The sequence below is a fragment of the Castanea sativa genome, chromosome 4, assembly GCF_040712315.1.
Source record: "Castanea sativa cultivar Marrone di Chiusa Pesio chromosome 4, ASM4071231v1".
Taxonomy (NCBI): Eukaryota; Viridiplantae; Streptophyta; class Magnoliopsida; order Fagales; family Fagaceae; genus Castanea; species Castanea sativa.
In genome coordinates this window covers 14,764,491-14,908,669 of record NC_134016.1, presented here as the reverse complement: position 1 = coordinate 14,908,669, position 144,179 = coordinate 14,764,491, and the positions used below count along the sequence as shown (strand labels likewise).

The following is a 144,179-nucleotide window of genomic DNA, read 5'->3' as shown; positions in this document are numbered from 1 at the left end:
TTCATGTTATGAGTATGACCTTTAAATTAATTTGGAAGTTATCATTTTCATCAAAATTTATATCTAGTTGGTCATTACATCCATTGCAGTTTATCTAGTAAAGCCGCATTGTATCAAATATGTCAATAGTGACAATTCTATAGCCGACAATGGTGGAGTGATGACCATGACAAACATATTAAAGTTTAAGAATTAAAATAAAATATTTTTGAAAATTAAACTAAATTTTAGGGATAAAAATGATAATTCATCCAAACTTAAAGATTGTAATATGGATGAATTATCAAACTCAATTTAACTATATATAAAATATACTCCACTTATATAGGCTTCAAATTGGATTGTTAAGTTTGTAAATAGGTTTATAAGATATCAAATTATTATTTGCAGTTTATTAATAATGTAAATAGTCCCTTTGTATTAACAATTTATAGATTTTTTGAGGGAAAAAATATTTAGATATGGTTTTGCTGTATATAGGAACTTAATGAATTAATCAAATAGCCTGTGAAAAAGCTCAAGCTTGTTCGATAAAAATATGAACCAAATTTGAATATGTAATCTTTTTTGGTGTTAGAAACCTAATGGTTTTTAATGGGGATAGATAGGAATTATAGGGAAATTGATGAAAATTATAGAGAAATATTTGACTTAATTCGAGGTAGCCACCCTCCATAGAGAGAGAGAGAGAGAGAGAGAGATGCACTAATGCATTAAGAAGTTGGTTTATTCTCCAATTCATATCTAATGTTGAATTACAATCATATATTTATAGGAAACTAGCTCTAATGTCATTGGCCCACTTGGCTCAAAATAATTGGCTAGTTAATTCAACGTGTGCCCTATGAATTGAGTCGTGCGTTAAATGAGTTATATGTGCTCAAATTCTAATTAACTCATCATAATCATAATCTCAACCAACTAGCTAACTACCTAACTAAAGGGATTACAACAATTATTTCTTATTCCTAACATTTTCCTCCCCTTGAAAACACCTTGAAAACACCTTGCTCACAAGGTGTTGTTGTGAAATGACACCTTCATTAAAGGAGATCTTCCAATGGACCAATACCTTAGTGACATTTTGATTACCATATTCATGCATTTCTCTTTGATAAGCAATCTCATGCACATGCAGGTTTCTTCTTTGTAGATCTTCAAACTTTGCTCGAATTCTTAAGCCTTCAATGATTCTTCAATCTTCAAGTTCTCATTGGTTCTTTGAACCTTGGAATGTTCTTGTATCCTCAAGACCTCATTTGATTCTAGAACCATTGAAATTATTGACACTTGCATCTTGGATTCTTGTATCATCGACACTTGGATTGCCAATTCTTGAATCATGGACTCTTAAATGGAAGCCTCCATTGGTGCATCAAGAATTGGTTCTTGGAAGATCATCATCATCTTCTTTATTGGTTCTTTGGATTGAACTTCAAGGGCAGCATCTTCGTGTATATCATCATCCACTTTAACACAAAAATTAACATCCTCACTTGCAACAACAGCAGTAGATTCTTGAAACTTGATTTGTTCTTCAAGTTCCATTGAATCAAAAGATTGTAACTCTTCTTCCGTCATGTTCTCAAGATCCTCTTGCAATCTTAAGAGCTATTCTTTCATGACCTTTTTAGATTCAGCCAAGGCCTTGATCATCTTTGAAATATCCTTAACATTCTCTGGGGCTTTGTTCAACATTTGCTATATTTCTTTCAAAAGTTTTCTTTGGTCACAATTGCTCGTCTCAAGATCGATGACTCTGATAACAATTGTTAGGAACCTAGTGGTTCCTAATGGGGATAGATAGGAATTATAAGAGAATTGATGGGAATTGTAGGTAAATTGACTTAATTCAAGGTAGTTACCCTCCATAGAGAGAGAGAGAGAGAGAGAGAAATGCACTAAGAAGTTGGTTTATCCTTCAATTCATATCTAATATTGAATTACAATCATGTATTTATAGGAGATTAGTTCTAATGTCATTGACCCACATGACTTAAGATAATTGACTACTTAATTCAACATGTGCTCTATGAATTAAGTCATGTGTTAAATGAGCTACATGTGCTCAAATTCTAATTAACTCATCTTAATCTCAACCAACTAACTAGCTACCTAACTAAAGGGAGTACAACAATTATTTCATATTTCTAACATTTGGTCATGAACTCGAACTCAACTCGTGTTCAAAATAAAATTAAATTAATAAGTTTAAATTTGAAATACTTAGCTCAGCTCGGTTTATTTAGAGCCCTAGAGCCTCATGGTTCATGCTCATGCACTCACCAATCTATTAGAATTTTTTTTCCCCTCCTATTATGTCATTTTCATTTATTAGGACAAAAACCTAGAAAAAGGGAAAAACACATTATGATGTGTTAATTTTAAGTTAAAGAGATATCACATTAAAATCCAAATAACAGTTAAGAACCCCTTTTATAGGTTATAATTCTAAAATCAATAATTCCCATATAATTAATAGCAATTTGAACCTTACCAAATTTTGGAACTCGACCCAAGTCATCACATAGAGAAAGATTTTAAACCTTCCAAATCCTACCATATGTATACTGGATTGCACAAAAAATCAACCTTAAATCATGTGCAGAACTATTCAAAAAGAGAAATGTGAGTGACAAATTGGCGCTAAAGTTGAGTACTATCGACTGTATTGTGTTATAATTGTTGGTCCCGCCACCATATATCTCGGTTGCTTTATTTTCTCTTTTTTTCTCTTGGTAGCTTTCAAGAATGAAGATAACTTATCAAAAAACAAAGAATGAAGATAAGACCCCATTCAGCAAAAAAAAATGCAAGACCTAAACGATGTCCGATGCAAGTGCAACTATGTGTATACACTCTTGCTTTTCCAAGCATCATGATTTTTTGTCTCTGTCCAACCAAAATTTTGGAACTCGACCCAAGTCATCACATAGAGAGAGATTTTAAACCTTCCAAATCCTACCATATGTATACTGGATTGCACAAAAAATCAACCTTAAATCATGTGCAGAACTGTTCAAAAAGAGAAATGTGAGTGACAAATTAGCGCTAAAGTTGAGTACTATCGACTGTATTGTGTTATAATTGTTGGTCCCGCCACCATATATCTCGGTTGCTTTATTTCCTCTTTTTTTCTCTTGGTAGCTTTCAAGAATGAAGATAACTTATCAAAAAACAAAGAATGAAGATAAGACCCCATTCAGCAAAAAAAAATGCAAGACCTAAACAATGTCCGATGCAAGTGCAACTATGTGTATACACTCTTGCTTTTTCAAGCATCATGATTTTTTGTCTCTGTCCAACCAAAATTCCAATTTGCAGATATATCATAAATGTATAATGTATATAATGCTGCTTTTCCAAAGCATGATGATTCTTCTCTGTCGTTTTGTATCAATCATATATCATTTTCACATTTGCGAAGCTAAAAGCACAAGGGGGACCTGATTCAACAAATAAAAACAGTAATCCAATATAATAAAATGTTATCATTAATAAGGAACTTGATTTGTAGGTTGAAATTTGCACTTGGAACTTGGAAGCCCAATTAGGCCGGCACCTTCCATGGTAGATTCCCACTTTATGACTTTTATGCTGTTAATTACAATTCTCTTCCACGCTCTTAAATAAGAGCAGTCCCATCAGTTGAGTGATTGGAAAGATGGTTTTTAGGCAGCAGCGGCCCTAGGATTATTTTATAGGGGTTCAATATATGAAACACAAATTATATAAAATTTTAAACAAAAGATAAATTAAATATATTGGCATTACCCAAAAAAAAACTTTAATACATTAAATTTTACAATTGCCTTCATAATGTTTCATATTTTAAAATTATTGCATGATATCTTCATTATTAATCCTACTAATTACATTTCTTTTAATGTATATGGTCAAGCAATCATTCATCCACTTATTTTCCATTTGATTGATTTATTTAATATTTCTTAAGATCTAAATGAGTTTTTTCTAAGGTTTAAGATTTAGCAAATCTACTTAATTTTGTTGTTGGGCTAATGAAAATTTTTTTTTTTCCAAGATTTTAGATCAAATTGATTTGTTATTGAGATTTTTCTTAATGTTTAAAAAGGTCAAGATATTGTTAAAATGATTATATTTAAGTTTATTTCAGTTGAGCTTAAGGTTAGGGTGTTCAAATTTTTATTTTAAGTGTCAAAACAGAAAAAATAAAATAAAAAATTTTACAATAATAATTTTTTGGTTCAATTCAGGGGGTTCATTTGAACCAAATGAACCCCCTGGGCTCCATGTGGAGCCGCCCCTGTGTTTAGGAGGTGGAAAATGATTGCTAATGGAATCCAGGTGGTGCACTTTGCCGAGAGTAGTGTTGCATGAAAACAACATTTTATCTTTCTACAATAACACAAAACTAAATTTGATAATTTAATGAGCCAAAAAATTCATTTCTTTAATGATTTCTTCTTGTATTTATAGAGGGAAAAGGATTTGGAAATTTAAGTTTCCATCTCATCCATCTATCTAGGAGTTTTTAAACTCATGCTTACTCTCTTGTACGTTTAAATTAAAGTTACAGTCGAAAAATGGTGTCAAAATTTTAACTTTGGAGTGCCGAGTGACATTAATTTCCTAGACAGAATTTTCGATCAGCACTTCTATCTTTGTGTCAAAGTGTCGATTATAGCTGAGTCTTCTTACTAGCTTATGTCTCAGTGTTATAACTATAACTCTTGACTCACAAATTGATTAAGGTGAAACTAATGATATCAAAAAAGAGAACTCAAAATGCAACAATCTTTTGTTGAAATGGAATTTTTCGTAATTTACACGTTTACTATGCCAAAATGACTACACAATATGATTTTGAAAACTATTGAATTTTGGACTGATAATAATTACGAGTTTTAAACCATTTTTAAAGATTAGATTGTTCCCCAAAAAAGTTCTGATTTTTGAATATAAACTTTCCCTCTTTTGTTACAACATTACTCATTAAAATTCAAAAATCATAATTATTTTCAAGGATTATCCAATACTTTATAATATATATTCTTGTCTTAAAATTTAAATCAATGAGATTCTAACATGTAATTCAATTTAATTAATCCAATTAAGAACCAATCAAATTTAATTAATCATAATCATATGGTCTAAGCATTAATTTGTAAGAATATATATTAACCCTTAAAACTTGATATGACTTGATCAATTAATCCAGTAGTCCAATTTTCGCATTCAGCTCGTTGTTTTGATCATTGAAAGCTTTAATGTATTTTATAATTGATTTCATATTCATTGAACAGTCCAAAAGGCATTTTTACCAATCCATGGTAAAAATTACGGCCGGGTTTGCCACTCAGGCTTCGCCACCACAACCACCATAACGTCACGTCACGCCCTTGTTGTCTTCCAACCAAACCCACCTTCCTTCTTTGCAAAACGTTGTCATTTTTGCCTTATCCTACGTTAACCGTACATGTCTTGTCTTATTTATGTCCAATTTGTTTAAAATGCATGATGGATGTGATGTGGGACGTTGGATAAATATGATTTCAGATAAATTCCATTTCAATCTTTAATTTTTTTAAATAGATAAAAGAAAAAATAAGTGACATTTGAATGAAGAGATTTGATGTCAGTGGCCTTTGTATCATTGCATGTTAGCATAATTTGCTGTATAAAGGGTTCCTAGCCCTGGCCTTGGGGTACTACTATTGGGGTGTGTCACATCTCAATTCTCACATGTCTAGGAAGAGTTTTAGTAGATTTTTGTTCTTGGCTATGTGTGCCTTAGCTGCATAGAGTTCTTTACTTCTTTGGTATACTGTTGTAATTTTTATTGCTTTGTTGTTTGCGGCAACTTTAGGGCTGCGTGATGTCTGTTGGATTATATGTATTTCTTTGTAACAGTTGTTGGTTTAATACAAATTGTTACTGATTCATGAAATAAATCAAAACCCTACATCTGAGCATCACAAAATGACCAAAATCTCTCTCTGTTGAATTTCTTGTTAGTCATTTTCAGAGGACATATATATGCCTACTCTCCACTCTCCACTCTCCACTCTCCACTCTCCACTCACCAGGTTTGAGTGAGAAGTCACAACACCACATAGGCACATACCATTACCAGCTTTCCATTTCATTTTCATTCTTTTGTTTTGACAACACCACACCACATAAGCTGATTTTAAACTTTAATCCCAAAAACAACCTTAAGTCCGTTTGGATATAGCTGAAATTAAAAACTGAAAACTGAAAACTGAAAAATATTGTAACAAAATAATTTTTTAATGTGTGAATAGTACTAAGAACTATTTTTAATAAAAAAGTTATTAAAAAGTAAAATTTGTAAATTCCTAAACCGTGCGCATCAAACTTTTCGACCCAAAAAAAATACTGAAACGCAAAACATGCGTTTGGGAAGCGCAAAACGCGCTTCCCAAACGCACACTTATTAGTCTTTTACTCCTTTTGTTTGTTGGGGTTGTTGTCAAGCTGGTTATGTTTTAGAAAGGGCTTTTATAGTGACTAATGAGTGAAAGAGTGAAAGAAAGAGGCAAAGAGGAATAGTGGAAATGAATAGTGGTGGAAATAAAGGAGGAAAAGTCTCTGATCAAAACCCACCCGCAGGGAATGGCCGGCCGGGAACTGGGCCTGATTTTACCAAACAACCTCCGCAGCGAGGTAAGGTCATAACAAAAGTCATTACAGGAATTGTTGCTGATGTGTCCAATGTCATTACAGCGAGGAAATAATCAATTATATATTATTAGCATGAGTATATTTATGGGTGTTCTCCTAAGACCTCTCATGTGATCGATGTAAATGTAATATATGTAAGTGGTTTTCTTTTTCTTTTCTTTTTTTACTGGCTAGTACTACTAATTGCTAGTGTACTCTGTGTTATGGGTTTGGGATTTGGGGTTAAGCTTATGCAACACTACAATACTAGTGTTTCTTCTTTGTATATATTATCCTAAGAGCACCACCAAAAGCAGCATGCTTTACAATTGTATTTGTACCGCCTATACATATATATGATGATAATGTTAAGCTAATGTTGCGTTTATCCAAGGGGGTATTTTATTTTTGGTTTGTCTTATTAATTGCATATTTTGCTTATTTTCTTGGCAACCAAACAGAGAAATTTGGAAGAAATGGTAATAGTTTAGAAAAGTGAGAGAGATCACAGAATCAAATGTTTTGAGAGAAGCCATGCTGATGCTGGCTGTGCCCTCCACCCAACTCTCTCGTCAGCAAAGGCCACCACAACCACCGTCGTATCACCGTCACCATTGCTGTCTTGTCCTAACCAAACCCATCTTCCTACCGTACGTGTTTTATGTCTGAGTGTATCCAGTTTGTTTAAACTTTAATGTGCGTGATGGATGTGATGTAGGCCGTTGGATAGATATGATTTTAACCCTTTTAGGTAGATACCTTTTTTCCATCTTTAATTTTTTTTTTAAATATAAAAAAAAGTTTAAAAGTAAAAGTGTCTTTCCCATCTTTAAAAGTGTCTTTCTTTTGCTAAACAAAAGTAAAAAGTATCAGGTCTTTCTCACCAGTAGCCTTTGTTTGCTAGCTTAATTTGCGGTAAATTCCTTGGAGTTGGCTTTGCCTTTGAGGATCTACTTGTTTTTGTCACATCTCACATGTCTAGTTAGAGTTTTAGTAGCTTTTTGTTCTTTGCATTTTGTCTGATAGTGTTTATTATACACACTTTTATAAATTAAAAAATTAAAAAATTTAATGAAATTGCTACTTCAAGTCATGATTTAAAACTTTGAAATCATTGCTTTTTCAATTTTGTATAAAATTGTACGTATTAAGGTGCGTACAACAATATAAGTATACTACTGTTGATTGAATACAATTGTTACTGATTAAAAATAATAATAAAAAATAAATAAATAGAGAAAAACCCTATGTGTGTGTGTGTGTGTGTGGAGGGGGGGGGGGGGGGGGGGGTATCACAAAATGACCAAATCTCTCTCTCTTCCTGTTAGTCATTTTCAGAGGAATCTAAGCCTAGTCACCACTCGCAAGGCTTGAGCGAGAAGGCACTAATTACCAGCTTTAACGATGTCATTTTCATTCTTTTGTTTTTGGTTTTGGTTTTTGGGTTTAGAGATGCCCATTTTTATACAATGTTGCACAATAATAATATGATCTGCTAAGCTAAAGTGGTGGAACATTAAAATTTAAATAACTTCAAGGATCCACCTATATGACTATATCTTATGTAGGCCCTGTGCTATCTATAAGATATAGATAGATTTTCTTCCTACATCTTACATAGGCCGTGTGATATCTATGAAAGATAAAATTCCAGAATCAATAATTCATACCAAACTCTTGAACTGGGCGCAAGGCATCACATACTACTTAAAGAAAGTTTTAGTCTTTTACAGTTTTATTCCATAATTATACTTTTAAGTTTTAACATGTGTCTTATTTAAACAATACATGTAGATAGTTTCATAAAATGTATGTAGTGAATTTGAGGAAATTCATCCAAACTCATTTGTAAAAAAACCTTTGTCCGTATAGTAATTTATGAGTGTTTGATTTCCATCCAAAATAGAAAACTTGAGTGTTTGATTCAATTGGTGAAGAAATTTTTTTTTGAACAAATTTTTTTTCCCTTGCAACAAATAGAGTGGAGAAATTTTGAACCCTGAGTTCTATCATTTTGTTAAATACAATATTTATATCCATTGTTGTACTACTTAATTTGAAAAAGGTCCTTAAAACACTTTCATGAAATAGCAAATTGGAAAATCAAAAATAATTTGAACCCTGAGTTCTATCAAATTATGGAATTCATCTTGAAGACGAGGACATAGGAATCTAAATTGTTTGAAGAATCATTAGGCTATGATCAGAATTCAGAGCGTGATTTAGGTTCGTACTTCGTAGTATCTAAAGTATAATTCATTGAAAATTGTAAAGGATGGTTCTCAGCTAGTTTAGGCTTCCTAACTTTTGATTATACAAATGGTAGCTAGGAATTAGAAAAGTCCAAAAAGATCTATATGGACATATTATTAAAACTTGTAATCCATATTTTAATTAATGGTTGTGCTGGGGCAACAAAGCTAGCTTGTAGCTAAGATTTAGAGTTCTTTTACTCAAAAAAAAAAAAAAAATTTAGAGTTCTTTATTATTATCTTGAAACCCTCTTCTCAAAATAATAATAATAATAATAATAATAATAACAAAATCTATAGAAACTCAGGCACACGAAAAGCATGTCTAGTTCATTGTACCATATTATCTCAATAATATACTTGCTGTTATTTGATGAGACTCTACAATTTGAGAGAAAAAGTTTGTATTTTTATAATAGACAATAGTTGTTATTACCTTATAAGTTTTAACTTTTATTTAGTTTAAAAAAAAAAAAAAAAGTTAGTGGAGAAAAATTAAAGGATCACCCTGTCATGACTCATGAGTTCCATTTCAATTTTTTTATATATATATAGGAAAAGTCCCATTTCAAATTTAAATTCAATTAATAACCAAAACAATTTTTTATTATTATGCCCTTATCGGCCAATTACAATATTAAATGGATAAGTTTCATGCTGATTTTTCATAAATAAATAAAAATTTTAATTCATTCTGATTATATATGGAATACAAGAGAAGTTGGCTTATTCTAAAGCATTCATCTCAGTTCATGCAAATTTTTTTGTCTATTTTAGCATAAGTTTTTTTTTTTCTTTTCTATTTTATATATTTGTTTTTCAAAACACCCTACAACAAATTATCTATTTTACACTAGATTTCATTAAAATATTAATATTTCTTTTTTTTTAAAATTATTTTTCTTTCTTCACACACAACAACCATAATCCACTATCTTCTTTCATTCTTGAGACAGGTAAAGAAATAATAAATAATTGAATACAAAATAAATTTACACAATTATTATAACAAACTTATAAATTTATACAATTATACAAAAATTGTAAATTATTTTTATGCAATACTAGGTAAATTTTACACATTTTTCTTGCATACGCAGAAAGATGTGAATCATCCTCCATAATAGGATGAAGTATAAACCGACATCATCATCATTATGCTATCAGTCCCATCTGGCGCAGAACTTCACTTCCACCCCATGTGCGAAAAGACCAAGCACCATGGGAAAATAAAAGTTGATAAAGACAAGCAAGTACATATAAATATATAGAAGAAAAACAAGAAACGCTAGCTATTTGGATAATTTATTAATCACTCAATCTAATGGTGGCCCTTCACTAGCTTGGTCAGAAGTTTTGAACGCCACAGGACACCATTCAAACTCTTCCAGAGAAAAGTGTATCACTGATCTAGATCACTCAGTTCAGTCAGTCCAAGTTAGCTGCAACCCTTAGCGCACGTAATAGAACTTTTCAACCCTCGTATATGGGATTATGGGAATGGAATCTCATCCTCACTTCTCACTCAAGTGACTTTATTTTCATTGTTGGATTTACTTATGAAAGTCCACTTAATTAATGCTGATAATTCAACACCATAGTACAAGGTTGTTCTCCTGTATATATCAGTTCTTTATTTTTGTCATGTTATATTATACATAAAATTTTTTCTTTAATATGCTTATACTTTATCCATTCGTAAAATAGGACCAACTTAGTTGGTAAATTAGAAATATATATATGCTTTATTAATGACCATTAACAGACAATTTCAAAACTACATATATGGGTAAAATGTCACCTTTCTTAATGTTTCAGTGAACAAAATGCCATTTTTAATTTGTAAGGTAATTATAGGTTTTATATTGTACTGGAAAAGATAAATTTTGTGAGTTATTTATTACTTGTATTAAAGCAGTGCAATCTGGACCCTAAATTGTTATTGATTTTTTTTCTTTTATAATAATTAGGGACCAAATTAGTTTATTTTGAAAAGTTTTGGACTCGACAAACATTAACTCAAACCTGAGGAATCAATGTTAACAATATTTTACCATATTGTATTTAACAAAATGATAAAACCCAGGTTCAAAATTCCTTCACCCTATTTGAAAAAAGTTTGCACTTTCCACTTTATGGTTTTAATTTTACATATATGTGAAATATCTCAGTTTTCTATTTAATAAAAAATGACGGGGCCTTACATGAATAGGTATATTACAGATGTAGTTTATTTTTTTTATAACTTGTTCCTTTATGTCATTCATTGCAATTCATTTTACCACATCACTCATCTCAGTAAAATACTTGCTGTTATTTGATGAAAATCTACGTACCATTTGAGAGAAAAAGTTTGTATTTTATAACAGACAGTAGTAGTTATTAGTTTAACTGTAATTTGTTTCTCAAAAAAAAAAGTACTGTTATTTGATTTTTTTCAGCAAAAAAAAAAAAAAAAAAACTGCTATGTGATTAAAAAATAGGATGAAAAGATTTAGTGGAGAAAATTTAGTGGAACATTCTGTCATGATTGATGAGTCCCGTTTCTAATTTTAAACTCTATTAACAACCAAAACATTTTTTTTTTCCAATTACGCCCTTATCAGCGCGTTGATTACAATATTATATGGATAAGTTTCACACCCATTTTTATTATATATTATGAACACAAGGGAAACATGCTTTTTCTAGGAGCAGTATAAATTATCGCATCACTATATATGAGTGGTCAAGAACCTTGGTTACTTTCACGGCCATGTGAGAAGTACCAACATGGCAAAAGAAAAGTTAAAAATAAAGACAAGCAAAAGAAATAAATGGAAGAAAAACAAGAAACGCTATCTGCTTAATAATCATTCATTCTCTCAGTCTTAACTTTGTGCTTAAGTTTCAAATACCAGTAAAGAATTCAAAGGCTTCTAGACAAATTAAAGTATATCAATCTCACGAACAGTCTCACTCACTAGTCCAAGTTGGACGAAAACCCTTCTTTTATTCGGAACTATATATATATATATATATATATATATATATATATATATATATAGGATAAAATAGGAGAGGGATCGCTACTTGAAACATGACGGTACGATATTGACATATGGATGGTCGACGGGTCGATGTTAAAAGGACACATAGTGGACGGTTGTAACATCTGGCCTTCATTTATATTAATTAGGCTTTAAGGATTCCTAACTGGAATCAACTTACATCTCGCGATAAGTCTGATATGACTTTTCTTGATCTCCATGCAAACGTGAATAAGCAGAGTTCTTGCGTCACAAGTTTAACCATAATCAGAAGACTCCTATAAGGAAAAGAACTCCATAAGGTATGCAGAATCGAAGAGGTGCTATCCTAAAAGGAAATGGTTTTCTGGCCAAGGCATGAATGATAACCCTACACTAATATAAATACCCCAAAACCTTCATAAATCAAGGTATGCATTATTGACACAACTCTGGCACTTTAGGGTTGTGAAAAGTTCTAACTTAACCTTCGGAGGGTTTTGGTCGGCACCACACCGATGCTCTCTGATAGGTCTCTGTTTTTCGTTTTGTAAATGTTGTTTCAACTTGAAAGTGCATGTAACTTATTGGTGATTTTTTGGCATCATCAATATATGAGTCCGGTTAATATATACACATGCATTATCGTCATGTATGGCCCCCACGGTGGTGTCACCACCCACGTGAACTTTAGCGACTATACTCTATTACTCTCCCATGATTCCAATCCTTCGTTGAACACTATGGCTATAAAAAGATAGACATTACTGAAATGGCTGCACATGAGTCTCCAATATTCCACGCTCTATTCTATAGTAAGGAAAAGAGAGACTCTGCTAGTAGTAGATATGAGTGAAAACCCCAACGGCGCCCAGCAAAATCCCTGCCAAGGGAAGCTCCATCCTGCCCCTTCTTTCGGGAAAGTACCTCAAAAGCGAGGCAAGGTCTTGGTGAACATTGTTGCTGATTTGTTGAAGGGAAATCCATCGCCCGGTTCCTCAAAGCAGTAGTTGTTAAGAGTGGGTGTTCACTTCCTCATGTATATATGCATATATGCTTTCCTATCATGTATGTGTTTATTGGGAGGGGGTTGTTGTATTTGAGTGTTGGAACTTGGAAGGTGTTTGGGTTAAGCCTTTGGTAATAATGTTTATGTAATATATATGCTACCAAAGCAAGCATGTTTTTACTTTCCTATATATGCCAGGTATTTTGCTTTGTCTTGTGCTTTTGAGTCATGAAAATGTTGTGCTACTTCTCTATCTAATGAATGAAAATGGTTATATTTAGCTACTTATTATGAGACCAGGCATCATTTAATTTTTCTTTAACCAAAGGTTAGTAGAACAAGGTGCACAATCAGGGTTCAGAGAGAATCCATTTTTTGGTTAAATTGTGTTGGAAAATAAAGGAATAGCTAGACAAATTAGTATATTCAGACCACCTCTTTCTATCACTCTTTTTATCCAAACATGGTTGGCTAAAAAAATGGTGCCACCTGATTTAAAACAGGTAAACAGTTAATCAAAAGGACAAATTCAAGGCTAAGCGCTTAAACCCATTTTCTTCTTGACGATTCCTAGCAAATAAAACCAACCCCATTAGAGCTTGCAATGTTGCCTTAATTTACTTCCTGATATGGTATAGTTACCCATCTATCTTTGCCTGAAAATTAAGATCCGAATCCAATGCAATACATGTTTATGTTAGAGATATATTAGCCCATGATGGATTTTCATTACGTGGACTCTGCAAGTTACTATCTCTCATTTCTCGTTTTTTCTTTGTATGTATCTTCTTGTTTGATTGTTGGATAAAAGTTTTCTTCCCAGCAAAAATAAAAAATTCTACCAAATGTTTCTAATACAGTAATTTGGACTTTGGAGGCCAGGCAGTAAATCACCTTTTTCACCATTGAAACTGGATTTATTTTTATTTGGAATTTGATTAATGAGGAAACCGTGAATCTTATCCTCATCAAGGACATTAGGACAGGTTCTTAATTCTTTCATTTTCGGCAAAAAGGACAGGTTCTTGACTTCTTTCATTCGTAACAAAAACTAAATATAAATAAAAATAAAAGAAAGAAGTTGTCAGATTCTTTCCAGCGTTTTGACAACTGACACACTAGTGGGCCCCGGAAATTTAAGGGGTTTTTTTAATACAGGAAATAAAAAAAACTTATCCATTTTATTTTTACATTTGTGAGTTTATAGGTTTTTTTTAAAAATGGAGATAGGTTTATTTGTCATAAGAATAGAACTCACAGTCACAGAAAATTTAGGTTTACATATTGCTTATATGATAAAATATTGTAAAAAATAAGGGAAAATTTGAGAATGTCAAATTAAGCTCAGTTAAAAATAATTATAATAATAGTAAAAATTTGACTTCTATTGCATTTGCAAAATACACTCATTAAAATGACATAACATATACAATTTATCTTTAGGCTAAAATGCATATCACACTTTTTAATTTTGATAATTGATCATTTTTAACAAATTTTAAAAAAAGTTGGTCATTATATATATATATATATGCAATTGCAGTTTATCCGGTAAATTGAATTATACCATATGTCAAATACTTGCAGTTTTATTGACGACAATGATGAAATGACCAACTTGATGAAAATATTGAAGGTTAAGGACTAATATAAAATATATTAAAAATTCTAAACTAAACTCTATAGATGAAAATGATAATTCACTTGAATTTAAAGAACGTAATGTGGATTATTTAATCTTATTTTTATCATTAGTTTATATATATATATATATATATATAAATTTAAACTGCTCTTTTTTTAAAAAGTTTAACGTTCTTTTAAAAAAACTAATAAAAATAACTCATTCAAACATGCTTTTACAATATAAATATCACAAACTAATAAAAAACTAATGAAACTAACATTTCACTTTAGTTTTGAATGATTATTTTTAATGTAGTTATTCGGTAGTTTTAAATTTTATATTTTTTTAAAAAAATCTATTTGTATGGTTTTTTTTTATATTTCAAATTAATTGATTTAATACTTTTTTTTTTACTTTAGTAAAATTAGATAAACATATCAACACAATTAACCTGTTTAATAAACAAATCTTATTAAGATTGAAAAAATTCTAACTTGTTTGATAAATTTGTCGAGTTAATATTAATGTATATAATTAAATACTTATAAGTTAATATGACACGAATATATCCCGTGAACACAAATTATCATTTCTAATTGATCTTAATTAATTCTAAAACCAATAATTACAATTTGAACCCTACCAAATTTTGGAAGTCGGCCCAAGTTATCACGTAGATCTAGACAGTTTTTAACACTTCCAAATCCTACCACATGTATGGTTTGCACGAAAACCATGTACAAAACTGCTGTCAACCTTATGAGAAGATTTTTTTTATTCAAATTTCGTCAAACACTTTAAACATGTGCAGATTCTCCGAAAAAACACTTTAAACATGTGCAGAACTGTTCAAAAGAATGAATGTGCCAAGCTAGCGTGAAAGTTGGTGAAATTATTATTTATATCAGGAGAACTTTTGTCTTTCTTGGCTAATGAGATTGTAATACCTGAAAAAATAAAAAAAAAAATAAAAAGAGTGAGAGATTTAAAAAAGGGGTATTTAAGTAATTTTCTTGTGCGGCCAATTTTATAATTTCTAATTATAAGGGAGTTTTTAGAAAATAAGGTTGAAACTCTAACTATATATAAGCTTATTAAAGGTCAACGTATAGGGAGAGATATTCTGAGAGAGGAGACTACCCAAAAGACTGAAGTGGAGAAGTATTGACTACATCCTTGAGATAAGAGCTTAAGAAATATTGTTCTTTTGTCAAATTTAGATTTTATGTGATATTATAATATTTTCTTATATGGGTATTTTGGCCAGTAGTGAAACTATTTAATTACTTGAGAGTTTTAATGATGCAAACAAAGAAAAGTATGGATTTATTTTTCGGTAAACTAGATGTTGTTACTACAAATTTTTCTATGTTCAATAACTTAATCTCTTTCTATACTTTCATGCGTTGAGTGTAGAGAGAAGCCGCATATTTTCTTAAAATGTTAGGTGTTTTGCGCAGGGTTTCTTTCAATAACAGTGACGAAGTAGTGGATTTATAAAAAAAAAAATTGTTTTTCCGGTAAGGCCATGTGCCTGACTGTACTTGGAGTTGGCAGGTGGCATGAGATTTTGAGATAATAATGGTGGCAGGTGGCAAAGGAAAAAAAAAAAAAAAAAAGGAAAGGTGTAAACGTAATTGTATTTAGGTGGTGTTTTTTTATTATAAATTGGCTTTTGACTTTATAGGTATTCTATAGCTTATATCCCTAGGGAACTATTTGTAGCAGAAAGTAAAGAAAATATATGATATGAATAGGTGGATTTTTTTGGTGTGAGATAACAGTGGATAATTATGAAATATTTTTAGTAGTCTCTCTATCTGGCCGAGTACCATTATAAGTTCTTCTAAAATTATTTAATTATTGAGTAAAAATATTTGAAAATTGTTTTAGGTGATATCTAAGGATTTTAAAGGATTTTTTAAGGAAAATTTTCTTTTATAATAGTTTTTGGAGATAAGTAACCTTGTCCTAATTGGGTTTTATTTTGCTTATATTAATGTATTTTTAACTACTTAAAATTTGTTTATAATTGTTACAATTTTATTTCTATTGTATCACTAATTTCAAAGTAAAGAATTATCACAAATATATCTGGTTACTAAATATATGATGTGTTTTGTTTAATTGTTTTTAGCTATACTGATTCAAAGTAAATAATAAAGAATTTTTACAAATATATATAAGTATTGAATATAAGATTTATTTTATTTAATTGTTTTTTTTAGCTATATTGATTTAAAGTAAGGAATATAGAAATATCACAAATGTATTGAAATATTGAATATATGATTATATGTATATGCATTTAAATAAGATATATTTTTGTTAGAGATTATGATTTCATATATATGATTATGGACAGTCTGACTATGAATTGATTCTGATACCCAAACTAATGGAGGTTATTCATTAGTACTTTGATACCCAGCCAATGGAAGTTATTCATTGATATTCTGATACCCAGCTAAAGGGGATTATTCATTGGTACTCTGATGCCCAGTCACGGAGATATAGCATGACCATAGTCATAAGATTGTTAACAATATGAATTACGTTTGAATATTTGAACCATTTGAGTCCTTAAAACTACATATATGAATTTGAAAATGTTTGAGTATTTGAACTATTTTGAGTCATTAAAACTGTTTATGTATTTTTTGAACCTATTGTAAGTTATAGTTTTTGATATATGAAAAACTGATTACCTTCTAACCATCTATAATATATTTGTAATTAAAGTATGTGATCTATTTGTAACTTATTATTTTAAGACTATGAAGTTTCTTAGTTATTTTTGAAAAACTCATAATATATTATAACTTTTGAAAACTCATATTACATCTTATTATTTTATAGATTTATTGTTTGATAGAACTAATTAGGACATTGGTTACTTATTGAGTTGTCAGCTCACCCTTTTTTCCCCTCCAGTTTCAGATTGTGAAGAATGGCAAGTTTTGAGAGTTTTGATATTGTGTTGTGAGCAGGAAAAGAAGCTTAGTGATTTTGGGATTGGATGGTCTTCTAATAATTTTATATTTATTGGCCAATTGGCATTATGTACATGAGGTTTGAATTTAGTTCCTATTAAAGTATTGGAGATCTATTCATAAAGAAATTGTTGAGATATTTTGAATTTATTTGAATTAATTTTTGAGGATAAATTTTAGTTGCTACGAAAGTCTTGCACACTTGTAAGGTGCTTACTTTATAAGCGTGCAACAATTGTCACGTGTCTATCTTTATAGTTGGGTTCGGAGCGTGACAAAAATAATGTTATTTATAAAAATGTATATGTGAGTTTTTTAATCAGTACAAGGAATAAAAAATAAAAAATACTAGATGATGTCACATTTGCATAAATAACAACATTTAATTTATTAGTTGGGAGATTAGAAAGGATCACATCAACAATCCTCCAACTGAATTTAATAATTTCTCCATAAGTTGAGGACTATGATAATTGTTGGTTAGGAAAACCTGAAAAAGTAAAAGAATGATAGTATAGAAATTAATTTTAGAAATCTTGTATGAGAAAAGAAAAAGATTAACTTTTTTTTTTTTGGCCAACCTTTTATAATTTTCATGTATTATAACTTTAATTTATTTATTAATCAAATGTTTCAAAAACATCAATTAACTGGATTTTATTAAAAAAAATTATAATTTTTGATATAATTATATTGTATGATACATTATAATTGACTATTTGACACTTATACATAAATTTATAACTTTTTTTTTTCACCGCTTATAATACGGTATATTGCAATTTTAATAAAAATTATGATTTTTTTTTTTTTTTTAATGTAGTTGTGAAAAAAATTTCAGTTGGTCCACCACCATATTCCGTATCTCGATGCTTTCTTTCTATTCTTTTTTTGTTCCCAACTTTAGCTGGTAGTTGGTAGCTTTCAAGAATGAGGATAAGACCAAAAGGTCCATAACCATGCCTGACACAACTATATATTAATATATTTCTTGATTGACTGATTCTTCCTTTATACCGTCAAACTAGGGATGTTCACAGGTCGGTTCTGGTTGAGTTTGTACACAATCCGTGATCGACCCAATCAAGTCGGGTTCTAAATTTTTAGACCCACCGCTGACCAGTCAAAAAATCGGATCGGATCGGACGGTTCTTGCTGGAAAGTGGTCGGGTCTCGATCGGGGTTGATTATTTGCAAACAGCGAGAATCCGGCTAGAAAATTTTGAAAAACACAGAATTCGGTGAATTTTTTTTTGAAAAACATTAGAAATCTAGCCAAATCTCGCCAGATCCAACGAGATCTTGGCCATTTTCGGCAAGATCTTGGCTAGATCTAGCGAAATCTCGCTGGATCTAGCTTAAATCTTCCCAAAAAATCTCAAAACTCGCCGAATCTACCCAAAAAAATCTCAAAAACTCGCCGGTAAAATGATGGGTCGGTCGGATCGGGTTTCACGGATTTGAGAGGAGGAGATCCGATCTCCGACCCGTTGATCTCGGATTTTGGAGAATCAAAACCGTCGCTGACCACTGGAGCAATTGGTTAGGTCAGCAGCGGGTCGGGTTCGGTCAGCGGCAGCGGGTGGGTCGGTTCCTGCGGGTCTTTGGACAGCCCTAAGTCCAACAAAGAATTCCAATTTACAAATGCCATGACTGTAATTTGGAAACCCCATTTGCGCTATATGTATTAATGTATTTGCCTTTGCTTTGTTGTTTTTCTACAAAGCAAAATGATTCTCCTGGTCGTTTTGTATCAATCATATCGTTTTCACATCTGGGAAGCTACTAAAATATTTAGGGGGCATTACCCACCAAAAAATGGTAAAAAAATCGTCCAATAAAATGTAACCATTACGGGACTTGATTTATTGGTGAAATTTTGCAGTTGGGAAAGCCAGACTAGATCACATTTCCAATCCATGGTACAGTTCCACTTCTGAATTGTTTGTTGTCACATTGTTGCTCCACGCCCTTTTAGATAAGAGCATTTTATATCAAGTTCAACCAATCAAACTTTTACTTGATATGCAGGAAAAATTAAATAATATCATTTATGCAAATGTGCGATGTCATATAAAAATAAAGTGAGAGAATTAAAAATAAAAATTACTAAGTAATGTTACATTTGCATATAGTAGAGTTTTATTGGTTAGAAAAATCAGGAGGACCACGTCAGCAATTATTCCAATAAACCTAATAATTTCTCTATATATAGCTAGTTAATTAAAACCAATTTACATTAGCTAGGCTAAATATACAGTGGACCAAAATAATTTGTGAACCTTCAATATACACTTATTGAGATGTTGTTCATCAACACAATAAATAAAACTATTAATTCTCTCTCTCTCTCTCTCTCTCTCTCTCTCTCTCTCTCTCTCTCTCTCTCTCTCTCTCTCTCTCTCTCTCTCTCTGAGGTCTTCCGACAGCAAGAAGTAACCTTGTTGTGACATCGATGAGGTTCCTTCATCTAATTGACAAGTTTGCTCTTACAAGGAGTAGTGGCTTTTCAAGAGGTTCTCCATGCTCATCCATGCAATAAGAGTCTTGAAGGATTAGTGGCGTCTCTACAAATTTTTTTATAATAGGATTGTCAATAAGAAATTTAAACTATACAAAATTTCATAGAAATATGAGTTAATTATATCGACATTACACAAATAAATAAAAATAAAAAAAATAAATGAAGTTTTATACTTTACTTCTATCAACAAAATGAAAAGGCAAAAAGATATAGATGAAAGATAAAGTGAGATCTAAAATTGTTGAGATGAAAGAAATGAAGTGAGAAAGTCTAAAAAGCTTTAACCCTTCTACGGACATCTATACCAATTATACTCATTTCATTTGCATCAAAAGTCAACATTTTGGGAAGATTTATTTAGGAAAATGTTGAAACCACAAACTATTTTTCAAATGGCTAATGTCGTGGTAGTTATTAGTAAATAAAAATGTGATATTAGTGGTGGGTTCAAATGAGAACCAATAGGATTTGCTATTTATTTATTCAAATTTCATTAAACACTTTAAAATGGTTTGAATGATTTGCTATTTATTGAATATTTTTTTAATAAAACCCAACTGACCCAAGTATCCAACTTAAACCTAGGTGGTGTGGGGTTTAGTTGGGTCAAGTTGGAAGGACGTATGTCACCATTTTAAAATGGTTTGAATGGTTTCTAGACCAAATTTAAATTAGCGTAAACTACAAATAACAGAAAATTAATAACATTTTCTATCAATGTCTGTTTTCTTATATAGTATTATTATTATTATTATAAAAATAGTGGCTGGACAAACTAAAATTGAAAATTTAATAGATAACAAGTTAAATAATCTTTTTTTTTTTTTTTACTTTTGATTCAAATAAACTTATATTTATTTTATAAGTATCTATTTTATATTTTCAAATAACAAACATTATAAATAAATTTGGTAAAATTTTAATATGCCTTTAGTTATACTTATTTGTATATATATCTCATGCATATGTATGAGGTTACAAACTAATTACAATTTTATACTGTTTTTTTTTAGTACTATATATTATGAACACAATGTAAATTAACTTTTCATAATAGCATAATCATCATAATTGTCATCATTATGATCTTGATGCTCCCAGCCCCTACTAGTTAAGAACCTCACTTCCACCCCATGTGGGAAAGGCCTAAGGGGAGAGAAAGTTAACAATAAAGACAAGTAAAATAAAGGAAATTTTAATGAATGTCGTAAGCGCATTTATAAGTGAATTATTTTTAAAAATTTAATGGAAAAAAAAAACAATTGATTTTTTTGACATTTTTTATATTTTTCATAAAAGTGATATCGAAACTCTTATAAAATAATTCATTAACAAATGTTCTAAAAATATTCGTTAACAGTGGGTTCAGTTAGCTCAACTGGTAAAATTTTTTATGGTTGAATAAGAGATCTGAGGTTCAATCCTCGCTTACACCAAAAACTGATTGATGTCTTGGTCTAATAACAAAAAACTATCATCAAGAGCGAAAGCCATAGGTTGAAACTTACTCAAAAAAAAAAAGTATTTGTTAACAGGCCCCATTAATTAAATAGAAGAAAAACAAAGAACATCATCCGCTAATTAATCATTCATTTTTCATGGTGCTCCTTCACTAGATTAGTCTTTATTACTTTGGCCATAAGTTTTAAACGCCAGAAGATAATTCAACCCTTCTAGAAAAGTAGCATCACACTCACTCATTCCAAGTTGGCTTCAAGTTTTCAATTCGAAGCGTGATAGCAGCCTTTTCAACTCTCATAGATAGGGTCTCATCCTCAATTTACTAAAGTAGTGGCTAATTTTCTTTGTTGAAATTTCAAGAAAAAAGTCCACTTAATGCTCATAATTCAAAACGACGGTACAACTACAAGGTTGTTCTTCTCTGTATCAGTTCATAATTTTTTTTTCCAAAGTTTGATCTATATTTCTCTGAATTCTACTCTTTAATTATACTTTATCCATTTGTAATGTACAGGACGAATTTTGTTAATTTGTAAGCTAGAACCATGCTTTATTAGTGACCATTGAAAGTGATTGCCAAATTTGTATTCAAAGCCTTTCTACCTCTTTATGCTACTATTATTTGGCATATTACTAATATTTTGTTAGAAACTAAGGCCTTAGTGCATTTTGTGCCTTCATTTTCTAGTAGTTGGGTTCCTAGGAGGGCCAACAATGCTGCTCATGAACTTGAATAATGGTTTCTTTGTAATAGGGTATTTGGATTTTTTTGGTTATAACTTCTGTGGAGAGTAAAAGTTCCCGAACAAACATTTGGGCCTTGGGCTTTATTGATGGGTGCCAGTTCGCTTTTGACTAAAGGCCGCTAGGCCCAAGAGTCAGCCCACATTACAAAGGTCCAGAGAGTTATCCGAGGATGAATGTATCCTCGGACAGGCCCGGCGATGACCCTGGAACTTGCCAAGAAGATTAAAGGCAAATTCCTGGAAAAACTATTAGGTAAGAAGGGGATCCAAGTACACTCTGGACGTAACGGTGTGAGAAAAATATCTCAAAAAAATGCTGCTATCTCCACATTAAAGTCCCTGCACCTATTTCCCTAACCACATTAATGGGGAAGTAACTCCTGAACAGTAGAATTCAACTTTCCTGCTATTATTTAAAGACTTCAAGAAGGTGGTGGAAGAATGAGGTATCTAAGGATAAGATTTGTGTGACACGTGGATAAAATAGGGAAGAAGAAGAATATTTAAAAAGAGAAGGGAGGAAAGAAAAAAAGGATCTATCAATGAGCTGAAAAAGAACTAAGAACTGTAATTTTTGGCATAAAAAGAGAAGCAATATACAAATCGTCCTCAGCTTACGTCTGAGGAGGTTCCCTTGTCGTATTTATTTATCATTTGCAAATATTGTAGCATTCTAGCCTGCTTATCAAGCTTCCAACATCCCTAACCTAGATTTCAAATCCACACTGTACAAATCTTGTTGTTTAAGGCTCATTGGGCCTGAGCCCACGTTTGTCTTTGGGTCCGGGTACAATTGTACACTTACAATTGGCGCCGTCTGTGGAAAATCTAGTGTTGAAGGAACTGGAACATCATGGTAAGCTTAGGCTCACACCATGCAGAATTTCAGGGATCGCAACCTGAAGATCTTTTCGAACGTCTTGAGCGCCGGAGGGATCGAGAGGGAAGTGTTCACACTGTATATCCTAGCGCGAGTCATACCCACGGTGGAGGAAGTGCCATCCATGAAGATGATGCTAAGGCCATGCAGAGGGAGATTAACCACCTCAAGAAGAAGCTGCGCCGCGTCAGACGAAGGCATGCTTCACCCCCATCTAATCCTTCTTCTGGGAATCCTGGGGAAGTAGTTACAATTCAAGGTCATGGTCGCCCCCCAGCAAAACTTCCTCTTGCGAAAAGGGTGACCTACTAGGTCGCAGGCACAGGAAGCTCCCCTCTAGGGGCTTGGGGAACGACGCTATGAGCCGAGCGCTACACCAACTCTCCAAATCACCATTCTCACGTAGGATTGAGAATGGGAGGCTCCGCAAGCGGTTCACCCAGCCCACCTTCACCATTTATAACGGCCGGACAGACCCGGTGGAACATGTGAGCCACTTTAACCAGAGAATGGCGGTGCATTCTCACAATGAGACCTTGATGTGCAAAGTCTTCCCTTCTAGCTTAGGACCTGTTGCTATGAGATGGTTCAATGGCCTAAAATCGGGGTCTGTCAGTTCGTTTGGGGAACTTACTAGAGCATTCGCGTCACGGTGTATTACATGCAGCAGAGTTCCTCGGTCGTTGGATTCACTGTTATCTATGGCCATGAGGGAGGGTGAGACGTTGAAAACATACTCCGACAGGTATTGGGAGATATTTAACGAGATAGATGGAGATTTTGACGAGGTGGCGATTAATACTTTTAAAGTGAATCTTCCCACTGATCATGATTTAAGGAAATCCTTGACCAAAAAGCCCATACGGAGTGTACGTCGCCTCATGGACCGCATTGACGAGTACAAGAGGGTGGAAGAAGACCAACAGCACGGTAAGGGTAAGGCGAAGGTTATCCCGCAAGAGAGAAGGGATTTTAGGTCGGACAGATGTCACAACAATAAGCCGAGAAGAGATTACTCCAGGCAACCTGTCTCGGCAATTCCTCAAGCTGTTAATACTGTATTCCGAGAACTAGTGCACCAGCTACTGGAGAAAGTACGTAAGGAACCCTACTTCAGATGGCCTAGTAAGATGGCGGGGGAACCTGCGAAGCGGAATCAGAATCTCTTTTGCAAGTACCACCAGGACGTGGGTCATACCACCGAGAATTGTCGGACCCTTTGGAACCACTTAGAGCAACTCGTTGGCGAGGGGAAGTTGAAGTAGCACCTATGCCAACCTAACGGGCAAGGCAATCAGTCTGGCTCGAATAATCAGAAGAATAATTCATCTCGGCCGCCCTTAGGAACGATAAACGTTATCTTTACTGCACCTGGTAGGACCGGTTCATGTCCCACCAGGGTGATGGCAGTTTCACATTCCCAGGCTGAGCAATTAGGTGCGAAGCCGAAGAGGCTGGAAGTGAATGTGCCCGTCTTGGGATTTTCAGAGGAGGATAAGGCTGGGACCATCCAACCCTATGATGAAGCCCTGGTAGTCACTTTGAGGATAGGGAATTACGACGTCAGGAGGGTGATGATCGACCAGGGCAGCGGGGTAAATATTATGTACCCTAACTTATTTAAGGGGCTGAAGTTGAAATTGGAGGATCTCACTCCTTACGACTTGCCGTTAATAAGTTTTGAAGGGAAGGTCATTATACCAAAGGGACAGATTCGGTTGCCCGTACAATCTGGCTCAGAAACGGTTGAGGTGGATTTTATCGTGGTCGATGCATATTCCCCATACACGGCCATCCTTGTCAGGCCCTGGTTGCACGCTTTGGGTGTTGTCTCCTCCACCTTGCATGTTAAGGTAAAGTTCCCTTCGGGGGAATACATTGAAGAAATTTTGGGCAGCCAATCAGTGGCCAGGCAATGCATATCGGCTGCAGTACCACATCAGGCCGAAACGGAGTCCTCGGCCTCGGTGGTGAAGGACTTATAGCAATTAACAACTCTGGATGCGCTCGATGCGGTGACAGTAGAGGAAGCCACATACGAAGACTTGGAGAAGTTTCTAATAGCCGATGATCCTGAAAGGTTCTTTCAAGTTGGCGTACGTTTACCATACCAAGAGAAGATGGAGTTGTTGGAGTTTTTGAAGGACAACGTCGATGTCTTTGCCTGGAATCCCTATGAGGCTCCAGGGGTAGACCCAAGCTTCATTTTTCATCATTTAAACGTCAACCCTGCTATTGTTCCTAGAAGGCAGCCACCTCGGCGTTCTTCCAAAGAGCACTTTGAGGCTGTTAAAGAGGAAGTGCTCAAGCTCAAGAGGGCCGGGGCTATTAAAGAAGTTTTCTACCCGGAGTGGTTGGCGCATATGGTCGTGGTGAAAAAGAAGAGCGGAAAGTGGAGAGAATGTGTGGACTTCACAGATTTAAATAGAGCCTGCCCAAAAGACTCGTTCCCGATGCCATGCATCGAACAGCTTGTGGATGCCACGGTCGGACATCCTCGGATGAGCTTTTTGGATGCCTTCTAGGGTTATCACCAAATTCCACTAGCGGTGGAGGATTAGGAGAAAACTGCTTTTATTACTCCAACAGGGAACTATCACTACAAAGTGATGCCTTTTGGATTGAAGAATACTGGGGCTACTTATCAAAGAATGATGACCAGAATGTTTGAATTGCAACTTGGAAAGACCATTGAGGTATACATGGATGATATGGTAGTGAAGGGTAAGACAATACCTACGCACGTGAAAGATTTGGATGACACCTTTCAAGTACTTAGAAAGTACAAGTTGCGCCTTAACGCCTCAAAGTGTTCTTTTGGGGTAGGTTCCGGTAAGTTCCTATGTTACATGGTTACTCATAGAGGGATAGAAGTGAATCCAGCACAGGTCAGAGCCATTCAAGGCTTACAGCCACCTCGGAACCCAAAGGAAGTTCAGAAATTGACCGGAATGATCGCTGCTCTTAGCAGGTTCATCTCTCGGTCAGCTGACAGGTGCAGGCCTTTCTTCCAACTATTGAACAAATAGAAAGGGTTCCAATGGTCCGAGGATTGCGTTGTAGCCTTCTGGCAACTTAAGGAATATCTTTCTCGGCCACCAATTATGTCTCGGCTTGAGGTAGACGAGATCCTGTTTGCGTATCTGGCAGTGGTCGTCCATGCGGTCAGCCTGGTCCTTATAAGGGACGACGGTGGGGTGCAAAGACCGGTCTACTACGTCAGTAAATCCTTGAATGAAGCTGAGGTGCGTTACCTACTTTTGGAGAAGGCACTTCTAGCCGTAGTTCATGCCACACGGAAGCTTCCTCACTATTTCCAATCCCACACCGTTGTGATTTTGACCCAACTGTCTCTCAAGTCAGTATTACGCTGTGCTGACTACTCCGGAAGGGTGGCTAAATGGGGAAATATTTTGGGAGCTTTTGATATCAAATACATGCCACACACCTCGGTGAAAGGCCAGGTTCTTGCAGATTTGGTGGTGGAGTTTGCTGAACCATTGTTGGAAGAAACTGTGAAGGAATCACACATAAATGAAAAATCAGTTGGCATGATTATGAACAAAGGACCTCTGATTTGGAAAGTGTCCGTTGATGGCGCAGCTAACCAAAGAGGGTTTGGTGTCGGACTTGTTTTGATATCCCCTGAGGGAATTGCCTTCGAAAAATCTTTGAGATTAGCATTCTCGGCGACTAATAATGAGGCCGAGTACGAAGCAGTCTTGGTCGGCATGAACATGGTGCGTAGGATGGGCAGGAAGGAAGTTCATATGCTTTCGGATTCTCAGTTAGTAGTCGACCAAGTGACAGAGACCATGGAGGCTAGGGATCCAAGAATGCAAGAATACTTGACCCAAGTCAAACGTTTACAATCTAAATTTGATTACTTTATCCTTTCTCACGTTTCCAGAAGTGGAAATACACATGCAGACTCGTTGGCTAACTTAGCGACATCCTCGGCTCAGTGTTTGCCTAGGATTATCCTCGTCGAAGATTTGCTAGAACCAACTCTCACCACCATTAGTGCAACCCGTATCCATATGATAAGGCTTGGACCTAGTTGGATTGACCCTGTGGTATCTTTTCTGAAAAGCGACATACTTCCCGAGGACAAGTCTGAAGCAGATAAGATCCGTTGAAAAGACCCTCGTTTCTGGCTATCCGAGGATCAGAAACTGTATAAATGCTCATTCTCCGAACCATACTTGTTATGCGTGCACCCCGAGTTAACGGAGGCACTTTTGGAAGAATTGCATGAGGAAATTTGTGGGAGCCATACTAGGGGAAGGTCCTTAATCCGTAGGGCTCTGACTTAGGGATATTGGTGGCCCAATATGCAGAGGGAAGCTCAGGATTATGCAAGAAAGTGTGACTAGTGCCAAAGGTTCGCTCCCAACATTCATCAGCCTAAGGGAGTCCTTAATCCTCTGTCCAGTCCTTGGCCTTTCGCTCAATGGCAATTGGACATAGTGGGGCCTTTTCCGAGGGCTATATAGGAAACAAAATGTGGCTACTCATGGGAACCGACTACTTCACCAAATGGGTCGAGGCTGAACCCTTAGCAAATATTAGGGACGTCGATTCCAAGAAGTTTATTTAGAAGAATATCATCACTAGATTTGGAGTACCACACACAATCATTTCGGACAATGGCATTCAATTTGATAGTAGAGCATTTAGAAAGTATTGTAGTGACATGGGCATCATAAACAGATACTCCACATCGGCTTATCCTCAGGGAAATGGGCAGGCTGAGGCCGTCAACAAGATCATAGGCAGTGGACTCAAGAAAAGGCTAGACGACGCGAAGGGTAGATGGGTAGAGGAGTTACCACATGTCTTATGGATGTATCGAACTACACCGCGTAGGTCCACTGGAGAAACACCATTCTCTATGACTTATGAAGCCGAGGCGGTGATACCCTTAGAATCTAGTTTCCCCACCCTAAGCACGAGTTCTTTTAATCCAGAAAGTAATGATGGCCTCCTAGAGAAAGACCTGGATTTAGTTGAGGAACGGCGAGATGCCACTATGGTCCAAATGGCTTATTATCAGCAGAAACTTGAACGAAGGTATGATGCCCACGTAAAGTTAAGGCCGCTAGCGCCTGGGGATCTGGTGTTGAGAAAATTTATGCGTACTGCCGAAAACCCAGCATGGGGAAAGCTCGGACCGAATTGGGAAGGACCCTATCGGATCATCTCTGTAGCGGGCATAGGATCATATCGACTAGCTGATCTAGATGAAAAAATTGTACAACGCCCCTAGGATGTAAACAACCTTCGAAGGTATTATTATTAATAAAAGGCACTTTTATCATTCGTGGTTCAAATTATGAATATGTATTTGGGTTTATCTCTTAATATTATTAAGTATCAAACAGAAACTTGGTGATGCATGGTCCTCGGACCACATACCTTGTGGTAATTGATATATGCTTGAGTATCAAACAGAAACTTGGTCATGGATGGTCCGAGGACCACATACCTTGTGAAAATTGATATCTTATCATTTGTTAAACATAACCTTAGTTATACCGGGTCCACAGACCTTCTACTTTGGAGAAATTAACATCTTAAGTTACTATTATTAAGTATCAAATAGAAACTTGGTGATGCATGGTCCTCGGATCACATACCTTATGGAAATTGATATATTCTTAAGTATCAAACAGAAACTTGGTCATGGATGGTCCTCGGACCACATACCTTGTGGAAATTGATATCTTATCATTTGTTAAACAGAACCTTAGTTATGCCGGGTCCACAAACCTTCTACTTTGGGAAAATTAACATCTTAAGTTACTATTATTAAGTATCAAACAGAAACTTGGTCATGGATGGTCCTTGGACCACATACCTTGTAGAAATTGATATCTTATCATTTGTTAAATAGAACCTTAGTTATGCCGGGTCCACAGACCTTCTACGTTGGGGAAATTAACATCTTAAGTTACTATTATTAAGTATCAAACAGAAACTTGGTGATGCATGGTCCTCGGACCACATACCTTGTGAAAATTGATATATTCTTAAGTATCAAACAGAAACTTGATCATGGATGGTTCTCGGACCACATACCTTATGGAAATTAATATCTTATCATTTGTTAAACAGAACCTTAGTTATGCTGGATCCACGGACCTTCTACTTTGGGGAAATTAACATCTTGAGTTACAAATTCTTAAGCATTAAGCAGAAAGTTGGTAATGTAGGGTCCTTGGACCCCATACTTTGGCAAAATCAACGTTTCAAGTTACAGATTCTAAGTATCACATTGATATGCGTGGTTCTCGGCCCATATGCCTTGTGCAAATTGATGTCGTACTTACCATCAAAACAAAGTTTGTTTATGTCAGGTTCTTGAACACTTTACTTTAGAAATGTTGGCAAAAATCCATGTCATGTTAATGTTGAGATTTTGATGAAGTATTTTTGGTCACCTTATGCCTTAAATTGAATTCTAAGTTAGCTTGTTAGGCGTTCATTATTGTGTCATACATGTTATGCTCCTAAGATGTCATTTGTAGAATACAAGTTAAGCAATTGTACGGTTGTTTAGAGTTATGATAGTTCAACTATTGAGAGTGGAGTTAGTTGTTCCATCCATTCCTTCTTAGTGTGCTAATGGGAGCTCTAATAGTAAAAGCAAAAATAAAATAAATACAATTCGAATGAAGATCAAACAAGGCAGACTTTCATTAATTGCTCTTGATATAAATTACACAGAAAGTCTTAATTACAAAAAAAAAGTCATAAGTTCGGCCTTAAGCTTTTGGAGGGGTGTCTTGCTTGGAAGTACTGGTCGCCTCAGTGCCTTTTAGCTCCATTTCAAAGGAAGATACGACTTGTTTACCTTTGTTTACTGCAGTTGAAGGAGGGACCATGGGCTCAGCACTTTGACTTGGGGCCTTCTCAGTACCTTCATCCTATTCCTTCTCTTTATTGAAACTTGTAGGTTCTGTAGAAGCAGGAATGGGCTCTGGGATCACAGGATAGGGCGCAGAAAGAGCTGTCTCAGGGGCAGGGACAACAGGAGGTAGTTCCTCTATCTCCTGGATGTCCAGGGGAAGCCAAATGTTCTTGGGCTTCCTCAGCTCGGAAGTTGAGGGGATCCTTGCTGTGGTCAAGGCTTCCCCCCAAACTTGCTGACAGTATTCTCGGCACAGAGCCGCGAACTCCTCTGTCAGCTGGTTTTCTGTGGCTGCCACCCCTTCGTTGTAAGCAGCCTTCTTCGCAGCCCCTAGTGAACCCTTGAAGGCACGAGCTTCGTCCTTCAGCTTCACAAGCTCCTTCTCAAAGTCAGAGCGTTCCTGCTGAGTTTTGGATAACTCTTCATCCTTTTGATGAAGAAGTTTGCACTGCCCCTCCACTTGGGACCTCATGGTCCTCAGGCTGGCCTTAGCGCCGTCTCTTTCTCTTTTTAGACCCGCCAGCTGAGAAGTGAGCTTCTCGTTTTCCGCAAGGGCCTAGCCTATGGACTTCTCGGTCTCCAACTGAAGCTTAAGTTCCAGTCCAGCTTTCTTCCGAGAATCCTCTACGAACTTCTCGACAGCAAAGACTTCCTAGACAGCCTATGACAGAGTATCAAAGGGTCAGACGCATAAAAATGTCTACTAACAGTTAGATACAATGAAAAAGAAAGTGAAGATAAGGTTTGAAACTTACCAGGGCCAAGTCCCTTTTTAGCGAAAGGAACAGATGGGGCTAGGTCATCTTCTCTAGGGCCTCCATGTCCTTAGGCAGAAGAAGGGGACGTTACAATGCATCGGCCAGGTGGAGGGCATGGCCTTATTGAAACGCCCTAATATTGGACTGGCAAGAGATTGGTGCCCCGTCCAGCCTAAGCTCAAGAGACCAGGTAGCCGGTGCTCGACGCACTTTGTCAAGTTTCTGCTGCTGAAGTTGCTGTTGTTGTTGTTTCAGCTTCTTCTGTCTTTCCCCACCAGCCTCCTCGGCCTCTCCCTTCCTCTTCTTCTTGGGCTCCTCAACGGGAGGCTTAGGATCGGATGGAGGAGGGGGTGGTGGCAAGGACAGAGGGACTTGAGATCCCCCTGCTCCTTTTTTGGCGATTCTCTCGCCCCTCTTATGCATTAGTCCTTTTAGCACATCTATCTCTTCCTCTTCAGAGCTGGAGTCAGGGCAAGCAACTACCAAATCTACGATCCCGAAAGTCTCAGCGGGCTTGTCCTCCTTGTCTGAGAGTACGACAAACGGGTTCCCTCGGGGCCTTTCAACGGCCTCAAGTTGGAACTGGTCTATCTCCTCGTCCAACGAGTGCAGCGAGGAGGCTTGTTCTTCTGGGACGGCGGTCGTCTGGGAGTGCGCCGAGAGTGGAACTGCCGCAATAGGGCGTGTGTACAGGACGGTATTGGGCTCGTCGGGAATATCGTGGTCGGAGAGAAAGTGCGGCCTTGCTACGTTTATCCTTCTGCGTCACCTGTCCCTCGTGATAATCGCGTTTTCTATCTCCTGAAAGTCCACTGATATAGGATCGTATCCTAATATCAAGTGTGTCGCTCTCACTTGTAAGTTTTCATTCACAAAAACTTCCAATCGGAGGACACGATTCAAGTTGATGACGTTACAGAAGCTGAGACGGGGGCGCACGTGTTGTTTATCTGCAAGGAAAAACATCTGAGAAGAAGGACATGGTCAGACTGGTGATAGATTTCAAAGTAAAAAGAAACAATGTGCAATAAAAGTTGAAAAAATTGGTAAAGGTAGTAGGATGGAATTATGGGTTAGTAAATCTAATTCCTAAGAAGTCACACCTAGTTCTCCCCACTCAACTGGGCAATGGGGACCGTCATGCCAGTTCCCCGAGGCGATGAGGTAGTCGTCCTTCATGCCTTTATTGAATTTGGGCAGACATGAGATCAGCCTAACGTTACTAGACCACGACTTAATGTAATACCCTACATTTTTAAGTTTGTGGCATTTGTACATGAAGGCAACATCGTGCCATGTCAGGTTTAGGCTCATCTGCTCATTTAGAGCATCGACGCTACCTAAGACCCTAAACACATTTGGTGCACATTGGTCTGAGCATAACCTATGATTACGGAGATATTCCCTAGTCACATTCCTCATAGGGAGAGTCATCCCACCTTCTATGAATGCAATCATAGGGATGATTACTTCTCCCGTCTTCCTAGCACTACCTACGGCTTCTACTGAGCAGTATTTTAGACCTATGTCACTAGGAATCTGGTATTTGGTCCTAAAACCTTCCATTCCCGCGTCGGTATCTACTAGGCACTTGAACCTACCTATTTAGGAGAAGTGAGAATAAGAGTTTTGAAAAGAAAAGAAGTTAAGAATGGAGCCGAGGATAGAATCCGAGAAGGGAGGAGCAAAGAAAGTAAGAACTTACGGGGATTTGGTAATGTAAGTCTTCACGAGTTTCTGGAGAGAAAAGTCTATGATTGATGCTTTGATATGATTGAATTCTGAAGAAATGAATGAAGGCGTGGGTTTCTAAGCATTTTGATGTGCGAGAGGCGGTCTTGAAATTAAATTTATCCCGCTCAAATTTTCAGGGGGTGACCTGGACCGTTAGATGTTTATCTCACCTTTGAACTTGGGGAACAGGATTTAACTTGTGGTCATAAATGTGCGTGTTTTAGGTTTCGAAGCTTCAGAAGAGTTTTTCAGGGGACGATAGGGCCCGTACACGCGTGGCGATATACCAAGCGTGTGGGAGGTATTCTGGTTGGATCAAAACTCTATTTCTCTCCTCGGATGAGGAAAAATAAAGTTTTAAGGGGCTATTGTGGAGGGTAAAAGTTCCTGAACAAACATTTGGGTCTTGGGCTTTATTGACGGGTGCCAGTTCGTTTTTGACTAAAGGCCGCTAGGCCCACAAGTCAGCCCACACTGCGAAGATCCAGGGAGTTATCCGAGGATAAGTGTATCATCGGACAGGCCCGGCGATGACCCTGGAACTTGCCAAGAAGATTAAAGGCAGATTCCTGAAAAAACTATTGGGTAAAAGGGAGATCCAAGTACCCTCTGGACGCAGCGGTGTAAGAGAAATATCTCAGAAAAAGGCTGCTACCTCCACATTAAAGACCCTGCACCTACCTCCCTAGTCACATTAATGGGGAAATGACCCCTGAACAGTAGAATTCAACATTTCTGCTATTATTTAAAGACTTTAAGAAGGAGGTATCTAAGGATGAGATTTGTGGGACACGTGGATAAAATAGGGAAGAAGAAGAATATTTAAGAAGAGAATGGAGGAAAGAAAAAGAGGATCTATCAGTCAGCTGAAAAAGAACTAAGAACTGTAATTTTTGGCATAAAAAGAGAAGCAATATACAAATCGTCCTCGGACATAAGCCGAGGAGATTCCCTTGTCATATTTATTTATCATTTACAAAGATTGTAGTATTCTAGCCTGCTTATCAAGCTTCCAACATCCCTAACCTAGATTTCAAATTCACACTGTACAAATCTTGTTGTTTAAGGCTCATTGGGCCTGAGGCCACGTTTGTCTTTGGGTCCGGGTACAATTGTGCACTTACAACTTCTAACTCCACTTTTTTTTTTATTGTGCAGTTGTAAATGTTTTGTTGGAGGATGTTCTCTTTTGTATCTTAGTTTGTTAAGCAAAAAAAAATTAATGACCATTGAAAGTCAATTATAAAAAATAATAATAAAATAAAGTGTCATTTCTTAAAGTCACCTTTCTAGCTGCCTATAGATCTTAATGTTTCATTGAACAAAGTGTTATTTTTCTAAATATATAGTTGATCGTTGCCACATATGAATAGATAGGGGTGTCCACGGGTCAGTCCGGGTCGGGTTTGTGCCCAACCCGCGACCAACCCGATCAAGTCGGGTTCCAGATTTTCAGACCCGTCGCCGACCAGTCAGAAAATCGGATCGGATCGGACGGTTCTTGCCGGAAAGTGGTCGGGTCTCGGTCGGGGTTGATTATTTGCAAATGGCGAGAATCTGGCCAAGAAAATATGAAAAACGTAGAATCCGGCTAGAAAATTTTGAAAAACGTGGAATCCGGCGAATTTTTTTTTGAAAAACATTAGAAATCCGGCTAGATCTCGTTAGATCCAGCAAGATCTTGGCCATTTTCGGCAAGATCTTGGCTAGATCTAGCGAAATCTCGCCGGATCTAGCTTAAATCTTCCCTAAAAATCTCAAAACTCGCCGGATCTACCCAAAAAAATCTCAAAAACTCGCCGGTAAAATGATGGGTCGGTCGGATCAGGTTTCATGGATTTGAGAGGAGGAGATCCGATCTCCGACCTGTTGATCTCGGATTTTGGAGAATCAAAACCATCGCCGACTGCCAGAGCAATCGGTTCGGTTGGCGACGGGTCGGGTTCGGTCGGCGGCAGCGGGTGGGTTGATTCCTGCGGGTCTTTGGACAACCCTATGAATAGAGATGAAGCGTCATCTTTCTTTGAAAATAGGAAGTACAAAGTATTCAATTAATTAGAACTTCAAAAAATTAAATATTTAATCCATCATGAACTTAGATTTTTGTGTCATATTATATTTGTAGTAGAAAAAAATTATAGATCTACTGGATATTACGATTATGTGGAAATGAGTTTTTTTTTCCCTTGAAAAAATTAACTGAGCTTTTTTTCTATTTTTGGATTGAGTAGCGGTATACTTGTATTTTATTTCCTTACGTTAACATAACTTAAAAAACATATTAAGTATTGTAATTAAGGATACAATTTGTTCCTAAAGTCCAAATGAAGGTTCAATGGCTCAAAGAGCCAAAAACAATGAATTTGTTAAAGAATGGGTCTAAAGATGAACTTTTAATGAGTTCAGTGGATAGTAGTTACAGCAAGTTAGTTAATGTTAGAAAGAATAAAACAAATAGTTTTGAGCAAGAAAAGCTCTTCTCAGCCAAGCCTGAAGATTGTTTGTTATTATATATTTCTCTTAAACTTATACAAAATTACAGTTCTTGAGTTTACAATGATTTTTCTTTATATTTTCTAATCCCCTCTGTAATGGGGTTTTTCTCCTTTATATTCCATTTCCTTCCTTCATCTAAGCCTTCCACGTGTAGATCAGATTGTTGGCTTTGATACTTGTCCCATCAGCACCTTCCTGAAATTTTTGTGGGTAGCTGTAAGGCTGAATGTTATCGTTCAGGTATCACCTCCACATTAATGCGGCCAAGAAGTTAGTTGCAGAGCATTCAATACCATGGTAGCAGCTTTCTTCTCAGATATTTCCCAACTCTCTTTTGTCTTATCCCTATCTGTTGTTTATCCTTGCCAGTATGATTGTTTGTTGCCTTATTCTTGATGAAGGGTCGAACCTTTGACCTCTACTCTATTTAGCTGAGGAGGTCTTCTCCTCAGACAACATTTTCAGCTCCTTACAACCATACTTCTTCCATGGCCCATTAACCTGTATGTCTTCATTAGTATTTACCTGTCCTCAGGCTATCTAATGTCCTCGAGCACAGCTCACGACCCAATACCTATATTTAGGCCCTTCATCCCTACAAGTATAAAAACACAATATTTTTCACAACTATTAAATCATTTATTATGACTTATGATAAAGTGAAGCGTAAGAATTATGTGATTTCAATCATACCATATTTGTGAAAAATATTCTCTTGTTAACATAATTATTTAAAGTACATAAATATATTTAAAATAAAAAATATTTATTACAAGAGCACTAGGTCATCTGCTATCATCATATAGTTGCCCCACGGTGGCCTGATCCACATGGATCAGGCTTAGGTCTAATGTTCAGTAGTACTGGACTCGTTGAGATGATGACATGTATCTATTTTTGGACACATGTCACCATCTGTCCAGGTCTAGTACACTAGACTTAAACCAAGTCCCATCTACATGAATTATCCTTCAATGATTCCATCGTGGTTTGGCATTATATTAGAAAATTATGTAAAATTTACATGGGATAAAATTGTAGTAGATTATTACTCCCTCTATCCCACTTAGTTTATCCTCTATTCCATTTTGGGATGTCCCAAAATATTGTCTTATTTCTAATAATAAAAGTCATTAATTTACTAATGTTTTTATTATACCTCTATTTAATTTTCAAAACTACTCCATTTGAAAAGAAAATCAACAAATTTATTTAAGGGTAGTTTTGAAAATTAATATATTTTTAAAAGTTAGACAAGACAATAAATGATATTCCCTTAAAAAGTTTGACTTTTCAAACAGGACAAACTAAATGGGATGGATGGAGTATTATTTTTTTATTTGAGGTATTAAACATATATTTAGTTTGCATGTAATATTTACATTGATAGTACAATGCAGCTTACTAATTATATATATATATATATATATTACACTTGGTGTAATTCTAAATAATATTAGACCAATCAATAGCTTTTTATTATATTAATATTTCAAAAATCACAGCATTGGATTATATGTTTTTAATACACAAACCAAGTTTCGTGCTAATTGAATGTCATTTATTATTCAATCTAAAAGCCCATATTGCATACATAATTTTAAATACAAAAGCTTAAGATTTAAATACATGATTATTGACATAGTTATCAATCTTAGATCATTGTGAAATTTTGCAAGTATGTTAACGGAGAATTCATCAAAATTTGCATCTAATAAAGAAATACGGACAAAGTTTAGTTACAAAATTGCTTGTAACTTTAAGCCACAACCTTACTCAATATCTTTTTATTGGATGTGAATTTTGACAAATCCATCATTAGATTACATCTTTTTCTTAAATTGTAAATTTTTGTAATTTAAAATTATGCATAAAATATAAAATAATAAATCAAATAGTAAATAATATTTGATTGACACAAAATTTGATATGTATATTGAGAGCTTAAAAAACATGTAATTCAATGGCTAGATTTCCAAAATATGTAGTAATGTTTATTTTATTAAGTAAAGTTGCAACCTTAGGCTATAACCAATTTTGTAACTAAATTTTGCTCAAGAAATACCAAGTGATGTATCATTATTTAAAATTACAATATCTATAACTTGAACTCAACCCATTACGTCATATTCATCGTGCATAGGGTCTTACTATAAGACTCCTACTTACATTATATTCAGGATTTATTTAAACACTATAACAAAATAATTTTTTAATATATAAAGTCATATAAGACTCAATTTTAACGAAGCTTTTTTACAAAACTATATTTATGGGTCCATAAATAGGACCCAAACAAAAACATAGACGCCTGCCACGGGTCACGGGTCACGGGTCGCTATTCAAACCAGCATTCATTCGCAGCCAGTACAGTGTCCTCCCATATGAGTTTTTTTCTTTTTTTTTTCTTTTTTTTTTCTTTTTAATTTTAAATTTTCAATCCTTTGGAGAAGAGGGAGTACCCTTTTTTAACTTTCTATATAATGATACATCCATACATTATTGATGTACGTCACCCACACTCCATTGTAAGAAAGAAACTGAAAAGAAAGAGTGACTAATACTAGTAGTAGAAATGAGCGAAAATAAAAAAGGCAAGCCAAATCTCGGCCAAGGGAAGCTCAATCCGGTCTCTTCATTCACCAAGGCACAACCACGCCGAGGCCAGGTCAAGGTGAAAATTATTAATGATCTTTTGAAGACCAATTCTTCTGCCGGTTCCTCAGAAGGAAGAAATAATTAAATTGTGGGTGTTAATTTCTCATGTATGCTTTCTTATTCCTCTTACTATATATATCTGGTGTTTGGTTTGGGGTCTCTTGAAACCATGTGAGATCATGCGTGTGAGATCTACACATGCTTTGAGAGATAGATCTCATGAGACTGTCTCGTATATATGTTACCTTTTTTATTCGGTTGATTGTGGAAACTCGTGGGGGTGTTTGAGTAAAGCCTTAATTTGGTAATGTTTATATAGGATGCTAGAATTAGCAAAGCAGGTTTTGCATTTTCTATGGCCCTCTATTTTGCTTTATGTAATGAAAATGTTCTGCTGTTGCATCTAATGAAAGTAGTTTAACTTATGAGGCCATAAATCATTGTGTGTGGGTTTTTGTTTTCCTCAATCAGTAGGTAGAACAAGCCAACATGGTACACATTGGCTCCATTTTCAGTTGGAAAAGAATTAAAAAAAAAAAATTTCTAAAACAGAACGAGAAGAGAGAATAAAGGAATAGGCAAATTAGTGTATTCAGGCCAAGTATCTCAAAAAAAAAAAAAAAGTGCATATTCAGGCCACCTCCTTCCCTCCCACGTTTTATCCAAATTGTTGGCTAAAAAAGGTGCCATGTGATCAAAAATAGGTAATTGGTTAATCAAAAGGATTATCCAAGGCTAATTAAGAGCCTAATCCATTTTCTTTTTGAAGATTCCTAGCAAATAAAACCAACCCATGAGAGCTTTTAACAGAACTGTTAGAATTGCAATCTTGCCTCATTTTACTTTCTTTCTTCTTCTTTGTTTTTTGTTTTTTTTTTTTTTAATTTTGTTTTTAGTGAACCACAGTGCAATTTGTGTTTGGATAAATTTTTTTTTTTTAAATTTCCCTGTGGCATTTTGGATAGATTCAACCTTCTTTAGATGATAGATTCTTCAAGACTCTTCTTCTTCGTTTGTGGAGGTAGTTTGGTTTGTGTTATGAAGAAGAAAAAACGAGATAGTTTGATTCCTGCGTGAGACTCACAATGTAAAATTTACATTTCCAGTACAAGGCAAACATATAATCATCGTATAATTTATTTTAATTGGAATTATTTTAGCTCAGGTATGTACAATTTAGCTCCTCTTTTCAGTTTTCACCAATTACGATAACAATTATCAGCAATAAAGTTATCTTCTTGACTTCTTCTTTTTTATCGTTAAAAGATACAATTTTTATTAAGTAGAGCATTTACATCAACTCGTTTAAATTTTTTGTTTATTTTACACGAAAAAATTTAATTTTTTTATTTTACACTTTCATTTTTTACAAAATTTTCACATTAGTTTATCTATTCTACATATTTATTCAATAAAATATTTCATTTTTTTATATTTTTTATTATTTCTTTCCTCCCTCCATCTTCTCTAGCTAGCGAGCCACTCCCTCACTGCGTCTTCTCTGGCGAGCCACTTTCTCTCCCTCACGGTGTATTCTCCAGCGAGCCACTTTCCCTCCCTCATTGCGTCTTCTCTGGCGAGCCAGTCTTCAACAAACCCATTCATCGAACAAAATCGGCGGCAAGATCCTTCAACAAAATCCTTCAACAAACCCACCGATCTATCGAGTCTCACCCACACCCAAATCCATTCACCGCCCACCGATCAGCCACCCTTCAACAAACCCACCGATCCGTCGGGCCTCACCCACACTAGAAAAAAAAAAAAAAAAAAAAACAATAACCAACGAATCGGAGCAAGATCGATGCCTCGCAGCATCACCACTTCCTCGCGATGGCCGTCCGGCGACTCAGCTTGCTCGACCTTGTTCTTATTGGTGGCGATGGCGATCGGCGGCTAGAGGAAAAAAATGGATGAGATGAGAGAAAGAGAGAGTTTTGTTGTGTCTGAGAGAGAGAGAGAGAGAGAGAGAGAGAGAGAGAGAGAGAGAGAGGGAGGTGAGAGTCAGTTGGGAGGAGAGAAAAAACAATAAAAAAAATTAAATACACCTGCTACAGTATCCGTGTAAATTTACACGGTACTGTAGTAAAGTCTATCATATAAATGAGTTTAGAGGCATTAATGTAGAGATTTTTTTGCTCAAAATATATAAAATTAATAATTTTTTTTCATTTTACACATTTATACACAATTATCCACTCATTTACGTGGATGCTCTAAGAAGTAAAAACAGACTACAACTCTAGCCACGTGATATCAAACAGAGACCTGATCCAATGTAATTGCGCATGAGCTGGCTCAGCTTGCAAACTTCCTGTTTGTGGAAAGGGGTTATCGCTCCAGCTGTTGCTACGCTAGTCCAAAAGGACTTGCTATATTTAAAGCGGCAGATCAGTAGAATTAAAAGAGAAAACAATAAAGTTATCTTTGAAACTGTATTCATTTTTATTTTGGATTTGATTGATAAGAAAAGGATCCACGAGGCATGCAGGCACAAAATCTTATCCTCATTAAGGGCAGATTCTTTCAAGCTTTTTGGGAATTGACAATTTGACATAGTGGGCTCTAGCAGCTTATGTGGTTTTTTTCATTCATTTATAAATTTAATGGAAGTAGGTTTGTTTTACGTTAAAATGACATAAAACAAAATGCTACTTTTAGAATTTAGTGCAAAAAAAAAAAAAATCACTTTCTTAGATGTGTCAAATGCGAAATTTACTTTTCTTTTTTTATTTTTATTTTTTACTTAGCAATAGAACTATACCGGTAAATGTGCTATTTATATATTTATTTATATTCAAACTTTCTCTCTTTTCTTTCAAAATATATATCTCTCTCTTTGATACAAAATATATTTCTTAATTAAAATAAATAAATAAAGTAGTAAATGAATAGAATATGTGATATAGAGTATACTATAAAATAGTGTGTTAATTCATTAAAAAAAAGTGATACATTAAAATAAATAGACTAATTTTCTGATATGTCGAAATATAATTTTTTTTAAATGTCTGATCTAGTGCTCATAGAACTCACAAAAATTTTAGGATTTCGAATTGCTTATATGATAAAAATATAGTACAATATAAGAAAAAAAAAAATTGAGACAATCAAAAAAAAAAGAAGAAAAAAACTAACTTCTTTGGCATGTATCAAATGCACATGTTAAGTTGATGTTAACATGACATGATAGGAGCACTAGCATCAGCTATGGTATTTGAATCCTATTTTAACATATAAAAACTTACTTTTTCTACTTTAATATAGCATTTGACAATATATTTCATATCAATTGTTTTTTTTTTTTATGCTCTTTTTTTTTGCTCTCTCTTCTTCTCTTCCTCTCTGTTCTTCTCTCTATTCTCTCTTCCTTCAACAGATCACTCATAAAGCAAACAACCACCATCTCACAAAAATCACCACCACCACTACCTCAAATCTATTCAACCTATGATGTTTTTTTTTTTTTGATGATCTATTCAACCTATGATATTTGTTCTTAATAATAATTATTTATCATCAGATTAAGACACTAATTGATTTTTTGGTGTAAGCAAGAATCGAACCTTAAATCTCTTATTCGACGATAAAAAACTTTATTAGTTGGGCTAGCTAAAGTTTAAGTGAGTGATACATTAAAATCCAAATAACAGTTAAAAGAACCCCCATTATATTGTATAGGTCCTGATTTAAATCAATAATAGCAATTTGAACAATACCAAATTTTGGAACTCGACCCAAGTCGTCATGCATGGAGAAAGCTTAAACCCACCCAAATCCTACCATGTATTCTGGTTTGCACTAAAAATCAATCTTATAAGAAGACTTATTTATTCAAATTTAATCAAACACTTAAACCATTCATGTGCAGAACTTTTCAAAAAGAGAAATGTGACAGGTTTGCGCGAAAGTCAAGGACTACGATTATTTTTTGATGAATAGAAAGGATTTTATTGAAACACAAACAAAAGTTGAAGACTCTGATAATTGATTAAAATTGTTGGTCCCGCCACCATATTCATATGAATCATATCTCGGTTGCTTTCTTTCCCCTTTTCTTTTCTTTATTTTTTAATCTCTCCTCCTTTTAGAAGGAAGTTGGTAGCTTTCATGACTTAAAAGATAAGACCTAAACCTTGCCCTATACAACCATATGTATACACTTTTGCTTTTCCAAGCATCATCATTTGCGCTATATGTATACGTATATGTATATGCCTATCCACTGTCCAACCAAAATTCCAACTTATAAATGCCACTCCACTGTAAACCCCATTTGCGCTATATGTATATGCCACTTTTCTAAGCATGATGATTCTTCTCTGTCGCTTTGTATCAATCATATATCATTTTCACATTTGCGAAGCTAATAACATAAGGGAGACATGATTCAACAAAAACAGTAAAAACTGTAAAGCCAGAAGTGTCCAAGGCAGTGTCTAAGTCCAAGGCAGAGTCTAAACGACCTGTAGCTTACCTATGAAATTAGGAACTACATGTAGTGCTGGTTTGGATCCAGCTTATAAGTGCGCGTCTGCGTTTTGTTTTGTTTTTTTTTTTTTCTTCTGCTGCGGGGGGACAAGCGCACTGTGCGCGTACTGTGCGTGCACTGTGCGTGCACTGTGCGCGCACTGTTCATGTACGTTTTTAGCAATTTTTTTTATTAAAAATGGGTCCCGCAGCACTATTTACACATTTAAAAATTATTTTGCTACAGTGTTTTCAGTTTTCAATTTTCAGCAATAAGTTCTATCCAAACGGACCCGTAGTATAAGATTGTTATAGTTAAGAGTCCAAGTGTCAACATCCTATGCTATTGTCCACGTGCCAGCGTCTGATTAAGCAATTCCACATTATACGAAAGTGGTTAATACCCATATATTGGGGTTTATAATCAGATTGATGTATTGGGATCAGAATTGAAATTTCTACACAAAGTTCTCTCTTTCTCTTCTTCTTTTCTATCTGTGCTTTTCTTCTTCCTTGTATTGTTCTTGATTTCTCTTCATGGTATCAGAGCTCCATTAATGGCTTCTGCTCCAAGCTCTAATTCCTCTACAACCCCTTCCACTACTACAACCACTTCCATCACTCCAATTGTAAATCCATCATTGTTACTTTTATCAAACATGGCGAGTATGATGACAGTCAAGCTCAATTTTACCAACTGTATGGTATGGAAGCATCAGATTGTTGTGATTCTAGAAGCATACTCCATGATTGGTTTTGTGAATGAGATGTGTGAAGCTCCTGATCCATTCTTGAAAGATAGTGCTAGAAATTTCACAAGGGAGCCAAATCCTAAGTTTGTCAATTGGAGAAACAGAGAGCATGCTCTATTTACCTTCATCAATTCTACTCTATCTCCCTTAGTTCTAGCCATCACTGTGGGTCAGAAATCTGCTAAGGGAGTCTGGCAAGTTCTTGAAAAGAGGTTTGCTTCTGTATCTCGATCTCATGTCTTAATCCTAAGGAATGAATTGCTAAGCATTAAGAAAGGTTCTGAGAGCATTGATACTTTCTTCCAAAGATTTTAGGAAGCTAGAGATAAATTTAGTTCTGTTGCTGTTTTCATTGATGAAGAAGAACTTATACATTTAGTTCTAGAAGCTTTGCCTCGTGAATATGATGCTTTTTATTCTGCAATTAGAACTCGTAATGATGTGTTTTCACTGGAAGAATTAAATACTTTACTGAATGCTGAAGAACGAGCTATTAAAAAGAAGTTTGAGTCCAGAGAGACTACTATGGCTATGATGCTTCAAAGTGGATTTAATCAGAATAATAATAGAGGGAGAGGTAGAAATGGTAATCCAAGAGGTCGTGGTAGAGGATTCAACAATTTTGGTCCTCATTTTGGATTTAATAATGGTCAATCTTCTAGCAATTCTAATTTTGGGTTCAATGCTAGCCATTTCCTTGGGAATACCTCTAGTTCTTCTCAATTTCTTGGATTTCAGTCCAAGCCTGGTTTTGGTACTCCCACAAGTCAAGCTGTAGGGAAAAATTTCCCTAATTCAAGACCTACATGTCAAATTTGTGGCAAGAATGGTCACACTGCCTTGGATTGCTATCATTGCATGAATTTTGCCTATCAAGGGAGACATGCTCCAGCCAAGTTAGCTTCTATGGCAGCTAGTTCAATGGCTGCTACTGCAATATCTACTTCAACGTCTACTTCTAATTGGCTTACTGATACAGGGTGTTCAGATCATGTGACTCCTGATCTGTCTTAGCTTTCATTACTTTCTCTAGCTACTTTAGGTCATGAAACTGTCACTGTTGGCAATGGGCAAAAATTACCTATCACTCATGTTGTAAAGGGTAAGCTTGTTACTCCTTCTCATCAATTCCGTTTAGATAATATCTTTAGGGTTCCTGCTTTAAGCTTCAAACTTGTTGTCTGTCCATAAACTTTGTTTACAAAACAATGCCTTTTGTTATTTTGATGCCAATCAGTTCTTAATTGTGGATTTACCTACGAGGAAGGTTCTTTATCAAGGCCTGAGTAAGGATGGTGTCTACCCAATCCCACTTTCCTCTCCACTCTAAGCAACTCCTGATTTTCCTTCATCCCTTGCTCTCAACTCTTCAATCAAGCATGTTGTTTCCAGTCAAGCAATACTGTGGCATCAAAGACTTGGTCACCCTTGTTCCAAGCTTCTTCAGTCAGCTTTAGCTTTTTTTCCTAATAATGTTTCAATTTCTGTAAATGATGACATTTGTTCTCAATGTAAATACTGCATAAGTGCTAAAATGCACAAACTTCCTTTTTCAAAGCATGAAATGTCCAGTACTTCACCTTTAGAACTTGTTCACAGTGATGTTTGGGGTCTTGCCTCTGTGACTTTTGTACTTGGCTATAGATTCTATGTTATTTTTGTTGATGACTTCACTAGATTTACTTGGTTGTTCTTTCTTAAAAATAAATCAGAAGTGTTTACAGTCATTCTACACTTTAAAGCTCTTGTTGAAACACGATTTGGGTCTAAAATTTAAACTCTTAGATCTGATGGTGGTGGTGAAAACACCAGTAATCAATTTTAGTCCTTTTGTTTAGACAATGGCATTCAACATCAGTTGTCTTGCCCTTATACACCTCAGCAGAATGGTGTGGCTGAGAGGAAGCATAGGCAAATTGTTGAAAGTGGTCTTTCTATGCTTTATCAGTCTAAGCTTCCATCTTCCTATTGGTGTTATGCCTTTAGTACTGCCACTTATCTACTTAATAGGGTTCCTTCTTCTGTGATTCAGTTTCAGTCTTCTTGGAAAAAGTTGTTTCACTCTCCACCTTCTCTACAGTCCTTGAAATCATTTGGTTGTGCTTGTTTTCCCCTCATTAGGCCTTATTCAGACCATAAACTTCAACCTAGGTCAACTCAATGTATCTTCCTAAGGTACCCTCCTTTAACCAAAGGTTATATCAGTCTTGACCCCCAGTCACAGAAAATTTATATTAGTACTCATGTCATTTTCCATGAATCTGACTTTCTAGGCTTACCTGCTTCTTTACCCATTTCTTCCACCAATTCTGATGTTACTTGTCCTTCTTTTGACCTTTGGTTGTCCACTTTTTTGCCTAGTTCTTCCTCTGATTTTTTATCTGCTGTGTCTGTTGTTCTTCCTTCTTTTCATACATCTGTTTCTGTGCATGATGCGTCCTCTGATGTGTCTAGTGCTGCTTCTTCTTCCAATCCCATTTCTAATCTGTCTGCTTCTACTGACCCTATGCCTCTGTCCTCTATTCCTCTAAATCAGTCTATATCTACCTCTAATCCTAATACCCATCCTATGCTTACCAGATCCAAGCATGGCATTTTAAAGCCTAAAGCTTACTCAGTTGTGAAGGATTATACTCAAGTTGAACCTCCTACTTTCAATGTTGCTTCTTTACATCCACAATGGGTTGCAGCTATGGACTCTAAATATGCTTCTCTATTGAAGCAGAAAGCTTGGACTTTGGTCCCTCTTCCACCTGGTAAAAATGTGGTTTCATGTAAATGGGTTTATAAAGTTAAGAGGGATAGTGATGGAGCCATTACTAGGTACAAGGCCAGACTTGTGGCCAAAGGGTTCTTGCAGCAATATGGGTTGGATTATGAGGAGACTTTTAGTCCTGTGGTGAAACCAACTACTGTGAGGATCATCTTGGCTTTGGCTGTACAATACAACTGTTCTTTGAAGCAACTTGATGTTTCTAATGCTTTTCTTCATGGGGTGCTTCATGAGGAGGTGTTTATGTCTCAACCTCCTGGATATGTTGATCCTATACATCCTTCTCATGTCTGCCTTCTTCATAAGGCCATTTATGGACTAAAATAGGCCCCTAGAGCCTGGTTTCAGAGCTTCACCACTCAACTGTTTCACATTGGTTTTCATGCCTCTTCTGCTGACAGTAATCTTTTTATCTTGGCTCATGGTTCTATTGTGGTTTATCTTCTACTTTATGTTGATGATATAATTGTTACTAGGAGTGATGTTTCTTTCATTGATCAACTTGTCACCAATCTTAGTGTTTTTTTTATTTAAAGGATCTTGGTCCTCTTAGATTCTTCCTTGGTCTTTGGATTGAATACACACCTCAGGGTCTGTTTGTGCATTAATCTAAGTATGCTACGGATTTGCTTACCAAGTTTAATATGCTAGATTGTAAGCCTTGTGTCACTCCTTTTTCACCTACTGTGCATGTGAATTCTCAAACTAATCCTTACTTTGCTGATCCAACTTCCTATAGGAGCATGGTTGGAGTCTTGCATTATTTAACTTTTACTAGGCCTGATCTCTCCTATTTTGTTCAGCAAGCTTGTCAATTCATGAGTCAGCCTACACAGCATCATTTCATGGCAGCTAAGCGGATTCTTAGGTATCTTAAGGGTACTTTGTGCCTTGGTCTTAATTTCCATCTTGGTTCCTTGGCCCTCTCAGCTTATTGTGATGCTGACTGGGCTGGTGATCCCCTTAACAGAAAGTCTATCACTGGCATGGTGGTATTTTTAGGAAACTCCCCTATCACTTGGTCAGCTAAGAAGTAGTTGACGGTGGCTAGATCATCCACTGAAGCTGAGTATAGGGCTTTGGCCTCTACTGCTGCAGAGCTGCCTTGGAGTAGGCAGATTCTTAAAGATTTGGGTGTTTATTTCTCTTTGCCTCCTCTATTATGGTGTGATAATGTGTCTGCTCTGGCCTTGGCTTCCAATCCTATCTTCCATGCTCGTACCAAGCATATTGCGGTGGATTACCATTATATCCGAGAGAAAGTTATGGCTAAGGAGTTGCAAGTTCAATTCATTTCTACTCAGGATCAATTGGCTGACATCTTCACTAAGGCTCTTTCCTCTCCTAAGTTTCAATTTCTTGTTTCTAATCTTATGGGAGTTCCTCCCCTCAGTTTGAGGAGGGATGTAAAGCCAAAAGTGTCTAAGGCAGTGTCTGAGACCAAGGCAGAGTCTAAACGACCTATAGCTTAGCTATGAAATTATGAACTACATGTAGTATAACATTGTTATAGTTAAGAGTCCAAGTGTCAGCATCCTATGCTATTGTCCACATGTCAGCATCTGAGCTATATTAGTTACAGTAGTTAAGAAATTCCACATTATACGGAAGTGGTTAGTACCATATATTGGGGTCTGTAATCAGATTGATATATTGGGATCAGAATTGAAATTTCTACACAAAGTTCTCTCTTTCTCTTCCTCTTTTCTCTCTGTGCTTTTCTTCTTCCTTGTATTGTCCTTGATTTCTCTTCAAAAATTCATCCAATAACAGCTTCCCATCAATTGAGTGATGGGAAAGATGATGTTTAGGAGGTGAAAAATGATTGCAGATGAAATCCTGGTCGTGCAATTTGCAGAGAGTAGTGTTGCATGAAAACAATAAACTTTATTTCTTTCTAAAAACTAGTCGCTAATCCGTGTGATGCACGGGAAAGTTTTTAGTAACTATAAGATTTCAGCAAATCAAATGATTTAAAATTTGAAAATCTTAAACAATTTACATTAGCAATCATCAACTTGTTTACAAAGCCAATGCTAAATAGATCTACAAATTGCATTCTCGTATCTTCTGTCATTTGCAAGGCGACATGATTCTTTTCATTACGGTTTGCATCCTTCTATCCTTCAAAAGCTTTAAGAAGTGTCATGTGGTCACTGCATAAGAACGTGTATAAGTTTATACAAAATTCTGTCATTATAATCAACATCCTAAAGCTAATATCCAATCCAAAAATGTGTAACCAATGTTACATATTAGAGTGTTGTAGAGGGCAAAGAATAGAGCAAACATTTTCTTACAACCACAACCATATGGCTTAGAGTTCTAACCATTATTCTAAGGAACCCAACAATATCAATAACCCAAAAGGTATTGTTGTGATGCAATTACTTTAGGACAAATAAATTCGGGCAATCAAAATCAGGCAAATCTATCTTAAAATTACAATTTCAAACACAATCACACAAACTCACCAACATCTGCTAGAATAGCTTATAATTTCTTTTTAAGAAACCCAGCTAACGTTTTAGGTGCCCAAATAATTATTTAATCAAACAAACGATTAAGCTAAAGCTAAATCAGATGTGCTAAAAAACCTAGATAGCAAGATAAAGCAAAACTTGTAGGATTGTTGTTAGATTTTGACAATTGGGAGGCTCTTCAATACTATCTCCACTTTCTTACAAAACAGAAAGTGTCAAAATATTTTTTTTTTCTATAGAGAAACTGTTTATGAGCAATTTGACAAAGATTTGTCTAGAAATTGAATAATTATTGAATCATACAAAAAGGAATTATGTTAACCCACTTCCATGTATGGCACATAATTCCAAGATCCTACCTATATAAATCAAATTATAACATATGCTTATTTTCTAATGCTCATCGTGTTCTTCCCAACTCATGACCGACGTCTATCAACCATATTCGTGTCACTTCCACACTTCTCAAACATCTCCAATCGGTAAAAGTCCTAAATGAAAAATTATGCAACCCACATCTAAATTTGAGTCTGTCTATACAGGCTATGTCTATATGTAGAGCATCATTATATCACTACTATAGAAACTACATAGAAAATAAAAGTAGCACAACCCATAATGAATTAAGCACAAGCACATATTGCTCAAAGAACATACATTTGAACTGTTACAGACAAAGAGCAGGGTACCTTACCATGTCAAACTTGAATTATGCACCTGGGTAATCAAATCCTTATGGGGAGGAGTCAGAATCATGGGAAAACTAATAGCTTGAATTTTACTTGGCTTTTGGAATTTCATCTCAATATATATAACCCTTCAGCAGTTCTTTTGATAGATTCAAGTCCTCGAAAGTACTCGCCGATGTATATAGGGTATCATTCAAAGTAACCTACATCAAATTAACCCCTTAATATATCAAAACCCAAAATTGAAAATTGAACAAAACATATCTATTAGACTCAACTATACATGTGTGTTTCTGCATTCATGTTCCAAGTAACATAATAGTAGGAATTAAAACTATAGAACACTATATCTATTACCACATTGTATAAGCATCAAAACAAAAAGTAATATCAATGATAAAGATTCAAAACCCTAATTAGGATCTCAAACTATAATCAAAATCAATACTTTATTATATTTTAACCAAAAGTAGCAGCAAAGGTATTGAGTTGATTGAAACCCTAATTAGGATCAAGCAAATAAAGAAATTCAAATCTTGGTGATGTGAGAGATTGATGGTACTGCAGTGATGTGAGCGTTTTAGTGTCGTCGATGGTCAAGGCCTCGATGTTGAGTTCGGCAGTGACTTTGTCCTGCTGCGAAGTTGATGAAGTAGCTGTATCCTCCAAAGACTCGTCATCTTCCTCATCGCCCCCAGCGTTTCGTCTCCATCTTTGGAACAGGGATTTCCCGTGGCAGCGGCGGTGGAGCCGTAGTAGCAGCCATGGTGTTTTCTTGAGGTGGTGGCGCTGCCGTGGTGGCGATGGCAGAGGTAGTATCAATAGTGTCAACCATTGTCAGAGAGAGAGAGAGAGAGTGAGTGATCGATAAAAAAAAACTTTTTTGAGGAGGAGAGTATGGGGCAGTTTGGATTTGTTGTTTCCATTGCTCATAACTCAAAAAAGGTGGGTCACACGGCTGAGAAGTTTGTTTGGTTTTTGTTTTCAGTTTTTGTTTCCATCACTCAATTATCTGATTTTTGAGTGATGAGTTATGGAAACTGAAAACACATTTTAAGTATTTTCAGTTTCCAAAACTTAGTTTCCAATGACATTTTGGTAATTAAACACATACTAAGGGACCACTAGTCAGAGGTCAGTCGCAACTTTTGACCTTTTTTTTTCTCACTGAATTCGGTGAGTTTGGGTCTTCTTCTTCTTCTTCTTCTTCTATTCTTTTCCCTTTCACACTGGTTTGGTTTGGTCTGGTCTTCATCTTCCTTTTTTTTTTCCTTTTTTTTTTTTTCCTTTTCACACGACTTCATATCTCAAACCAACATCATACCTTCATCCGAAAATGCAACATCAACCTTCAATTTAACATCAAAATCCATAATCCACTTAAGGAAATCCAAAATCCAAAATCCATAGAAGTAAAAATGAAATCCATAACAAAATTAAAAAAACCCAGATTTCTCAATCATAAAAAAAAAAAAAAAAACTCAAATCTGCAAACCCAGATTTCCAGAACAAACCCATCGCACCAACAAACCCATCTGCAAACTCAAAAGCAAACTCAAATTTGCAAATCTGGGATCCACACATTGAGGTCGCCTCATGTTTTCTAGGAACAAGTTTGCAATTTTGTGGCCCGGTGATGGTAAGCCTGGACTATGGATGAATTCTATTTCAAAGATGGGAGCCATATACAGCTTGATAATGAGAGAGGAAGAGATTTTGAAGGAACCTCAAGAAAGGGCTTGCGGTGTTGTGGTTGAAACAGATAGGGATAAAAAAGATATTGGAGCTTGTGGTACCAACTGTTTTTGAAAACTGTATAAGGGTTTTAGATGCAGGGGAGCAAGTAATTGCAAGGGGAGAGGCAGAGAAAGATGAGACTCAGGAGTGACGAAAATTGAGTGAGGAGTGATGACAAAAAAAAATCCAAACAGGCCCTATATATTCTCATTGGCGAAAATTGAGTGAGGAGTATATATATTTAATAAAAAGAAAAAAAAAATCGGATTTAAAAAAAATGCTGACGTGGAAAACTAAATTTGATAATGTAAATATATAAATATATATATATATATATATAACACAAAACTAAATTTGATAATTTAATGAACAAAAAAAAGTCATTTCTTTAATATATATATATATATATATATATATATATATATATATAACACAAAACTAAATTTGATAATTTAATGAACAAAAAAAAGTCATTTCTTTAATGATTTCTTCTTTTTTTTGACAAGTTTAATGATTTCTTCTTGTATTTATAGAAAAGGATTCGAAAATTTAAGTTTCCATCTCATCCATCTATCTAGCAGTTTTTAAACTCATGAACTCGCTTGTACGTTTACATTAAAGTTATAGTCGAAATATAACGTCAAGATTTGAACTATGGAGTTTCCAGACCATAGGGCTGAGCAGCATTCATTTCCTGGACAGACGTTTTGATCGGCGCTTCTATCTGTGTCGAAGTGCCGTTTCGGCTGAATTTTTGTAAGTTATATTGTTTGCTGAATATAAGTTATAACTATAAATTTTAACTCACAATTTGAATTAAGGTTTTTTTTTTTTGAAATAGATTTTCCTAATTTACATGTTTACTCTGCCAAAATGACTACACAATATGATTTTAACTATTTTCAAATTTTGCATGATTTTAGCTTGATTTTTAAATTTTTTAAGGATAATTAAGATTTTAAAACCATTTTTAAAGCCACTTAATGATTAGATTGTTTGCCAAAAAATTTATGATTTTGGAATTTAGACTTTCCCAATTTTTTTTACAAGATAACTCATTAAAATTCAAATATCATAATTATTTTCAGAGATTATCCAATACTTTTTACTACATCATTGTCTTAAATAAATAAAAAAAATTATTTTGACATGTAATTAATTTTAGTTGATTCAATTAGGAAGGAATAGAATAGAATTAATCATAATCATATGGCCTAAGCTCTAATTTATAAGAATACATATTAACCGTTGAAACTTGATGTGACTTGATCTACTAATATATAGTAGTCTAATTTTCACATTTCACTTGTCATTTTGTTCATTGTGAACTCTAATGTATTTTAGAATTGGTTTCATGTTCATTGAACGGTCCGAAAATGCAATTTTACCCATCCATGATTGAAATTATATATGGTTTTGCCCATAATAATCTATTCTCAATTGCAAAGTGGTGTGTGTACGATTTTCTGTTTCATTCCACGACAATTATGTATGAACTTTTCGCATCGAACACCCCAATGTTGTTTCCTACCCATATTAGTTTGTCATTAAGCATGTTTGGGCTTAAAGGATTTCTAGTTATTAGCTTCAACATCTTTTTATAAAAGAACCAAGGACAAGTAGTTTTCCTTATTTCAAATGCACGTGGTGGCCCTTGTGAAATAATTCACCCTTATGTCTTCCTCTAATGACGTTGGTGGCAAGACACCTTATTGTGGTTGGAATTGGCACCCATTTATCTTTCCAAAACTTGACCTTCTCTTGTTAAAACTTGGGGATAAATTAAATCTCCTACATGGAGTGACATATAAATAACAAATCCTTTTGGTAATTATTCGGGGAGTCTTCTTCAACTTCCAAGCCTTAGATTATTGTTTAAATGGGTTAATGGAATGGCTAACCATGTCTTCATCTAGAGTTCCTAGGCAAACCTAAAGTTTTTTAAAATTATAAAATGAGTAAATTGGATTTTATTACATCAACTAGGAAGGATCCCCCCAGAAGATCTTAATTCATCTTAGTTGATGAAATGAAAAAAGAGAGAGGTAAATTATGCTTTAAACCCCATATTTAAGAGGAGATTTTCAGATTAAATATTATAGTTTTAGAAGTTTCAAATCAAATACTAAAGTTAAAAACAATTATAAATTATAACTTTCTAGTTTCACTAATTTTCAAATTAAATCTTGAATTTTGAAAACCATATCAATTTAAAACTTGGTCTTTTTTTTTGGGTTTAGATTGATTTTTAGGTTTCATTGAGAGTTTAGTTTGATACGATTTTAAAAGATTAAGGGTTAAATTTGAAAGTAATGAAAGTATGAAACTAAATAATTTAATTTGTAATAATCTCAAATGTAGGGTTTGATGTGATTAAAAAAAAAAAAAAGGTTGAGTTACACTTTTGGCCCTCATGTTAGTGGTGTTTACATTTTCGTCCATACTGTTTAAACGTTTTCACTTTTATCTTTTATGTTTGAGATTTTTTACCTGTGGTTATCTTGCCTATTTCCATGAGTGATCTAACCGTTAAGAGAATTAGTATTGGTGGTGCTAAAAAGCTATATTGCTATTTTTAGCACCATCAAATACAAAAATATGGTTACATTGGTGGAGCCAAAACCAAATAATTTGGCTCCACAGCTACAGTGCCCAGCCAAAGATGGTTGTGCACTGTAGCTCAAAGGTAAAAAAAAAAAAAAAAAAATGTTGCTTCATAATATTTTATTTTATTTTATTTTTTCTGCTCTTCGTTATCCATCCCTCTCTCTATCTCTACTCTCTCATTTTCTTGCTATTTTATTTTCTCAAAATTTTAACTCTTTCTTGTTAAATTTTTCACTCAAATTCTTTTCTTTTTCTTCTCAAATTTATCTCTCTTTCTTCTTAATTTGTTCTTTGTTGTGTGAGGGTATCTTCTTTTGCCGTGTGGGTGTGGTGGGTCATTGGTGTCGTGGTCATGCTATGGGTATGGTGGGTGATCGATTTCAGGTCATGCCATGGGTGTGGGTTTGTGTCGTGGTGTTCGTGAATCTTGCCGCGGTGGGTCATCGGTTTCATAGTTTCGTGGGTCATGTCGTGGGGTTTGTGTGGTGGGTCATTGGCGTCGTGGTCATGTTGTGGGTGTGGTGGGTCATTGGTTTCGGGTCATACTGTGGATGTGGGTTGCCATGGGTTTTATTTTTATGGTTGTGGGTTGATTATCTTGGGTAGTTGTAGGTTGATTTTGGTGATTGTGGTGGTGGGCTGTGTGAAGTGGTGGTTGACCGGTGGTGGTGGTGGTTGTAATTGTTGTTTATTGTAATAGATATATTATTTTATTGTAGTGGATATATAATTTTAATGTGTTGTTTGTATTATTTTATTGTGTTGAAAGCTAAAATAAAACAACTGATGTTAAGTGTTTTGTAAAGTGATAAAGTAAAATAAATAAAATAACTTCTGATGAAGCCAAATAGCTAAAATTATGGTTCCACTAATATGGATGCTCTAAGTACCAAATAAGTTAGCAACTAACATAATTAGTCCAATTAAAATAAGAAAATATATGGGTCAGTAAAACTAATTATTGGTTGAGGTGAATTAGACAATGTTCAAAACGACATAGTTTAAAAAAATATTAAACTTTGTTGTTTTGAGCTTTTTTGGCACCTAATGTCTGAGTCTTTAACATGACGAATGGTTGGATCATCCGTTGGTTCTAGTTATTTAATTTGGTAACTTTTTTTTATTGTAAAGAGCAATCATCGTGGAGCGGACGCTATCGGTTGAAAATTTTATTATATATAATAGAGGAAATTACATTTTACCACCTGAAATTATCCCTCATATTACACTTTGTACCTTAAACATTTGGAATGCATGTTTTGCACCATTAACTATGACCATTGTTATACTTTGCACTTTAATGTTAAAATTTGCTATTAACTTGGACGAAAATTCAAAGTTTAGGGTGTAAAGTATAATTAAGAGTATAATTTAGGGTGGTAAAATGCAATTTATTTTTTGCTTTTAAAGGATTGAAGGGCAATTACATCTTTTTACGTGTTGCCCTATTTTTCTATCCAAGTTAACAATAAACTTAATGTTAGGGTGCAAAGTGTAACAAAGATTATAGTTTTATGGGATAAAACATGTATTCAAGAAATTTAGAGTACAAAGTATAATCAAATGTATACTTTAAGGTTGTAAAGTATAATTTATCCTGTGCAATATAATGGTAGGACTATTTTGAAAAAAAAAAGTCTAAAACATGAGAAACGAAAATGAAGATCTTTCTACCATAGAGAGGTCAAAACGAAAATATTCCAAACATTAAGGACCACTGTATTTTTCAATTTCAAAAAGAAAAAAAAGAAAAGAAAGGAAATTCACGAGTGTAAAGTATATTAAACTGCCCTCAAAATTGGCGGGAATCTCATTTCCTCTCTCTGCTCTAAAACTCCAAACCCTGAGGCCTCACTGAAGTCCCTCTCCCAGCCAGCCATGAGCAGCAACACCCGCAAACGCCCGGCTCCGCCTCCGCCGAAAAAGCCCTCGCCGGCGGCCCAGACTCCGAAGCACCACGCGGCGTCGCAGGAGGACGAGTTCGTAGACGAAGACGTCTACCTCGACCAGGACGAAGCCCTTATCCTTGAGGACGAAGAGATCCTCCGCGACATCGAGGACCGCCGCGCCATCGCTTGTCGCCTCGCCAAGTGGACCCGTCCCCCACTCTCCGACGCCTACGTCTCCCAATCTCGCAGCGTCGGTGAGTCCATTTCCACGCGCTCTGGGCTTTTTACTTTTTCACTCTGCTAGGGTTTCTGCGAAAAATTAAAATTTTTTTGTTGTTGTTGTTGTTTCTCTTAGTTTTTCAGCAATTAGAGATTGACTATGTCATCGGAGAGACTCACAAAGTATTGTTGCCCAACTCGTCTGGCTCCGCCGCCATTATCAGAATTTTCGGGGTTACAAGTGAAGGTTAGCTCACATTTTTCATTTTTGAAAAAAAAAACGGTGAATTTAACTTAATTTTCGAAGATTAATCGCTCATTTATAGCAATTTTGAAAAAAAAAAAAGAGTTTTTTTTTTTTTTGAAGATTAGATTGCGTTAAAGAGGTATAAGTATTTGATGGGATTTTATAGCATTTCCAAGCAATGGAATTAGTATTTGATGGGATTTTAAATGATGGGTAATGGAAATCCTTTACCAAATTCTTCATCCAAACACAATGTAGTAGTAGGAATCCTTCATGGAGGATAGCAATAATTTATTCAATTTCTTTTTGGATGTCTAAAGTTACTGGAAGTTCATAATTTGACAGTTAACATGCAACAATGTATCACTAGTTGATTTTTTTTTTCTTCATCTGAAACAAGCATGTAGCCATATTTGTGCCTGGCAATGTGTGTTGTTTTAAGGGGTAGTTAATCCATGGTTTTATAGAAGTACCAGAAGTTTTATGAAATGTTCTTCTGCTAAAGCTTTCATTGTGAAGCTGATTTTATTTAACCTTTTTTGCCTATCTGGTAGGACATAGTGTTTGCTGCCATGTTCATGGGTTTGAGCCATATTTCTACATCAGTTGCCCACCAGGGATGGGCCCTGATGATATCTCCCGCTTTCATCAAATACTTGAGGTATTCTTATCCTGTCACTTTCTCATTTTTGTATGTTAAGTTTCCTTAAACTAAACTCATTGATTTTTTACTTTTATTTTTATTTTTTGTTTTTGTTTTTAAAGCTTTAGTTCATTTAGTTATACTTTTCTTGTTTTGTGATCCATTAGGCAAGGATGAAAGAGGTGAATCGGAATAGCAAGGTACCCCAATATGTCCGTCGTATTGAGTTATTGCAGAAAAGGAGTATCATGTACTACCAGCAGCAGACTTCTCATCCTTTTCTCAAAATCGTAGTTGCATTGCCAACAATGGTGACCAGCTGCCGAGGTAAACAAATTCAGGTTTATAAACACATAGGCCACATGTGCACGAAAATTCCATGTCATTTATGTTTGAATGACCTACAAGCAGGAAAATTCACTTATGGTAAAATAATTAAAACTTGATCTTTAAGAATTGTTTTTCATTCTCCTTCACTTCTCTTTTTGATATGGGTTTTTTGCAGGGTAATCTATTTTTTTGGTAACAGGGCAATTTTTTTTATTTAATAAATATAGTATGTCCTGTATTGAACCACACATATGTTTTTACTTTTTACGTGTATGCTGCTCATTCTTAGTGGTGGTTTATTCATACATCATTTACTTTCTTATCAACACGCTAAAAAAATTGGCAGGAATTCTTGATAGAGGCATACAAATTGATGGTTTTGGCATGAAGAGCTTCATGACGTATGAAAGCAATGTTCTTTTTGCCCTTCGTTTTATGATTGATTGCAACATTGTTGGTGGCAACTGGATTGAAGTACCTGCTGGAAAATATAAGAAGACTGCAAAGAATTTGTCTTACTGCCAGTTAGAGTTTGATTGCCTGTATCCTTATTCATAATAGGTCATTTATCTCCTTCAGGGAGGACTGCAGTTATAAACTTATAATGCATATTTGCCTGCTGTGTTGAACCTTCCTTAACAACACTTAGGTATTCAGACCTGATCAGCCATGCTCCAGAAGGGGAATTCTCAAAGATGGCTCCATTTCGTGTACTGAGTTTTGACATTGAGTGTGCTGGTCGGAAAGGTCATTTTCCTGAGCCAAACCATGACCCTGTTATCCAGGTTCATCCTTGTCTTTAATCTTATTTTTTTTCAACATACCCATACACACACATACATACACACACTTGCTTTAAGGCATCATTTTGTTTTACATTTTTTTTAAAGTGAAATTGCTCATTTCTCTTTTAGGTGGCCAATCTAGTTACACTGCAGGGAGAGGACCAGCCATTTATTCGTAATGTGATGACCCTTAAGTCATGCTCTCCAATAGTAGGTGTTGATGTTATGGCTTTTGATACAGAAAGAGAAGTCTTGCTGGCTTGGAGGGTATGGTTATTGTCTTTACACATTCACTCTTTTACTGTAAAAAAGTAGTTTAGAATGTCCTAGGTTGTGTAACAAAAAAACATGTTTGGCCTTAAACCCACTACTTCACCTTTTTCAGTTATTCTTCTAGATTCAATGCCCATTTTTATATTCTATTTGTTGTGGATGATCAAGTAATGTCAGTACTTATCTAAAAATAGTGTTTCCAAATTTAAAGTATTTTTTGGTAATTAATTTTCATCAATGAACACACATAGACACTCCTTGTGGGTGGAAAGCTGATTTGGGACACGAAACAAATTGGACATAGTTTCATTATTTGTCTGGTACATGCTTTTAGCACTCTTACAATAACAATTTTAATGTCGGATATGTTTTTTCTACAATTTTTGGACATGGTTTGGACAAAGTTAAGAAATTTCAATTAGAATTTTAAATAGGTGAGGGAGGGCATTTTATTTTGTCCCCCCTCTCTCTCTCTCAAGAGCAGAAAGTAGCATTAACCTGTTTCAATCTGTAATTTTCAACTAAGATACTGTTGTATGTAAGTGAAAGCCTTTGTGTTTCATGTTCATCTTTACTTTTTTTGTTTCAACTAGGAATTATGGTGATTATTTGAATTATGTGTATATGTGTGTGGTTGTGTAATGACCATATTGTGCTGTGTCCTGTGTTGTCCATGCGTACGTTGTGGCTTTTTCATTATTATCTAATTTTTACTTTTAGTTTTGTGGGAGTTACATTCTTTAAGTTATTAGTCCATCTTTGTGATTGAAAATTTGAATTTCTCTCCTTGTACTTTGTTGTTCTATTTTAGATTTGACCCTTTATTTTTGGAAAGAAGAAAATTGTCTCTTTTTTGTGAGTAAATGCTTCTGTGTAGGAACGATTTGTAACATACCTTCAACTTCTCGTAGGCCAAGGATTCCCCCCCCCCCCCCCCTTCTCTCCCCCAAATATATGTTTCGGTTTTTCTCCCCTTTTAGGAAGACATGGGAGTGTAATATGGATAAATATATATAAATTTTGAATACTTTGACTCACATTGAAGGACACATTCTTCTTATAATTGTCTCTCATGTAATTACATGCATAGGTATACACACACACACACACACACACACACACACACACACAACTAATGCATGTGTGTGGAAAAGCAGGAACTCCTAAAGTCAAAAATTGATGCATTAAAATACCCTTAATAACTACAAAGGAATCAAAACTTTTAGAAAGTTTTATTATTTTACTTAAAAAGAGGATTCCCCTATAGCAGCTAAATCCAAAATAATTATAATAATTTATGATGGAAGCCATGAGATCAAGCTAACTTGAGTTACTCTAAAATAAGTTCATAAAACCCTCTTAAATTTGATTAAGAGTGTATGTCAATTGTTTACGAATTGAAACAACTACTATTGATAATGGTTTCAATATATTTTCCAAGTTTGTCAACAGATTAACATTGATAGATTTTATATTGCCATGGAAACCTACTGACAGAATCACATGGTAACATGCTTAAAAATTAAATAAATAAAAAAGTCTATATGTAAATCTTCTGCAAAACAATTGAAGACTACTTAAATGAACATTTATAATTATGTGTGAAAAGGCTCCTCATGCGAGGCTGTACTAACACTAGCATATATATAGTTTGAAGGGGCTCTCTATAGTAGTGGGTAATGGACATATAACATATCATGTTCTTTTTTATTCATGTTTTTTTTTTTGAAACTTATGTACATAAAAATGTAACCAATCTCAAGTGGCATTTGAATCTAATTTACAGCCCTTTTGTGCCTGTTTATAGTCTAATAAATAGGCTCTCTTGCAGGATTTTGTCCCTGTTTATAGTCTAATAAATAGGCTCTCTTGCAGGATTTTATCCGTGAAGTAGACCCAGATATCATAATTGGATATAATATTTGCAAATTTGATTTGCCTTATCTTATTGAGGTAATTGAAATATTTAACTTTCTCATCATCAATGCAGAATTTCATAGTAAATTTCTTCTCTTTGGATATATTAGTCCTACCTTTGTATTGCTTTGTTTTTGTTTTTTTTAAAAAAAAATCATTTTTTTGTTTCTTTTGTTACAATTTTATATAGTGCTGAGGTTAAGGTGTACGTGACAATATTTGCATTACAGCTAATTTCACATCTTGTTTTCCTGGCTTACAGAGGGCTGAGACCTTGGGAATTGCTGAATTCCCCATGCTAGGCCGCATCAGGAATAGTAGAGTTCGGGTCAAAGATACAACCTTTTCATCAAGGTAAACATATTACAATTGTTATTATTATTATTATTATTGTGAACAAAAAAAAATTAGGAACTTATTATTGTCACCCTTGTTTTGGGTTATTATGTTTTGCCAAAGCTTTTGTTTCATTCGCTGTATTGTCTTTTTATGGTGATATAAATTTATGCCCATACCAATCTAATTCTTTATGTAGAACTTTCTATCCATTCAAATCTCATTAACCTGTATGAACATTTTACTGATACTTAATGGTTTTGCAGACAGATGGGGACCAGGGAAAGCAAAGAAGTAACTATAGAAGGGAGAGTTCAATTTGACTTGCTCCAGGTTTCGTCCGTAGCATGTGTTTGCTTAAGATGCTTTGCTTGGTTTATGAGATATAATTTAGACTAATGACAAATAAGTTGTTATGTTGTCTTTTACCACAGGCTATGCAACGGGATTATAAGCTAAGCTCTTACTCATTGAATTCTGTCTCAGCACACTTTCTTTCTGAGCAGGTAAGGTTTACTTTTCTATTTTGACTTAATATCAAGTATCTTCTTTATTATTTGTTTGTATTAATTGTCATTGCAATAAATCCAGGAAGATTTTGAAGGATTTGAGTAATGCCATATATGGGAAGAGTATTATGCACAATCTTGCTTTTGAGGTTAACATTAAATGCTCTAGTGCAGCTCTTGTGTAATCCTAAACAAACTTTTACTAGATGATTGTATGAACCCAAATGCTTTCTTAGCGTTGTATCTGTCTTGCACACTCTATTTCCTAGTATTTTCTATTCCATTCTTGGGACATGAATTGTTGAATTTAGTTGATCTACTTTGTTACGGGGATAAAGAAAACAATTTCTCTTTAATATAGTTTATATTTTATTTTCTGAAGGTCAAGAGAGGTCTAAATTCAAATTGTGAAATTCTTTCTGTTGAAGTTTGAACATTTTGAATTTAATCTAGATCCATTCATTCCTCTGGATGCTTTTATCATCTTTTTATGAGGGCTTTGAGTTCATTAGTGAATGAACTGTAGTAATGCCCTTTTTTCAAAATCTCTATCTCTCATTCACCTTTCAGGTTTCAATCTTATTCTCCATTTTTCATTGATGCACTGTGAGTATGGCTCCACGCTTTTAAATTCTGCATGGTTAATTGAGATTTTTTACATGCCCAAACATATTCTCTTTATAAAGGAAAGGTTGGGTTAGGATCCTTTTATTCATTTTCTCATGTTGGACTCTCTTCTCTGGTTTTTGGATAGGTTGCTTTCTGTTTCTTGTGCTTATACATGAGATTGTACCACTGAAAGCATGAATCTATATGTTACACAACCTACCAGTTGATCTTTGCTTCTTGCTGCATCATGTTGTACTAATGTTTAATATTATTGCATTAAAAGCATGGATTGATATGGGAAGCAACTTTTCTGTTCATCTTGCTTGTGTTGTGACTTGTGCGTGTGCGTGCGTGCATGCACATGCAAATGTATGCATGTTTTTGGTCTGTTTTGCTTAGCCCATTTCTTGTATCTGTCATGAATCATCTAATTCTTCTTTCACCTCTGTTGTTTCCTGTTGCTTGGTTTTTTTTTTCCTTTTCTGGAATTAATAATTTATGTGTAGTGTTTGATATTGCTGACATGGTGACACCATTTTCCTCATGTGCAGAAAGAGGATGTACACCATTCAATAATATCTGATCTTCAGAATGGGAATGCTGAGACCAGGAGACGTCTTGCTGTATATTGTTTGAAGGTGCATATTCTAGCTTTTCTATATCTTGATTTCTTTCTTCCTACCTCTTGCATCATCTATACTTATTTGCCTTATTTAAAGAATCTAAGATGTATTGGATAGCTTCAAGTATTTAAGAATATCCTGATCCTCATTGTAAACATCTTGATATTGTTTAATTTTACTCACTTTTAACATTAAGGGTGCTAGGTTGTTGATGGAATGCATACAAGTACTTCATTAGTTCTGTAGGCGTGATATGGAGGTAGAGGAATTACCACACTTTCAATGGTGTGGTGCTTTCAGTTATGGGGTTGAAGAACTTTTTTCTTGAGAGTACTGTTTGAGTGGTCTTGTACTCTTGGAAATAGTGAAGAGCATTCGATTGTAGATTTCATAGACTCTCTTTAGAGCATAATTTTTAGGAGAGCTTGACTATACCTTCTGTACTTATACTTTTCTCTTCGCAGTAAAGTTTGATAAGTAAAAAAAAATTGGGTTAGAGATCCACCGAAGTGGGAAGCCTTAACCGGGTGTGTGGTAACAGGTAAGTCCGAAGACCATTCCCGTCCCTGTCAGGGGAGATAAAGTTAAGCTTTTCTCTTCTCAGTAAAGTTATTACTTATCGGAAAAAAAGAAGAAGAAGAAATTTCTGTATTTTACCAAAGTGAGGAAATGTCATACCACCATGTGTCAATCACTGTTATCAATAAGTTTCTGTCTTGATTTATATGGGTTTTCTTGAAGTGAGGGATTATGTGAAAGTTTTAGGGAGACTATCAACTGGACCTAAGCTAATTTAGTTCTCTGTAGATTTATGAAGGTAATTTTTGGTGGTATGATTAAAGTGAGGCACACATTAGTTTATGATTTGTTCCTTGTCCTTTTGTAGAGAGGTTCACCAAGAATAACTTGAAAATATAGCAGGATGAGGTGCCTGGTTATGCAGATAAAAAGTGTTTCCTTAAGCATCTTTTACTATCATGCTTGATCCTCTTTTACTCTATATTCAATAAGGTTTGCTAATAATTTATATTCTGTGAGTGGGAGATGCTTTTTTAGGCATCTCAAACACTTTTATTTTAGTTTGTGACTAGTTGCAGACTGATGCGATGCATGAGAATATATAATTATTTTGTAATGTGGTATAATATATAATTTATTTTCTAACATTTATTGAAGATAATTTGTTCTCCTCAAAATGGAATTATTTCTAAAGTATTTTCCATCTCTTTATCTCTACAAATATATCATTCTATTATTTTGTTTTTGTTTTTTGTAGTAACTTGAGTGTGTTTGAGTGATATTATTCTTTTTTTATTTTTTGAAGTGGTCTATATGATGGAAATGTATTTTTTAGTTAAATCACCACATAACTAAATCTTAAGAGGGGAACTTAAGAAACAATAATTAAACTACTGTACTTAAATTTTGTCCTTAAAGATACGGGCCTTATATGAACATATGTATTTTTTTTATAATAAACTTGTACCTTGGAAAGGTGTTTGGAAGGTTAAGGCTCCTTTGTGTGTTTCCTTCTTTGTGTGGACTGCTGTATGGGATAGGATCCTTACAGGTGATAATTTGAGGGGTAGAGGGTTGGATTTGTAGACTGGTGTATCATGTGTTGCAGTAATGGGGAAACGACGGATCATTTGTTACTACATTGTGGGAAGGCTCATCGGCTGTGGAGTTTGGTGTTTAGATCTTTTGGGTCTTGCTTGGTTTGGTTGCGGATACTCTATTCGGTTGGTGGAATTGGCCTGGAAAGCATTTGTCTAGCATTTGGAATTTAGCTCCATTATGCTTGATGTGGTGTCTTTGGAGGGAGCGAAATAGGAGGACATTCGAGGACATGGAAAGTTCGGATGACCAGCATTTGGCCTCTTTCAGTGGCACTTTGTTTGACTGGTCTAGGGCTTGGGGACTCACCTCTAGTGATTCTTTCTCTATGTTCCTTAGCTCTCTCATGTGTACTTAGTTTCTTTTTCTTTCTTGTTCTTTTTACTCTTGCTCTTCCGTTCGTATTTTTCTCTTTGCCTTATGTTTTTCTACATAAGGTAGTGTTCTTGAATATATATCTTTATTACCTATCAAAAAAAAAAAGAAGTGGTCTATATTCTTCAAATTTTTGTTATAGTGTGTTATGATTTCGGTTTTTTTGTACAACTAATTTTTAAAGTTTCAAATTTTTCTCATTCTCTTAAGAAGATTATTATTCTCTTAAGAAGATTATCATGATAATCAAACCTCATCACAAATTTACAATTGATATTACTCAAATTATTGATAGATATATTCAAATACATAGCCATGTAGATTATATTTTTATATAAACTCAAATTCGCACTTTGAAAATATGTAAGAATCAATTGAAACCAAAACCATAACACGGAAAGAGGGTACATGTGATGGGGAACACAAAAACACACCACCAAAATGTATCAGCCCAAAGTAGAGATAAAAAAAATACACACAATTTTTTCAATTAAAGTAGAGTTGCAAGAAAGAATAAATAATAGAGAGAGAGAGAGAGAGAGAGAGAGTATTCACCTTTTTGTGTGGGAGAAACATGAATTGAATGAAAGAATAACAAATTTTCATAGTAAATAAAATGCGGAGAAGAGTCAAAATAAAAAGAAGATTAAGGGATGAAGGAATTGTAACGTTAAGGTTTAGAGTAATGTGGAGATAAAGAAGTAAAAATGAGGGGGAAATGTTGGAGGAAGTATAATTATAAGGTGAGAAATTAATAAAGAGAAAAATAGTTAAAAAGGAGAGAGAAATTGTTAGAAATAGGTGGATGATGTAGCCGCTGATGTGGCTCAACAGAAGCGTAGCAACAATAAATGCTACGCATCAGCTTTTAGATATATATAGATTCATATTTTCTTTTAACAAGTACTCACAATTTAGTGCATTGGTATCTGAAACCACTCCCTCTAAAAAAAAAAGGCACTGGTATATCTGTAATTATGATGACTTATACTTCCCTTCAGGGGGTGACTGCTGCATTTGCTTTGCTAATGGATCTGCTCATAGATGTCCTTGCTTTGCTACATATTCTGATAGACTTCGACAGTATTTCAGTATGGCTTTTTTGACTTCTTAATACATGAAGTGCTTCTTATATGAGGAATAGTATTTCCAGGTAAAATTCTATTTGCTCCAACTTATGTAAGAACCTCCCCAATTAGTGATGCAAAGCCTGTATATTTTTCCTTGAAGAAACTGGAGAAGACACCCTAAAAGTTGAGAGAATTGATAAAGGATGCCTCCCTCTTTCTCTTAGAATTTTCTTCTGTCAATTATTTCATCTAATTTTGGGTAAAATCTTATATGAGCCAATCAGATCCAATATACAGTTTGCATATTTGAACTAAAAAGCTTTCTTGAAAGAAACATCAATTGAATATCATTCATGCAATCTGATGAGTCTCTCTTTTGACTGCAGGATGCTTATCTCCCACAGCGGCTTTTAGACAAATTGATGTTCATCTACAATTATGTGGAGATGGCTCGAGTAACAGGTGTTCCTATATCTTTTCTTCTTTCCAGAGGGCAAAGCATCAAGGTTGATATAATACTCTTTAGCTTATGAATTGTCAATAAATAAAAATTTCTCAAATATTAACCCATTTTTTTCAGGTACTTTCTCAACTTCTTAGGAAGTCAAAACAGAGAGGCCTTGTTATTCCAAATGTCAAACAGGCAGGATCTGAACAAGGAACATATGAAGGTGCTACTGTAAGTTCGAAATTCTAACCTTTATGTTTATGAGTTGTTTTATGATCTGCAATTATTAGTAGCAGTGTATGGTACATCGTATGTGCACTATTAAACAACAGTTAGGCAGTGAGTTGCAGGTTTTTATCTCTTTTGAACTTGATTGATCATGTTTAGGTTTTAAAATGGAATTTTGTGTATGGGTATTGTAAAGTAGTAATCATATTAACTTGCTGTAGAACTTCACAAAATGATAAGTATTAAGTGCAAGTCTGAAGCTCTAGATTATGTCAATAAGGAATCAATATACATATTGCATGTTTACTGGACTACACAATTTTGATTTGTTGTGTCACAATGTTTTTATTGGCTTCGTTTTCTATGTGCATTTTGATAATGATAAAACTCTAGTCATAAACTTTAGGCTTTCTTTTTTAGCATAATTATTCTCTTCAAAATGCAGGTTTTGGAGGCAAAGGCAGGATTTTATGAAAAACCGATTGCAACATTGGATTTTGCATCATTATATCCATCTATTATGATGGCCTATAACTTATGTTACTGCACTCTGGTGATTCTCAGCCATTGTTTTTATTTTCCACCATGTTCTTTTTGTTTGAAACTAGCCTATTTGATATAAAATTAGCTCTAATGTAGAAGCTTTAAGGAGCAAAATTTTATCTTTTATGGTCTTTGTGAAGGTGACACCTGAGGATGCTCGCAAACTCAATCTTCCCCCAGAATGCGTCAACAAAACCCCATCTGGTGAAACATTTGTTAAATCAAACTTGCAGAAGGTTAGGAGTTTTATTTATTTATTTATTTTAAATAATTTTATTTTATCATTTGCATATATATAATGGTAGACATGACTAACTTATAGAAGTCGATGAATTTCTATAACATTTCATGCCCATAATAATGGAATAATGAGAATGTATCCGATATAATCTCAGGGAATACTTCCTGAAATTCTTGAAGAACTAATAACAGCTCGTAAGAGAGCAAAAGCAGATCTGAAGGTAATCACATTCTTAATGTTTGTTTCTGCCTTCAGTTTTATAATAGCTGTGAAATCATCTAGTTACCAACTTACTTTAATACTTCTTGGCCTTCTGTGCATTTATATTAATAATGTTTTCTTTATCCTAGGAAGCAAAAGATCCACTTGTGAAGGCTGTACTTGATGGTAGACAGCTGGCCTTGAAGGTAAGCTTTGCACGAATAATTTATTAGCTTTGGTTCCCTAGGGTAAGTTCAAGTGCTGACTATTCAAGGATGGAATTACATTGGTTCCTTATCTATTTTTCCATTGTTTTTCAGATAAGTGCAAATTCTGTGTATGGATTTACAGGAGCTACTATTGGTCAGTTACCTTGCTTGGAGATATCTTCAAGTGTCACAAGCTATGGTACAATTCTGCAAAAGTAGTTATGATTCACTGTTCTTGCTTTATTATAAATTTTCTCTAGATGAGTTGAAACATTCTTCATTTTGAGTTCCTATTGATTGCATGAGTTTGCTTCTGTATAAAGGTCGAGAAATGATTGAACACACCAAAAAACTTGTGGAAGATAAATTTACGATGCTTGGGGGGTATGAACACAATGCTGAGGTATGTCATGCAGAATTCTCTTTTCAAGTGGTGTATAAAATGCTAAACAAGGCTTTGCATGGTATGGCTGTAGATGACGTAGCTTAGGTTCCTGGTGTCTCCTATATAAGCTAATTCAATTTTTTTGTAGGATAGAGTTAGCAAAAAAAAAAAAAAAAATCTTTGTAGGAAATGATAATCAGCTTAAGGTTGTGCCTTCCATGTCCTTATCAAGTGCAGTATCTATGTTAGCTGTTTAGCATGTTCTTACTAAAATTCTATAGTTGCCTTAATCGATTGCCATTTTCTAGTAGTGCTCTTTAATATTCCCTTTTGATTTAGGAACTCTAGGATAATCAAATGGTATTGTGCCTTTTTGTCTAGAATCATGTCTAGGTTTTTTTTTTTTGTGTGTGTGCGTGTGTGGGAAGGGGGGGGGGGGGGTTCATGAGTGTTTTCAGCCCTTGTCAGATGAGCTGCTCCAGAGCTGGTGTTAGGCATCCTTGTTCCATGAGGGAAGAAGATGCTCTTGAATTTTTTGGTTCTTTAATGGTGTATCTGAGATAGGAACTCATGAAATATTTGAGTGAAATGATTATGACAACATCAAGGTTTTGATTTATGAAAACGCTGCTCTTCTTGGTTTTAAATGATTATGTGGACCATAGAAGGCTGTAGAATCCATCTTAGCTTGGAGCAACTTTTTGTCTTTCTTGGTCTTTGCTAGTGCTTGCTATTGGTTGGTTGTCTTGTCCTGCTCCTGACTTCATATGTTTCATAATGAACATCAACTAATTGCCTCACACTGTATTTATTTTGGGATCTGAAATTTTACAGCTTGAATGCATGATTGACATCATTTTTATACTATGGATATGAATTTCTACTATCCCTAATTTTATTAGATAGTTATTATTTCCTAACCATTTTTGTTTGGCTAAAATTATTTCCTATCCTTTTTTTTTGGCTAAAATTATATTCTATCCATTATTTGCATATATTATTATTACTATTATTATTGTTCAGCATTTGTTTTTTTGTCATACCTTGTTATCTTCAAAAATTGATTGAAGTAATAGTAATTTTATTGTATCAGGTTATATATGGGGACACAGATTCGGTTATGGTACAATTTGGTGTTGACAATGTAGAAGCAGCCATGAACTTGGGGAGAGAAGCTGCTGAATATATTAGTGGAACTTTCATAAAGGTAAGGCTTTATAATTAATGTACTAGATCTTGAATCTTCTTTTATTCTATACTTATATATGTATATCTTATTTTGCTTCTAGTTTGTTCTAATAGATTCTCAATTTCTATCTCAAAATAATTATCTACAAATACTTATCAAAGTTCAAACAACTAAAGGTACTTATGCTGATGGTCTAATTTGAGCAATTATTATGTCGCCTATTACTGTAATCTTGACAAGCTTAGTCCTTCAGTTAATTGTTTTGAATTACCACATATATGAATACAGTGAACAATTGAAAAGGTGGCACAATCTAAAGGGGAAGTTGGGTGATATTTTTTTATAGATAAAGAGGAATTGATTAAAACCTCTAATTTCACTGTTGTTTGAACCTAAATCCTTGATCAGGCAATACTCAAATAATTTTAAGATACTGATTTGGACTAAATAATATGTTTCAGAAACCATAGTTAAATAAATTATATTAAACAGGTATGTAGCTAGTTAGCTGCTGTAATCCAATTTATGAATTAAATTTTTTTAATACTTAATACGAATTAAAAATATAACAGGTCTACATCAAATTTATAAATTATTAAATTATATTTATGTACTTTATTATCTACTAATAAGTACAATGTTTACAAAGATAATTTGAAGATATCAACAGGGAGTGAATAATTTGTTTGAAAAAACTTAGCTAAATAAAGGCTACCTCGAATTAGTCACAAAATTGGGGGTTTTTCACTGTTGTTATGGGAGGTTCAATCTTCTTTTTTGTTGAGTCCAAGACTTTCAAATTCTCAGTTGAGGAGGGTGGTACTTATTTCATGTTACGCATTTTTGAGCGAAATCAGGATTCTCTCCGATCAGTTTTCATGGGCAAAGAGAGTGCAAAGCATTTGCTAGCTATTGTGGAGGATCTAATGTCCAATACAACTATTGGTAACTTTGCATGAACCTTCCGGGATGGTGAGAAAGTATTTATTTTGCAGTTGGGTTCCAATGCACATGGTAGTTTATTAATGATCTCAAAACTTATCCATGGATGTCGGAAAGGCTTTCTTGTGGTGCCAAAAGGAAAATTGGGTAGTGGGTGGTGAGGGTTTGGTTTGCATCTATGAATAGCTATTGCCCCTGGGACTCTTGCCATCAAACAACCATCCAATTTTGTCCTGAAACCGACAGTGAATTCCAAACCTTTTCTTTTGGCAGTAGCGGAGGGTGATCGAAGAGAGGGTAGTGGTAGCAGGAAAGAAAAGCAATTAATGCCAAATTTTCAAATCTCAACCAAATCGAATTTTAGCAATCAAAGCCAAGATACGTGCGACTTGAATGCTGGGAAGAACAAGCGATGTCTAAGGCAAATTTGTCGGTTGAGATTACAGAAAACATTAGTGGTGGTAATAAATCGTATTTAACGCTGGATGTCTGCCTGGGATTGAAGCGTGGGCCGGATGGTGGGTGGGAGGTGAAGTGGTCCAAAGCCCAGGAAGTGGGCCGCATAAATAAGCCCAAGGATAATAACAAAAATTATAAGCCCAAAGCTCCCTTCAATGCAAAGCCCAAAATTAATCCTAAGCCCATCAAAGTTTGGCGGCCCAAACCAAAGAAAACACTTACAAATGGCGAGACCCAAAACCCAGGAAACTTGCCTTTGACTTCGACGAGCTCAATGCGAGGTACAAGAGGATGCGATGTGGTTGTCATCTCGAATCAACCTCAACCTCAAGCTGATTCACAAAGCTCGTTGAGGATTTCCCAGTCGATGAAAGTCTCTGATGGTGCCGATATTGACTTTCTTGGCGCCGATGAGCTCGATAATGAGATCCTCGGCTCTGATGGGACCGATACAGAGTTCCTCTGCTCCAATGAGGCCGATGAGTCAGCAAACACCTTTGATACTGAAGAGAACTTGCAGCAAGACATCCGCTTGATACTCCAGGAGAATTCCGGGAATGTTAGCAAGAAGTGGGGGAATTCAAGCAGTGGGTGCTTGAACTCCGAGATGGAAGAAGAGTGGCGATGCCGATTCAGATTTCTTTGCCTTCGGGTGATGTCACAGAGGTTTTGGAAGAGCAAACTCAATTGGCCTTGGTCCCGTTGAAGTCTTCAGACGTTTTGGAGGTGTCATCAGCTCAATGTGATGGGAACGAAGTACTTGTGGAGGATTGGGTTTCGGACACCTGTTCAGAGTTTGCCGAGCTACCTAATGAAGGGGGTTTGTCACCTTTAGTAGTGGAACAACTGGCCTTTTCTCCTGGGAAGCACGGGTGCGGCATTTGGGCCGCCGCACCCGCGTCTGACGCGGCCCGATGCGGGGACGCACAGGCGACACCGCTGCTTGCGCGTTCGTGCCGCGTCGGGCATTAAAAAAATAATTTTTTCGGCACGATTTGCGCCGATACGGCGCTGATTCGGGCTGACTCGCGCCGATTCGGCCTGAATCGGTCTGTATCGGGCGCAAACCGATACCAGCGAAATCGGCCGATACTGGCGAAACTGGCCGAAATCTGCCGATACCGGCCGAAATTAAAAAAAAAAAAAAAAAAACAGATGTGTAACCGTTTAACTTGGCCAAAAAAAAAAAAAAAGAAGGTGCAAACGCACCGTTTGGAAAAAAACCAAGACCCAGCCCTCTCCCTCTTCATTTTTCTTGCGCCTCTCTCCCACTCTCTGCCTTCACTCTTCAGCTAGGCTCTCTCTCATTCTCTGTATTCTAGTTATTATTTACTATTGCTCTTAAATTTGGTATATATTTATATAATGTGAAAAAAGTATGTTTAGCAATATATTAAAAATATAAATAAAAATATTTTTAATAATTTTTTAATCGCCGCACCCGCACCCTACTTTTTCAAAAATTGCCGAGTCCCGCACCCGCACCCGCACCCGCACCCGCACCCGAATTTCGAAACGCACCCATGCTTCATAGCTTTTCTCTATCCTTGGCAATGGAAGGGCAGGAACTGGTGAGTGTGGAGAGTCCAGTGAGGGAAGAAGCTTACTCTGAGTGGTTCCAAAGCAGATTTAACAGGTTTGATAACTTCTTGGGCACCTCCCTAAAAGGTTTGGAAAATCAAGCAATCACTTTTTTGTTGGCTGTTGAGGCTGAATTACTTCGAAGGGCTGCTTTGGAGAAAAAAGCATGTGACTTGAAGAGCTCTGGAGTGAAAGGTATAAGAGAGCTAAAGGGTTTATTCTGCTCGATTAATTATGGTTCTATTTCAACTAGGCGCAGTGGTACTAATAGGGAGCAGGCTGTGTCTGTCCCTAAATGAAACTGAAGATGCTCTCTTGGAATGTCAGAGGATTGAATGAGGTTGAGAAGAGGCTTTAGATTCGTAATTTGTTGTGTGCATGGAGGCCTGATATTGTATGTTTGCTAGAGACTAAACTTGAATGGATTACTAGAGGAATTGTCTGGAGTTGTCCATATGTAGATTGGTTGTATCTAGGTTCAGAAGGTGCTTTTGGAGGTATTGTCTTTATGTGGGATTGAAGGGCAGTGGAAAAGGTGGAGGAAGCAGTAGGACGCTTTTTTGTTTCATGCAAATTTAAAAATGTAAGTGATCAATTTGAGTGGGCTTTTACTGGTATATATGGGCCAAATTTGAATAAGAGGCATAGGAAAATGTGGGAGGAGCTGACATGACTGATTAGTTGGTGGGATGTGCCATGGTGTCTAGGAGGTAATTTTAATATAATCCGCTTTCCTTCGGAAAGATTAGGGGCTGCAAGTTGTACTCGGGCTATGTATGGATTTTCTGATTTATCTCTCTTCATGGGCTGATGTATATGCCTATGGAAGGAGGTCTTTATACTTGGTCCAATACTTCCTCCGCTTCTAGATTAGATCGGTTTCTTTTTTCTATGCTCTTAGCGGATCACTTCACTCTATTTTCACAAAAAGGCAGTCCAGAGTACTTTCAGACCACTATCCAATTCTGTTGGAGGGGTGGAGTCATCGGAGAGGTAGAACACCTTTTTGTTTTGAAAATATGTGGCTGAGGGTGGAAAATTTTGTTGATAAAGTGAAAGCTTGGTGGGAATCTTATTTGTTCCAAGGATATCCTAGTTTTATACTAGCTAAGAAATTGACAGCTTTGAAATTGGATCTAAAAAAATGGAATGAAGCAGAATTTGGCAATGTCACTTTTAAGAAACAGCAACTCTGGAACAAATTGAATGATTTGGATGTTGGAGAGGAGGCTCATCCTTTAACAGCTGAGGAAAAGTTAGAACAAGTTAATCTACGTACTGAAATTGAAAAGCTCACCCTTTTTAAAGAGATTAGTTGGAGGCAGAAGTCTAGGGTGCTTCACTTGACGGAGGGGGACGCAAATACCAAATTTTTTCATAGAATGGCTAATTCCAATAGAAGAAATAACGGTATTGAGAGCCTTATGGTTGATGGAATCTTGTCTTCTGATCAAGAAGTCTTGGTATTTCCAAGGATATCCGGTGATAATGCAGATTGGCTCAATAGACCCTTTGAGGAGGCAGAAATCTTTGATGTCATACAGAATTTTAATGGTGATAAATTGCCTGGACTGGATGGGTTTCCAATGGCCTTCTTCCAAGCTTGTTGGGGAATTTTCAAACTTGAACTTATGGCTGTATTTCATCATTTTTTTGCTAGAGGTCAGTTTGAGAAAAGTTTGAATGCAACTTTCATCACTCATTCCTAAAAAAAATGCAGCAATTGAAGTCAAAGATTTTTGACCTATTAGTCTTGTTGTGGGGGGGGGGGGGGGGTTTATAAGATCATTGTCAAGGTCTTAGCCACTAGACTTCGCACAGTTATGGAAGATATAATTTCATCTTCGCATAACGCTTTTGTGAGGAACAAGCAGATTCTTGACCCTGTGCTTATTGCTAATGAGTGCCTTGACGGTAGAGTGAAAACTGGTTTGCTAGGGCTACTTTGCAAATTAGATGTTGAGAAGGCTTTTGATCATGTAAACTGGGGATTTCTTATGCAATTACTAGAACAAGGTGGGTTCTCTGCTAAATGGAGGTAGTGGATTTTCTTTTGTATATCTATAGTTCACTTCTCTATTATGGTAAATGGCTCTCCTTGTGGGTTTTTTTGAGAGTTCTAGGGGGTTGAGACAAGGTGACCCATTGTGCCCTTTGTTGTTTGTCTTGGTTATGGAAGCCCTTGGGAGGATGTTGGATAAAGCTGTCCATGATGGTCACATGTCAGACTTTGGTGTGGGTCGTTTAGAGGGAAGACCTTTGGTGGTGTCTCATCTTCTCTTTGCGAACGACACTTTAATTTTTTGTGATGCTGATTTATATCAGGTTTTGTTTCTCCGTATGATCCTCATTTGGTTTGAGGATGTTTCTAGTCTAAAGATAAATTTGGGCAAGTCAGAGTTGGTTCCTGTTGGTATGGTGCATAATTTTGACTTATTGTTGACTGTCCTTGGCTGTAAACAAGATACTTTTCCAATGAAATATTTGGGTCTTCCTTTGGGAGCTAAATTCAAGGATGAGACAATATGGAATCCAATTCTGAAGAAGATAGAACGAAGATTAGCAGAGTGGAAACGTTTGTACCTATTCAAGGGAGGTAGAGTCATTTTAATTAAAGCACTATCTTATTTACCCACGTATTTTCTATCTTTATTTCCTATTCCTGCTGTTGTGGCTAAATGAATTGAGAAACTTCAGAGGAATTTCTTATGGGGTGGCATTGGTGATGAACCAAAATTCCATTTGGTTAATTGGGCTACTTTTTGCAGTCCCATTGCTTCGGGTGGTTTGGGGATAAGGAAGGTAAGACTTTTTAATGAAGCTTTGCTTGGGAAGTGGTATAGAGATTTGGGATGGAGAGGGCTGCCCTCTGGAGGCAAGTGATAGCGGTGAAATATGGCTGTGGATGGGGCGGCTGGTGTACTATACCTATTAATGGCCCATATGATGTTAGCTTGTGGAAAACTATTAGTTGAGAATGGCCTTCTTTTTCTCGCAACATTCTATATGATATTGGGGATGGGTTTAGGGTGAAATTTTGGCAAGACCGTTGGTGTGGTGAAACATCTCTTGCAGTCATCTATCTTGAATTGTTTAGATTTTGCTGAGATTAGGAGGTTAGTGTGGCTGAGATTATGAAGTTTGATAATGGAACTCTGTTTTGGGATGTCAGTTTCTTTAGGGGTGTGCATGCTCAGGAATTAGAGGCGCTGGCTGGTTTCATAGATACCATATATGGTGCTTCGGTGAGAGGGTTTGGTGAGGATAAGATGTGCTGAAAATCTGATAGAGAGAAGGGCTTCATGGTTAAGGATTATTATAGTCTCTTAGTGGGCTCTAATGACTATTCATTTCCTTGGAAAATCATTTGGAAATAGAAGATTCCTTCTCGAGTAGCTTTCTTTGTTTAGATTGCTGCTTCAGGGAAATGCTTAACGATTGACAATCTTCGAAAAAGGAAGGTTTGGATTTTGGATTGGTGCTACATGTGCAAGTATTGTGGTGAATCAGTTGATCATCTTTTTCTTCATTGTCCGTTGCAATGGATCTGTGGGCTATGGTGTTCGGTTTGTTTTGGAGTGAGCTGGGTTATGCCGCAATCTGTAGTGGGGCTTCTAGCATGTTGGCAAGGCAAATTTGGCCGTCATTGAAATGGGTATGTATGGTTGATGGTTCCCCATTGCTTATTGTGGTTCCTTTGGAGGGAGAGAAATAGTCGGTGCTTTGAAGATAAGGAGAGATCCATATCAGATTTGAAACTATTTTTCTTTAGAACTTTAAGGGATTGGTTGGCTGCATTGCAGAACCAATCATTTTTATCTTTTCTTGATTTCTTAGATTCTTGTAATTTTTATTCTTGATTGTTTGACCCCTTGTACACTCCCTGTGTACTAGGGTGTTCCCCTTTTTTTTGACATCAATAAACTTATTACTTATCAAAAAAAAAACTTAGCTAAATAAATTATTTAAATAGGTAAAGTATCTAATGAAATCAAATTTTGAATGAAAAAAAAAAAAATTTAACACTTACTACAAATTCTAATTTAAATTGGTACATTGCTATTGTAAATAAGTACAATAATAAATACTAGATACCAATTTGGAGTAGTAATTTGTTTCAAAATGTTTAGCTAAAAAATTTATATATTAAATACTAAATAGTTAAGTAGCTATTGTAATCAAATTTATTAATTAAAAAATGTAACACTTACTACAAAATTATAAATTATTGAAATATAGTATTTTAAATTTACTTTATTAATAACTAAGAGTAAGTACAATGTTCAAAGAAATAATTGGTTCATTGAAAGAACTAAGTGGAATCGTTAACAATGAGAAGATATTTGATAAAACTTTAATGAGATAAATTAATGTAGCAGAAATTTTTTTATATTTAATTAGAATAATCCATATATGCCTTTTTAGTTATGAACTTCTAGAATTGCCCTCTTTTAAAAATAACAAAACGAGTTTCATGGCAAACAAGGGGTTACTTGGGGTATTAAAAAAACAATGCTTTGACTTTCTAAGGACAAAAATGTAAAGTGAGATACTTATTTTTGGGAAAGAGGGAGTAAATGACTTTATGGTCCAATTTTCTTGTATGATTATATTTGTGACGATTTTTTTTTTCTTTTTAATCTTTGGTGTTTGGGTTCATGAAGCCGATCAAGCTAGAGTTTGAAAAGGTTTATTATCCATATCTTCTGATTAGCAAGAAGAGATATGCTGGTTTGCTGTGGACAAAACCGGAAAAGTTTGACAAAATGGATACTAAAGGTGAAAATAGGAGTTCATTATCTATATTTGCTTCTCTACATTTTGTCACATATCATATGTCTATTTTTCACTGCTGTTTTTTCTTTTGGACAGGCATTGAAACTGTCCGAAGAGACAATTGTTTGTTGGTCAAAAACCTGGTAACTGAGTGCCTGCATAAAATACTCATTGACCGAGACATCCCTGGGGCAGTCCAGTATGTCAAGAATACCATTTCAGATCTTCTTATGAACCGCATGGATTTGTCACTTTTGGTTATCACTAAGGTAGTGCTCTTTGATTCTTTTTGGATTATTTTCAAAAGGATCAGGTTTCTGTTATGCCTATTGTAACTTTTTGTAAGTGTTATCACTCAATGATAGAATTCATATTTTGGCAATCCCAATGATAGATTACATGTTTTCTATATGCATCAACTTCATGTTAATTAGATGTAATTTACTATCAAATTTGCATAAATCCAATACTTGGTATATTTTAAAAATGCACTTTGTCTCTAAATAATAATCTATTTTTAATTTTTTGGTTGTCTCTAAATAACATTCCATTGTCAAAAATCGTAATGAATAATTTTTTTTACAATTCCAATTATAAACTTTGTCAACTTTTTGTTACAAAATATATGATTATTTTTTCAATTTTCAATGTGAAAGTAAAGGGTAATGTTGGAAAGTTAAAATGTTGAGGTGGTGGGAGCCTTAAAAAAAAAAAAATCATAAAACTTGTTCATTTTCAAGCGGGACTATTGTCATAAAGAGGGTAAAAGATTTCATTCACTTTATAGATGCAATAGTGGCAAGCATAGAGATTATAGCTAGCATCAAATCCAACGGTGAGATGGGTTTGTCAAAATACTCAGCCAATAAAAAGTTTTTTAGGGCATAATTACTTTGTACCTGTACTAACACTTTTTTGTTTTTTATTTATCAGGGTCTGACAAAGACCGGAGATGATTATGAAGTAAAGGCAGCTCATGTTGAACTTGCTGAGCGCATGCGCAAGGTTTGTGGTGCCTTATTGACTTTATCGCCCACTTCATAGTTCATTTGGCCATAAAAATTTCTATTTTGACATTTTTACTAACAGCGAGATGCTGCCACTGCTCCAAATGTTGGGGATCGAGTACCTTATGTCATTATTAAAGCCGCAAAAGGAGCCAAGGTATTTTTTTGGTGCTTCATTTTTTTTTTTTGGGGGGGGGGGGGGGATGGTTATACTTTACATGGTTTATCAGCATTAACTAATAATTGATAATCAGGCTTATGAGAAGTCAGAGGATCCTATCTATGTCCTAGAGAATAACATACCAATAGACCCTCAATACTATCTTGAAAATCAAATTAGCAAGGTTAGTTTTCTTTGTTGTACTTTGCATGTAGTTTACAGTTTATGATGCTTTGGTTTACATACCTACTAAACCTAAGGTTCATGTTACAGCCACTTCTAAGAATTTTTGAGCCCATTTTGAAGAATGCTAGCAGAGAACTTCTCCATGGAAGTCACACAAGATCTATATCTATCTCTACTCCCTCAAACAGTGGCATAATGAGATTTGCAAAGAAGCAACTCACTTGCATTGGCTGCAAAGCTCTAATTAGGTATGATTTCTGTTACTTCACTGTTTATGTGGTATCATAGTTCTGCTAGTGCTAGGTTGAAAGTTTTATTGGTGAATTCAATGCACTGACTACAGGATATAAAAAAAGAAAAAAAAAAAGTGCTTGTATTGATTGTTGCACTGGAGATTTTTCCATTAGAGTTATTTCCTGTACTGATGCTGATTGCTGATTAGTAAGCCTACAAGTTGCGTGAAAAATTTTATTAGAAACAAATGGTAATCATGGAAGCTTCTTTTAGATAGAAATTATAGGGAAAATTTGCCAATAATAGAAAATTTTCTGCTGGGAATATTTAGTGCAGATTATATGGATGGTTGGCAGGGCCATGAAAGCTGTGATTTATGGACACAAACATGAGTTTCGTATTTTGACATAGATACAGGGCGTCAGTCACTGCAACTCAAAAAAGAAGGAAAACAAGTTTGAGTGATTGTTATATCTAAAGAACATAGAAGTAAAAAAATGTCTGGGTAGGATTACTTAAGAGATCTCAGATTTTGTAAGAGGAACCAACTTTGAGAAAATTTGAGCATAGAATGAGGTGTTTAGCTCAGTTGTTATGGCTTTTCTAATGCTCACATACATAGAAGATAATCAATCATTGAGAAATGGGAATGTGCAATATTTTGTTGACCAAATAAATCTATCAAAAAATATTTTGACCCTATAAGGAAAGTACAACACTGGGTTAGCCAATGAGCTCTAGCTCAAATGGAACCTCCTCCCCATGTAAGAGCAAGGTGGAGGGTGAGGTTATGGGTTTAAGTCCCACAGAGTGCATGCATAACTTAACAACCAAAGAATGTAAGGGCCATAGGGCACTAGGTTTGAAGTGGTTGACTGGTAGGAAAATTGGTAACATTCAATGTCTAAATAATGCTTGGTATAGTCTGTACACATCTTATTGTATAAAGAGCCTCATACTATTTTATTGGGTTGTTCTGGACCAGTGATAAAGAACGAACGCTCTGTTCACACTGTAAGGGACGAGAAGCCGAATTATACTGCAAAACAGTGGTCAATGGTAGGCACTTCTTTGGATGTCTTAATCATGTTCTGTTGTTAAATGAATTTTTATTTTTTTATTTTTTTTTTAAATCCTGGGAGAACCAAGTGACTTACTATTGGCAACAATGAATTATCGAGTGCTTGCAGTATCTGAGCAAGAGATGCTTTTTGGGAGGCTGTGGACGCAGTGCCAAGAGTGCCAAGGCTCTCTTCACCAGGATGTGCTCTGCACAAGGTATTATTATTTCCTCACTTGTATGTGGTAGTAATCTCTTTTATTTTTTTCCCCGTGGGATTTCCTGGAAATATTTGCTTATGAGTGGGCAGCAATTGCAATAAATAATTTCCAATTTTGGAGTATGCAATTTTTGAAAAAGCATGATACCCCCCCCCCCCCCCCCCTTTTTAAATCTCTTTTTCTTGGAATTTGTCTGTGCTCTGCATATTTGTCAGTGGGCTATTCCTGGTATGACATTCTTTTATTGTTGCATTGGCCTCACATATTTTACTAATTGCCTATGTTTCTCAGCTTGTTTTTTGTGTTTTACTTATTTATTCAGTCGGGATTGTCCAATATTTTATCGGAGAAAGAAGGCACAGAAAGACATGGCTGAAGCCAAGCTGCAATTAGACCGGTGGAGCTTCTAGGATTGTTCCAAGGTTGGTATATTGCTCCCCTCCTATCCATTGGTTCCTGAAAGGGGTTATTTTCTAAATAGGGCTGATTTGAGTTGAACCCGGGTGTTTTCCTCATGAGTAACTGAAGAGAGTGGAAGTTCTGAGTAATGTGAAATGGAAAAGCACAATTTCTTGTGATAGTGTTGACCTCTTTTAATGGTGTGTCAAGCATCAGCTATAGGTGTTCAGGACTAATATTTCTGGAGTCATATTTTCTTGCTGATTCCATTCTGCAAGAAGGAAGAGACCAGGAAAGGCAAGCTCTAAATTGGCTAGGTGAACTGGATCTGGTGGTTCTGGCAGTTGAGAAGACTGACTGATGTGTAGATACAGCCTTTCCTAGCACACTGTTCATTTATGCCAGCTACTGTTTATACTAGCTCAATGCATTGGAAGGCATGCTGATAGATTCGTAGAATTGCTAATTTGTAGATGAATTCCCAAAAATATGGATGGTTTTGTCATATGATTTACCTTTTTTGCCATTTTGTCTTAAAATCAAGACTAGCATTATGTAATGTTATCTCTCTCTTCTGTTTTCTTGGCTAAAATGTAGACATTATCTTTGTTAAGCAGCTATGATTTGGAAGCTATATGAAATCTTAATATCCATCTAATTTTTTGTGAGATAAAATTGATCATTTATGCTGAGGAACTCGCTGAAGGGAATGAAAGAGAAGGTTGTGATGGATGTAGGCTCTGGTTAGATTTTTGTTCTGTTCTGTTTTGTTTTGTTTGTTTTTTGTTTTTTATCATATGAAAGGCTGCAAACTTGACGCATCTCTATTTTGCTTGGTTTGTAGGTGGTATAAATTAGGTGACTATTTTTTCTTGAGACTGAGTGGTAAATCCTCGGATAATGGCATAATGGCTGATGCATATAATAACACCCCACCCTAAAGAGGTGACAGGAGGGGGATGGGTTTTAAGATTGAAAATTGCCTTGATTTGCACATATGCAATAAACAAACTTTTTGCTTCATGCTAAATGGAAAATCAATTTTATTTTTCCTTTTTCCTTAATTTTAAGGATTACATTTTAATTTTTTTTTTTAAAGTCTGACATGGCATTATTTTTTGAACTTTGAATATAGGATTTGGATCTGGTGCAATTTACCATATGATGTGGTGAGAAGTAAAAGTTAAAAATGTAAAAAATTTAAGAGGTAAAAAAGAAATTGATCCAAGGGTTGATATTGAAATTGATTTTTAAAATTTTCAATATCAATCCTTGAAAGACATTTGCATAGTGCATTATCCCCTAAGGATCTCAACCCCCAAATATCTAATATAAACGAAACCATTGTTGATCTTTATGAGTTTCATAATTGATCTTTATGAGTTTCACACCAACATGTGCCTATTTTTCCAATGCTAATTATCGTTGCATTCTCTAAATTAATACTGTCATAAACACTACAGTTGAAATCGTATTTTCAACACAATTTTAGTTATAATTGTGAAATGATAAAATCGTGTTTTTAAAACACGGTTAGACAATTTTAACTTTAACTGAAATTATGATTTCAACAATGTTCCATACACTATCTATCATCACTCTTTTTCTAAGGTTTTCTTTGACACCAAAAAGTGCTCATTACGATGTTAAAGGGGAATATTCCTCAGTTTTAAAATTTAAGGGACATTTGAACATTGCTTAGTTTTTTGATGTTTAAGGACATTCAGCTTAGCCACTTACCAGTTACCACACACTTGCCATTCTCTTCGCCGTGATCAAGCACACAGTCACTGTTCACATTGGACAAATCCATTGTTTTTGATTTCTAGGGTTTTGGCGGATTAGGGTGGATTTGATTGATTGTTTGTTCAAAATGATGCCATGTTGATTATGATGTGGAACTTGAAAATTACTATGTTTTCCTGATGATGATGCTAAAATCGCTTGAACCGACACACAAACACCACAGAACTTGATCGACAACAATTGGTCAAGATACCCCTTCTGGAATTTGGGCAAACCAACCTATGCAGTGCAGTGCTAAAAAGGCCATTACAATGATTGCAACGCACCATGTACAAGTTCAACACAACGTAACACTTAATAGAAAAGAGAATCTTTTCATTTTTTCCCCTAAGAATTAACAATAAGTCTACAACATACACGAATTTTTCAAAAAAAAATTTCCTACTAAGATAACATGTTGTAAATGATAGACAATAAAATGATTTCAATTGTGGGTGAATGTGAAAATCAATAATAACTTGCCATCTCTTATTCTGCAAAAAGAGTTGTGTATGCAACATTACACTCAAATCAATTCAAGCTTCCTTCTCAATAAAAAAAAAAAAAAAAAAAAAAAAGTTAATTCAACCTTTCAATGTAACATTACCAACCAAGAACAATTTAACACGCAAAGTGAACGTGTGGACAAAAATTATGAGGACAATAATTTTCACTGTGTCTGTGTTATGACAAGGATAAATACATGATTTTGTTACAAATTTTATACATCTTAACATGCCACAGATTTATAATAGCACAATGAGAATGTCGCTGTGAGCCTCATGATGTCCTCATTAACTTTCAAGCACTTGGCATTGGGGAAGCAATCAAGTATAGAGTTTCAGGCGTGTTGTTATGGGCTCCCGGCACATAGGGCATGTCGAAATGTTCTCACCACAATTCTTGCAAGTCTTGAACAAGAAAACAAAATGATAAGTATGAGAGGCACATATAGGAAGGCAAGTCAGACTAAGTGAAAAAAAATGAAAAAACACCATTGAGGATCATTCTATTTTGTTGATTGTAGCATTAAACATGCTAGAGTTTGATTTTCGAAGGATTTTGCATGCATAAAATTATTTGCAATATGCAAAGATAATGTATGACCTCTCTTCTCCATTTCATTTATTTACTTATCTGTGTTTTGGTGAAAACGGGGGTTGATTACCTTCTTCATTTTCCCTTCTTTGAACTTTCTTTTCCAGATAAGGAAATAGCATAGAAGAAACATTATGTGACATCCAAATGCTAAGAAACCAAATGTGGTGCCCAAATAAGCTTCAAAAAGTTACAACAGGGTAATCAGAAATGTTTTAATCCCCAACAATGCATTTTGAGTGGTCTTCCGAGAGAGGCACTCTAGGTTTTACCATGAAAAAATAATGATGGGACATTGAAACCGTTACATGAATTGACATTTTCAATATACATTAAATATGTAGCCGATTAACTGCCTATCAATTACTTATCCAACGCTCAAAAGCCATCCATCAATTTACTAATTAAGGAAGCAAGCATAACATCATTGTGAAGCTGAGCAGTCCAAGCAACAAATATATGTGGCATATCTGCAGTTTGTTTGTATACTTTGAGTTGCTCTAGAAAGCAATCTTATGGGGAAAAGAAGAAAAAGGAAAAGAAAAAAGCATTGAAATGGTCCAAAGAGTGCCCCATCTTTGATATTTTTTTATCTAAACATAAAATCCTGGAGAATAAGGGAGGCTTTTGTGAAGACGAAAATAAGTTGCAGCAATACCTAACAATATTTTGATGAACCGTCTTAATGATTCCTTTTTCACTGATCAAGATTAGGTAGTACCCGCTTTATGTTATTGTTATAAAATAGGATAAGCCAGTAGGGTGACAGTGAAAATAACTTCTTTTTTGAAAGGTTTTCTTTGGATTTTTAATCTCGGGTACGACAGTATATCCATCCACTAGACTATATTAGGATATTAATCTAAATGAAAACTCAATTTACTTGAACTTACTGTATGACCACATCCAAAAGCCATGTCCTTAGGATTTGTCAGGCAAATGGGGCAGACCTTGAAAAAGAAAAGACAAATCTCAATACCATTTCTGATTTCAACATAAATGTAAAGACGAAGTATTAAGGGAAAAGGTAATTACTGGTTCCACTGAAGCTGTTGGCTCATCTGTTTTGATGTTTGTCACAAGTGGGATTGATCTGAGTGCATTATATCTGAGTGCATTATCATGATCAATCACTTCCCGTGGCGGCGGAAGAGGTCTTGTACGTGGACCACCTACTATTTCTCTACTGCAAGGTAAAAGTGTTTCATGTTCAGAAAACTTTAAACTGAAATCAAATATTTGCTGAGAACTGCAACTGCTGGCCTTACTTGGCAAGAGTTTGGGTAGCCCTGTACTGAAATGGGATTTCCATGAGGGCAGCAAGTGCAAAGGCTGTTTCCTTCTTTGATGCCTCTGTGTTATCAGACATGATTTTTGTAAAGTTGACAAACTGCAGGAGGGAGTAAAGAAGGGGGGAAAATGGTATCATATTGTTGTCCATTAATTGACAGGGATTATCGAAAATGGAAAGTGATATCCATTATCCATAGAGAGTACTTCATATGGGATGCACAAGGAGTATTTGTTTATAATTTAGTTTTATTTATTTTTGGACATCAATTGTATTTTTATTTTAGGCCCTAGCATTTAATTAGGTTAATTAGAATTTTTATTTAAAGACTAGGGTATTTCTGCCATTCAATAAGTAGGGTTTCCTACACCAATAAGAATGAGGGTTTAGTCCCTATATAAGCAAAAAATTGTACTACTTTTGGAGATGATTTTGATAAATGAAAATTGAAAAGTTTCTCTCAGTTTCTTTGGCCTGGTGCTGACTCCAGCCAACCCCAGGTATTGATTCCTAGTGGTTTTCATGCTTAATGATTACTCCAAGCAAGCCTAAGTGCTGACTCCTAGGTTCCTGTCCTTTTCTTTTCCTGTCTTTCAATTTTACCCTTGAATCGTTCTGGTTGCCTGCATCAGTACTCTGCATAGGAAAATCTTTCAAGGTGTTGGTTTCATACTAGTTAGGATTGAACTAGTAAGAAGTAAGAACAAGCTGACATGAAAATGAACGTCAATCATCCTCTCAATCCTTAAAGAGATTATCCCAAAACAAATTCTTCATTGAGAAAGACTATATGCTAGTCGAATTTCCTCGACCAATCTTGTCACTGTTTAAACTATTATCCATAACAATCAAGCTTTACAGTAACATATATGCAAGGTACAAACATACCATAGATCAGATGCTTAGAAAAAATTTAAGTATATTAAAGCAAGGTGGAAAAAAAATTTCCTGAAGGATGCAGCTAATGTGTTTTGAGAACTTCAGGTATATAGTACTTCTATATATATCTAGATATGTACTACCACATATTGTAAACCATGAGATGAAGAAAAAAGAGAACAGAGTCATTCAGGTCTAGATTTTGTTCTTCTTTTTTTAAAAGATATATTTATAATTTAACAAGGATAGGAAGAAAACAGAGAAGACGTGAAGAAAAATATCATAGATAATGTCAATCTATCCTCATAGCAAAAAAAAAAAAAAAAAACCTTGTTTAGAAAGAATTATATGCCTCTATCTAGTAACTATCCTACAGGAAGGACTCTCTCAAGGTAGCTGACACTTCTTTGGCTACATTGCAATATCTCACTTCTTATCTAAGAACATCTCTGGTTGAATATTTAAATCCCATGGATGACACCAACTTTCTTCAGCTTGAACCTCACATATTATCACTGCTTTCTGAAAATCCCAAACCTAAAGTTCAATGATATTTTTCCGCCTCTATAACCTCTCTTTATTTGGAAGACTAGAGTACGAAATTTTAAAATCTGAAGCAAGGCTAATGCTACTTTCCTTTTCTCAGAAACCAACAAGTAGAAAAAAAAAAGGAGCAAAATGTGTAAGAGAAATGATAGGCATCCAAGAGAGCCAACGATGGTAGGAATGGGGTTAAAGACGGCTTGGGGCGGCAATTTTGGGTTGGGTTGGGGTTCATGGTGGTGGTGATGGCTGCATTTTGATTGGCAGCTGCATGAGGAGGTTTGACAACAAGCAGACGGGGATTTGGCTTGCTTGCCACTGGCAGTGGATTGTGGTTGATTTGAGAGTTTTAGGGGTGTTTGGTAATGCAATTGGGAGTGGTTATAGGAATATTTGATTCATGACCAGCTGGGTTTTGTGCATCATTTTAGAAAATTCTCTAATAATTCTTGATCTTTGTTTCCACAAACCTAGAAGATATTCTGTACTGGCTTTTGCTTTTATGAGAATAATTTGCTCTATTTTGAGTTTTATAATAATGTTAAAAAAAAAAGCTTTTGTGATGATGATTGAACATTGCTAGAGATTCTGGTCCTGTCATGGTGGGAGATCAAGGTTGCAATGGCTGCTTTTCTTCGTGATCATCATCAACTAGTTCATCACATACTAGAGTGGGGATTTTGTTGCTGACTGACCATTCGGTGACATTAATTTTCCCAATCCTATGGAAGATGTTCAAGAAAAATTCCAATTCCAATCAATTTTGACCTTTTTATTTGAATTTCAAGGTTGTAATTTAAAAAAGAAAAAGAAAAAGTGGTGTGTTTGGTTACATTAAAGATGGTGTTTGGGATACTTGGCTTGTTTTATTAGGAATATTCTTTAGAAAAAGGAATATTCCACGTCAAGTTTCAACAACCTACAACCTTTGGGGGGGGGGGGGGGGGAATAGGGGGAAGAGTGTCAATTATTTTGGGAATTTGGAGGAAAATTTCATTCATGGGAAATCAGGTATAAGTGTATAACAAGTCTAGTTTCGTCAAACTTCGGGGCTGTCAGTGTAATTTGCCCTTTTGTTCCACTGTTCCTTTGTGTACTTCCCATGTATTAAGGTTGGAACCCTATCTTGCACTTTTTTAATAAAAATAATTTCTTATTAAAAGAAAAACTTATGTGACTTTATCTAGACTCTGATGAAGTTCAAATGGAAAAGAAAGGTAGAAATAAATATGTAATCAAACATTTACTACATACCTGGAAATTGTCAAATAAGCGCTGGGGGATGTTATCATCAAATTGCTGCATTGCATCCCATGGTCCATCTCCCACTCCAACCAAAATTATTGAGAGAGGATATTGGCTATTTATTAAAATGCCAACGTGAACAAAGCGTAAACACAATGTAACAAACCAGGAATATGAATGGAATTTCATTACCTAGCAGCAACTAAGGAGTTTACAGTTGCTTGTTCTTGTGGACTGAGCCTTCCAGGTGATTTGTCAGAACTCGAGGGAAGCTATGTAAAATCCCAGAACATAAGGAGAAACTTAGAAGAAGTGAACCCTGGATAAGAATAAAATAAAGAATGGGGTAAAACATGTTCCACGAACCTGTCCATCTGCAATAATGACAAGAACATGATATTGCCCATTGTTTTTCTCCACAATGTCAATTGCCGCATCAATTATCGGGGCAAATGAGGTTGGACCTATAAAATAAGGTTAGGAAAAATTATCAAACTCTAATCTATTCATCCCCCCTCCCCCACCACCACAAAAAAGGGAGCACATTTGACTAGCATCCATCATAAAGATCATATCAAAATTTTCACATATATATAGCAATGCATAAGAGTACAAATTTTCATGACAAGCTTATCATGAACACTGGGTTGAAGAATGATGACACTGCTAAATAATCACATGGATAAAAGCAATGGAGGGCAAGATAAATAAAGATACAAAGAAGACAAAAAGGTTACATTTTTGTTAACTCCAATTAATCAAGGAAATGATTAATGAAGCTAACCTTTATTAATTGAGGAAATTGAGGATAAGGCTTAGTTGAGTTGTTTGTAGAAGTAGAGCAACACATGCGCACAAGTGCACACCATGCATGCATGTACACACAGTCATAGTTGTTAATATTGTTGTATACACGATACGTAGTGTAATGAAATAAGTATTGTATCTTAAATATGTATTGACCATTATACTATACAATAAATAGATGCATACATATTGTATGAATTGTATGTATGTGAGTATGGGACAAAACATAGATACGTGGGTTTAAATTGTTTTTTGTTTGGGGGGGGGGGGGTGTGGGGGGTTTATAATTTGTGCTTTGACTTGGGTCTAACAAATCGTTAGACTTGTTTTTAACACAAATTTATTGGTACTTGACAGAGTCAAATAAAACATGTCCCTGAGATTCTCCCTCTCTCTCTCTCTCTCTCTCTCTTCAAAATTTGGATCACACATGTGACACTTTAGTTTTGTATTTGCATTTGCATTTTTTTTTCCATTTTTAATATTGTAGGGAATCTTTCTATGGAAGAGCCTCTTTGAACTAGTATTTAGCCAGTAAAACCTACAAGCAACTAGCTCCACTCGCTAGAACTAGTTGCTGTGTAATCCAAAGGCATTTGCTCTAGAAACTAGATTGAAAAAAGAAAAGAAAAAAAAAGAACAATGTTTTAAAGAAAAAATAATAATTTTTTTTTTTTTTTGTTATCATTGTTATAAGTTTAAGAAACAAGTGCCACGAAGAATTATATAGAAAAAAAGTTATTGAATTAGAAGAACAAAACGATATAGTACATGTTGGAGAGGATGAAGAAGATATCAATAAAGATATAATTTTACAAGATGATGAAAATCCTTATACTATTGACTTGGACTATGGAGATGAAGTTGATTAGGAAAGATGATAAATATGATGAGAGAGAAGATATTATTTTGACATATATATATATATATATATAAATTTGACCAACTTGATTGTGGATGCTATAAATATATTTTTGTTTGATTTATTTGGTTAGCTTTGTTAAAATTGTAAAGTGTAATTTTCAATTATGTTTTGTTGGTTTTAATTCCGTGTCAAATTTGATTGTATTTAGTCAATCATTTCCCTGTATATTTGTGGGATTTAATATAAGGGTTGAGTGTGAGAGATTAGTGAAGAACAGAGCATTTCGTGACTTGCTCGCGATTGGCTCGCAAGTGGACAACTTGTGAAAGGTCATGTAAGGAGCACATGTTGGAAGTTGAAGAGTTAAGTGCCAGGAGGTATCTCGCGACTAGGCCAACTCGTGAGATAACCCGCGAGATGCACTGCCAGCCTGTTAAGTGTGCTTCCTTATTTCTTTACTCACACTATAAAAACTCACATTACCCACGAAATTGCAAGGAGAATCTCATAAAGAAAACCCTAGAAATACACTTGAGAGTTAGACATTTTAAACCCACAATTATCTACACATTTCTCTTAGATTTCCTCTACTCCTACCTCTCCAATTACATATTCTTGAGAGGTTCTTAGTCCAAGCACATACCTCACCCAATTTGAGTGTTGTGAGTTGTTTTGGTGCCTATGGGAAGCATTGGACGAAGCCATTCTTTGGTGGATGCAATTTGGAGTTAATTGCGGGATTCAGATAATTAGTGAAGACAAGACTCGGTGAAGTCCGTTGGGAGTTGGAACTCAGAAGGTTCAAGTACAGTGGGTAGTAGGCTTGGAGGGTCTTTTTGATATTCTTGTAGTCCAACTTTATTCACTAGTAGATTATTTTGGCTTGGAGGGCCGCAAAGAGGTTTTAATGCCGAGTACTTCGGTTTTCCTCTTTGATAACACGTTTTGGTGTTATCCCATGTTTACGTCTCTCTTTCCTTACTTTTTGTGCCTATGCATTAGAGTGTAGTTCTGGTTAATTGCGTTTCATCTACTCTTATTCCGCACTTAATTGAGTAGTTTAAAAGCAATTTAGCCGTAAGTTTAAAATTGGCGGTCTAACAAGCTTTAATGTTTTGCACTATTGAGCTTTCAAAAATGATTACATGAGTGATGATTGAATTAGTCATTAGATGAATGTTTCCAAATATATAATAAACATTCCCAAATTTATAATAAATATACATTTTATACATGTATATCTATAGTTTTTTATAAATTTTATAAAATGTTTGTCTATCTTACTATACACAATATGATATGATAAATATACCATACAAAAACAATTAAAAAATTGATTTATGATACAATTAACGTTTTAACAACTATGCACACAATGAAATTTTGCAATCAAAATTTTTTATTGATCCTAAAAACTAAAAACAATTTGCTTTTCTTCCAACTTAGGAATCATTCATCTCTCATCATCATCAAAAATATTATTTTGTATTAGCCACTAGAAAGTACAACAATCGCAAACTCAAGCAAGAATCCAAATTAGATTCTGATTAGACTTCAATTTTGCACCAATTGTCCTTCTAATTGCCCTATTATTTCATGTAAAGTGACTTTAAATTTTAAATGTTTTCCAATTTTATGTCAAGTGTCCTTCCAATTATACTCTAATTGTATGTAAGCTATATTTATTGGCAAATTCATGTATCGAAAGTTGAAACTTAGAAAATGTAAAAAGGATTAATTCAATATATATCCCTAGTTAACAAAAAAAAAAAACAAAAAAAAAAACAACAATAACAACAACAACAATCTTTTCAGCAAAGGAGATTAAAGGGAAAAAGACCATTATATGAACCACATTCAGCAGCTGATAAGAAAAAGCAGAACATAAATATGAAGGAAGAAGGGAAACTCGTGAAAACCTGACAGCTTTAAGCGTGGAACAATCTCCCTATAACGTGCAAGAGCTTCCTCAAAACCATTACAACATCGGTGATTAGGATAAAAGCTGAATACATTTTGATCATGCGTTGTTGCTACAAAAAAAAAGAAAAGAAGACACTTAGTTAAATTTTTCATGGAATATATGTATTTTTTAATATCTTCTAAAAAAAGCAGAGACATAAATAGATACTAACAATCGCCAAATCCAAAACAAGGTATCAAATTATCTTCATCAAAAGGAGACAAAGTGCGACCGATGATAGAAATTGCTTGCTCATACGGATTAAGTTCGTTGCCAATTGTGTGAAGGCTTTTCCTGCCAAATGAATGCCTACCTACAATTATTGAATGTGGCTTTAATATTCACTTTGGAAATTCATATTATTAACAAATACTTTCATATTTTCGAGAAAGAGAAACACCTGTCCACTCATTGCTCTTTGTGAAGTCAATACCAAGTATCAAATTTGATGATTCAAGACCAGCTTCTCTTAATGCAGAGATTACCTGAAAATTTTAGTGCCACTCCTGGTTACTATGCTTGTTCCATTAAAAGTAAATAATAATTATGATAAATAGCATGCATATATATTGGATAAAATTTAGGTATAGTTTATAGATGTTATCTTAGGTTCCCAATTACATTCAAATACATGACTTTATTGAATTTAATTGTCCTTTGCAAAGAGAATATTATTTGTGTTGCATTGGTCAATGTAGCCATGTGTTCAAATTCAGTTGGTGAACTTAAGGTACAACACTTAAAGAACTGTATCTAAGTTTTTTCCCTATATATATAGCCAAGTCCCATGATTATCTATTTGAAAAGACACACACAGCTGTTATTTAAAAAGGTAATTCCTCTACTGTACTTTTTCTTTATATATGGTTCTATATCTTTTCTATACTTAAAAAACTGTCACTTAAAATATCTAGCACTGTTCATCTTGGAAGATAATAAAATTGCAAATTTTTTAAATTACAAGATATATAATTGAACCAGAGGTAATCTCTTAATATGATGTACATTGTAATACTAATTTCATAACAGTTCTGTGGAAGATTTGAGTCTACAAAGTATTCATCATCATATAGGAGGCGGCATGCTTTTCTCAGCTTCTCAGAGGACTAAATCAAGGACTATATATTATGACTACAATCACTACGCATAGTCTTCACAAAATTTATTTACAGTCTTATCCAGGTTTTTTCCTGTTTTAACTTTCCAGAATTCCAAGTTTCTCTAAATATATCTTCAGGCTCTAAATTACCTATTTAACATATAATGAGATGTGCACCATGAAGATGGACCGTATGGCTATATCTTCTTGAAGACCTTATGATGTTTTTTCTTCCATCAATGTCTCAAGACTCAAACATACTCAAAGAATAGCAGTCCAACCATGCCAATGACCTCTAGCTAAAATGATACCTCCTCTTCATGTAAGAGCAAGGTGGAGAGTGAGGTCGTGGGTTCAAGAACCCTGTTTGCATGTGTAAGTCCAACCACACTAAATGAAGCAGTTCCCTATCACATTACAGAATTTATAGCCAAGCTTAACAAACTCATCAATCAAATGTTTGCAAGATATACGGACCATTCTAACAAATAGAACTTCCAAACAGTTCCAAAGCTTCCCATCCTTAAAGTATCATCCTGAAGCTCAGACCGATCCAATTTCCAGACAAAACCTACTTAAATTGGAAGTGTCATCTTATGACAAAACAATTTTCCATTTCACTGGATAACACATAAGTTTCCCAGATTGTTTACAAATGCCTTTCACATCGACCATTCCTATGCCACTAAAGCAGGGGTCTGATAGAATGCAAGAAATTATTAAGAGGATCAACTTCTTTGTACCAACTGTTTTGTAGCTTAGTTAGACTCATACTCTCTCTTACTGAGTTACTGAGAGCATACTTTCTTTTGAAAACTCTATCACATTGTTGGTTTACAGTATGTTCCTCCAGATGGCTTCACTTCCTACCACCCAATGCTCAGACCGTATATTCTAAAAAGAAAGATTACTAACAGAAGCCCAATTAGTGAAAGAGGATATTGCAAGAAATTAATGATTTCTTATATTGATGACAGCACGAAACTGAAAATTCAGAAGCCTGATTGGTAAAAGAGGATATGGCAAGAAAGTAATGATTTCTTGTATTGATGAAAGCATGGAACTGAAAATTGCTCACCCCTCAGTGTAGTAATCTTAACTGATCAAATTTCTCTAGTGTCATTGGTTAAAAGTAGATTAATTAGGGGTGAATAGTGATAGCATGATGATTACTAAATGCTTTTTAAATGCTTGTTGTGTAGACAAATGGACTAGATCCCGGCAGACGAGCTTTGATTTCTCGTAAAACTCAAAGTGATCTCCCCTATATGGTAACCTCAACCAGAGAGAAAAACCTTCAGGCCTAGGTTTAGTAGAAGTAATCAGTTTAAGGCTTAGTAGGGTCAGGTTCAAAACACAAAAGAAACAAGGAACGATTTTGGTTTTATGGTTTAAACCACTCCAACATGAAACAAGTTGCATTCTGTTAATTACAACAGCAATTGAAATGAATGCAAAGGTGGACTTATTTGATGCTTTTGAGCTAACGCTTGGTTGGTTGTTGGCTTAGTTTGGCAGTAGCCTCTTAGAAAACACCTACATGTGCCTTATAGATTTTGTTGAGTGAACAGGAGAAAGAAAATGTGGACAGACTGCAGAAAATTCAAGAAGTGGGTAGGGTCATTTAAGAAAGAGTAATGCTCATGTTGTTTTTTTATATCCAAATTACAAAATTAATTTCTTCTTTTAAGATAAATTTTGCACAAAAACATAAAATGGAAAACTCTCATAGGTTTTGCCTTATTAATCAAGAAAAGAAGAACCTATATGCATAATTTAGAAGATTTTCAGATGTAAATGGAAAGTCAATATTTGATGATAATTTAGATGACTGCTAACTTCCAAGATGATCATCGCCATTTTATTTGAATTGTATGGTCTCACTTCCTGATGCTCCATGCCGTTCAATTACTAAAGGGGCGCCTTAAATGTCTAGTGAAAATAGATGAATAAAACATGAAAAACATTTTGCTAATAATGCACTGGCATCCAGCAATATTTAAGATTTAATGGCTTCACAAATCCAATCAGCAAGTCTAAGTAGCAGTGAAAACCTGATCCAAAGAGGTGAAATTATCGGCTATATATGGAGTGTGCGGCTGATGTCGATGGTGAGCATCCATTGAACTTCCTGCATAAGAAGGTGGATAATGCTGAAAAGCATTGGGAGGATCATCAGATGTTGATTCCCCATTTCCCATATGTTGATTATCACCTACCGATTTCAAGAAAAATATACCTCAACATAGTGTGCAAATCATAATTTTGTTTCAAATCATTCCATTCTTAAATAAAATCAGAAAATACACAAAAAAAAAAGGGAAATATTGGAACATATATGAGTTATGCGTAAAACCTTCTGTCATGAACTATCTTTTCTGTTATGATTCTAGTGTCTCACATGAATTAAATATAAACTTAACTATGTGTTTATAAGCTCTTGAGCACTCTCTCCTTGCAAGCCGGTTTTCAAGGGTGAGTTTTACCCCTGGGTTTGTAACATTTGGTAGCTCATTGAGTATAACCATCGTGAACAGTATGTTATGATCCTAGTATTCCACATCTTAACCATATGTTTATAAACTCTTGGACACTATCCCCTTACAAGCCCATGAGTTTCACCCCTGAGTTTGTAACATTTATGTTATAATTCTAGTGTCCCACGTGGATTAAGTATAAGTTTAACCATGTATTTATAAACTTTTGGGCATAAATCTTAGTGCCCCACATGGATATAATCTCTTGAGCACCCCCTTCCCTTGCATAACATCTAAATAAATTAGACACAACAAAATTTACTGACTGCATAACACAGGTAACTTGTTTCATATTCAAATACTCAATATTAGGATTCTTAAGTAAGCATAGTTCTCCAACCATATAAGTGCATACCCATTAAAAATAAATAGTAGCACTTGAAAGTTCTATGTTTTGCAATCAAAGAGAGCATTTATTTTTTTATATAAAAAAAAGGAGAGCATTTGTTGATAGACTAATGCAATATACAACATACATATATTAGAATTCTTGGTTTTCAACGGTGGTCCATGTCCAAATTGAAACAGAATACCAAAAGTTTGTTAATTTCCCAGAAAATATATCTACACACCTTTCCACAATATCAAATTCAATACCCACAATTTCAAAAAGAACAAAAAAGGCACAACAGAGTTCATATATCTAGTTTTGATTGCAATTCATTGTAGTCAAACCAAGAAGACTGTAAGAAGAAGAAGAATAACTGAAATTACAAAGCTAGAATATGAAAAGAGAAACAGAGAGGGAGAGAGAGTCTGATTACCTGTAACACTAAAAATGAAGATGAAGAAGAAAAGAGATTCAAAGTTATTCACAGTTTTGTACAGCTAGATAGAACTAGCTCTTTATAAAAAAATAAAAAAATAAAAGGTGACTTTTGGGGTTGACGTTGCTCATCTTGGAAAAGTTGCTTACTTTTTTTCTATCCATCGTGGATTCGGCTTGGGTTTATATGATTGATGTGTTGGGCTGGCTGTTCTGTTGTGTTGAGCTCTATTCATATTATAGCGTGCGTGCACATGCTAGTTGGACTTTCAACTCTGTCCAGCCATACCCATAATCTAATCTTTAACGGTAAAAGCATCTACTATTTTCACGTGGGTTCACATCACTCCCATGTGCTCATACCGAACTTCGCAATTACTGTGACTCGTTGACTGGTTTCGGCCACTTGAAGGATCAAGGAGCCCATTATCTTTTGGGTTAATCGCATTTCACCTCTCTCATTAGTCATTACACACACGCATACACACAAAACATTTCCCACATCACTATGGGTTACAATTAAATCCCTCAAATTTTAAATGTCCTAAAGAATTGGAAACTATCAAATTATCCATTGTTTAATGTTTTTAATAAATTCGGTTAAATTCATTTTTTTTCTTTTAATAGTAAGGGGTAATTTGCTAATTTTTAATACTTACAATGGATATGGCTCGATTTTAAATTCTAGAATGGATTGAAGTGTACCTCGTAGTTAATTAATTGATATTTTTTATAATATTTTTTTTTTAAAAAAGTTAGTGCATTGTATATATTAGAATGCCCAATAAACCCTTCATAAGCACAAAGATACCATTTTTTCTAAATAGATCAAACTGAGTTAAAAAAAAAATGTTAAGATTTATTAGGATCAAATGCCCTTTTTTTTTTTTTAAACAAATACATCTTGAACCCGATTTCTTAATTTGAATAGTGAGAATAATCATAAAATATGTGAATCATTATCTTAGTTCCTAAAGAGGAAGAATAATTAGCAAAAGTATGACAACAATTCTAAAAATCATCATTTAAAGTTTAAAAAAAAAAACACTTAATAAACCATTTTCAATTCATAACCTAATTATAATTATAAATTGAAGTAGAGAAAGAAAACTTACGAAGGGAGTTGACGGTTGCTTGTTGGTCAAGATGACGGATGACCATGGAAGCGGCGACGGAACAGCTTAGGATCACGACTCTCAAGAGATGAAAATTAAGTAAAAAATAAAAAACTGAGGAAGAAGAATTATTTATAGGACAAAGGGGTGCGGTATACGAAGTGACGCTTCTAATTAGAAACGAGGCCAATCCGCAAGTGTCATGTGTCACTTAGCATTCATTATAAAAACTACCTACCCCACTAATGACACAATCAATGCCCATAAAAACCTTTATTACCTCAAGACCCTTCAGGAATAGCTGAAAAAACTATGGAGTATGAGGCAGCTGATAAGGGTATTTCTGTAATAAGATCAATGTCCTTAAATGATAGTGCTCGTCGAGGAAAAGGTACCATACCGACAAAAGCTAATGGCCTTAAAAGAATTGTCGACCCTAAAGGAACCGTCGGTCTCAAAAGAATCTGTCTGAGACCTTGTACCCTACACCAGCAAGAGGCTGATGGCTACATGAACAGATCCATATGAAGTTAATGGGTGCATCTCCCTACCAGGCCGACGGATGACCCTGATAGACGGAGAAGCATACCGACGGGTCCTACGTGGCCTTATGTAATCTACACACACATTCTTATATGGAAACATCTTGTGCACCACACATAAAGACCCTACCACGCAATTTTCACCTTCCTAGAATGGGGAGTATCCGCAAGATCTTGATGGCATTAACTCCACCTTCTCCCTATAAGAAAAATCCCTATATTCCTGGGATCTAGGTCTCCTCCACATCACTATATAAGCAACATGCCTCCTTTTCCAGGTACGCAAAAAATCCATAACTCTCTCACTATAGAGTTCTTGGAGATTTCTCATTCATTGACTTAACTTTCGGAGGATCTTTGGCCAGTACTTCACCGGTACCTTTTGTTTGGTTCTTGTTTTCTTATTCTCTAGGTACCCATCGGTGCGATCAAGAGCTATAAATTAACTGGCGATTTTCATGCATCATCAACACTGCTTTTATAGTATTCATGATTAACCTCGCAAATTTGAAGATAAATTATCAATGTTTGAGTTTGAGTTTAAGTTGGACTTATTAGAAAGATAGAGTTTCACTCCCTATTAAGTTTGGACTAAACAAAAATAATTTTGTTTAAAAAGAATGATAATGATGAGTTTGGGTTTAAGTTGGACTTGTTAGAAAAATAGAGTTTCACTCATTATTAAGTTTAGACTAAACAAAAATAATTTTATTTTAAAAAAATGATAATAATGTGGCAAGCTCTGAAGAGGTCAATAAAAATCCCTAACTCGTGCCATGCATGGAAAAATTATTGACTTTGAAGAAAAAAAATCCAACAATGAGTAATTAGACATTTTGCCAGTATTTTTTTTTTAAATGAAGAAATATTTAACTTCTATACTTTTTCATAGTTTAGAAGTGTAATATTGAACGTTATTGAGTTGTAGATACATAGTTACCGATACCTACAAAGTAATTTACAATTCTTAAATTAAAATAATAAAGCAAAACTCTCAATAGTTATATATACACACACATACTCAAAACTAAAATAAACTGCAAATATATAAACAAAGACCATGATATGAGGAAGAGACACCAAGTTTTAAATTTGAGTAGCAATATGATTTTCTTGTAGTAATAACAATATAGACAATTCAAAACATGGAACAATATCAAAATTTTAATACCTAATTCCATTATCTTTTATGTTAAATCCAAACAAATAATTAATTGAAATTAATCCAAATACTCAAAAGAAAATCAGTTCTAAACATAACAAAAAAATAAGATAGAAAGAAAATCTCAGACACATATGAAAGCAAATAAAAAATTCGAAATAAAAGATAAAATTAATTAATAACAATATATATATATATAAACAAATGTCCACATATGTTGAATTGAAATTTTATTAATAATAGCAATATAAACAATTCGACATAAAATTCATTAATCAAAGAAGAAAGTTGAATTAGATTGCTTGTGTTTTTTTTTTTAACATTAGTCTTTTTTTTTTTAATCCTAAAGTGAAGTTAAGTTTAGGGTTTTGGGGTGGTAATTGCTAAGGTTTTGAGGAGGAAAAAGAGACTCCTAATAGGAGTCCTTCTCTTTTCTTTTTTTTTGTGGCTACGTGAGTCTCTCTCTCTCTTCTTTTTTTTTTTTTTTTTTAATGTGAGTCCTTTTTTTTTTTTTCCTTCAATGTGAGTCTTTTTTTTTAGTCCTATTTTCAATGTGAGTCTCTTTTTTTTCTTTGTTTTTATTTTTAGTCATATCATAATTTTTTATATATAAAGATTATCAACGTTTGAGTTTGAGTTTAAGTTGGACTTGTTAGAAAGATAGAGTTTTACTTCTTGTTAAGTTTTGATTAAACAAAAATAATTTTGTTTTAAAAAAATGATAATAATGGGTTTGAGTTTAAGTTGGGCTTGTTAGAGAGATACAGTTTCACTCCTTGTTAAGTATGAACTAAACAAAAATAATTTATTTAAATATTGTGCTGACGTGAAAAATTGTGAAATTTTTAGAAGTTTCAGTTTTATATTTATACTAGTATTATACCCGTGCGATGCACGACTTAATTAAAAAAAATTATATATAAATTTTAAAATATAAATTTTTTGATAATATAATCAAATCTAATAACTAATAAAATAGTGAAAATACTTTTGAAAATTAAGTTACATATAAAATGTATATTGTGTAGGTTTTTTTTTTTTTTTTGGCAAAAAAAGATATTATAAATGATAATAGCTTAATTTTGCATATCTATATCATCATTAGAAAAGTATTATCATACTTATTTTGAGTCAATTCATGCATTTTATAGTTGATTTTGGAATAATGCTAAATAATTAATTTTGTGCTTAGTTGAATTTGTCTTTTGTAGGATAATGAAATTAAATAAGTGAATTTGTGCAAAGAAGAAAGCTAATGGACTTTAATTTTAAAAGGGCTATGATGAAGTCAAAAAAGGCCAACCCAATTAAATTCAAGTCCAAGTGAAGCAAGGAATCAAAGGAAATTTGCAGCTTGCACACTTATTAGTATTTGGAGCATAACGTTTGGTTAAGATGTCCAATCGAGATGATTCAAGTTTGATGGAACGCTAAATTAAAGGGCTACAACTTTGTAGTTTACCAAAAGTCCGAATTTTAAAGTTAAATGGGCAAAAAACGTCGGTTAAGTGAAGCCTAAAAACTTGGGATTTTCTCCAAACGGGAATTCAACTTGTAATAGTATTCCTTGACCTATTTAAAGGCTTTTTAGGGCAAAATTCAGAGGAGAGCTGTTGTAGAACATAATTTAGGTTTTTTTAAAGTTTCTTTACAGTTTTTAGAATTTTATTTGTGTTATGGCTTGCTAGAAGCCTTGCTAAGGCAAGGGGTGAAATCCAACCGTTTATTGGTATGTTCTTAACAATTATTTATCATTTTTAATGCTTATATTTTTATGTTTTTGATTGTTTTACTCATCTAGAAAAGTGTTTAGTTCTATATAATCCTTTGATTTATCATAGACTCCGGGCACGTTAAATGTTTAGTATTCTTTGTGAACTAATTCACTAATTTTGTTTTACCTAAAATCAATCAATTTCATGAAACTACCTTAGACAATTAATTCTTGAGTTTTTATTGTTAAATCATCCGACTAAGATTATCCTTTGTATGAATTTTAGTTGAGTTATAAAATAAATATTGTTAAAGCTACCAATAGATGTGTTGTGTGTGGATCCCTAAACCTTAGCGCTTTAATATATTGTTTTTTTTTCTCAATTTATATTACTTTTACTAAACTATCAAAAATCTTTTCAATTAAACTTTATTATTTTAGTTTTATTCTATTGTGGGTTGCTAATCAATTTCCTTTTCCCTGTGGATTCGACCTTGGACTTTTTGAGTTATTACTTCGTGACAATCCTGTACTTGGGAGCATTATTTAAGTCGCAGCAATAAAATATTTTAAAAAATTATGACAAGTTTTAAAATTTTAAAGCTTTTAGTAGTAAAATTGTAATTTAATTATATGTGCGTGTGCGCGCGCACACGTGTGTATGACACTTAAAAATCTTTCCATAATACTTGCTAACATGTATAGTAGCAAAAGTGCTAATCATATATAAATTTCTTTTATATATATATATATATATATATATATATATATATATATATATATATGACTAAAAACAAATTCCATAAATTAAAAAAATGTAAGTATTTAATCAATTAAGAACACCAAATCATATGGTAGGTGAGTTCTATCCCTAATAGATTCAGTGATAAAATTTTGACCGAAATAAAAATTCCACAAATTTATATATATATATATTGTAAGTACACAATTTGTACTAGGGGTGGCAAAATTTGACACGACCCGCGAACCCGACACGACACGACACGAAATTAACAGGTTATGGGTTGAGGCTTAACGGGTTCGTGTCATATTCGGGTTGACACGACTAACCCGTTTAATAAATGGGTTGGGTTAGTGTTGAACACATAGAACCTGTTTGACCCGTCTGACTCGTTTAATTAAATGATATTTTACCAAAATACCCTTCAAACTCTAGGTATATAAACTTATTAGTTGTTGTGATTTATTTTCTTTGACATATTGTGATTGATTATTTGTGATATTAGGATATGCTTTAATTTTGAATGATTATTTGTGATGCAGTTACTCGTTAGTTCTGAATTTTATATCAAAAATATTTATTTGTTTGTTTTTTCATTAATTTTTATTTTTCATTTTGATAAAATCTGATAAACAGGTCGACACGACTGACCCGTTTAATAAATGGGTCGTGTTAGGGTTGAGAAATCTTGACCCGTTTAATAAACAGGTCGGGTTAGTGTTGACCTATATAGTCGAATACTCATGACTTGACACGACACGAACCCGACACGCGAACACGAATTGCCACCCCTAATTTGTACCCGAACCCAATTGAGTGATGGGCTCAGGACCAAAAAGCCTTATACAATGAAATTTGTAGAGCATGGGCTTGAAACCTAGGCTTTACGGATATTGGACAACAGATAGGTGGGGCTAGATCGCCACTACCTACGCAATCAATGGATGAAAATTACGGAAACTGTCCTCGGACATAAGCCAATGATCACTTGTATTGCCTTTCTTTCTTTAAACAAAAGACCAAGACTGAAGATAATATGTACAGTGCTTTCCCTATCTCTTCCTATCTTTTTTTCCGATCCCCCTTTTTCCTAATGTCTCTTTCCTTTTTTATATCCCTTTTCTTCTCCTTTTCATCTTTCACGTGTAGCACAGATCACCCAATTAGATATTTGTTCCATTCACCACCTTCTTGAAGTCTTCAAACAATAGCTGGAAGGCTAAACATTACTATTCAGAGGTCATTTTCTCATTAATGCGGTCAGAAAGGTAGGTGCAGGGTCTTTAATGCGGTGGTAGCAGCCTTTTCCCTTGATATTTCTCATATATTCTCCCTTTCTAAAACAGTGTGGAACACATCTTTACCCAACAAGCCTTCCAAAATTCTCTCACCAAACATCATGATGTGTCATACAATCTTCACTTGACATAGTCGAGGAGATGCCTCTCCTCAGACAACCTCATCAACCATTCTAGCAAGAGTTGGTTTATGGGCCTCAAAGGCTCTGCTCGGATAGGCTCACATCGCCAAATCGAGCCCAAGGCCCAAACAGGTGTTCTGACCATTTTTACCCCCCCCCCCCCACACACACACACACACACACACACACACACATATATATATATAAGTATCTTTACCTTCTAGGGTACCTCAATCAAAATAATTTCAAAAATAGATAAATAAAAGTACATAAAGAGAAAACAAAAATTGTATTGCAATGTAAATGCAAAAGTTTACATATAAATTACCTGTGTGTATCTAAACCTTCTAGGACACCACAATCAAAATAATTTCAAAAATAGATAAATAAAAGTACATAAAGAGAAAAAAATTTGTATTGCAATGTAAATGTAAAAGTTTATATATAAATTACTTGTGTCTAGCCATTTTGATATTGACATTCGTGTTTAGCCATTTCGATATTGTCATAAGTGAGGAAATAATTTGCACAATCAATTAAGAACACCAAATCAAAAGATGCATCAACAATTAAGATGAATTGCATTATGTAAAATATTTTTAAAAAGTCATAGAATTTAAGTAATAATTGAACTACGTTAAGAGAAATATAGAAACACAAAATAAATAAATAAATAAAAAGAAGAAGATAGCTATTCTCACTGAAAAAACCAAATTCTTCCTTCTGTAGTTCTTCACATAATTTTGGTTTTTTATTGACTGATTTTAGCATTCTTAATTTGTGGAGGTGTGAAAAATAATCACGTTAACTGAATCAAATATCACATTATTTTTGTGGGGGGTAAAAAGATCCTGATGGGAACATAGGCCTTTTGGGCCGTGTTAAGGAAGGCCGACCTGACCCTGGGTTTGGAAATTGTTAATACTATGGGTCGGCCCATGCGCCGAGGGTCCGAGGACCCAGCCGAGGGTGAACTTACCCTGGATCGACACCCGGAGAACCCGGGACTTCATGGTACGGATTAGGGAATGACACCGGTCGCCAGACCAATGGTTAAAGCGGGTGAACCCTTGAATGCCCCGAAGCACCAGTGTTGAAGAAATGTCAAAGACAAAGGCTCTTACCTCCACATTAAAGACCCGCACCTACCACCCCGCGCATGTGGGAGGTGACACTTAAACAAAGTGGAAGGGAAACTTCTAGTTACTGTTCAAAGGTACTAAGAAAAGAAATATCTATACTAAGGGAGGAGTTGGGGGCAACACGTGGATAAAGTATTAAGAAGAATAGTATTTAAGAAAAGACCTAGAACAGAAATGAGGACGAAACTTTTTGTAACCTAAAAAAGAAAAAAGACAAAGAGAGATAATATAAGAACAAATTTCTGGCTTACGTCGAGACCTATTTACGTTACTCTTTGCTGTTTCCTAATACTGGCAATCTTTAGTTTGTCATTTAATCTTCACTCACTTCTAACACGGGTTTCAAGCCCACTCTCTACAAGTTTTCATTGTTTAAGGCTCATTGGGCTTTGAGCCCATAACGTCTTGGGTCCAGGTGCAATTGTGCACTTACAATTGGCGCCATACGTGGGAAATCTAGTCTGGAAGTAGTAGAGATATTATGGCAGGCTTAGGCTCTCACCATGCAGAGTCACAAGGATCACAACCGGAAGATCATTTCGAACGTCTTGAACGTCATAGGGATCGTGAGGGAAGCGTCCATACAGAATACCCAGGGGATAGCCATACTCAAGGAGGGGGTAGCACTACCCACGATGAGGGCTCTAAATCCATGCAGAAGGAAATTAATCGTTTGAAGAGGAAGTTACGCCGTGCTAAACGTAAGGTTTCTCCGTCCTCATCTAGTTCTTCCTCAGAGAAGGATAGGGGAGTTGGCTACGGTTCAAGGTCATATTCCCCCACTAGCGCAACATCCTCCGGCGAGGAGGACGACCAATCAACTCGCAGACGTAAGAAGCTTCGTTCTAGGGGCTTAGGCAACGATACCATGAGTAGGGCGTTGCACCAACTCTCTAAATCTCCGTTTTCACGTAGGATTGAGAGGGGGAGGCTTCCCAGGAGGTTCACCCAGCCCACGTTTACCATCTATAATGGCCGCACTGATCCGGAGGAGCACGTGCGTCACTTCCGCCAAAGGATGGCAGTGCACTCACACAACGAGACTTTGATGTGTAAAGTCTTCCCCTCCGGCTTGGGACTGTGGCTATGAGATGGTTCAACGGCCTCGAAGTCGGGGTCGTAGGCTCGTTTGGGGAACTAACTAGAGCATTTGCTTCGCGGTTCATCACGTGTAGCGAGTCCCTCGGCCATTGGACTCGTTGCTATCCATGGTTATGAAGGAAGGGGAGACACCGAAAGCATACTCCGACGTATGCGGGAGATGTTTAATGAAATAGACGGCGACTTTGATGAGGTGGCGCTTAATACCTTTAAGGTGGGCCTCCCTGCTGATCACGAGCTACGAAAATCTTTTGACGAAAAAGCCCGTTCGCGGCGTACGCCCGTCTTATGGATCGTATTGATGAATATAAAAGGGTAGAGGAAGACCAAGAGCGGGGAAAAGGGAAGGAGAAAGGTTATCCGCGGAGAAGTGGATTCAGCCTCGGACGGATATCACAACAACAAGCCGAGGAGGGATTACATTGGACAAGCCGGCAGCGGCACCCAGACATGTAAATATCGTGTTCGAGAACCGGTGCATCGGTTATTAGAAAAAGTTCGCAAGGAGCCCTTCTTCGGATGGCCGGCAAGATGGCGGGGACCGCGAGAAGAAATCAAAACCTTTTACTGTCGGTACCATCAAGATGTGGGCCACACCACTGCGGGAAGCTGTCGGACCCTGTGGAACCATCTAGAAAGGCTCGTCGGTGAGGGAAAGTTAAAGCGACATTTGTGTCGGCCCATTGGGCGGGTCGGTCAAGTTGGTTCAAACAACCGGAGGAACAAGCTTCATCTCGGCCGATTTGGGAACCATTAATGTTATCTTCGCCGCACTGGCAGACCGGCCGTCGGGTCCACTCGGGTCATGGCGGTTTCCCGTCCGCAGCCGAGGATGTCGGTGGTAGGCCGAAGAGATTAAAGAGCACCTTACCTGCCTTGGGTTTCTCCGAGGAGGATAAAATAGGGACTATCCGGCCCATGACGATGCTCTTGTGGTTACCCTCGGAATAGGGAACTATGACGTGAAGAGGGTGATGATAGATCGGGCAGCGGTGCGGATATCATGTACCCCGATCTATTTAAGGGGTTAAGGTTGGAGTTGGAAGATTTAACTCCTTATGACTCACCTCTTATCGTTTTGAAGGGAGAGCCGTTGTGCCAAAAGGACAGATCCGTTTACCCGTTCAATCCGGCACAGAAACGGTTGAAGTAGATTTCATTGTGGTTGACGCGTACTCTCCATATGTATACATCCTCGCCAGGCCATGGGCGCACGCTCTCGAGCCGTCTCCTCTACCTTGCACGTTAAGGTTAAATTCCCCTCGGGTGAACACGTTGAGGAGATCCTCGGCGGCCGGGTGGTGGCCGAGCAATGCATATCGGCGGCAATGCTTCGTCGATCGAAGTCGAGTTATCAACCTTGCCCATCCAGAGTCATAGCAATTAACGGCTCCGGGAGGCACCTGGAGCGATGACGAGAAAGATGAGGCCGTTTGCGAGGAAAGTTAGAAAAGTTTGTAATAGCGGATGATCCGAGAGAGATTCTTCCAAGTTGGCATACTTCTGCCATACTAAGAAAGATGGAGTTGTTGGAATTCCTAAAGGACAATATAGATGTCTTTGCGTGGGACCCTATGAGGCTCCGGGCGTGGATCCGAGCTTTATTTGTCATCGTTTAAACGTCAATCCGGCCATTGTTCCGAGGAGGCGGCCACCTCGGCGATCTTCCCCGAGAACATTCTCGAGGCCTGAAGGAAGAGGTTCTTAAACTCAAAAGGGCGGGGGCGATCAAAGAAGTTTTCTACCCGAATGGTTGGCTCATACCGTTGTCGTTAAGAAGAAGAACGGCAGTGGAGAGTGTGTGTAGATTTTGCGATTTACGAACAAGGCTGTCCTAAAGATTCGTTCCCAATGCCACGGATTGATCAACCGGTAGATGCTACTGTTGGACATCCTCGGATGAGTTTCTTGGACGCCCAGGTTACCACCAAATTCCTTGGCGTTAGAGGATCGGGAGAAAACTGCTTTCATTACTCCAACTGGAACTATCATTATAAGGTCATGCCATTTGGGTTAAAAAATGCTCGGGGCTACTTACCAAAGAATGATGACCCGAATGTTTGAACGGCAATTCGGGGAAAAACATAGAAGTATACGTGGATGATATGGTGGTGAAGAGTAAGACAGCATCTTCGCACATGACGATTTGGCCGACACCTTCAAAATGTTGAGGAAGTATAAGTTTGCGCCTTAACGCCTCCAAGTGTTCTTTTGGCGTGGGATCCGGAAAGTTCCTAGGGTATATGATCACTCATAGGGGCATGAGGTGAACCCAGATGCGAGTTAAGGCTATTCAAAATTTGCAGCCGCCTCGGAACCCCAAAGATATTCAAAATTGACCGGAATGATTCTTTGCTGCCGAATAGATTTATTTCTCGGTCAGTTGTGCCGGTGCCGTCCCTTTCTTTCAGCTTGTTGAACAAGTGGAAAGGGTTCCAATGGACCGAGGATTGCGAGGTAGCTTTCCAACTTAAGCAATATCTTTCTCGGCCACCCATTTTATCTCGCCCGAGGTGGACGAGGTTTATTCGCTTATCCGGCGTAGCCACTCACGCGGTGAGCCTAGTCCTCATAAGGAATGAAAATGGGTTACGGAGACCGATCTACTACGTTAGTAAAGTCTTTGAATGAGGCCGAGATGCGCGCATCTGCCTTTGGAAAAAGCACTTCGCGTAATCCACGCCACTCGCAAACTCCCTCATTATTTTCAATCTCGTACCGTGGTTGTTTTGACCCACGCCCTCTCAAGGCGTGTTGCGTAGTCTTGATTATTCGGCAAGGTGGCAAAATGGGGAACCATTTTGGGAGCCTTTGATGTTAAATACGAGGCCTCGCACATCGGTGAAGGACGGAGTCCTCGCAGATTTGGTGGCAGAGTTCTTGAACCATTGACGAAGAAACTTCAAAAGAAGCACACTTGGATGGAAAATCGGTTGGTGTGATCACGGATGTATCACCCTCGATTTGGAGAGTTCACGTGGATGGGGCTGCTAATCAAAGAGGGTCGGTGTTGGCTTGTTCTAGTGTCCCCTGAAGGGATTGTCTTTGAAAAATCTTTGAGATTGGCCTTCTGACTACTAATAATGAGGCCGAGTATGAAGTGGCTCTTGGTAGGCATGCAAATGGTACATAAAATGGGTGGCAAAGAAATCCATGTGTTTCTCGGACTCTCGATTAGTGGTCGGCCAAGTCACGGGGACCATGGAGGCTAGAGACCACAATGCAAGAATATTTGGCCCGGGTTAAACGTCGGCGAGCTGAATTCGACTCATTTGCCTTAGCTCATGTCTCTAGGAGTGGAAACACTCATGCGAATTCTTTGGCTACATTGGCCACATCCTCGGCTCAAGGTCTACCTAGGGTGATTCTCGTTGAAGATTTGATAGAACCTTCTCTTATAGCTCAACGCACCTCGCATCCATTTAATAAGGCTGGTCCTAGTTGGATGGATTCAATCATATCTTTTCTCAAAAATGACATCCTTCGAAGACAAAGTTGAAGCGGAAAAGGTACGTCGAAAAGGCGCCGCGTTTCCCCAGTTGTCGAGGACCGGAAGCTATACAAACGATCCTTTTCGGGACCGTATTTGTTGTGTGTACACACGAATCAACGTAATCATTCGGGAGGAATTGCATGAAGGAATTTGTGGGAGTCATGCGGGGAAGGTCCTTAGCCCATAGAGCCCCGACTCGGGGTTATTGGTGGCCTAATATGCGAGAGGGAGGCTCGATTATGCCGAAGTGTGATCGGTGTCGGAGGTTCGCCCCCTAATATCCACCAACCGGGAGGGGTTCTTAATCCTCTGTCTAGCCCTTGGCCTTTCGCACAATGGGGCTTGGACATTGTAGGGCCATTCCCGAGAGCTGCCGGAAACAAAAGATGGGCGCTTGTAGGACAGACTACTTCACTAAATGGGTAGAAGGCGAGCCCTTAGCCAATATCCGAGATGTTGATTCCAAGAGGTTTATTTTGGAAGAATATTGTTACTAGATTTGGTATACCACATACTCTTATCTCGGACAATGGCGTTCAATTTGACAAAGAACGCCTTTGAGGCGTCTTCAGTAGTGACATGGGCATCACAAACGGATACTCTACCCCGGCTTATCCTCGAGGAAATGGACGGGCCGAGGCCGTTAACAAGGTCATAGTCAACGGGCTCAAGAAGAGGTTGGATGATGCGAAAGGCGTATGGGTAGAAGAGCTCCTCATGTGTCACGTGGACGTATCGGACCACTCCGCGCAGGTCCACCGGAGAAACGCCATTCTTCTATGGCTTATGGAGCCGAGGCGGTGATACCATTAGAGTGCGGATTTCCCTGCACGAAAGACAAGTTCTTTTAGTCCAGAGAATAACAAGGAACTTCTAGAGAGAGATCTTGATTTACTTGAAGAACGGCGTGAGGCGACTATGGTCCAAATGGCTTATTATCGGCGAAGCTAAAACAAGGACATGATGCCCACGTGAAACTAAGGCCACTTGCGCCCGGTGATCTTGTATTAAGGAAAGTTGTAGGCACTTCTAAGAACCCAGCATGGGGTAAGCTAGGACCTAACTGGGAAGGCCCTACCGCATTGTTTCAATAGCGAGCGTAGGGTCGTATAGGTTAGTTGACCTGGATGAACGAGTTGTACCACGTCCATGGAATGTAAATAATCTTAGAAGGTATTATTATTAATCAAATAAGCTTTTGTCAATTAATGTTTCAAAGTTATAGTTGGCTCTCATATTTGAGATTCTTGTTCTAAAGAATCAAACGAAACTTGGTTAAGTGTAGTCCTCGGACCACAAACCTTGTGGAAATTGATGTCTTATCATTTGTTAAAACAACCTTAGTTATGCCGGGTCTTCGGACCTCCTACTTTGGGAAAATTAACATTTGAAGTTATTGTTTTAAAGAATCGAACGAAACTTGGGTTAAGTGTAGTCCTCGGACCACAAACCTTGTGGAAATTGATGTCTTATCATTTGTTAAACGGAACCTTAGTTATGTCAGGGTCTTCGGACCTCCTACTTTGGGAAAATTAACATTTGAAGTTACTGTTCTAAAGAATCAAACGAAACTTGGTTAAGTGTAGTCCTCGGACCACAAAACCCCGTGGAAATTGATGTCTTATCATTTGTTAAAACGAACCTTAGTTATGCCGGTCTTCGGACCTCCTACTTTGGGAAAATTAACATTTGAAGTTATTGTTCTAAAGAATCAAACGAAACTTGGTTAAGTGTAGTCCTCGGACCACAAACCTGTGGAAATTGATGTCTTATCATTTGTTAAACGAACCTTAGTTATGCGGGTCTTCGGACCTCTACTTTGGGAAAATTAACATTTGAAATTCTTGTTCTAAAGAATCAAACGAAACTTGGTTAAGTGTAGTCCTCGGACCGCAAACCCGTGGAAATTGATGTCTTATCATTTGTTAAACGGAACCTTAGTTATGTTATGTCTTCGGACCTCCTACTTTGGGAAAATTAACATTTGAAGTTATTGTTCTAAAGAATCAAACGAAACTTGGTTAAGTGTAGTCCTCGGACCACAAACCCCGTGGAAATTGATGTCTTATCATTTGTTAAAGAGAACCTTAGTTATGGCGGGTCTTCGTAGCTCATACTTTGGGTAAATTATGTTTTGATGTTTATGTTCTAAAGTATGATACTGATTCTTGGTTATGTGTAGTCCTCGGACCTCAAACCTTGTGGAATTTGATTTCTTAGCATTTGTTATACAGATCCTTAGTTATGCGGGTCCCTGACCTCTGCTTTGGGAAAAACTAGCATTTGCGGTTAAACGAAAGATTGCTTAAAGATTCGTCTTCTACTATGACTTTGCTTAAAGTTAACTTCGATCGTGTCGGATGTTAATACCTTCTTTTGTTTATTAACTCGGATCTTAAGTTTTATATCTTTAAGTATTGGGTGAATTTGTGTAAGGAATGGTCCTCGGATCTTACATCCTACGTTTGGAAACGAGTGTTATGCATTATAAGGGCTTAATCGTTATATGAAGTCCTCTTTCCTTTTTTATCAAGGCATTGTTCAAACGTGTTAACTATGTCACCTCGTATTAAATCTTTAGTAATATACGCATGATTATGTGGAAGTTACAATTGTGCAATCCTTGGAGTTAGATTTTTATGCTCTGAGAAACTCTTGATATGACTTAATGGGAAAACTTTTGTAATAAGTACATAAAGAATAAAGAAAAAGCAGACACAATCCAAGTGAAAAGCAAACGAAATTGTCTTTCATTAATCAAGTTGAATATACATTACAATATATAATTCAAAAACAAAAAGAATGGAAAAAGAGAAGCCCTAAGCTAAGTCCTAAGCTGTTGGAGGAGGATCTTGCCGAGAGGTACTAGTGCCCTGCCTTTCTCAACTCCGGCTCAAAGGAGTCATAACCGCTTTCCTTTATCCGCCGTTGTCTTTGTTGGAAGGACGTTTGGGTTCCACTATACGGATTCGAGTCCTTCTCTGCATCTACTCCTCCTTCCTTTTCTTTATTGGAACCAAAAGGTTCGTAGGATCGAATCCTGGCCGTGGGACCATCGGAGGTAGAACAGAAGAGTTGTCTCGAGGGGTAGGAGTAGCAAGAAGGGCTTCTTCAATCTCCTGTATTTCTGGGGGAAGCCAAACGTTCTCGGACTTCCTCAAATCCGAGATCGGGAACTCCTTACGTTTAAAAGCTTCCCCCATACTTTTGACAGTATTCGCGGCATAAAGCCGCGAATTCCCTCTGTCACTGTTCCTCGGTGGTCGCTACCCCTTCGTCAAAACTTGCTGCTTGGCGACTTGAAGAGAGAGTTGGAAGGAGCCGGCTTCTTCCTTCATCGAAGCCGGTTGTTTCTTCGGATCCGAGCACTCCCTTTGAGCTTGGGAGAGCTCTTCATTTCTTTCCTTAAGGAGTTTCTTGCGTCCTTCTATCCGGGTCTCCATGGTCTTCAAGTTTGACTCGACCCCATTCTTCTCTCTCCTCGGCTGCTACCTCCGAGTCGGCTTCTCGTTCTCAGGGGTGCCCTAAGGTCTTCGCCTCCACCCTAACTTCGAGCTCTGCGGCTACTTTCCGAGCGTCTTCAATAAACTTTTCAGCTACAAAGACCTCTGAATAGCACAGTAAAAAGCATGATGGAGTTAGGAATAACAAAAACCAATTTAATTATAAATATTGTTGAAGTGGAGAAACACTTACCAGTCAAGTCTCTTTTTAGAGAGAGGAATAGGTGTGGTTGGCCCATCTTTTCCAAGGTCTCCATGTCCTTGGCGGCGTGAGAAGAGGGCGTTCTAGGGCCTCGGCCGGGTGGTGGGCGTGGCCTTGTTGAACCGCCCTTATACCGGCCCAGCCGGGAGATAGGGGCGCCATCCAAACCTTAGATCGGGGACCAGGTGGCCGGTGCTCGTGCACTACGGCCTCGTCACGATTTCCCCGAGTTCCCCGAACGGGATCTACCCTTGCCCTTATCCGGCCTTCCGCCGATGGGCGGGGGAGTTGTTGGACGTGGCTTCGGGGCTCTTTATTAGTCGTCCCCTCATCATCCCCCTTCCTCTTCTTCTTGGGATCCTCGGCTAGCGAGTTTGGGCTCGGTGAGGGAGGAGGAGGAGGTAAACCTGGAGAACTTGGGACGTCACCTTTTCTTCTTCTCGCAACTTTGGCGACCCTATTAGTGAGAAGACCCTCCATTCGTCCCATGTCTTCTACGGATTCGTCCTCGGGAAGGGCAACTACAAACCCCTGCAATTCCGCAGGCCTCGGTGAGCTTCTTCTTCCTCGTCTAAAGCACTACAAATCGGTTCCCGCGAGGTGTCTCGGTGTCTTCGAGATGGAATTGATCTATCTCGTCGTCAAGGGTGTGTGAGAAGACACACGCTCTTCTCGGAATGATACGGTTTGTGCATGCACGGCAAGGGGACTGTTTGCTATCGCCCGGTTGTACAGAACGGTGTTAGGAGCGTCCCTCGGATGTCACGGTCGTCCAAAAATGGCGCCGAGCTACGTTGATCCTCTTCCGTCTTCGGTCGCACGCAATAATGGCGTCCTCTATCTCTTGGAAGTCTTTGGAAAGGGGAAAGTGTATCCGAGAATGAGGTGAGCCGCCCGGAGTTGTAAGTCTTCGCTAACGAACACCTCGGAGCGAAGTACCGGCGCAATCGGCAACGTTACGGTGACTCGAGCGAGGACGCACGTCTTCGCTTGCTCTGCCAAAAAAGACGTCAAAACAAACAAACCTGGTTAGATTCACACAAATATTTAACAAGTCTAAGTAAATACAAATACGCATTTTTGTGTGTGTGTTAGGAGAAGTTGTCTTGTGGGGAGATTAATCCTACGGCGTCGCACCTGGATCCCCCACCGAACCGGGCAAGAAAGCCATCGTGCCGGTTCCGACACGATCAAGTAGTCGTCCTTCATGCCTTTGTTTGATTTGGGCGGACGGGAGATTAGCCTAACGGTGCTAGACCGAGATTTCATATAATAACCTACTTTAGAAAGTTTGTGGGACTCATATAGGAACACGACATCGTGCCATGTGAGGTTTTAAACCCTCTGCTCGTTTAGAGCATCTACACTACCTAGAACTCTAAAAACGTTTGGAAGGCATTGGTCGGGACACAGCTTTGTGGTTGCGAAGGTACTCCCCTCATTACGGGTTTCATTGGAAGGGTCATCCCACCTCTGCATGAAGGCTATCATAGGGATGATAACCTCTCCCTCTTTCCTAGAAGCCGGCCACGGCTGTTGTGCAGGCGTATTCTAACCCTACGTCGGCGGGAATATGGTATTTGGCTCTAAAGCCTTCCATCCGAGCGGCGGTATCAACTAGACACTTGAATTTTCCCATTACGAGAGAGACGATAGACTAAACTTTAAAAGGGAGAGTGTTTGTATTGGAAGCCGAGGACAAATATTGAGGAGAAAAGGTTTAGAATAGGAGCAAGAACTTACAAGGTTCAAGATGTGCAAATTTCCACGGTTTTCTGCAGAGTAGGGTATGATGGCTGATGTCTTGATGGGATTACCCCACCGAGGAATTAAATGAAGGTGCGGGTTCTGAAGCGTCACGACGTGCGAAAAGGCGGCCTCGAAATTATGTACGTCGTCCCGCCTAAAATTTCGTGGAGTAATGAGAATCGTTGGATGCCCATCTCACCGTTGAACGTGGGAGATAAAGAGTAACTTACGGTAATAAATGCGCGCGTTTTCGAAAATAAAACCGCCAAGTTGTCATCTTACTGGGACGCAAAACGACTTCCACACGTGCCATCACTTATAAAGTGTGTAGAGCGGCTTCTCGTCGGATCAAAACCCTATTTTCTCCTCGGACGTTGAAAATTAGAGTTTTGAGGGGCTATTCATTGGGGGGTAAAAAGATCCCGATGGGAACATGGGCCTTTTGGGCGTGTTAAGGAAGGCCGACCCGACCCCGGGTTTGGAAATTGTTAATACTATGGGTCGGCCCATGCGCCGAGGGTCGAGGATCCGAGGTGAACTTACCCTCGGAGTGACACCAGAAGAACCCGGGACTTCATGGTACGGGTTAGGGAATGACACCGGTCAAGACCAATGGTTAAAAGGGTGAACCCTTGAATGCCCCAGGCATGTTGAAGAAATGTCAAAGACAAAGGCTGCTACCTCCACATTAAAGACCCCACCTACCACCCCGGCCGCATTAATGGGAGGTGACACTTAAACGGTGGAAGGGAAACTTCTGATTCGTTCAAAGGTACTAAGAAAAGAAATATCTATACTAAGGGAGGAGTTGGGGGCAACACGTGGATAAAGTATTAAGAAGAATAGTATTTAAGAAAAGACCTAGAACAGAAATGAGGACGAAACTTTTTGTAACCTAAAAAAGAAAAAAGACAAAGAGAGAGATAATATAAGAACAGCTCTCGGCTTACGTCCGAGGAGACCTATTTACGTTACTCTTTGCTGTTTCCTAATACTGGCAATCTTTAGTTTGTCATTTAATCTTCACTCACTTCTAACCTGGGTTTCAAGCCCACTCTCTACAAGTTTTCATTGTTTAAGGCTCATTGGGCCTGAGCCCATAACTGTTCTTGGGTCCAGGTGCAATTGTGCACTTACAATTTTTTTTTCTTTAATTTTTTTTTTACATGTAGTAATTTGATTTTTTATTGATTGATTTTAGCATTCTTAAATAGTTTTAGTTCAACTCAATTTCTCTTGGATTCAAACTTAATTTGTGGAGGTGTGAAAAATAATCATGTTAACTCAATCAAATATCACATTTTTTTTTTCATGTAGTAATTTGGTTTTTCTATTGATTGATTTATCATTCTTAAATAGATTTAGTTCAATTCAATTTCTGTTGGACTTAAACTTAATTTGTGGAGGTCTGAAAAATGTAGTAATATAATTTAAATGAAAAAAAAAGGATTAGATGGAGATGAAGATTTTGGATGGTAATGAAATTAAGAAGATATAGGTGAGGAAAAGAATTTGTATTGTAATTAAATTAAGATTTTTATCAACTTAGAAATAATAGGAGAAGAAGATAAGAAAAAAACAAATTATATATATATATTTTTTACTTATAGTAATTTTTTTTTTTTTATTGATTGATTTTAGCATTCTTATATAGTTTTAGTTCAACTCAATTTCTCTTGGATTCAAACTTAATTTGTAGAGGTATGAAAAATAATCATGTTAACTCAATAATATATCACGTTGCTATTTTTTTTAATCCAAAAAATTGTGGCTAATAGGTGTAGTAATATAATTCAAATGAAAAAAAAAGGATTAGATGAAGATGAAAATTAAAAACAAATAAATGGAGAAAAGAATTTGGATCGTAATTAAATTAAGATTTTTATCAACTTAGAAATTATAGGAGAAGAAGATAAAAAAATTATATCTATTTTTTAAAATATTCTATAAATATTGCTGCAATTTAAGATGTATAAGACTTTTTTTATGTAAATTTTTTTAAAAATCTAATAAAAATTTATGCAATTTAGTGCCGCCACTTGGTGCAAACACGGTGTTTAAGCCTAACTTTTATTATATAGTATATTTTTTTCGAAAAGATAATAATAATAATAATAATAATAATAATAATAATTTTCTTTTTATTTTATTTTTTGCAATTTAGTGCCACCACTTGGTGCATACATAGTGTCTAAGCTTAACTTCTATTATATAGTATATTTTTTTTGAGAAGATAATAATAATAATAATAATAATAATAATAATAATAATAATAATAATGCCCTGAACAAATAAAAGTCAAAATTATTTTGGTAAGATGCAAAATAAAAAAGTTTTAAAAAAATGGTCAAAACATACCAAAATTATTCCGATTCTCGATTTTGGAAATTGAATAGTCGATTTGTTAATTGTTGAAGATATTCTATTCCCTTTTATTTATTTATTGAGAATTGAAGATTTTCTATTCGGGATGTGGACCAAACTGATATGGGTTTTGAACTTTTGTTTCACAATTGAATCAGTAGGACCGATTGGGTCGATTCAATTTTTAAGACTACGGATTATGGATGTTAACATGGTGGACGAAGAAGTGTTTCTGCAAAGACTTTGAAGCAAGTTGGAGGTAAAACGTGGGTCAACATCATATTTGAGAAATTTACCAAAATCCACCAAATGGATATGTTTCTCAAATAAATATGTTTCTCTTAACTCTCATATGGGAATTAGGGTTCAAAATTGTGGGGCTTATTTATATAGGTTGGGTAAAGGTTAAGACAACACGAAAGTTCGTAACATAATTCTCTATTTTTTTGGCAATTTTGGTTGACGAACAGTCCCTAATTGAATTTCAAATGCCAATTTTGGTTGACCAAAGGTCATGCAAGTATTAGGCGAAATTGTCCCCAAAATGAATTTCAAATGCCAAACATGTGTCAAACCGCTAGACCAAAAATCCAAACTGCAATTTCACTTAACCAAATTTTTTCTTCTAGCAACTTTAACTTTCAGCACTTGAACTAACCCAATTACAACTTATTTGAAAGATAATTACAAGAAAATTTTGACACAAAATTGCCAACAATTAAATAAAAACTAACAATATTAATCCCTCCCTGGTGGAAAAAGATGAACTAGATTAGATCACCAATAAATTAATTTTTTTTTCCCTTTTCTTTATGAATAAGAAAAGAAAAAAGTTTTGGGGTAGTGCTATTTCCAAGGGGAAAATAACAAGCAAATGCTAAAATTATATATACATATGAATTGTCTCAGGAAGGGGGAAAGATAATGTAACAAATTACGATCTCATCAACAGAAGAAAAATAAATTGATTATTATACTTGAATTTTTTTTTTGTAATTTTTTATTGAACAAATAATGAGGATTTAATATGTTCCATACGGATATTTTATTTTTCAAAGTTCAATGAAAATATTATCAGCCATTGTATATTGGAAAATTACTTCTTTTATTATTAATTATTTTTCCGCCAATTGTATATTGGAAAATGTTAGTGACGGCTGTAATGGTCCTGGAAAATGTTAGTGACAACTGCAATGGTCAGTGGTCACAAGTATAATTCTCTTTCGGTGACATTTAAAACTAGATTAGCTTTTTGTTTGCCTCGTGTGGAGTATAAAATTAATAAATCTAAAGATCTTAATATGATCATGATAATGATGACATATAATTTAATTTAATTTAATTGTTATTAAATAAGTGATATAACATAAACATTTTTCACATGTATAGATCTAAAGATTCTTTAGATCTAGACTCGGTTGATAATATCTAATAATAATAATAATAAATTGTGTGACGAGCGTGTCACTTTCATAGAAGGTTGCCCACTATCATTGCACATCCAGCAACCTTCTATGAAAAATCTTGTGCGCACAAGATTTTTCATTCATGTGGTTATTATCAATATTATTGTCAAGGATATTTTGGATTTGGGGGAAGTGGGAAGGAAAATCTGTGTGAATAGTTACACATATTTGACATGGAATTAGAAACATTTTTGGCTAGAACCTTTGAGAAGATATTGGACACAAAGGGTACTAAAGCTCTTTAAGGAAAAACATTAGTAACACAAACATTCGGGTCATCTTAAATATACAAACATTTTTGCAACTGTACTAAAGCTCTTTAATTCGTGAATTAAAGAAAAATTCAAATTCTTTGTCCTACTTTTTGTATCCTATTTTATTCGCCACTAATTATAGTATGTCATTTATCTATTTTTTTTTTTCCAATTTAACTCTTGCATATTTTATAAGAAAAGTAAAAAGAATACGTGAAAAATTGTAATTGGTGAAGTATAAAGTGAGACATAAAAAATGGGACAAAAAGTATATACTCCCATTATGGGGCACTGGTTGAGTAAGAATATATCATTTTAGTTTCATAAACTTTTCTCCCCTAATATGGAATTGGCTGAACCCTCCAAATTCTCTGCTGAATTTTTCAATTCCAATCATGCCAAGTTTTTCTTTGGAGAACTTTCTTTGCCAAGCTTTTCTTTGGAGAATTGATATGAGATACCTTTTGAAAATTATTTCACTAATTACCCTTGAAAAAGTTCTAATAAAATTGAAAACACTAACGATGGTCCAAATTATGTTTATAACATCCTCTAGAGTCTAGGCCCGTTTGGTAACGTTGTTCCAGTAACATTGTTTGTATTTTTTAGAAATACGTGTGAGTAAAAAAGTATGTGAAAATACGTGTAATGTTGCTTAAAAACTGAAAACTGTTGTTTAAAATGCTATACCAAACGGCCCCTAGACCATCCAAAATGCAAAACATATGAAGAAAACTCAAACCTTAATTGTAGAAAGGGCAAAAAAAAGGGATATCCTATGCACAAAACGTCTAATTTTGCAAGATTTGGGAAATGTGATTGGTAAGTACTCTTACATAGTTACACTCAATATTTTTTAAGAAAGGTTAATTCCAGACTTGAACCTGTGACCTATTGCTTTTGGCTGAAAGAACTTGTCAATGCACCAAGGTTTGAACTATACATGGCAAAAAAAAACTCATAAGAAAAACTTCAGAGTTAAAGAAAACTACATCTAGTCCTAATTGGTTTTAATGTAAAGGCATTTGACGTTTTCACATTGTATCACATAAGTTTTGGAAGCCGCACAATTTCACACATCAACACCCTTCTTCTTTTTTTTTTTTTTTAAAATTTCTTTTAAGTTTCTACAGAATTAAATGATTTCAATTAGTTCAATTGATAAAATCTCTTGTTATCAAGTAAAGAGATTTGAGATTCAAACCTAACCAGCATAAAATATTAATTGTTGTCTTAACTCTTAACCTGATGATAAAATGTAATAATCAAGGAATGGATACCATTAATTAAAATTCTATTGCATTTGTAAATAAAAAATCAAAATAATTGTCATTTTTACTTTTAAAAAATGCATATATTTAAATTTTACGGTATCTATAAATAAATAAATAAATAAAAAATTCTACAGAATTATATCGTATTTACTTGAAATTAAAAAAAAAAAAAAATTTGCTCAATCCAAAAGGTTCAGATCTGTACCAAACTTTAACCCTAATGACCATTCTATTTTATTGGCTCTCCCTTTCTCCAAAAGGAACTGGCTGGATTTTGACCCGAGGTGGAACAAAGTTATTCCAGTTCCAGATTATATACCGATATGAGAAATTCCGTCTGTTCCAGCCGGAACGGAATGGAATTCATAACAATGGTTTATGCTTTTTGTATATTATTATCCAATAGAACGTCACCTTTGGAACCTTTTAATATCTAATCGGCCCAAATAAATAATCCTTTGTTTAGTCATGAGATTTTAATGAGCTCTTGTCGGCCCAAGACAAGTCAGGTGGTTGGCCTGTTCTCATGTTAAGAATATTAGCTTTCAAATCTACTCTGGACCAATTCAACCTTATGGGCTTACCCTTTGAAGGCCCTAAATATACTTGGATAGATAAAAGGCTTGATTGGGCTAAAATATTAAAGAACGTCTGGATAACGGTTTTTGGTAATCCTAGTTGGAGGCTTAAAATTAAATACCCCAATTAGGGATGGAAATTGAATCTCACCCTTTGAGTACCCACATCACCCTTCCTTAATGGATGAGTTTTACCGACCCCAAAAGGCAAATAGGGCGGTCATTGGGGGTTAACATTTTCTCTCATACCCGCTTTGTTTATTTATAAACAATTAAAAAATATTTATTTTAGGTTTTTTTTATAAGGTATTTAGCCTTTAAACTTTAAATTTATGATTTTTTTTTATGTTGTATTATTAAATTTATATTTTTTATGTTTCTTTATTTTTGGATTGTTGTATTGTTATGCTTTGAGAATGTCTTGTAATATTATAACTTGTTTTTTTATTTTTATTTTTAGTGTATTTAAAAGAAACTTTTAATAAATTATATATATATATATATAAAATAAAAATAAAAACTTGGTGGCAGGATGGGCACTGTATTTGCTAGAATGGAGTGGGGAAAAAAAACTTGCCCTGAAGTGAGAGTTGGGAGGGGGCAGGGAATAGGAAACCCGCCCCTAACCCTAATGCCCATATAACACACCTTCCTGACCTTCATTCGATCATTGTCCTATCCATTTAATTTAGGAGATCTCTAGAACCTCAAGCCCAAAATCTTTTAAGTTTGAGAGTATGTGGTAATTGGATCCTTCCTTCCATAAGCTAGAGGCCCAATTTTGTCGTCATTCTTCATGTGATAAAGAAACTCAAAATGGTCATTGTGGTTTTTAGTAGTAAGTGAACCACCTACAAAATTGCATTTCTGTTTGGAACAAACTGTCAAACATCACTTTGGGAATATTTTCTAGCATATAATTAATGAATTATAGCTCGTCTCAAGGGGCTCCAGGCTGCTTTATACACTAGACTCAATCCTTTTCTTTAATAGTTAAAGAAGAAATCAATTAGAGATTACAATAATATGCAAATGCAAGTTCCAATTTTGGCAGATTAAATTGCAAATTGTATGACTCAATTTCGGAAGAATGTTTTGCTAGCCATGGACAAATTATTAATATGAACAAATTTAAGGTCCTATTTTCATCAAGTTTAAGGTTCTAAAAAAATATACAACCTGGCTATAGTAAGTTGTTAGATTTACAACTTATTGCTCATCGGTTGTAAACTTAAAATAAATTATTTTATTCTCTCTCTCTCTCTCTCTCTCTCTTTGCCCCTCTCTCTCCCAAATCACCATTACCGTCACTGTTGTGGGTTTGAAACTGGTAGACAACGACATGGTTTGGCTTGATTTTCAATGGTGCTAGGTTAGTTTCAGTGGTTAGGGCTTGTTTGACTTTGAATCGGTGTGGGTTTTTGGTGGTGCTATGTTGTTTTGATGTAGGTTGGTTGTTTCGGTAGTGTTAGGATGTGTATAGTGGTTGGGGCTTCTTTGAATCAGTATAGGTTGGTTGTTTCGATTTCAAAATTTTCAGTGGTGGAGGCAGTGGGTTTCGGGATTTATTGGTTCTGGATTTCGAAATTGTTTTTTGGGGTTTATAGGTTGTGGATTGCTGGTGGGTCATGGGGTGGTGGTTTGGGCCATGGTGGCGTGGGTCGTGGTTGGCGTGGGTTTCATGGGCATGGGTTTGGTGGGCGTGGGTTGTGGGATGTGTGGGTTTGGGGGGTGGGTTTTACGGGTTGTGGCTTTGGCGTGGGGATTATGGGTTGGCTGGGTTTCGGCTGTGATGTTGGTTGTGTGGGTTTGATGGGTTTTGGCTGTGATGTTGGCTGTATGGGTTGCAATTATGGTTATGGGTTGTTGTGGTTCAGTTATGGTGGCCGTGTGGGTTTGATGCAGTGAGAGAGGAAGAGAGGAATAGAAGGAAGAGAGAGAATTGATTTGTTTATATTATTTGTTGGTATAATTTACATTGTTTTAATAAGTTGTATGTAAAAGTAAAAACTAAGATGTTGAGTGAGTTGTAAATTGAGATGGTAAAATAGATAAAGTAGGTTTTTAAAGGGTAAAATAGAGATTTTCTTGCCTGATGCTAGTGCTTTAGCTATTTTCTTCTACATTGCTTACCCTATAAACCATTGAAAACTTTTATAATGAAAAATATTATATGGAACCCTACCTTAGAGTTGTTTGTCACACTAAATACAAATGGGAGTTCTTTAATACAACTGAATTAGAAGCATTCGTTTTGGTTTAAATCTAGCTTGGAACCTAGTGTTTAAACATGTTAATCTTCAAATAGATTCTACCTTGGTTATGCAATGGCTAACACATGATAGTGCTTAAGCACTACACCTTCTTGTTTTAATTAATGATTGCAGGTCTCTTATTAGTCATGATTGGATCCTCCTGAGGCTAATGAGGTAGCTGATGGACTAGCCAAAATAGGAAGCTCACAACTAGATATATGCCTGAGTTTTGTTTATGAAAAAGATCTCGGGGATGTTTATCAAGTTGGCACTCTTAGGAGGTGTTCTGTTACAAACTATGTACTCTTCTGATTTGTCTGTTTGATTAAATAAAATTCTCCCTTTTCACCAAAAAAGAAAAAGAAAAAATGGCAACCACCTCTTTGTTTGGGAAACTGTTTTCAAATGGAAGAAACTCACAAGACTATCGGTTTTTGACTGAAATACTTTCCAACCTCAACATGCTTGGTAGCCACGTCACAATGCAACGCATCATTCATTTGATAAGCGATCATAAAGGGTATTGAGATGGTGAAGGATTGATATGGCAAATGGGCAATGGAACCAATATCACATTATTAGTAGACACTTGGCTATGCGAAGGACCCTTAAGGGAAAATTTTATTGGACCCCAAACTGAAAAGGAATTATCGCTCTTATGGCCTGTTTGGATGTTTAAAAAAGGAGGGGGAGTAGAGTAGAGGGAAGGGGAGTAATTCAATTACCTTGTTTGAGATTTTTTTAAGGAAAGAGGGGAGGGGGGGTTTGGAGGGGTTTGAAGGGGTTTCAACTACCTCCAACCCCCTCATTTTTAATTCCCCCAAATTGGAGAGATTTGGAGGGAGAGTAGAGCACATAAAATTATTGATAAAGTAAATTACCTAATTTACCCTTATTATATTTATAAAATTACAATGTTAAAAACAAGGGGAAGGGCTAATTACTCCCTTCCCCCTTACTAATTATAAAAACATCCAAACAAGGTGGAGGGTAATCATTCTTCTCTACTCTCCTCCCCACTACTCCCCTCTACTCTCCTCCTTCTCTAAACTCACAAACAGGCCATTAAAGTTTTAACATTAACACCAGAAATGAACGGGATCTAGCAATCCTATTATCATTTCTCATTCTACACGAAATTTGTGAAAAATATGGGCATGTCCCTCTCCCATGGTGAACAACAAGCCATACCACCAGATATTTGGTCATCGGTGAATGGAGTGTGCTCAGTCAAAGTAGAAAGCATATTCTTGCATCGATGGGAGGTTTGAGGTTCCAACCAACTCATAACTTGAAATAATTTGAAATATTTTATCCGGATCGAAGTGCATGCATGAAAGACTCCCAACAAGGACATATATTTTCGCACACACTTTTGATATCATTTTTGCATTTTTACTTTGGAATTTCTTGATAGAAAGAAATGTGCTCATATCTAGAAATGGAATGTTGAAAAATTTAGACTCCCGTTGATAAAATTAACAAGTTTAAAAACCAAGTTATTAATTAGATCTATTATAAATAATCATTGGTTAAAAAAGTAGCCATCAATATCATGTCAATTCATACCCAACGAAATACTAATAACACAAGATATAATGACTTAGCTAAACCAATGAAACAAACTTATTTCATGGTAAAAAACTTGGAAGAAACCTTCCCAAAAAATAATCCACTATAGTCAAGAGAAGTTTAAGATTTAGTACAAAACTTTTGTCTTTAGACTCTACAATCCTAGTAGATAAACTTACAATAACAATTTTCTACTGCTTCAGAACCTCTGAACTTTCTAATATATAAATGCTTTACTCTCAATCACAATTGGAACCTCCAATTAACTTCAAGAACCTCTTGAAGGTGTTTTTTTTTTTTTTTTTTTCAACAATAGCAAGTCTGTGGTGGTTATTATGTCTTCAACTTCTTCGCCATCAATCTTCAAATTTACTTAGAAAGTCTTAGGCATGGTGAAATAGAGAAAACTTGGTTACAAAACCTAACTGCATAAACAAAGTGTCCCTCTCTAGAAAGCCTTCTAATAGATGACTTATAATATCTTTTAAATACCGATTTAAAGGGATCTCAATTCAAGTTTCAAACAAATAAGTTGTGATTTTTTTTGCATCGGTGATTTTTGTTGATCCATGAAACTTAATGTATCAAGGATGTATTGAGGAGGCAGAAGGTTTCGAAGAACATGCTGAAAATGCATTTTTCTTAAGTAAACTGTGTTTTTAACTTGATCTTTGAAGGTGATAAAAATAGGAGACGGGTATGCTTATAAAACTTGAAAGGACGGAGAGTATGAAGACGGATCGATACCGTAGGGGACTCGACTCTGACGGTTAAATTTGCTGAGTATCCGTCATGTACGAATGATTGAAGATTCCAGGTTGTGTCATTTGATATGCCTTAAATCAACTTTTGCTTTATCCCCACGCAAACGTGCACACTTGGACTTCTTGCGACACACGTTTGAGAAGACTCCTATATGGAAAGGAACTTGAGAAGGAAGTTGTATCCTAAAAGAAAGGTAACTCCACTCAATATAAATACCCCAGAAACCCTAAATATGAAGGTACGCACAATATTCTTAACTCTGGTACTCTAGGGTTAAAGGAACAAGATTCTGACTTGACCTTCGGAGGGTTTTTGGCCGGCACCACACCGATGCTCTCTCTCTAGGTCCATTATTTTCTTTTTGCAGGTGTTGCTTCGGCTTGAGGGGTGCTTGCAACTCACTGGTGATTTTTTCGGCATCATCAGTTGGCGCCGTCTGTGGGAAGAAAACACAAGAAGAAAATCTTCTGATTATTTTAGCCTCGCTCTATTCTTGAGACAAAGAGTTGTATGGCACTCACCCGATTGATGGCAACGAACAACAATCAAGGCGATGAACCGCGCGCCGCCGCTCTAGAGAGGCAGGTCCAAACGCTCGCGGCAGCGGTTGAGCGCCTCACTAAGCAGAACCATGATTTGGAAGAACAGTTGCGGCAAAGGACCGCATACACGAGTGCACCACAGGAAGACCAGGAGGGCGCTAGTCCGGAAGGAAGGAACGCGGAAAGACCTGAGGGTAGTAATGCTCCAACCAGACCCGAGCGACAAGAAACCAATCAACCATTTGCATTAGACGCTGTACCGACTCCCATAGCCGCCGAACTGCAGGAGATGAGGGAACGCATGGATATGATGATGAGCGCCCTTAAAGGACGGGTATCCAGCAACTTGGACGACCTCGTCCATAGGACGGATTCACCATTCACAGCGTTGGTGAATTCATGTCCCCTTCCTCCGAAATTTCGCATGCCCCATATAGAAAACTACGACGGATCCAAAGACCCGTTGGATCACCTGGAGTCTTTCAGAACCCTAATGCATCTTCAGGGTGTACCAGATGAAATTATGTGCAGGGCTTTTCTCACCACCTTGAAGGGGCCTGCGAGGGATTGGTACAGCAGGTTGATGCCTAATTCCATCGGCACTTTTAAGGAACTAGGCGCAAAGTTCGTATCACACTTCATTGGAAGTCATCGACACAAGAGGTCTATTGCATGTATACTGGGAATTAAACAACGAGAAGGCGAGACATTAAGGTCTTATATAGCCCGCTTTAACAAGGAATCCCTCTCGATAGACGAGGCAGATGACAAGACACTTGTGGCAGCATTCACAAACGGGTTACAAGAGGGTAAATTCTTGTTTTCCCTATGTAAGAATGACCCAAAGACTATGTCCGATGTATATTACAGGGCGACGAAGTACATGAACGCAGAAGATGCCTTGTCAAGTCGTAGACGACTATAAACCAAGAAAAAGGGAAAGACAGGAAGATACGAAACCAGATAATGGACGAAAAATGGCAAAAACCAGAGATCGACGAGAAGACCAGAGGTCTAAACCACCTTCGGGGAGGTTTACAAGTTTCACCCCCCTCACAGCCCCAATTGACCAGGTGTTAATGCAAATCAAAGATGAAGGAACCTTGATGTTCCCGGGAAAGTTGAAGGGAGATCCGAACAAGAGGCCACGAGATAGATATTGTCGTTTTCATCATGACCACGGCCATGATACGACGGACTGTTATGACTTGAAGCAACAGATCGAAGCCCTTATCAGACAAGGGAGGTTGCAGAGGTTCGTGAGGAAGGAGAGAACAGATCAACCCCAAGAACAGAATCCCAGACGGGAAAACGAACGTCCCAGACCACCGGTAGCAGACATACGGATGATAATAGGGGTAGTACTTCAACGGGGTCGTCTAAAAAGGCCAGAAAGACCTATGTACGGACGGTTCAAAGTGTCCAGTCGACGGGCTCTTCTCTAGAAAGAATACGACGGAACGGCTCCAGTATCGAGTTTTCTGAAGAAGAGGCCCGCCGCCTTCACCACCCCCATGACGACGCGCACGTGGTTAGTATACGTGCAGGAGACTTCAACGTCCACCGAGTTCTAAATGGACAACGGGAGCTCGCCGACATCCTTTACTACCCCGCGTTCCAAGAAATGGGGATTGCAAAGAGCGCCCGATCCCGCATGCACACCCTCGTCGGCTTTGGGGAACCCGGTCCATCCTTTAGGATTCGTCACATTGACGGTGACAAGAGGGAGACTACCCACAACAAATAACCAAGGATGTTTCCTTTCTAGTGGTTGATTGCTCCTTAGCGTATAATGCCATACTCGACGACCCACTCTCAACGCATGGAAGGCCATCACTCGACCTACCATTTGATGATCAAGTTTCCCACCGAACACGGAGTTGGAGAACTGCGTAAAACCAGTGTGACCGCACGGAATGTTACGTGGCCATGATGGAGATGGATGACCATGTGGCCAATGAACATCGAAGAACAGAGAACAAATGCGTAACCCGTGGAGAAATTGGAAGAGGTACAACTAGATGATTCGAGGCCCGACCGACCACCAGATAGGACCTCGGCCGAACAAACGGTTCGACATGCGCTCCTACTATTCCTCAAAGAGAACCAAGACGTGTTTGCATGGAGCCATGACGACATGCCGGAATAGATCCAAACAGTCATAGTTCATAAACCGAACGTATCACCTTCCTTCCCTCCAGCTCGACAAAAGAAGCCGCGTGTTTGCTCCCCGAACGGGATCAAGCCGCAATAGAGGAAGTGCGAAGCTACGAGAAGCGAACTTCATACGAGAGGTGTACTACCCGCATTGGCTTGGCAAATGTGGTAATGGTCAAAAAGTCAAATGGGAAGTGGAGAATGTGTGTTGACTTCACTCGACCTAAATAAAGTGTGCCCTAAAGACAAGCATTCCGCTCCCGCGCATTGACGCATTAGTGGACTCCACCGCAAGACATGAGTTGTTGAGCTTCATGGACGCCTTCTCGGGGTATAATCAGATTAAGTTGGAGAAGACAGATCAAGATAAAACATCTTTTGTGACGAGCCAAGGGCTTTTTTGCTACAAAGTGATGCCATTCGGGCTCAAGAATGCAGGAGCCACATACCAACGATTAATGAACAAAATGTTCGCGCACCAGATTGGCCGGAACGTCCAAGTCTACGTAGATGACATGTTGGTGAAAAGCGTAAAGGTGTCGGATCATCTGAGGGACCTCCAGAAGACTTTCAACACTCTTCGAACGTACAAAATGAAGCTGAATCCAAGCAAATGCGCGTTCGGAGTAACCGCAAGAAAATTCCTAGGATTCTTGGTGTCCCAGTGGGGCATTGAAGTCAACCCTGAGAAAGTGAAAGCAATTATGGAGCTATCTCCTCCGAGGACGGTGAAGGAAGTACAAAGCTTGACAGGGAAGATAGCAGCCCTAAACAGATTCGTATCGAGAGCAACGGACAAATGTCTACCTTTCTTCAGAACACTAAAAAGATCTTTTGAGTGGACAGACGAATGCCAAAGGGCATTTGAGGAGTTAAAAGCTTATCTCTCTGCCCCGGCGTTGCTTAGTCCATCTATGCCGGGGGAGGAATTGTTCCTGTACCTTGCCGTCTCATCAGCAGCGGTAAGTGCAGCTCTCATCCGAGAGGAAGGGAAGATACAAAAGCCCGTGTACTTTGTAAGCCGGGCGCTAAGAGGCGCAGAGGAGAGATACCCACGGATGGAGAAACTCGCCTTCGCACTCTTAACTGCAGCTCGAAAACTGAAGCCCTATTTTCAAGCATATACAATAATAGTCTTGACGGATCAGCCCTTGTGGAGAGCAATGAACAATCCTGAAACTGCCGGACGGATGGCTTTGTGGGCTATCGAGCTAAGTGAGTACGATATCCAATACCAGCCACGAACAACTGTGAAAGGACAAATACTGGCAGACTTCATCGCAGAATTCACTACACTCGACGAGCAGGGGGCAGAAGAGACGCCCACATGGAGAATTCACATAGATGGGTCCTCCAATAAGCATGCAGGAGGAGTCGGAGTTGTACTCCACACCCCGGAAGGAGATAAGGTTGAATGCATGATCCGTCTGGAGTTCCCCACTACAAATAACGAAGCGGAGTATGAGGCCCTGGTGGCAGGATTGGAACTTGCAATAGTGGCTGGGGCTAGGAAGGCAGTAGTCTACTTCGATTCTCAAATCGTGGCCAGCCAAGTTAATGGGAGCTATGATTGCAGGAATGAACGAATGAGAAGGTACCTCGGAGAAGTGAAGGGTCTAACGAGTGACCTCCAATTCACGATAGCTCAGATCCCAAGAGAAGAGAATCAAGAAGCGGACCGACTCGCCAAGGCTGCTTCGGCCGAACCCATGATCACTCCAGAACAGGTATTGTCCTTCGTCTAGCGTTCATCGCTATTAGATAATGTTCGTGTGAAGAAATTAAGCGCCAAAGACAATTGGACGGTTCCAATTGTGGCGTACCTCAAGGATGGCAAGCTGCTAGACCGGAAGGAAGACGCAAGGAAATTGAAGGTTAAGGCTGCCAGGTTCGTAATGATAAAAGACGTCCTCTACAAAAGAGGATTCTCCCGACCATATCTGAGATGCCTTGGCCGTGACGAAGCAGACTACGTGATGAGGGAGGTTCACGAAGGAATTTGTGGAAACCACTCCGGATCAAGGTCTCTGGTGCACAAGCTACTTCGAGCAGGGTACTATTGGCCGACAATGCAGAAGGATGCCCACATGTACGTTAGAGCCTGTGATAAGTGTCAACGATTTGACAATTTTATTAGACAGCCAACAGAGGAACTCACGCCCATGACGACCCCATGGCCATTTGCACAATGGGGGTTAGACATCATGGGTCCATTTCCAATAGCGGCGAGACAACTGAAGTTCTTGGTAGTTGGTATCGACTACTTCACCAAGTGGGTGGAAGCAGAAGCTCTTGCTACTATCACGGAGAAAAACATTCGCAACTTTGTATGGAGAAGTATTATTTGCCGATACGGAATCCCGAGAGTGCTCGTTTCAGATAATGGGAAACAATTCGACAACGATGCGTTCCGAGACTTTTGTTCTCAGTTGGGAATCAAGAATCACTACTCGTCGCCTGCTTATCCACAAAGCCAATGGACAAGTCGAGGTCACGAACCGGTCCTTGTTAAAGATCATCAAGACCCGGCTCAAGGGGCAAAAGGCATATGGCCGTACGAACTACCAAGTGTGCATGGCGCATCGAACAACGGCAAGAACACCAACAGGGGAGACGCCGTTTCGATTGGCGTTCGGTGCTGAGGCCCTCATATCGGCAGAAATTGGATTAACAAGCTACCGCGTGGAAAGCTATGACGAGAGCAAGAATATTGAAGCATTACGTCAAGAGCTTGACCTTGTAGATGAAGTCAGGGCAACAGCAGCCCAGAGACTGGCGCGGTACCAAGACATGATGGCAAAACATTACAACTCTAAGGTTCGGCACCGGGACTTCAAGGTTGGAGATCTAGTGTTGCGAAAAGTGCTTGGCGCTACGAAGGATGCATCCTTGGGAAAGCTGGGTCCTAATTGGGAAGGCCCGTACAGAATCGTCTCATGGCGCAGGAAAGGAACGTACTACTTGGAGACATTAGACGGAAAGAAGTTGGGCCATCCCTGGAACACGGAGCACCTGAAGAAGTACTACCAGTAGTGCAGCAGTCACAAGATGATACCTACTGCCTTATTTTTCAGTTTAATTTTAGACAGTCATAGCTTTTACTTTTTAGAGCTCAAGTTTTCTTTTCCATTGAAAATTTGGTTTGTTGAACTTATGAGAGGAATTTTTATTTAGAAAATACAAAATGCATGCTGATGGAAATCTATAAGTCCACAAAGTGGACGGATCACTCAAGGGGTAAAAAAACCTACAAGTCCACAAAGTGGACGGATCACCCAAGGGGTGAAAAAAACCTACAAGTCCACAAAGTGGACGGATCACCCAAGGGGTGAAAAAACCTACAAGTCCACAAAGTGGACGGATCACCCAAGGGGTGAAAAACCTACAAGTCCACAAATTGGACGGATAACCTAAAGGGTGAAAAATCTACAAATCCACAAAGTGGACGGACCATCCAAAGGGATGAAAATCTACAAGTCCACAAAGTGGACGGATCACCCAAAAGGATGAAAAATCTACAAGTCCACAAAGTGGACGGATCACCCAAAGGGTGAAAACTTACTAGTCCACAAAGTGGACGGATTGTCCCAAAGGGATAGAAACCTTTTAGGTCCACAAAATGGACGGATCGCCCCAAAGGGATGAAAAATCTAGTTCACTAAGTGGACGGGTCTTAAAAATACATTTGAAAGTCCAGTCCGAATAAAGGACGGACGCCTAAAATTTTCTTTGTAGACAAGTTATCTGAATAAAATAAACAAGCATACAATATATGACGGACAGTAAGCAAGCAACAGGTAATAAAAGATTTGATAAGCTAAATTTAGTATTTACAAACGACGGTTCAACAAAGTTCTCTTACAATGGTAAGAATTTTTTACAAAAAAACAAGTATCCTATTCATTCTTTGGGGAAGAGTTCCCGACCAATGGACCGTCGTTTGGCTGACTAGGAGGAAGAGCTTCGCCTTCGTCAGCTGGAGCAGTGACGGCAAACACTTCGTCTGTACTTTTTGAACGGACGGACTGTGCAAGTGTTTGCCCTTGAGCATCAATGGATATATGGGATACGTCCAGATCAGGGTACGATGACTTCACCTGACGGATGGCGTCATCGAACCCGTCAGCAAAGGAGCTCCCAAGCTCCGTCAGAAGGAGTTCAGAGTCGCGATATTCTTGAATGGCTGTCTCCTTTGCGTTGTCAAGTTTGGACATTGTCTCCGTCAACTGCTTCTCCTTGTCTTTCAAAATCTCGCGGAGATGCCCATTCTCCTTTTTCACCTCCTCTCTGACCTGCTCCGAGCATTTGAGCTTTCTGTCCATATTGATCTTGTAGGTCTTCAGCTCGTGCAGCTCATCCTCCATCGTCTGGTTCTTCTTTCTCAGACGGTCCATGGATGTCTCATGATTGAGACAACGGCCAAAGAGCCCTTTCATCATCACCATGGCCTGGAAGCGAAATACAATGTCATGATAATGACGGGTGTGAAGGAACTTAGCAACAATACCAGATGGATTCAAATTTACCTGTGCAAGGGTGAAAAGGCCCGTCTCACCCATCGCCTTCGTTGAATGGTTGCCGAGGTCTGCGTAGTCGTCAGCTGTCAGCATAAACGACATCTTCTCGAGGGCATAGCTTGAATCCTCCCGGAAGAGAACGGGTGGTTTCTCCTCGGAGGGACCCTTCATCAAGCCTTTGCCCTTTCCATGCTTGACGGACGTTTTCTCTGCCTCCAAGGCCACGACGGGTTCAGTGGTGGTCTTTTGCTTCTTTGGAGGACGGTCCGTTTTCTCAACTTGAGTTCGTTTTGATGGTACAGGTGGGACCGTCCCCTTTGTTTGACCCCCCTCCTGCTTTTTCTTCGCTGCCTGTTGTTTAATGAAGGCTCTCCTCTTAGCGGCATCCATCTCTGCAAATCAAAGACGGATGAGAAAGGCCAGGTAGGATAAAAAAGAGAGAAGAAGAAAGACGGATAGAGTTTCGACGAACTTATGTTTTCTAACTCTTGTATCGTAACGACGGGCGGAGGGTGAAGGATCAGGACCGTCACAATACCACTGTAGAGTATCGAGTGTGACGAGTTGAGCCCAAGTCCTCTCTTGCAGTTTTGTCTTGTTAAAAATTTTTTCAAGGAAACTCCACTGCTCCAAGCTAACTTGTGGACGGTCCCGAGCTGCAATCAAAGATGGTTAGACCTTAAAAAAGAATTAACTTTGAGACTGACTGGATGGAAACAAAAGGGATACATACCCGACGGAGGCATTATGCCCCATGTTGTGTCGACGGGCATATAAGTTTTATCTCCTGGACGACACATCCATTCGTCCCCTTCCAAAAAGAAATAACGACTCTTCCAGTCTCTGTTTGAGTCTGGAGTATCACTAACGAGCCTCAATAATGGGCTTCTAGCCGCAAAACTATACATCCCTTTGGACTTGACAATCTCTGATGGACGATAGCAATGGAAGAATTCTTCCACCGTCAACCTTCGGGCACCGTTAGACATTGCCCCATACAAAACTTCAACCCCAATAAACACCCTCCAGGCGTTTGGGGAGATTTGGGTGACGGACAGGCCAAGGTACTGAAGAAGGTGACGGTGAAGAGAACTTAATGGAAATCTGAGCCCCGCCTTTAAAGCTTGCACGTAGATCCCAACACCGTCTACCCCCCTATAGTAGCATTTTTCTGATTTTTCAGGAAGACGTAGATGGATGTTGTCCGGTATTTGGTACTTGGTCCTAAGCGTGTTGAGTTGAGATTCAGTCATGGATGACCTAAAATCATTTACCATCCAAAGAGGCAGCATGACGAACTCTCTAAGTCCATCTGGGTCAATTACTGACTGGACGGGAGGATCCACACCGTCCAAGCTACTACTGGACGACTCTGAACTCTCCGTCTCCAGACCACCATCAAGGGAAGAAGAGGTACTGGACGGATTCCTCTCTTCATTTGAAGTGTCAGGATCTCTTGGACCTGACGGAAACTTTTCATCGTAGCCCGCCCCCTCGCGGACAAACGACTGGTTACTTGATGCACTAGACATTACCTACATTTATGACGGTATAACCTAAGACACCGACGGATCTAAAGAAAGTGCATATATGTGAAATAATGAAATTAAAAGAAAGACGGAGAAAGGTTTGGAATACATACCAGATCGAGATGGTTTCTGACGAGTATCGACGGATGGATCTGTTGAACGACAGGAAGGCACGATAGCTGTGATGGTTGCGCTTTGCTCGCCAATTTTTGATAAGAAGATAAAATGAAGAGAGAAAAGTCTGGCTTTTTATAGAACAGAGGGCGCGGGATACGAAGCGACGCCTCGTTTTGGGGAAATAGCCAATCCACAAGGACCACGTGTTCTTCGTCAGAAATGCAGACCACGTGTCATCCGTTGTGGTACATTAAGACCGTCCCCTCTCAATACATTGCTTTTAGTCATTCCATGAATCCGTCAGGTTTTAAAGACGGATCCAAGGAATGAAGGGGGCAACTGAAGGTGATAAAAATAGGAGACGGGTATACTTATAAAACTTGAAAGGACGGAGAGTATGAAGACGGATCGACACCGTAGGTGACTCGACTCTGACGGTTAAATTTGCTGAGTATCCATCATGTACGAATGATTGAAGATTCCAGGTTGTGTCATTTGATATGCCTTAAATCAACTTTTGCTTTATCCCCACGCAAACGTGCACACTTGGACTTCTTGCGACACACGTTTGAGAAGACTCCTATATGGAAAGGAACTTGAGAAGGAAGTTGTATCCTAAAAGAAAGGTAACTCCACTCAATATAAATACCCCAGAAACCCTAAATATGAAGGTACGCACAATATTCTTAACTCTGGTACTCTAGGGTTAAAGGAACAAGATTCTGACTTGACCTTCGGAGGGTTTTTGGCCGGCACCACACCGGTGCTCTCTCTCTAGGTCCATTATTTTCTTTTTGCAGGTGTTGCTTCGGCTTGAGGGGTGCTTGCAACTCACTGGTGATTTTTTCGGCATCATCAATCTTTAATTACAACTTTATGAACACATCAAAAATCAATAAAAGAACACATGATTTGACAATTCCAAAATACATGACCCTAACACTTTAGATTGTATTCATAAGATAATCCATCAGGCAAATGAATTTTCTTCTTCACATTAAAAAAAAAAAAAAAAAAAAAACCCCAATGGAAGGACCATGTGCACGCACGCCTTAAATGATGGCACAGATGGAAGTTTCACAAGCTATCCAGGTAAAGCAAGGGTAGAGGGATAGTCAGAGACGAGTCTGGAAGAAGGATTAAAGATTTTTCTTTCAGGTTGGGCAAGCGTCATTATAGCTGAGCTTTGGGTTGTAAAACAATGATTATTGATGGTGTTTTGTGGGATAATGGGATATCGGAAAACATTATTTTAGAGTAAATTTCTACACTTAATTATCATTGATTTACTAATATGATGTTAGCTACCGGCTCTCCTCATCTCTGTGGCGTGGCACTTTGAAATGCAAAAAACAAGCTATTTGTCATAGCTAGAGAATGAGCTCGGCAAGTGTAAGCCATGCATGTTTCATACCCTTTGCTTCTTTCCATTCCCACCTTTTTATTATTTCTGTTAGTTCATAACAATAGTATTTATTTATTTGTAAGATATGTGAGCTCAATTAGGGTCATAGTATTTGCATTGTAATTCTGAGGTAATCTTGAAACAGTGTTCTGGACTCTCGTATTAGGGTACGTTGGATCCTACACTTAGTTCTTCTTTCTCTTTATTTAGACCGAACCACATAATTTTTACATTTTCTTTCTCTTGGTTTTCTTATGTATATTATGAGATTTATTATGTTTTACGTTTTACATTTTCTTGTTGTCCTCATAAATTCTGCTAAGCTATGTTGGACAAAACCCACGTGCATGACAACAGCTCCGAGATACATGTGGATCGCAAACCCATTTGGACATATGCCAAAGGTCCAGACTTTGAACGATTTCTAGTTCTAGATTCTGGAATATAATTTTACATGTCCACAAATTATACTGTGTACAGAAAAAATTATGTGAAAAGGAAAGTATATAGCAAATTAAATAAGGAATTGAGATTTTGTTACGGTCCCACAAAATATTTTGGAATGTAGTTTTGGGCTCATATTGGGACACATGCAAAGCAAGTTAAACAGCAGTCCGCATCTTTGTGGCTTGGAATTTGGGAAATCAGAAAACATGCCATTTGTGGGGATTAAAACACACACAGCTGGTGTCGGTTAAGCTTGAGCATCATACTCTTTGACTCAGGGCCGGCCTAAGATAGTTTGAGGTCTAAGATCTTAGGCGAAAATTTTAAAAGGTTCTTTTTAAAAGGGTCTTTAGTTCATTTTTTTATTATATATTTTTTATCTCAATTTATTATTAATTCTTTCTTATTATAATTATATTGGTTTTACAAACCGACGTATCAACAATAAAATAAAGTTATTCAAACCTTCATTTATTATATTGTTTAAGTAACATTGATCATATCTATGTTACATCAGTTTGTAAGTTTTTTGTCATAAAATTTGTATTACCTTTAGCATTTTTCATTCACTTAATAGTGATTGGGTTGTATTTCTATTAAATTTTTTTTTTGTTTAAAAATGCTAAACTTACTACAAATTTGACTACAAAAAGCTTACAAATTAATGTGACAATAAAGTGGCATTTCAATGACAGAATCAATTGAGTATTGAATTACTCGCACATCAATTTATAGGACTTATGTAATCAAACTAGTAATATACTAGCATAACTCTAATATTTTAGGGCTTTGAGTAGAAAAAAAAAAATACATGTAACTCATATTTTTTATTTTTTTCCCTTAATTACCAAAAAAAAAAAAAAAAAAACCTTACCGCCCCATACTTGGGAGCCTTCTATGTGAGGGGGGCCAGGGGCCCTTAGGCCATGGCCTAGGCTCAAAGCCCGCCTTTCTTTGTTTTTCTGTTCCCACTCTCCCCCACCATTTTCTTATATATCTTGGATACTCCTTTACAAATCCTTTTATTTAATCCTCCTCTTTAATTTTTTTTGAAGCTAGTGAGACTGATAGGAAAATTCTTAGGTAGTCCCGGAATATAGTAAAATGGTGCTCCCTCCTCTCACATTCATAGTAGACCCTACCATGAATTTAATGAGCGGACCCCACTATAAATGTGAGAGGAGGGAGCACCATTCTCCGTGCTTCGAGAGTACCTAAGAATTACTCATACTGATATATGGTTGTTAGGATCCGAATCATCTTACTTATATAGGATCGATGAGAGGATTTCGTCCGATTAGGAATTAAGGATCATAAGATTATACACTTATTCCTACCAAAAAAGAAATAAAAAGTAAAAAAACCATCAATAAAATTTAACACTAATTAATTATAAGATTTTACAAAAGATAAAGAAGAATCGAATTTGATACTATATTAAATTCTGATTATCGAAAAAACTTAAATTATTAAAATATAATAAATTTAATAATTTAATCACATATTTTTAACCGTATTTAACTTTTCTAATCATTTTTTTCTAATTTCTCTTCAAATAAATTATTAATGTACACCTAAAAATATACATTAACAAACCTTTAATTATAAAAGAAAATAAGTACTAAGAACCAAATCCCAATGCATGAATAAATTAATGACAAACTCAAAACTTCAAAGTCAAAAGTTCGGTTTGCACAAGTTCCAAAATCACAAACTTGCACGATGTTCTCTAAATTAACAAAACAACGCACAAAAGACGATGTTTATGTGCTGCAATCGTTTCTACTGCTATTCAGGTCTTCTACATATTTTTTAATTCTAACTACTAGATTCTAACTTATATATTCCACTAATAATATTCTTAAAATAATAAAATAAAAATAAATTTTAACCACTAAATTCTATTATATTAATATTTTATTAATAAAATTTTTAAAATAATAAAATAATATTATAAACAAAACAATTAAGAATATTATTAGTGAAATGCTGACATAACAGAATCTAGACCATTAAATCATTAAAGAATGATTACAAGTTAAGAAAATTTAGGGTCTGTTTAGATAGAACTTATTACTAAAAACTAAAAACATTGTAATAAAATAATTTTTAAATGTGTAAATAGTATCGTGAGATCCATTTTTAATTTTTTTTGAATAAAGTGCTTTGTGGGTCCCATGAATAGTGCACTGTCTTCTAAAAACTGTTGCGTGTAGATAAAAAAAAAGGGTGAAAACGCAAACGTAGACGCAGGAGTTTGCTATCCAAACAGATACTTATTTGGTAGAGTATCCTAAGAGGAAAATTATTAGGTACTCCCGGAGTATCATAAATGCGTACTCCCTCCTTTCACTAATTAAAGTCATGGTGGGACCCACTATTTATATGAGAGGAGGGAGTACATATTTATGGTACTCCGGAAGTATACAATAATTTTCCATCCTAAAAGATCTAGAAGGTCTGAATCATTTCTACTATGATAACATACAAAGTATACCTAGTAATAAATATTCAAGCTTGATTAGTCTTGTTTTGTTGTTTAAACACCAAAACAGGTATTTTCACAACACTTTTACACCTACAAATATTTCCATATCACTTAAACAATGTTACTAAAAATCTCTTACCAATCCAAACCAACTTCTTTATTATTTTATTGAATGTTTTCTCAAACATGGAATTTTATCATCGCAACATATACATGAACGTTTTTATTTTTTATTTTTTAATCTCCATACCTGTTAACCATGGATGTTTGAAAATGTTGATCTGTAAATGGGCAAGAAGCATCAAAGTTGATTCTAATATGTATTTCACCATTAATAAAAATTTAAAGCTGAAAAGTATGTAAATGATTACTTTTCAGTTTTCACCAACAGTTCCCCAATCTTGGACTTGGAGGCATAGAGTTCGAAAATGTAGAAAACAAGCCATTTGTAAGCCATGCAGGGTCCAGTTAAGCTTGAGCATTATACCCTTGGCTCTTTTTACTAGCACCTTCTTATTATTTACACTAGGGAACTCCTTAAATTTTCTTTAATTTAAAACTTTCGATCCTACTCTTTTCTTTTGAACCTAGTGATATTGTGACAGTGACAATGTTCTTTGATGATTAGTAATTTGGGAATTATATGGGAACTTCGAAATTAACTTAGATGATAAATTAATGAATTTGAGGGTTGACAAAAGGTTTTTATGCTATCTATGCTGTTAACAAATAAATATGATTTTTATATCATTCCAAACATTTATCCATAGAGACAAAAATTAAATGTTGTGATGTAGAATTCAGAATACATATGTGATACACTATATTACATGAATTAGATATGTGTGTATTATGCAAACTCACGCTAAGTCTCATATGGGTGTTTATTACTTTATTATGTTGAATCAATATTTATAAAACCGAAGTGAGGCTCAATTATAACTTGATTAGTCTTTTCAAGATACAATCTAAATGTAACTAGCATTTTTTCAGATCGAAATTTAAGTAATTATGTTAATTGGGTTAGATAAAACTGTAATGTGTGAACATGTTCTGAATCCCACACTGAATGCTTCCTATATAGGTTATAACATAATTATTGAAAATGATTTATTAGATTAAAAAAAAAAAAGCAAATAATTTTGAACACTTTTTCAAGAGGTCCTGTACGAAATTGACGCAGCGATAGCTCAAAGACACATAATAAATCTTTCATATCAAAAAAACGACACATAATAAATCCACTCCCATCCGAGCCCGAAAATCGATGCAAGCTTCTTTTGCTGCAAACACTCCAGATATTGCAAATACTCCCAAATCTTGTGGTAATCACGTGTCCATGAATTTCAATTTCGTGACCATGACATTTCTGCCAATAAAAAAAAAAAAAATGGTATTAATCTATTTTGTAAGGAAGCCAACTGGGCTGGTCCCACATTTCAAACTTATTCACGTGCATGGCACATGTACTCCACGGTTTTCATGTCCAACTAGTGGGGACAATTTTGGTATCAAAAGCTCGAATGGGACATATAGACCAAATATATGAGATGCTTTTATGAGATAAAAGTGTCGTATAGGAAGGAAAAACCATATCAAACCCACGTGAACATTTTCTCTCTCTCCTTTCCTTTGTCCCATGTTTAATTTGGAATTGGATAATTTAAACTTCAAATTTGTGTTGGATATCAAAATCGGGTCAAGGACACTTCTTAGGTGTTTTTCCAAGTCTTTTATGCCGTCTTGTTTCGAGAGATTTGGGGCACATTGGCCCCATTTGTCACTCATGCATAAATCCTACTCTATTACACTTTTTTTCTTCCTACTTGTTTCTTTTTTAGTTTAAAGGCTTCGATCATTACTATTTAAAGAAAATTAATGATTTAGTTCAGTCACAACCACACATGACTTTGATGAGATCAAACTAGTATTTGCTAGCCACACAAGCGTGAGTGAATAATTATAGAATAATGCTATATTTACAATTTTTTCACAACAATTTTACAATAAATCTTAGATAGTATTTAGTGTTGTAAATGAGAAGAGTTTTGTCGAGTATTGAATATTCAAGCTCGGCTTAAGCTTGAACTAAACTTAAAAACTATGTTTGAGCTTGAGCTTGTTAGATAGTTCAAAAATTTGAGCTTGACTTGGTTCATTAATCAATCTAAGCTTGAGTTTGAGCTTGATATCAAGATTTTGAGCTTGAGATCCAATGCTAATACATTATCAAGCTCAAATTAAGCATATAATCAAGTCCATTTGGTTTTGACGTGGTCCTAACTCCCAATTAATTAAAAGCTTAGTAAGATATGAGTTTATTTTTCAAGGTTTTATCAAGCTTATTACCAAACCTATAAACTAATCTAAGCTTAACTAATTTTTTATCAAGCCCTATTGTTCATGAGCTTGTTCATGAACATTTTTTTTACTTGCAGTCGGCTTGTTTATTAAACAAGCCTAAAATCAAAGCTCAAGTTTAGTTTGTTTATAAACAAACAAACATAAACAAGTTGTTTATCGACCCAAGCCCAAGTTGTTTATAAACAATTTGGTTCATTTACAGCCTTAGGTGGTAAATTGTTTCTTATTCTAATTGGGGTTTACCACTAACCTAACTTTTTTATTAACCATTAATAGCTTGTCACTTAAGATTTTTTGTGAAAACAATATATAAAAGGGTATAATTGTCTTAGTTTTTTTATTTATTTATAGAGTATCAACCTACGCGATTTTTATCATTAGACTAAGACGTCAATTGAATTTTAATGTAGGCAAAAATTGAACCCCAAATTTTTTATTAAATAATTGAAAACTTTATTAGTTGAGCTAAATGACTACATGGCTAATATAATTGTATTAACTTAATGGCTACATATGATCACTTTTGTCGGCTGGTTTTGGACTGCTCTTGATCCAAATTTTCTTTTCTTTTTTTGGTTGAAAATTTGATATGTTCCCCCAAAAGTCAAAATATTCTAACGTGCTTGTCCTCAAGTAATGTGTTATTCCCTGAGCCGCAACTTGCACATATGCGATTAGCCTCAAGTTTATTTTTTGTATTTTCAATTAATATCTTTTCCAATTCATCAAAAAAAGTATTTTTTTATAATTAATATGTTCTATAATGTCACATTACATTTTATGACAACCATAATAGAAAAAAAAAACTACTGACAGTTGACTGATGTCACAATCGGATCGATACATCATACATCCCACGAACCTGTCACAGCAATAAGATATTACGACAATCTTGTCGGATCTTGATACAGTACAGTCGATAATAATAGTAGTATTATATTATATTAAATTTATCAAAGAAACAAATATAAGTTCCTGTAAAAAAAAAAGTTAAAACCAAAAATGTAAAATCCAATTTAGATCTTAAAAATTGGAGAAATTTTCATTTTAGTCCATTAAATTTAGATTTTATCATTTTAATTAATCAACAATGACAATATTATCATTTCATTCATTCTGTTCACTATAATTTGAAAAACGTCGTTAAATCTATTAAAACAACACTTTTTAAATCTTATTTTAATATCACAAACGTAAAATGTTATTTTAAGAAAAAATTCCACTAAAATAAATAAATAGTCTTACCAGCTACAATCACTATATATAAATAAGTCGAGGGTTACTAGGAAACCTTGGTTCATGTGATGCACCTAATCAGGCCAAATGTTTTTTTAATAGCCATATCTTGATTTGATGATTGAGTATTTAAATTCGGAACATAATTCCCTTGGCATGAACTTGGTGGCTTCACTTGAGTAGCTTGTGGACGAGCATGAAGTAAACTTTCAAACTTTCAATATGACCTTAAGGAAAACCCAAAAAATTAAACTTATGACTTTGGACCTAATTATATTATATTAATTACTTACTTTTTTTTTTTTTTTTAATGTAGAACTTCACTTACATGTGTATACTTAACAATCTTCTCCTCATGTATGAGTTATTGCCTCTCTATGGGCTTCAACACCTCTTTGTGGGCCATGAACAAGTCTTGTGGGCACCAAATCCTGCTAAGATGATGGTCTTTGGCCCCCAATTAATTTGTAAGTGGGCTATCACGCGATCTTACCAGTTGGGTTTTGAGCTTTGCTTGGACTAGTTTACCTAAGCCTTAGTTTCCAACCCTCACCAAGTTTTCCCTTAACCCCAGCGTCTTCTAATATTTCCCCTTCTATACCTTCCCTTCCCTTTAATTTTCCCAACCTCTTGCTCTTTGTCTTCCTTCCCCTTTTATAGCCTCTTGTTAGTGGGGTTTTCATCATTGCCTCCCCACTTCTCACTTATTCCCTTGTCCCTCAAAATCCCAAGGGATCCTTACGACTTTAGAGGATTCCCTTAGAACTTGTTCTAGATGCCAATGAGTACTCGGTAGTGAACTTTTCTACTGGCATAGTTTGCCCTCAATTACTGACCCCGCCACGTAAACATCCCGTGCCTGCTTTCCTCTTCACCTGACAATGTCTGGGCCGACCACCTAAAACTCCCTCAGCGTGGTGCCCGTTTACTGGTCATCCCAACCTTGAGGTTGGGCCTACGATTGTAAGGCTCGGGGTCAATTCCCTTCACATGTATCACAGCAAGATGCCCCGTTGGGCCCCGGGCCATACTTTGGGTTTCGATTAAATGGGCTCGTTTGGGCCTCGATTAAATGGGCTCGTTTAGGCCTTCTTGGTCTTCCTTCCTACTTCTTTCTCATTTTCAATCTTCCGCAGTTATCTTTAGTAGACAAATATGAGTTTCTCTCATCTTTTAAAATTAGATGCTAATGTACAGTTATTTAGGGCTAAATTCAACATCCCTCGTGACGTGAACATATCATGTCACGAGGGAGATATTGAGAGTCAGAGGCTTCCCCGAGTTGTCTTTTTTTCCTTTGGTGTATATATTAGAGGGCGGGGTTAGGTTTCCTGTAGATCCCCTATTGCTTAGGACCTTAGGTTTTTATGTGCTTTGCCCCGACCAGTGTCTGCGCAACTTTTATCTGGTAGTGAGCTGTGTTGGGAACCTAAATCGACTTTACAACCTTAACTTAACCCATCATGACATTAACTTCCTTTACGCCATTTGGGGGAGTCTAAAACACGGTTACTACCTTTAAACCAGAAACACTACGGTTAGGCTAATCTCATGCCTTCTCGATTCTAACAAGAACTCTAAAGGGGAGTTTGTTAGGGTAAGCAGGAACTGGCTCAATGGAGAGCTGACTTGCCTAACTTCTCACCAAATAGATTGGTATTTTCATGATGCATAGACTTGCTTATAGCTCCCACTATTACTGCTGTTGTCTTTTCTCTCTGTTTTTTTAACCAACCTCTCTCCACTTTTGTTTACAGATTCCAAGAGGTTTCAACCCAACCTCAACGTTGTACGTGTTGTAGAGCTGAACTTTGTCCTCCGATCCGAGATATTTGTCCACTACGACGAGCAACTAAGGGCCTCCCATTTGATCCTCGGATGCATCCCTTCCTACACAAGTTATCAAGCCTCATCGAGGACTCTCACAGTAGGGAGCCCACTTCTATCATACTTGGATGTGCATCTACCAGGCCGCCCGGTCTTATGAGTGAGGAGGCCTGACACCAAGGGCCTAGGATTGTCTGAGCAAGATCACTTGAACTGGTTCAAGACGGTTTAGGCGATACCGTGTTTCAAGGTTGAGTCGTGCATATCCCCATAGACAACCCAGTGGTCGGCGAACCAAACCCGCAGAATCCTCCTGCTCCAATGGTTCAACGACATAACATGGCCTTTGAGCGTTGGTTCCCAATAGCACAATTGGTCGGCGGACAAGTGATACCCGACCACCTCTTAGCGAGCCGCTTCTGCCGCCGCACCACGACAACAACAAAAAAGGAAGAGGAAGAGGGGGGCTGAGAGTTGTCATACTGAATCTAGCACCTCCCATCGAGCAGACTCCGGCTACCACCATGACCACAACACCGACTACCCCTACAGAGGAGGCGCCTTGTGGGGCGAGCCCCAATCAGCAACCAATCGTGATTGGCTCTCATGTGGTCTCCACGTCTTCGGTTGCCGGGTGATAGTGTACCTTTCAGCTGGGAGACAAGGTCCTCTTGACCGATTCGTCCATCTGTACCTGGCGGAATGGTCTCAGGGGAAAAGTCTCCAACAACCTTGGGAAGGCTTTGCTGCTTCTGAATGATATGGACCACTATGCTAGCTGTTGAGACGATGATCTCATCTCCAAGCTGAAGTGGCACACTATAGCAGTTAATGCCTTTATTTTCTGAGTTTGCCTTTTGCACTTAATTTACTCTATGTTTAGTTATGCTTTAATTTTTCTAAGTGTTGGCTTTCGGTTTCTACTGACTCTCCTTATAACTCCCGATGTTTCAGGTTGCTTAACAGACTCACGTGGTGGATGGTTCATACAAAGAGATGGTGGAGGAGGCTGACCAGGAGAATGCTCTGAAGCAAGTGATAGAAGCCAACTTGAGTGAGAAAACCTTGGAGTTGAGTTCGGTGCAGCACCGCGCGACTATGGCTAAGAGTGCTCGGGAAGTTACTGAGAAGATTGCTGAGCAACTATAGACGAAGTTGGATGAGACCGAGTTCAAACTGGCAGAGGCATCTAGTGTCGTCTCGGCTCGAGACAAGGAACTTGCTAACCTCAAAGATACATTGAAGATTTTTGAGCAAGTCTTCTACAACATGGGCTTCAAAGACGCCGAGAACTCAGCTGGGCCCGTTATCTTCTAGTCCTGGAGATTCAAGTTTATGGAGGGCTGGATGGCCGTAGTGAACACTCTCGGTTTGCTGGAGAACTCCCCCTTTAGGGACGCCAACCAGCTCCCTTTGCTGGAAAACCCCCTCGTGGACACTCAAGCAGATGACCAAGAGGAAGAATCTGATGAAGAAGGAAATGAGAGCCCAGGTATGAGGGAGTTATGTCCATGTTGTAGTACTGGATGAAGGGAACCCGAGCAGCACTATCCCAACTGATGCTCAGAGCGCCCAGTCAACGGACCCAAGCTCAACTATCTTGGATGTCGTCACTGCTCTCAAGTCCACGATTGTCGACCCCCAGAACCCGTCCAATTAGTTTACTTCTTTCTTTTTGCTCTTTTTTATTTTTTATTTTTTTTATCTTGCTCGGTGTTTTGAGCGCTATGTATCAGACTAAATTTGGTGCCATTCTTGTAGTACACTGAAATTTCTCATAATTGCTTTATATGTCACTGCTTTTATTTCACTTTTTTCCCTTGCATGACTTGCCATATTCTTCTTGCTATAATTGAATTTTTTATTAAGCAATTTTTTTACTAAGACTCTTTCTTCCTTCCTATTTGTATGATTTAATAACAAGAAACGAGATGGTGCTTTCATGCCCGAAAAATAAAACCGGGACTATGTTTCTATCCTTAGAGTAAAATGATTAAGGTTTCCGCATGGTTGGTGACTGGGTCAAGCCGAGGCCATGTTTCTGTCCTTAGAATAAAAATTATTAAGGTTTCCACATGGTCGGTGACCGGGGTCAAGCCCAGGCCATGATTCTGTCCTTAGAGTAAAAATGATTAAGGTTTCCATATGGTCGGTGATCGTGGTTAGGTCGAGGCTATGCTTCTGTCCTTAGAGTAAAAATGATTAAGGTTTCCACATGGTTGGTGATCAGGGTCAGGCACGACAAGCATTCTGTATAACGATGGTGACTTTGAACTGATCATTCTGCGTTTATTTACAAAGCTAAAGTGCATTTTACAACCGTTACTTTCGTCACTATCATTTACTTAGGGGCATTACTTCTTAAGATTACACACGTTCCATGGTCGGGGTAAGGGCCGGTCTTCCATATCTTCTAGGTAGTAAGCCCCCATCTCGGCTATGGCTGTCACCCGGTAAGGCCCTTCCTAATTTGGAGTAAGCTTTCCTGCGTTCCAATCTTTCATGTTCCCCACGGCCCTCCGCAGGACTAAGTCACTTGGCACGAACTCCCTAGATTTCACTCCTCAGTTATACCCCTTAGCTTGCTTTTGTCAGTAATCTACTAGCCGAACGGCTATTGCGTCTTGCCTTTCTTCTAGTGTATCCAGTATACTTACCATTCGATCATCAATACCTTCTTGATCGTAGCTGTCAACTCTCATGCTCAACAAATTCGACTCAATCAGCACCACAACTTCCGCTCTATAAGTCATGGAAAAAGGGATTTCGCTTGTTAATCTCTGCGGTGTAGTCCTATATGTCCAAAGAATGCCTAGTAACTCCTTAGTCCAGTTTCCTTTTGCTCATTCCAGCCTTTTTTTTAGACCATTCACTATGGACTTGTTTGTTGCCTCTGCTTGCCCGTCACTTTGGGGATATGTTTGGGATGAATATCTGTTAACTATCCCAAAGCTGCCACAATACTCACGAAAGGCTTTGTTGTCAAACTGTAACCTGTTATCCAAGATAAGGGTGCGAAGCACCCCAAACCTTGTTACAATGTTTTTCCAAAAAAACTTTTTCACATCCACATCTTGGATATTTGCCAAAGTCTCTGCTTCCCCCCATTTTG

At 36.6% G+C, this 144,179-nt stretch overlaps 2 protein-coding genes and 1 non-coding gene across 8 annotated transcripts; 1 reads left to right on the top strand and 2 right to left on the bottom strand.

The window, feature by feature from the left end:
- Positions 1 to 55,044: 55,044 nt before the first annotated feature.
- Positions 55,045 to 79,817, top strand: LOC142632007 (DNA polymerase delta catalytic subunit). Of its 3 annotated transcripts, none has more exons than XM_075806431.1 (31): positions 55,045 to 55,379; positions 55,481 to 55,591; positions 56,146 to 56,252; positions 56,402 to 56,561; positions 56,911 to 57,106; positions 57,214 to 57,349; positions 57,479 to 57,616; positions 59,498 to 59,575; positions 59,802 to 59,893; positions 60,142 to 60,208; positions 60,310 to 60,381; positions 61,545 to 61,631; positions 65,065 to 65,184; positions 65,259 to 65,357; positions 65,800 to 65,907; positions 66,038 to 66,133; positions 66,293 to 66,358; positions 66,489 to 66,545; positions 66,660 to 66,747; positions 66,872 to 66,951; positions 68,027 to 68,140; positions 75,769 to 75,883; positions 75,977 to 76,149; positions 76,814 to 76,885; positions 76,970 to 77,044; positions 77,142 to 77,231; positions 77,321 to 77,481; positions 78,453 to 78,526; positions 78,658 to 78,745; positions 79,071 to 79,170; positions 79,364 to 79,499. In XM_075806431.1, exons 1-30 carry the CDS (start codon positions 55,115 to 55,117, stop codon positions 79,156 to 79,158), a joined length of 3,273 nt encoding a protein of 1,090 aa, XP_075662546.1. In that variant the 5' UTR covers positions 55,045 to 55,114; the 3' UTR covers positions 79,159 to 79,170; positions 79,364 to 79,499. The 3 variants fall into 3 exon arrangements, with proteins under 3 accessions (XP_075662546.1, XP_075662547.1, XP_075662545.1); XM_075806432.1 differs by having other exon boundaries at positions 79,277 to 79,382; XM_075806430.1 differs by having other exon boundaries at positions 55,046 to 55,379; positions 79,071 to 79,817.
- Positions 62,098 to 62,227, bottom strand: LOC142633201 (U6atac minor spliceosomal RNA). The gene has a single exon (XR_012843842.1). It is a non-coding gene; the product is annotated as a U6atac minor spliceosomal RNA (small nuclear RNA).
- A 1,577-nt stretch (positions 79,818 to 81,394) lies between the features above and the next one.
- Positions 81,395 to 95,211, bottom strand: LOC142631588 (E3 ubiquitin-protein ligase RGLG3). Of its 4 annotated transcripts, none has more exons than XM_075805787.1 (12): positions 95,141 to 95,211; positions 92,777 to 92,937; positions 90,024 to 90,108; positions 89,796 to 89,936; positions 89,580 to 89,693; positions 86,355 to 86,452; positions 86,181 to 86,260; positions 85,998 to 86,103; positions 83,299 to 83,420; positions 83,066 to 83,216; positions 82,924 to 82,980; positions 81,395 to 81,843 (listed from the first exon to the last, which is right to left on the bottom strand). In XM_075805787.1, exons 1-12 carry the CDS (start codon positions 95,184 to 95,186, stop codon positions 81,760 to 81,762), a joined length of 1,245 nt encoding a protein of 414 aa, XP_075661902.1. In that variant the 5' UTR covers positions 95,187 to 95,211; the 3' UTR covers positions 81,395 to 81,759. The 4 variants fall into 4 exon arrangements, with proteins under 4 accessions (XP_075661902.1, XP_075661903.1, XP_075661904.1 ...); XM_075805788.1 differs by lacking the exon at positions 95,141 to 95,211 and adding an exon at positions 94,024 to 94,189; XM_075805789.1 differs by lacking the exon at positions 95,141 to 95,211 and adding an exon at positions 94,024 to 94,188 and having other exon boundaries at positions 92,777 to 92,875.
- Positions 95,212 to 144,179: the final 48,968 nt, after the last annotated feature.

Coding starts and splice junctions, on each gene's coding strand:
- LOC142632007 (XM_075806430.1), top strand. CDS start 55,115: ATGAGCAGCAACACCCGCAAACGCCCGGCTCCGCCTCCGCCGAAAAAG. Junction 68,141..75,768: donor TTAGTGGAACTTTCATAAAG/GTAAGGCTTTAT, acceptor GGGTTCATGAAG/CCGATCAAGCTAGAGTTTGA. Junction 78,746..79,070: donor CAGGATGTGCTCTGCACAAG/GTATTATTATTT, acceptor TTATTTATTCAG/TCGGGATTGTCCAATATTTT.
- LOC142631588 (XM_075805786.1), bottom strand. CDS start 93,898: ATGAACTCTGTTGTGCCTTTTTTGTTCTTTTTGAAATTGTGGGTATTG. Junction 89,694..89,795: donor TTGTTTTGGATTTGGCGATT/GTTAGTATCTAT, acceptor TTTTTTTTGTAG/CAACAACGCATGATCAAAAT. Junction 83,421..85,997: donor GCTTATTTGACAATTTCCAG/GTATGTAGTAAA, acceptor TCCCTCCTGCAG/TTTGTCAACTTTACAAAAAT.